A 144179-nucleotide genomic window follows, 5' to 3' on the forward strand; every position below is an offset into this window, starting at 1 on the left:
CCAAGCTGTATTCATGTTATCTTGATTCTATAATGTATAAATATCGTCCTATTTGTCTGTACTAGCGCAGACTTGGGACGGACCCAGCAGTTTGTATTTGACTGCTCTCTGACTCCAAGTTTCAGCCAATTCTGCTTGCAATTGTAATTCGTAAATAAAGCCTTGTTTTGTTTTCTTAACGAGCATTGTTGAATCTTTCTATCACAGTTCAGGAGCGGGGAAAATATTGATTACGACAATATTAACTGTACAAAGTACACTGTCTGTACATTACTTTGTCCCAGTTTGATCCAGCAGGGACGAGGTATGTGGAAAGTTAGTAATAAGCAGGTTATTTACCCACTTGGTTCCATTGTTTTTTATTTTGCAAGTGAATGAAATGCTTGCTTAAAGTAGGCAGCAGCCTAATAAATTGATGCAAATGGATGCCCTGTTATGTCAATAGGATCTGATAGCAGTTTGAAACAGACTGTGTTTGGAAATTGAACCAGGGAAGTTGAAGCTTCTTTCTGCTTAGGCAGAAACTAGTTTGAAGATAGATAGGCCTTGACAGGTAAATCTAAAATCTTTTGTTTGTGAGGGTCAGGATGTGCCGGTGCGTTGCAGAGTAATAACCGTAACCACAATCCTTCCTGGTCACATGACCCTCCAGGCGATGGCCTGAGAATCAATTGGCATCAACAGGCAGCCATTGGGCTGTATGATTTCTGTTGCTTCCTGCTGACTTAACTGGACAATAAGTGAGCGTTTAAATGAGGTTACTCTGGGGCAGGTGGGCAGGAAATAACTCACGAGCACTTTTCCCCAGAAATCTGCTCGCAGTTAAAATCCAGGCCCAATTTGATCATTTCTTGTACAGAACATGAATCCTTTCGCTTTAATATCAGCCAATAAATTACAGCAACTCATTTAACGTTATTTATTGGAGGAACATTTCAACTTTATCTTGGGAATGCTTCTTTTATTGTTCAGCTCCAAGTTTATACTTACGCTTTCTGGAATGAAGCCGCAGATTAAAGTTTGAAGATGGCTTTGTAGTAGAAGTGTTCTCGACAGTCTGAAAAATAAAAAATATCATGCAAGTTAATGCAGGAGAAAGCCTTTGTTTATTCACTTGTTACTTTTTTTCCAGCTCCCTACAATTCTCTGTTCTCTGAACAAAATGATTCGATAAAGAACAGTGCTCACCGGGACACAAAGCACACAGCCCAGAAATTCAGAAGGTTTCCTTTGTGCAGATTTTGCTGCTGTTGGGAACACGAGAATTTTTTTTTTGAAATATGTACCACTCCCAATGGTATCCATCAGCAGACAACTGTTCTGATTTCATGTTGTTTTTTAGCTACCTGGAGTTTGAGAAAGGGTTCACAAATACCTGTGAGATTTCCTTGCCCCGGGGTCAGGACATGGCAGCTAGTCAGGGCTGCAGTGAAACTGGATCAGGGTCGGGTTGAGTAGGTAGTTGTTTGGGGGGGGGGGGAGCGAAGAACGGGATTAGTTGGCTGATTGGTGGGGTGGTCGGAGAATCTGGAACGCAATTAGGATAGCATGGGAGGGTCAGGTTGGGTCGGGAGATAATCAATGGTGTCAGTAGGTTAGTTGGCAGTTCAGAGGTGATTGAAGAGCCAGTTTGGTAGCTACCTATGTGTTATAGTAAATTTTAATTAGTCTAATATTTCCTCGATAACTATCAGTTACACTACGTACCGAGGAACTGGCCCCTCTCCAACCCTAACAGGGATGTGATCGGAATAGTCATGTCAAGGTGTACCAAACGCATGAATGAGGATTTTGACAAAAGGTGGCGCAGGCTCTCTTAGCGATGGAGTCAATATGTGGAAGCTCTAGACCTCTAGAACGAGAGATCATAGATCCAGGTTGAGAGGCGACAGATTAAGAACTAAGATGAGGAGCAACTGTTTCTCGCCGAGGGTGGTGAATTTGGGAAACTTTCTGCCCCCTAGTGTAGTGGAATCTGAGTCATTAAATGGTTTCAAGAAGGAGATAGATATATTTCTGACAAAAGAGACAGTTAAAGGGTTATGGGGAACAAGTAGGGAGGTGGATCTGAGACCAGGAAGAGATCAGCCATGACCTGATTGAACGACCGTGCAGGCACGAAGGGCTGAATTGCCTACTTCTGCTCCTAATTCCTTTGTTCCTCAGTTAAACTAACCTCAAGGGCTGTGAATAGCTTGTTTCAGCCTCAGATGCTGTCAGGGAGAGGGATGGAGTCAGTGACTAGAGAACGGAGTTAGTAGTGAAGAGCAATAGCTTTAATCTTCCCAGTAGTTAATTTAAGAAAATGTTTTCACATAGCTGACATGAAGCCTGACAATTTAGACATTGGGTGGATTATGAGAGTTGGTCTTTAGGTACTGTTGTCAACATACATCAGGAAAACATCACTCTTTTTGGATGATGACACTTGGTCAGTAATATCCTCATCTTGGAGTGGTTAAATATGGACTTTATAAATATTATACAATCCAGCTTTTCTTCCTACCCCTCCGTGATCCAACTGCTCCTCAACTCTAGAAACGTTTCCCATATTGCATACATTCTTCCATCCTCCGGCTTTCTGGTTTCCCTTTGTCTGTCACCTTCCCTTTGCCCTTTTGTTTGTGGAACAGCTTCTTGCTGGTTGAGCAATATTGTCATGAATTCCATTCTCAGACCCCTCCATCTTTCTAATCCTACAGCTTTCTTCAAAAGTCTAATCAAACCCCATTCTTCAGACCTTGCCTTTAACCGTCCATTACTCTTGTTAATTCTCCAAATTGGACCTTGGGTCATTGTGTCAAATACATAAATATATCATACAAACTCTTATTGTCCTCCCAATCCCAGTGGTTTGTTCACTTTCACAATAGCTGACCAATTCCATTTTATATCAGTTCTGAGGAGAGGTAATTCTTTCAGATTGTAATTATTTCCCATTCTACTGTTTAAACCTTACCTTTGTTCGAGAAGAAAATCCTGACAATGAAAATTTCATCATCAATGCTTCTCGTATCTGAGTTAAGAGCAGAAAAAAATATTTTATTGGATGAAGTGAAAATAATGCTGGAAAATGGTGGGAATGGCTGTCATAGCTCACCTTTTTATCCATGAATGTTCCAAAGACCAAAATAAAGAATCCCTAAAAAAGGAAGATATTCTTAAGCAGATAAGCAATAGATCTTTCACAGATTGCAAACAATTTTGTTAAAACATTGCATTACTTATTGTAAGTTGACCATTTGTTAATAAATCAATCTGGTTTGACAGCAGAGGTTTCTTTTCACCAGTGATATCCAGTGCTTATCAGAGCAAGCTGCTGGCTGGCCTGGAAATCTATTTCTCTCCTTCTCCCACAAAAGCGTTCCCTGCTGGTTTTAGGCCCATCCCCTCCAGAATCATAATCAAACCCTGTCCCCTGTTCAAACCTGTAAGTTCCTATTGCAGAGAATGGTCAGGATGGTTTAGAATGGTCAGAATAGGGGCTGGTTTAGCTCACAAGGCTAAATCGCTGGCTTTTAAAGCAGACCAAGCAGGCCAGCAGCACGGTTCGATTCCCATACCAGCCTCCCCGGACAGGCGCCGGAATGTGGCGACTAGGGGCTTTTCACAGTAACTTCATTGAAGCCTACTCGTGAAAATAAGCGATTTTCATTTCATTTTCATTTCAAATTCTTGTCCTGGTTTGCAGATCTATTCACAGTTTTGCACCAACCACTCTCTGCCCACCAATATTTTGAGATCTGTGTATCTTCGGTTCTGTCCTCTTGTCTATTCTTAATCATAACCTTGTCATGTGAGGGTCCCTTTAAGAAAAGTGTGTTTATCAAATAGCTGCAGTGATGTCATTGTGTGGGTGGAGCTGAGCTGTGTTTCTGGCTTTTACTTTCATTTTGAGCTGGAAGCTGTTTTGTAGCTGAGTTTTGGGTTTTGTTTTCAGTTGGGAGCTGCAGTCAAACAAGGAGGTGTATTTTGATCTCTCTCTCTGCATACTAAAGAATGTATTCTGATCACTTGATAATTTAAAAATGATAACTGCTTTCTGTAGAGAATTCAAACCTGCTGTCTTTGTTAAAAAGGGCATTTGACTAATGGACGTTGTTAGGAAAGTTATTAAGGGTTGCCTATAGAGTATTGTATCTGTGGGGACTATTTGTGTTGGTACTTGATAAACTGTTTACTGTGTGTTTGTAAAATGTTCCCTGGATTCATAGAATAATCATTGTTTTGTTTAAAAATACTTAAGGGCCGGGGTTCTCCCATTCTGGAGACTAAGTCTCTGGGGACACACCAAAAACGGACAGCCGAAGGGCCTATTATGGCCCGGAGAATTGGCGGAGGGGCCGCTGGCATGAACCCCGCCCCACCCAAAAAATGGCACTGGAGAACACGGCAGCTGGCACGGGGTGGCGGGACGGGATTTGCGCTGCTCCCCAGGGATTCTCTGACCGGGGGGGGGGGGGGGGGGGGGGGGGGGGGGGAGAGAGAATGCCGGCCAAGGACTCTTTTGCATAACACCCGGGAAGTGGGCCCTTGTGCTCCCATAACCAAAATCTATTAAATGTTGTAGGTCAGGTGAACTCCATGATGTACTTTGGTGTTCTCTCAACCCTGGCCCATTATAACCTCCACTGGCAGCTTTGGCTCTTCAGTTGCCTTGGCCCTAAAGTTTAAAATTATCTCCCTAAAGGTGAGGGACGCCGTCAGTGTCCCTGCTGATTTCATCTGTGGGAAGTGCACCCAACTCCAGCTCCTCAAAAACCGTGTTAGGGACCTGGAGCTTGAGCTGGATGAACTTCGGATCATTCGGGAGGCAGAGGGGGTCATAGATAGGAGCTTCAGGGAAGTAGTTACACCAAAGACTGGAGATAGATGGGTAACTGTAAGAGGGACTGGGAAGAAGCAGTCAGTGCAGGGACCCCCTGCGGTTGTTCCCCTGAGTAACAAGTATACCGTTTTGGATACTTGTGGGGGGGATGACTTACCAGGGGTAAGCCATGGGGTACGGGCCTCTGGCACGGAGTCTGTCCCTGTTGCTCAGAAGGGAAGGGGGGAAAGGAGTAGAACATTAGTAATTGGGGACTCAATAGTCAGGGGCACAGATAGGAGATTTTGTGGGAGCGAGAGAGACTCACGTTTGGTATGTTGCCTCCCAGGTGCAAGGGTACGTGATGTCTCGGATCGTGTTTTCCGGGTCCTTAAGGGGGAGGGGGAGCAGCCCCAAGTCGTAATCCACATTGGCACTAACGACATAGGTAGGAAAGGGGATAAGGATGTCAGGCAGGTCTTAGGGAGCTAGGATGGAAGCTCAGAGCGAGAATAAACAGAGTTGTTATCTCTGGGTTGTTGCCCGTGCCACGTGATAGTGAGATGAGGAATAGGGAGAGAGAGCAATTAAACATGTGGCTACAGGGATGGTGCAGGCGTGAGGGATTCAGATTTCTGGATAACTGGGGCTCTTTCTGGGGAAGGTGGGACCTCTATAGACAGGATGGTCTACATCTGAACCTGAGGGGCACCAATATCCTGGGGGGGAGATTTGTTAGTGCTCTTTGGGGGGGTTTAAACTAATTCAGCAGGGGCATGGGAACCTGGATTGTAGTTTTGGGGTACGGGAGATTGAGAGTATAGAGGTCAGGAGCACAGATTTGACTTCGCAGGAGGGTGCCAGTGTTCAGGTAGGTGGTTTGAAGTGTGTCTACTTCAATGCCAGGAGTATACGAAATAAGGTAGGGGAACTGGCAGCATGGGTTGGTACCTGGGACTCCGATGTTGTGGCCATTTCAGAGACATGGATAGAGCAGGGACAGGAATGGTTGTTGCAGGTTCCGGGGTTTAGGTGTTTTAGTAAGCTCAGAGAAGGGGGCAAAAGACGGGGAGGTGTGGCGCTGCTAGTCAAGGACAGTATTACAGTGGCGGAAAGGATGCTAGATGGGGACTCTTCTTCTGAGGTAGTACTGGGCTGAGGTTAGAAACAGGAAAGGAGAGGTCACCCTGTTGGGAGTTTTCTATAGGCCACCTAATAGTTCTAGGGATGTAGAGGAAAGGATGGCGAAGATGATTCTGGAAAAGAGCGAAAGTAACAGGGTAGTTGTTATGGGAGACTTTAACTTTCCAAATATTGACTGGAAAAGATATAGTTCGAGTACATTAGATGGGTCATTCTTTGTACAATGTGTGCAGGAGGGTTTCCTGACACAATATGTTGACAGGCCAACAAGAGGCGAGGCCACATTGGATTTGGTTTTGGGTAATGAACCAGGCCAGGTGTAAGATCTGGAGGTAGGTGAGCACTTTGGAAACAGTGACCACAATTCGGTGACCTTTACGTTAGTGATGGAAAGGGATAAGTATACCCCGCAGGGCAAGAGTTATAGCTGGGGGAAGGGCAATTATGATGCCATTAGACATGACTTAGGATGTGTTGGTTGGAGAAGTAGGCTGCAAGGGTTGGGCACACTGGATATGTGGAGCTTGTTCAAGGAACAGCTATTGCATGTTCTTGATAAGTACGTACCAGTCAGGCAGGGAGGAAGGGGTCAAGCGAGGGAACCGTGGTTTACCAAAGAAGTGGAATCTCTTGTTAAGAGGAAGAAGGAGGCCTATGTGAAGATGAGGCGTGAAGTTTCAGTTGGGGCGCTTGATAGTTACAAGGAAGCGAGGAAGGATCTAAAGAGAGAGCTGAGACGAGCAAGGAGGGAACATGAGAAGTCTTTGGCAGGTAGGATCAAGGAAAACCCAAAAGCTTTCTATAGGTATGTCAGGAATAAAAGAATGACTAGGGTAAGAGTAGGGCCAGTCAAGGACAGTGGTGGGAAGTTGTGTGTGGAGGCTGAGGAGATAAATGAATACTTTTCATCAGTATTCACTCAAGAAAAAAATAATATTGTGGAGGAGAATGCTGAGACCCAGGCTATTAGAATAGATGGCATTGAGGTGCGTAGGGAAGAAGTGTTGGCAATTCTGGACAAGGTGAAAATAGATAAGTCCCCGGGGCCGGATGGGATTTATCCTAGGATTCTCTGGGAAGCCAGGGAAGAGATTGCTGAGCCTTTGGCTTTGATTTTTAGGTCATCATTGGCTACAGGAATAGTGCCAGTGGACTGGAGGATAGCAAATGTGGTCCCTTTGTTCAAGAAGGGGAGTAGAGATAACCCCGGTAACTATAGGCCGGTGAGCCTAATGTCTGTGGTGGGTAAAGTCTTGGAGAGGATTATAAAAGATACGATTTATAATCATCTAGATAGGAATAATATGATTAGGGACAGTCAGCATGGGTTTGTGAAGGGTAGGTCATGCCTCACAAACCTTATTGAGTTCTTTGAGAAGGTGACTGAACAGGTAGACGAGGGTAGAGCAGTTGATGTGGTGTATATGGATTTCAGTAAAGCGTTTGATAAGGTTCCCCACGGTCGGCTATTGCAGAAAATACGGAGGCTGGGGATTGAGGGTGATTTAGAGATGTGGATCAGAAATTGGCTAGTTGAAAGAAGACAGAGAGTGGTAGTTGATAGGAAATGTTCAGAATGGAGTTCAGTTACGAGTGGCGTACCACAAGGATCTGTTCTGGGGCCGTTGCTGTTTGTCATTTTTATAAATGACCTAGAGGAGGGCGCAGAAGGATGGGTGAGTAAATTTGCAGACGACACTAAAGTCGGTGGAGTTGTAGACAGTGCGGAAGGATGTTGCAGGTTACAGAGGGACATACATAAGCTGCAGAGCTGGGCTGAGAGGTGGCAAATGGAGTTTAATGTGGAGAAGTGTGAGGTGATTCACTTTGGAAAGAATAACAGAAATGCGGAATATTTGGCTAATGGTAAAATTCTTGGTAGTGTGGATGAGCAGAGGGATCTCGGTGTCCATGTACATAGATCCCTGAAAGTTGCCACCCAGGTTGATAGGGTTGTGAAGAAGGCCTATGGTGTGTTGGTCTTTATTGGTAGAGGGATTGAGTTCCGGAGCCATGAGGTCATGTTGCAGTTGTACAAAACTCTAGTACGGCCGCATTTGGAGTATTGCGTACAGTTCTGGTCGCCTCATTATAGGAAGGACGTGGAAGCTTTGGAACGGGTGCAGAGGAGATTTACCAGGATGTTGCCTGGTCTGGAGGGAAAATCTTATGAGGAAAGGCTGATGGACTTGAGGTTGTTTTCGTTAGAGAGAAGAAGGTTAAGAGGTGACTTAATAGAGGCATACAAAATGATCAGAGGGTTAGATAGGGTGGACAGCGAGAGCCTTCTCCCGCAGATGGAGGTGGCTAGCACGAGGGGACATAGCCTTAAATTGAGGGGTAATAGATATAGGACAGAGGTCAGAGGTGGGTTTTTTATGCAAAGAGTGGTGAGGCCGTGGAATGCCCTACCTGCAACAGTAGTGAACACGCCAACATTGAGGGCATTTAAAAATTTATTGGATAAGCATATGGATGATAAGGGCATAGTGTAGGTTAGATGGCCTTTAGATTTTTTCCATGTCGGTGCAACATTGAGGGCCGAAGGGCCTGTACTGCGCTGTATCGTTCTATGTAAACATTTCCTAGCATAACTCCCATGCTTTTGTATCCCAGGGCCCTCATTGCAATGCAGTGTGTGGCCAGAGGAGATAATGAGTGACTGCAAAATATGGGAAAGGTGGATTTCCTGCCTGAAGCTGGTCAGGTTGAATAGCTGGCTGGCTGGTAGCTCTGTGGGAAAAGCTGCTTTGGAATATTGCAGCTGGGAATCATGGACGAGGTCTGGAGATACTGGAGGGAGAGATGCTGGAGGGAGCGATCCTGGGTGGATTATGTAGAGATTATGGAAAGGGGCTGTGAAGAGAACAAGGGGATCAGGGATTATGGGGAGAAGACAGGAGAATGGGGGATGATAAAAATATCAGCCATGATTGAATGGTGGCGCAGCCTCGATGGGCTCAGTGGCCTAATTCTGCTCCCATGTCTTATAGTCTTACCATAGTGCAGTCTGGCGATCACAGGGGATAAATTGAAGGGAGAGTGCCTGGGTAGTGGGTGGGGAGGTTTTGGAAATGGCATCATGAAGGTTTACGGTTGGGGGGTTTCTGGAGATTGTGGGGAGCAGATTTGGAGCTCATATAGACAAGGATACAGAGGTCACCAGGGGTAAGCTCCCGAGAAGGGGAAACAGATATCATGAAGAGGTGGAACTTACAGAGATTATATGGGTGGAGGGGCAGGTGGGTTGGAGATTGTGTGAAGGGGATTCCAGAGATCATGAGGGGCAAGGTCACATGAATAGAGGACTGAAGTTCACAGGAAGAATGTGGTTCGAGATCATCGGGATGGTGGAGTCTTTTAATCACAGGCAGTGAGGTTCACACCATGAAGATGAGCGCTCAGTGAGGGGCTCCAGAGAAAGGGGGAGATGAGCTTCTGGAGATGGGTTCTGGAGATAGTGAGTTCTGAAAGTTACAGGACCGAGGGGTTCATAGGAAGAATTCCTGCTTCACCTTGCCCACAAGTCATGCTGGAAAAACAAACAACTTCTGCTTCCTTCTTATTTTTCTTTCGCTGTCAGGATTCCTGAGCTCAGAAATCCCCAAAACTACCAACATCTGAGATAGCCACCTCATTATCATATTATAATTACTGAACGATCTCTCAAGAGCTAGTTCATGCCTTGGCCTCTACAACCCAATCTTTATGCAGTAGGAAATTTTAACTCAAAGAGCAATGACATTCTGCGACCTGTTATGACAACATTATATATCCCAAAAGTTCAAACTTTTATCACACGAACAGAAGAAATCTTCTGACCCATCTAAGATCCAAATAATTTCTTTTGGCAACATTGTAATGGTAACTTTTCCAAAATTGTCTTTGAATCAATAACTTTAAAGGATTCTAACAATGTGAAAGAAGCTACATAATGGTTGCACGGTAGCACAGTGGTTAGCACTGTTGCTTTGCAGCCCCAGGGATCAGGGATCTGTCCTGAGTCTGCACGTTCTCCCCGTGTCTGCATGGGTTTCCTCCGGGTGCTCCGGTTTCCTCCCACAAGTCCTGAAAGACATATTGTTAGGTGAATTGGACATTCTAAATTCTCCCTCAGTGTACCTGAACAGGTGCTATAGAGTGACGACTAGTGGATTTTTGCAGTAACTTCACTGTGGTGTTAATATAAGCCTACTTGTGACGCTAATAAAGATTAATATGGTTACAATCAAATCTCACACAAAATAGTGCTACTCCAGTTTGTCTACTTATCATGAAGAATCACAGTCAAGATAACTATCTTTAATGCTCTCCTTCCTCTACTGTGTTGACCTTATGCTGGAAATTGCCTGCAAATATGCACATGTTAAGGAATGATCTAGGAAGAGTAGGCCATGGAGTGAGTGGTCGCCCATTTGGTGGCTCCTGCTCAAGGCAGATGTTTTCGCTCTTTTCCCCACCCAAACGGCAAAGGGGAAGGTTTTACTCCTTGGGAGTTGCTGGTGGATGGATCCACAGCCAAGGAGTGGTGCAAGAAAGAAAGTGCTGCTGGAGCAGGAGTCTTCATAGTGCACCACAGGTAAAGCTAGCGGCAGACAAGAGAGGGGCTGTGCTGCCCACCCAGTGGTCGAAGGAGCAGTTGGCGTAGTTCTTGAATGATAAGTTCCTGCAGCAGAGGAAAGAGCCCCTGGAAGTTCAGGCCAAGGTTTTGGAGGCGCTGAGATTTGGGATTGAGTGAGTGGAGCAGAGACAGGAGTCCCAGGGCCTGGCAAACCAGAAAGTGGAGGAGGCGGTGGGTGAGCATGAGGAGCAATTTGTCTGATTGGTGGCGGAGGTGGGAGTGATGCGGGAGAGACAAAAAAGCTAAGGGAGAAGATGGAGGATTTAGAGAAGCCAAAATCTAAGGATTGTCTGGATGCCTGAAGGCATGGAGCATGTGGAGCCCGCGGTTTGTGTGGCAAGGATGCTGGAGAACCCAATAGGGGAGGGGGCCTTTGATTGGCCCCTGGAGGGGAACTAAGTGCTGAGGAGGAGGCCGCAAGCGGGCGAGCCGCCGAGGGCGATGGTGGTGCGGTTGCACTGTTTTCTGAACAAGGAGAAGTTCCAGAACTTGGGTGCAGAGGAGGGTCGGGTTTAACCAGATTAAGGCTACCCTCTTCAAAAAGGGGGTGAGGGTTGGGCTATTATACCTGGCCAGACTGTGGGTGACTTTCCAGACGCGAAAGCTTTATTTTGACATGCCGGAGGAGGTGATGGAATTTATGAGGAACAATGGACTTAGATGAGTGTAAGGATATTGAACTTTGGAGGAATTTTGTGTGCTCCCTAAAGTGTTCGGTGCTGGATTTTCAGGGGCAGGTTTTCATGGGGGAGCAACAATGATGAATGTGCCTTTTGATACCCTTAGGGATGGATGTTTGGGCTGGTTGGCAGTGGAGGGGAACTGGAGTGAGGAAGGATGCTTGGAGGACTTGTGTGGGGGCCATGATGCTAGCTGGGTGGGCTAGTTAACTGGAGTGAGGTGGGCGGTTGCCAGGAGGAAGGCGTGTGGGGCGGGGGGGGGGGGGGGGGGGGAGATGGGTTTGTTTCATTGTTTGAGAGCAGGGGAAGCATTGCTGACATGGGTGTGGTTGGTGTGGCGCAGTTGGGAAGGGATCAATGAATGTGGACATCCAAGAGGGGGCCTAGAGGGTTGTGTGGCAGGGGATTGGCCCAAATTGGCAGGGGAAGAGGGCAGGGAGACCCCCAACCAGGGTGGTCACATGGAATGTGAGGGGTTGAATCGGTTGTATGTGTTCACACATCTAAGGAGTTTCAAGGTGGATGTGGCTTTTATGCAGGAGAAGCATTTGAAGTTGGGAGACCACACAAGGTTGAGAAAGGGATGGGTGGGGCAGATATTTAATTCAATTCAATGCTGGATATGAAGACAAGGGAGCTGGTGTTTGTTAATAAGTAGGTTGCATTCGAGGTGGGGAGCATTGTGGCAAATCCGGTGGGTGAGGGGGGGGCGGGGGTGGATGGGAGATATGTGATGGTTAGTGGAAAGTTGAAGGAGATGTCTATGGATCTGGTAAACATCAATGCTCTGAATTGGGATGATGTGTATTTTATGTGGTGCATTAGGGAAGTGATAGAAGGGCAGCACGGTGGCCTAGTGGTTAGCACAACCACCTCACGGCGCTGAGGTCCCAGGTTCGATCCCGGCTCTGGGTCACTGTCCGTGTGGAGTTTGCACATTCTCCCCGTGTCTGCGTGGGTTTCGCCCCCACAACCCAAAAATGTGCAGAGTAGGTGGATTGGCCACGCTAAATTGCCCCTTAATTGGAAAAAATAATTGGGTAATCTAAAATTTAAAAAAAAAGGGAAGTGATAGACGAAGATCAAATGGGGAGGCAGTTGCCGGCGAATGTGAGGAGGCTACTCAGTGTAATCATGATGCCTCTGGAGGGGCAGGCGGTGGAGGTAGTGGTGGCGATGGATGTGTAGAATCTGTTGGAGGTGCAGGGGTGGTTCAGATTCGGGCAGGGGTTTGTAGATTGGGTCAGGTTGCTGTATAAGGCGCTGGTCGCAAGTGTGGGGGTCAACCAAAGTGAGTTTGGGGTACTTCGGGCTACATTGTGGGATGAGGCGGGGTGCCCGCTCTCCTCGTTGCTCTTGGTGAAAGAGCCGTTGGAAATGGCGCTTAGGGCGCTTCGGGCATTGCCGGACTGGAGAGCGATTGAGCAAGATGGTGTCAAGCAAAGGGTCTCATTGCATGTGGACGACCTTCTACTGTACATTCCGGACCCAGTGAGTAGCATCGCAGACATCATGGAGATCCTGAGGGAGTTTGGACGGTTCTTGGGATACAAATTGAATGTGGGGAAAAGCGAGGTGTTCCCATTTGAGATTAGGGAGCAGGAAAGGAGACTAGGGGAGTTGTCGTTTAGGGTGGTGGGGCGCATTTTCAATATTTGGGTATCTTAATGGCACGGAGCTGGGTGCAGTTGCACAAGCTGAACATGGCTCAGTTAGTGGAGCAGATGAAAGCGGACTTTAAGAGGTGGAATGTGCTGCCACTGTCACCGGACGGGCAGGTGCAGTCAATAAAAATGGCAGTGCTTCCAATATTTCTGTTTGTATTTCAGAACCTTCCAATCTTCGTCCCCAAGTCGTTTTGCAGGAAGGTCAATGGGCTGGTTTCTAGATTTCACAGAATCGCAGAATACTATAGTGCAGAAGAGGCCCGTTGCCCATGGAGTCTGCACCGATGCATGAAAGGCCTGACCTGCCCACCTAATCCCACATGCGAACACTTGGCCCATAGCCTTGAATGTTATTGCATGCTAAATACTCATCCAGGTACTTTCTAAAGGACATGGGGCATACCGCCTCTACCACCTTCCCAGGCAGTGCATTGCAGACTGTCGCCATTCTCTGGTGAAGACGTTTTTCCTCAAATCCCCTCTAAACCTCCCAACCCTCACTTTGAACTTGTGACCACTCCTAACTGACCCTTCAACTAAGGGGAACAGTTGCTTCCTATCCACCCTGTCCATGACCCTCAGGCAACATACTGGTGGATCTTCTCTGCACCCCCTCCAGTGCAATTAAAACCTTCCTATAATGTGGTAGCCAGAATTGCGTACACTACGCCATCTGTGGTCTCACCAAGTTTTATGCAGCTCCATCATGACTGCCCTAATTTTGCAATCTCTGCCACTATTGATAAAAACAAATGTTGCGTATACATTTTTCACCACCCTATAAACCTTTTAGCTTCAGAGGTCTATGAACAAACACGCTAAGGTCCCTTTGTTCCAACTTCAAGTACCTACAGGTTCGGGACTTTGTAAGGAGAGATCCTTTTCTGGGGTTGCAGGACAAGGTGCTGTCAAAGGACCAAATAGGGGAGTGGAAGTTGTCAAATGACCATAAGGTGTTGACGAAGTGGGGGGAGGGGGGAGCTCTGGTGGGGGATATTAAGTGAGAGGAGGTGCTGGGAGGGGAGGTGGGTGTCAAAGCGTGGGCGGAGTCATGCGGAGGGTGAACACATCGCTGTTATGTGTGAGGTTGAGCCTCATCCAATTCAAGGTGGTAGCTAGGGCTCATATGACGGTGGCGGGAATGAGTAAGTTCTTTGAGGGGGTAGAAGATAGGTGTGGGTGGTGTGCGGTGGGGCCCTCGAATCATGTCCACGTGTTCAGGGCGTGTCCAAGATAGAGGTGGTTCTCGGGAGTGCTGTTTGAAGTGCCTGGGTGTGGAGGTGGCCCCGAGACCAGAGGTGGTAATATTTGGGGTGTCAGAAGACCCAAGGGTTCACGGTAGTGAGTGAGGCCAATGTTTTCCTCTCTGAAAGCCCCAAGACTGATTTTGCTTGGGTGGTGGGACTAGAGTCGCCGTAAGCGGGGTGTGGGTGTGTGATCTGGTCGAATTCCTGAGGCTGGAGAAGGTTACGTTCACCTTGATGGGGTCAGCAGTTGGGTTCAACTGGAGGTGGAAGCCATTCATTGATTCCATTCATTGATTTCTTCAGATAGGTTTGAGGGCGCAGCAAGGCTGGGGGGGCAAGGGGGTTAAAATAGGGAAGGCGGGATGTTGGTGTCAGGGGAGCAGGAGAGAGGGAGTGGGTGTAGGTTGTTTATTGAATTGGTTGCTTATTGAATTGCTTGTAGATATTCTGTCTGTATATATGAAAATGTATTGAATAAAAATATTTTTAAAAAAGGAATGATCTATGACATATTTAACGCATGGAACATGCCTCGCTAGTGATAATTACTTTACATGAATTTGACTGCATTAAATATGAGTTAACTATAAACAGTTAGAAGTAAAAAATATATAAAATATAGGTTAAACATACCTGAAAAGCATTGAGAATTGTGAAGATATAATGGAAAGCTTTGGGAGAACCTTTTTGAAACGTTGGTATTCCAAATGCCCAGGTCAGACCGAGGATTGGGGTTAGCACCGCAATGCTTCTCACAACTTGTTTGAATGTTTCTCTCTCCTGGTTATTGCTTCTGGATCTGTCCCCGATTGTTGGTCGTAGCAGCTTAAATATGACTACAATCAGAACAATGAGGTTGATTGCGATAATAGCCAGTGCAGGTATAACAAATGCAAGTAGAGGGTACTCTTTCTCCCAGCCGAGCCAACAGGCATCTTCTCTGGTGTAACTCTTTCTTGGATAGGTAACTCCAATTGTGATGACAGAGATTATTAATGGACATAGGTAACCAATACTAAATGATATTCCCATCATAACTGACTTTCTGAGATCATGGAATGGGAAATTCAAACGATACACAAGTAGAAGGCCCAAGGTTAACATCCAAAAAAATAAGGCAAGATAGAAAAAGTGAATGAAGAAAGTAGCAGCTGTGCAAGCCTTTGTTGCTGGATCTACAGCTGAAGCCACAATGAACCATATATCAGCTACCAGCAGATTTACCGCAATGTTCAGAATTCCAATATGACGCATGTAAGAGGTCTTAGTTTTGGTCACATGCTTCCATACTCTGCCCTCTATAATAATCGTGATTAATAAACATCCAATTGAAATGGCAACTCCGATTATAGTTATATACCCCAAAGCTGGGTCGTCTATTAAATCGGGAGACATTAACATCGAAAAAGAGGTCAAGTGCTCACAGTTACATTTGATATTTTCCCCAATAATTTCACGTTTACAGCCAGTGTTATTCCATGCACCATTGCCACTAAAATCCCAAAATGCACACATGGCTGTGTTCAGATCAAGCGTGCGATTTCTTGGTGAGAAGGTCAAGTTGATGTTAACAGGGTTTTTGACGTTTAATGTTATTGTCGCAACAAGGCCATTAATCAAAAAGTTTCCACTGAAGGTTGTGGTATTGGGTAAAATATCAATCCATGTTGGGTATGCAATTGTGATAACTGTGGCATCTGGTGTATCCTCAAATTCTTCAGAGGAAATTAATATATTCGCACTTAAATTGGCATATTCCGCGATGGCAAAATTAGCAAAGGTTTCATTAACAGAGAAGTTATTGTTCTTGTGAAACATTCTAGCAGCTCTGAGCTCAAGATTCTCTTCTTTGATGTTTAGAGTGTCATTCTGCAGAATGAGGCGAGTATTAAAATTTTCCACTGACAGTAATAATTGAGAACTAGGATTGGGATCATTTTCATTTTGTGTGTTTGTGAGAACTTTCCATGTATCTATTGATGCAAGAGAGATAACTGCACTTACAGTTTCCACGAAATTCTGAAAAACACAAAATAAAGCTTTATTAATCAAATATTCCAAAATTCAAAGACATTGCCAAAGATACAGGTTTGAACGTTGAACATGCAAAACTGATATGCGGCAAAAGAGGAAGTTGGTCAACTAAGCCTGTCCTATACTCATGACAGAGCTTTACTCTCTTCCCAAAGCATGTTCTGAGGTGTAGGGGGTGGGGGGGGGGGGGGGGGGGGGGGGGGGGGGGGGGAGGAATGCTCCTACAGGCATTCCCTACCCTCACGCCCCTAGGGCCCCGGGACATGCTTTTGAAGGTCCTGGGACTTAGTTCCAGGCAGAGTGGTGCAGTACCGCTTCTGGCCACTATGGCACTTTCACAGGCCAGGTTAGAACATAGAACATAGAACATGCAGTGCAGAAGGAGGCCATTCGGCTCATCGAGTCTGCAGCGACCCACTTAAGCCCTCACTTCCACTATCCTTGTAACCCAATAACCCCTCTTGACCTTTTTTATCACTAAGGGCAATTTATCATGGCCAATCCACCTAACTTGCACATCTTTGGACTGTGAGAGGAAACCGGAGCACCCGGAGGAAACCCACGCACAGACGGGGAGAACGTGCAGACTCCGCACAGACAGTGACCCAGGGGGGAATCGAACCTGGGACCCTGGCGCTGTGAAGCAATAGTGCTATCCACTTGTGCTACCGTGCACAAAGAGCTTTTGGTCAATCTAATTGACCGTCAGCTCTCACAGGGAGTGGAACCTCCTTTAAGGGCAGCCGGATGTCCTGCCCAATCAATGCTGAACTGATCATTAAATGACAGTGGGACTTAGTGAGTTGGCCGCGGTGCATTATGCACGGACTCCTTGGGATGGCGAATGCTGTTTTCTTGCCATCCTCAAGATTCCAGACGTGAAGCTTGAAAAAACATTCATAGCCCCACCTACCCTGCATAGCTATACACATCTCCCAAAATGCCACAGAAAACCAGACACAAAAAGTAAAATCAAATTTGCAAAGTTTCTCTTCAAACCCCTCAGAGAATCAACAACAGCTCAGCAGGTCACATTTACTCGGTTAACTGTTAATCCATTGACTTCTTTACAATGTCGTTGCTGCCTTTGCCATAAAACAATGGAGCTCCCTATTGAAGGCTTGTAGAAAATTAGCATCCACCTCACAAGGCAGCAATTAATTCCAGACGTTCAGTACCCTCTGGGGAAAGAGTCACATAATAATGAGTTGGTGTAGACCAATTGGTCCTCGGAGCCTGCTCCTCTATTCAATATGATCGTAGTTGACCTTCTGCCTCAACCCCACATTCTCGCATTATACTCATTTTCCTTAACTTCCTTAATACATAACAATCTAACAAACTCTGCCTTAATTATACTCAATGACTAAAGATCCATTTCCCCTGGGTTCAAGAATTCCAAAGTTCACAATCTCTGACAGAAGAACTTTCTCCTCATCTCAGTCCCAAATGGCTACGTCTTATTGTGACACTGTCACCCTCATGTTCTAGATTCTCCAGTGAGGGGAAACATTTTCTCAGCATTTACCCTTGGAATACCATGGGCGGGATTCTCCGTTTTGCCGGCGCCCGGGGGTTTCCCGATGGTGTGGGGCTGCCTCACAGTGAGAAACCCCATTGACCGGCCGGCGTAATGGAGAATGCCGCCGGCGGGTCGGGGCAGAAGTGTGGCGTGGTGGGGCGGAGAATCCCGCCCCATATGATTCAATTAGAGCACCTATTATTCTTCCAAAATCCTGGGAATATAGGCCTTATCTAGTCAATCTCTCCTCATAGACTAGTTCCTGGACAGAGCACCAGGAATCATAGAGAAAGAGTGAATCTGGTGAGCAGCAGCTGGACAGAGCAGCGGGAAATTTTTTAAGAAGCAACCCAACGTACATTCACTCAATCCAGAGGTGGAGCTCCTGAAGTGACACCAAGATTTGAAAGTGACGTGGGGCAAGTTGAGATTGCCGATTGAATGAGTACAGACATTGAGTATTTATACTGCTATTATCGCTTATAGTTCAGAACGTTTTGTGATTTAAAGTTTGCAAGGGCTGTAGCCACCTGGGTTGGCCACTTCCCGAGTTAAAATGGAGATTCGCAAAGAACGCAGGGAAAAACGGACAGTATCAGACAACAGGCAGTTTGCAGAGTTCTTCTGTGTATTCGGTCTGCAGAAAGTAGACAGAACTGAAACCAGCAGCCATACATATTAAATGAGCAATTCCCGGGCACAATAGATACAATTAAGGATGACCAAGGTAAAGCCAGACTCCTCGGCACCAGCAGGAGTCCAAGACAAAAGAAGCTAATGAGCACCCAAGGACCGGCCAGCGATCAGGAAACAGCCCCAGTATTGGGGAATTCAAACCGATCGATTGGTACGTGATCCAATCGATTGGAGTCAGGTACAGGGTCCGCCCAAAAGGGTGCAAAGCCCCTGGGGCCTATAAATTAGAGGCCCCAAGTTCAACTCATCCTTCTTGGCAGGGTCTTCCAGCAGCTCGAAACAACCCTTGACAGAGACCTGCCTAGCAGCTGCACCAACAAGTAAGTGTCCAGTCAACGCACGCTACGAGATAGGCGCTCCTGACCCTCAGTCCATACCAGCTGGAAGCCTGCAGACTTAAGATCGAACGAGAGGCTATTGTTCCCTGGTGCTATGTCTTTTCGTCCGACGTCATTTCGTCCAACGACACTTCGTCCACGTCTTTTGGTCCAATGTCTTTTTGTCCACACGTCTTTTGGTCCAACTTCTTTTTGTCCGATGATTTTTTTCGTCAAAGACTTTTTGTGACTTGTTACGTTTTTTTGTCGGATGATTTTTTTTGTCAAAGACTTTTTGTAACTTGACTTTTTGTAACTTGCTTATTAGCACTCCACTCCACTCCCCACATTAACTTTTTGTAAATAGAAATCTTCTCTAATGCACATAGCAAGGTATAATATGTAATAAAGGATTTTTATTACCGGTCTCTTTCCTTTAACGAGTCTCGTTAAAGGATAGTTATTATCGTTCTCTTTCCTTTAACGAGCCTCGTTAAAGGATAGATATTATCGTTCTCTTTCTTAATTCGCCCATCCCGAAATGGCAAAGTTCATTGTGTCAACGAAGAGCAAGGAAGGTAGCTGATGAAAATAACTACATCTACGATTTTCATTCGAGCAGTCCAAACCTAGGAAAAGAATACTGGAGATGTGAGAAAAGAAGGCTGTGTTCAGTGCGAATTCACACGGTAAATGAAAACAATGAGCCGAAAATTATTTATTTCTCTAATGAGCACCTTCATCCAGCTGATGCTGATTCGTTAAATGCTAGAAAAGCAGTTGCAGACATACAAATTATTTATGACCAATTGAAAATTATGCAACCTAATGCAGATCCGATTGATATCATGGCAGATTTCGAAGTTGCAGTTTACAAGGCAATTAATTCATCATTCCTTAATTCATCTGTCGTGGCATGTTTGTTTCATTTGAGCCAATCTGTGTTTCGAAAAATTACCGATTTAGGCCTCAAAGAAAAATACAACACAGACTCTGAATTCTGTCTTAAAATTCGATGTTTTTCAGCATTAGCTTTCCTCCCCGTTGAAGATGTCGAAGAGGCTTATGAAGATTTGATAGACGATGAAGAAATACCTGCTGAATTCATCGTTTACTTCGACTTGACTTACATAGGCATTGTGAGAGGACATGGTGCCAGACGAAGGACAGAAACACCTACATTCCCGACAGCTGTATGGAATGTTAATCAGCGTGTTCTACAAGATCTACCGAGAACAAATAATGCCGCTGAGGGGTTTCATTCTGCGATAAAGCGTTCGGCGGGTGGAGCTCATTTGAATATCTGGAGGTTAATCAAAACTCTGAAGGAAGAGGAAGGGTTCATAATAGGCAAAAAGGCTCAAATTCTTCGGGGCGATCAGTCGACTTCATGTACGTGATATAAGAAAATAACTGAACGCCTCAAAAGATTGGTCGTTGAATATGATTCTACAACAAAAATTGATTTCTTGAGGAATGTTGCTTACAATTTACATCAATTTTAAGTAACTTTAAGAATTTACATTTTCCAACTGTATTCTCTAAGTGATGTGATATCTTTCGGGAATTTTATCAATTAGTAAACTTTTAGATTTTTTAACTGCATTTTTAGATTTTTTAACTGCATTTTTCAACTTGCATTTTACTTTCATTTTATCAATTACTTGCATTTTAGCAATTAAATGCCTTGCATTTTATCAATTAAATGGTTTTATACGGAGTTTATTTGTAATTGGATAATTGGACAAAAAGACGTTGGACCAAAAGACGTGCGGACAAAAAGACGTTGGACCAAAAGACGTGGACGAAGTGTCGTTGGACGAAGTGACGTCGGACGAAAAGACGCGACACGTGTTCCCTGACCCAGTGGATTCCTTTTCCAGAAGATAAGTATGGGCCTTTAGTGGTAGAAGTAGCCTAGTTTTGTAGTATTTATGCATGAGTAGCAACAGAGCCAATTGAGTGTAAAGCACACTCACCAAAACGAGCAACAGGGCTAGATTCTGTATTAATAATTAAGAAGTCTTACAACACCAGGTTAAAGTCCAACAGGTTTGTTTCAAACACGAGCTTTCGGAGTGTAGCTCCTTCCTCAGGTGAATGGAGAGGTATGTTCCAGAAACATTTATATAGACAAAGTCAGAGATGCTGGACAATGCTTGGAATGTGAGCATTTGCAGGTAATCAAATCATTACAGATCCAGAGATAGGGGGTGATCACAGGTTACAGAGGTGTGAATTGTCTCAAGCCAGAACAGTTGGTAGGATTTTGCAAGTCCAGGCCAGATGGTGGGGGGTGGATGTAATGCGACATGAATCCCAGGTCCCGGTTGAGGCCGCACTCATGTGTGCGGAACTTGGCTATAAGTTTTTGCTCGGCAATTCTGCGTTGTCGCGTGTCCTGAAGACCACCTTGGAGAACGCTTACCCGGAGATCAGAGGCTGAATGCCCTTGACTGCTGAAGTGTTCCCCGACTGGAAGGGAACATTCCTGCCTGGTGATTGTCGCACGATGCCCGTTCATTCGTTGTCGCAGCGTCTGCATGGTATTGCCAATGTACCATGCTTCAGGACATCCTTTCCTGCAGCGTATGAGGTAGACAACATTGGTCGCGTCGTACGAGTATGTGCCGCGTACCTGGTGGGTGGTGTTTCCACGTGTAATGGTGGTATCCAAGTCGATGACCTGGCATGTCTTGCAAAGATTGCCCTGGCAGGGCTGTGTGGTGTTGTGGTCGCTGTTCTGAAGGCTGGGTAATTTGCTGCAAACAATGGTTTGTTTAAGGTTGTGTGGTTGTTTGAAAGCCAGTAATGGGGGTGTGGGGATGACCTTGGCATGATGTTCATCTTCATTGATGATGTGTTGAAGGCTGCGAAGAAGATGTCGTAGTTTCTCCACCCCAGGAAAGTACTGGACGATGAAGGGTACTCTGTCAGTGGTGTCCTGTGTGTGTCTTCTGAGGAGGTCGGTGCGGTTTTTTGCTGTGGCGCGTTGGAACTGTCGATCGATGAGTCGAGCGCCATATCCCGTTCGTACAAGAGCATCTTTCAGCATCTGTAGGTCTCTGTTACGCTCCTCCTCGTCTGAGCAGATCCTGTGTATACGGAGGGCTTGTCCATAGGGGATGGCTTCTTTAATGTGTTTCGGGTGAAAGCTGGAGAAGTGGAGCATCGTGAGGTTGTCTGTGGGCTTGCGGTAAAGCGAAGTGCTGAGGTGACCGTCCTTGATGGAGATGAGTGTGTCCAAGAATGCAACAGAATTTGGAGAATAGTCCATGGTGAGTCTGATGGTGGGATGGAATTTGTTGATCTTATCGTGTAGTCGTTTCAGTGATTCTTCGCTGTGCGTCCAAAGAAAAAAAATGTCATCGATGTATCTGGTGTATAACGTCGGTTGCAGGTCCTGTGTGGTGAGGGAGTCTTGTTTAAACTTGTGCATGAAGATGCTGGCATATTGAGGTGCGAATGTGGTCCCCATCGCTGTTCCATGCATCTGGATGAAGAATTTGTTGTCGAAGGTGAAGACGTTGTGATCTAGAATGAAGCAGATGAGTTGCAGAATTGCTTCTGGAGATTGGCAGTTATCGGTGTTGAGGACTGAGGCTGTTGCAGCAATGCCGTCGTCATGGGGGATGCTGGTATAGAGTGCCGAGACATCCATTGTGACGAGGAATGTTCCTGGTTCAACTGGTCCATGGGTGCTGAGTTTCTGTAGGAAGTCCGTTGTGTCGCGACAGAAGCTGGGTGTACCTTGTACGATGGGTTTCAAGATGCCCTCGATGTGGCCAGAGAGGTTCTCACACAGGGTCCCATTGCCTGAAACGATAGGACGGCCTGGTGTGTTGGCCTTGTGTATTTTTGGGAGGCAGTAGAGATCTCCAATGTGGGGATTACGTGGGATGAGAGCATGTAGGGTGCTCTGAAGGTCTGGATCCAAGGTCTTGATCAGTCTGTTGAGTTGGCGGATGTGTTCCTTGGTTGGATCTGCGGGTAGCTGTCTGTAGTGTTCCTGGTTGTCGAGTTGTCGGTATACTTCTTTGCAGTAGTCCGTTCTGTTCAGTATGACGGTGGCCCCTCCTTTGTCTGCTGGTTTGATGGCAATGTTGCGGTTGGTCTTGAGAGCGCGGATGGCGTTGCGTTGTGCTTGGGTGACGTTCGGGGCTGCCTTGTGAATGCGACTGATGAATCTGGCATTGACACGACTTCTGACGGCTTGAGCATACATGTCGAGTCTAGGGCAGCGGCCTTCCGGAGGGGTTCAATTCGACTCTTTCCTTTTCGTTTGCTGCACCGCAGATCTCGCGGTCTGCTGTTCCGGTTCATTGATCGAATCCTTGGGTTCGCTGTCGGCCTCTTGGGGTCTGTGGAAGAATTCCCGGAGCCTCATTCGCCTGATGAATTCCTCCGTGTCTGCCGCGAGACTGATGGGGTCCATTTTGGTGGTGGTGCACAAATTGAGCCCTCTGCTGAGGACTTCGATTTCATCTGGTTGGAGGGTGTAGTCCAACAAGTTGACAATAGATTTCCCTGTAATGTTTTCGACTGTGGTACTGGGAGAGGCTTGGTTGCTGCTGATGGTGATGCCGAGTTTCTCAAGTTTCCTGTTCTTGGTGTGCATATAGGTGGCGTAGTATCATTGTCTCATCTGTTTGGTGGTGTTTCGCAGCTGGTCTGCTGTGTCCTGAGCGGACGTTGAGAATATGGCCTCTATCTTGGTTTCCATGTTGCGTCGACTGCTGTAGAGCTGGTGTACGAGGTGTTTGAGGGGTGTGGCAGAGGTGCGGCGGCAGAGTCTTTCAGCGTAGTCTGTGTTGTATGTCGACTTGAGTGGGTTTGTGATGTGTAGCCCTTTCTGGATCTTATCTACTTTTCTGCATCTTTGTAGAAACTTAATGTCAGTGTCTATATGCGCGATCTTCCTGGAGATCCTCTCCACTTTGAGCTGGCAGTTTGCGGTGTCGATGGTAGCCATGATGTGGAGATGCCGGCGTTGGACGGGGTTGATTAATAAGGTAAAGGGAAGAAGGGCCCTAAAGTACTTAATATTATCTGATTTTAAGAGTCCTTTAAAGGTTTAATCCTAGGGAGTAAGTCATGACAGGAGAACAAAGGCGCGGTTTTCTCCTCTTGCTCTATTTGGGAATCCAGAAACATTTCCAGCATCCGGGGCCAACATGCGTGCAGGAGGTGTCTCCAGCTGCAACTCCTGGAAGCCTGGGTTTCAGAGGTGGATCAGCAGCTAGGAATACTGTGGAGCATCCATGAGGCAGAGAGTACCGTGGACAGCAAGTATAGAGAGGTGGTCACACAGCAGGCTGAGAGTCCACCAGCAAGAAGGCAATGCGTGACCACTGGGCAGAGCAAGAGGAAGCAGTCAGTGAAGGAATCTCCTGTGGTTATTCCTCTGAAAAACAGAAATAGCACTTTGGGTATGGTTGAGGGGAGACAGTAGCAAATTGGTATTATTGCTGGACTAGTAATCCAGAGACTCAGAACCATGCTCTAGGGATCGGAGTTTGAATCTCACCATGGCAAATGGTGAAATTTCGATTCAGTAAAAATCTGGAATTAAAAGTCTAAAAGGTGACCATGAAACCATTGTCAATTATCATAAAAACCCATCTTGTTCACTAATCGAACGGGCGGTACGGTAGCACAGCAGTTAGCACTGTTGCTTCACAGCGTCCCAGGTTTGATTCCTGGCTTCGGTCACTTTCTGTGCGGAGTCTGCACATTCTCCCCATGTCTGCGTGTGTTTCCTCCGGGTGCTCCGATTTCTTCCTACAAGTCCCGAAAGATGTGCTGTTAGGTAATATGGACATTCTGAATTCTCCCTCTGTGTACGCGAACAGGCGGTAGAATGTTGCGACTCGGGGCTTTCAACAGTAACTTCATTGCAGTGTTAATGTAAACCTACTTGTGACAATAATAAAGATTATTAATATTATCAGGAATAGTCAGCATGGCTTTGTCAGAGGGAGGTCATGCCGAATAAAATTGGGTGAATTTTTTGAGCATGTGACCAGATGTGCAGTTTATGTAGTTTACATGGATTTCAGCAAAGTATTTGACAAAGTCCCACAGGGAAGACTTATAAAGAAGGCAAATGCACACAGGATACAGGGTACTTCGTAATGTGGACTCAAAATTGGCTTAGCTGTAAAGGATGATCACAGTAAGAAGTCTTACGACACCAGGTTAAAGTCCAACAGGTTTGTTACAAACACTAGCTTTCGGAGCACTGCTCCTTCCTCGGGTGAATCTGGGTGTTTGTAACAAACCTGTTGGACTTTAACTTGGTGTTGTAAGACTTCTTACTGTGCTCACCCCAGTCCAACGCCGGCATCTCCACGTAAAGGATGATGACAGACGGCAGCTTTAATGGCTGGAAACCAGTGTCCAGTGGCATCCCGCAAGGTTCTGTGCTGGTTCCCTTATTATTTGTAATTTATATAAACAAAAGAGATAACTATGTGCGTGTGTGCGGGGAGAGGTGGGGGGTTGGGGGGGTGGGGGGGGGGGGGTGGTGGTGGTGGGGGGGGGGGGGGGGGGGGGGGTGGTACGATCAGTAAGTTTGTGGATGGCACAGAGATAGGCCGAGTTGTGAACAGTGAGGTTGTGTGTCTTGAATTACAGGAAGATATAGACGGGATAGTCAAATGGGCAGAAAAGTGGCAGATGGAATCATGTTGCTGCTCTTTTGAACTTTGGTGAGGCCACAGCAGGAGTATTGTTTAATTCTGGTCACCACATTATAGGAATGGTGTGATTGCACAGTACGGTTTGCAGAGGCGATTCACCAGGATTTTGCTGGGATGGAACACTTAAGTTATGAAGAGAGGCTTGATAGGCTTGGGTTATTTTCGCTGGAGCAGAGAAAACTGAGGGGGAACTGAACAAGATGTACTAGATTACTAGAGGCATAGACAGGGTGGATAGGGAGCATTAGTTCCCCTTAGTTGAAGGGATAGTTACGAGGGGCCACAAGTTCAAGGTGAGGGGCAGAAGGTTTGGGGGGGGGGGGGTTTGAGGAAAAACTCTCTAACCCAGAGGGAAGTCTGCAATTCACTGCCTGGGAGGAGGTAGAGGCAGGGTGCCTCGCATCCTTTATAAAGTACCTGGATGAGCACTTGCCACATCATAACATTCAAGGCCATGGGCCAAGTGCTGGCAAATGGTATTAGGTAGGCAGGTCAGGTGTTTTTCATGCGTCGGTGCAGACTCGATGGGCCGAATCAGTATCACCCAATCTCCGTATTTAATTCACATTTTATATTTGCAAATGTCAGATTTTCATTTTTCAGGAAGCTGCAGAATAATGGGACAGTTTGATGGAATTGGAAATGTCAGAATTCCATATTATTTCTAACAGGTGGATGTGGGTAAATGCATCACTTTTCAGCTTCTCAGGGATCTTCATTTGAAAGACACACTGGTTGGAGAACTGGAATTAAAGTGTTGTAGTTGTATATCTGAACCACGTCCATTGAACCAAGCTTCCTACTAATACTGTCATTTCACTGATCCCACATATTAATTTAATGGGGCATGGCGACACTCACAAAATTTTACCAAGTTATTATTTTTATATTCTAGTTGGAAATTAATGAGCTATTTGTTCATTTGATTGCTCACAACTGAACTCTGATGATCAATTGTGGTTCAGGCTCATTAGGATAGAAAGATGTTGAAAGTTAAGGCACCAATACCAACCAAACATAACGACTACAATGGTGGTGGTGAACCAATCACCTTGGTTTTTGTCTGAAGACCTAATGCTGGCATTAGTTAATTACTGATAGCAAATTTCATATTCTAACCACTCTGTGCTAAATTAGTTCCTCCTGAACCTCCAAACAAATATTTTGGCGACCCTGATATATCTATTGCCCTAATTTTAGTCTCCCGAATGCGTTCTGGTACTCGACCGGCAGGAATCATGTACAATAGAATATCTAGGGCGGGATTCTCCAACCCCCCAACAGGTCGGAGAATCGCTGGAGGTCGGCGTGAATCCCGCCCCCGCCGGCCGCCGAATTGTCCAGCTCTCCAAAAGTCGGCGAGGCGTGAGTCGCGCCACCCGCCTCGGAGAATGGCGGGGACCGGCGCAACTCAATGGGCCCCGGGGCTGCCCGAATTCTCAGGCCCGCGATAGGCCGAAGTCCCGCTGGTTTTTTGCCGGTCTGCCGGCGTGGATCAGACCAGGTCCCTTACCGGCGGGACCTGGCCGCGCGGGCGGGCTCCGGGGGGGGGGGGGGGGGGGGGGGTGCAGGGTGATCTGGCCCCGGGGTGTGCCCCCACGGTGGCTTGGCTCGTGATTGGGGCCCACCAATCCGCGGGCGGTCCTTGCCGTGGTGGCACTCTTTTCCCACGCATCGACCACATCAGCCTCCGCGATGACCGAAGCGTAGGTGAACCCCCCCACGCGCATGCGCGGGGATGACGTCAGCCGCCGCTGACGCCCCCGTGCATGCGCGGGCTTCGCCGGACGGCGAGTCCCTTCGGCCCCGGCTGGCATGGCGCCAAGGTCTTCCACGCCGGCCGGCGGGGCGCAAACCACTCCGGCGCCGGCCTAGCCCCTGAAGGTGCGGAGGATTCCGCACCTTTAAGGAGGGGTCGACACCGGAGTGGTTCACACCACTCAGTCCCGCCGGGATACCCCGCCCCGCCAGGTACAGGAGAATCTCGCCCCTAGTTCTTGACTAGTTAAAATCTGTTTTTATAAAATAAATGCGTGGTTCAGATAATTATGAGAAACAACTACCAATTACGATAGATTTTCCGACAACTACTGCAAGAATGACAAACCACTAACATGACTATCTCCTGACTCCTTGAGATATACAGTTCAATGGTAGTTCTACACTGCCACCTGCTGGTTGGAGGTTGAAAAAAACATGAGGCAGTCATACAAACCTCAAAAGAGTTCTCCGATGGCACCATTCTGCAATGTATTGACTTTTCTGTACAAGTCATGTAGTGGAAGCTCTCAGAGAGATGTTGGTCTGAATTTATTATCACTTTCCATTGAGAGAAAATAGGTGATATAAACAAGGCTAAGGCCTAACAAATTTATTTCCTTACATCCAACAGTCTGAAGGGTTAAACCAGATTACAAAGGTGAAGTATTAAGTTCATTTTGTTACACAAAAAGTGATTATGTGAGCAATGCATGTTGACAAGGAAGCTTTTGACAAGGTCCCGCACGGGAGACTGGCGAAGATAGTAAGAGTCCATGGGATCCAAAGAAATTTGGCAAATTGGATTCAAAATTGGCTTAGTGGTGGGCAGCGGAGGGCGTTGGTCAAAGATTATTTATATGACTGGAATCCTGTGTCCAGTAGTTTACCACAGGGATCGGTGCTGGGTCGCTTGCTGTTTGTAGTGTACATTAATGATCTAGATACAAATATGGGAGGTATGATCTGTAAGTTCGCAGATGACATGAAAATAGGTGTGGTAGATGGTGATTCCACGATGATATAGATAGGCCGGTCAGATAGGCAGGATGGTACCAAATGAAATTTAACCCTGAAAAGTGTGAGGTGAAGCATTAGGGGCAGCAGGGTAGCATAGTGGTTAGCATAAATGTTTCACAGCTCCAGGGTCCCAGGTTCGATTCCCGGCTGGGTCACTGTCTGTGTGGAGTCTGCACGTCCTCCCCCTGTGTGCGTGGGTTTCCTCCGGGTGCTCCGGTTTCCTCCCACAGTCCAAAAATGTGCGGGTTAGGTGGATTGGCCATGCTAAATTGCCCGTAGTGTCCTAATAAGAAGTAAGGTTAAGGGGGGGGTTGTTGGGTTACGGGTATAGGGTGGATACGTGGGTTTGAGTAGGGTGATCATGGCTCGGCACAACATTGAGGGCCGAAGGGCCTGTTCTGTGCTGTACTGTTCTATGTTCTATTTTGGGAGGACTAACAAGGCAAGGAAATATACAGGCAGGATGCTAGGAAGTGCAGAGGACCAGTTTGGTTTTGGGGTGCATGTGCAAAGATCCCTGAGGCAGCAGGACAGTAGATGAGATGGTTAATAAAGCAAATGGGATATCTTCCTTTATTTACCGAGGCATAGAATACAAGTGCAGAGTGGTTATGATGGAGCTGAACAAAATGCTCGTGATACCACATCTGGAGTGCTGTGTGCAGTTCTGGTCACCACGCAAAGGAAGAATGTGCTTGCACTTGAAATACTGTCGAGGCGATTCACAAGGCTGTTGCCTGGACTGGAGCATTTTAGCTGAAGCTGTGACGAGAGGCTAGATCAGCGGTTGTTTTCCTTAAAACAGAGAAGGCTGAGGGGGGAACTGAGTGATGTGCACAAAATTATGAAGGACTTAGATAGGGCAGATAGGAGATTTAGAGGGGATTTGAGGAAAATCTGTTTCACCCAGGTGATGGTGGGAATCCAGAACTCATTGCCTGAATGGTGGTGTCATGATATGTATATTGACTGGGATGTAAAGAGTTAACAAGTTAATGATAATGCTTCTTACCACTAGAGGGAACCACAGGACAGTCGTATATATATATATATATATAATGTGACGTAGGGTATTCTGGTTGGAAGAGGTAGAAGGTATTGAGACATAAGAGAGATCAGTTGTGTATAATTTAGTAACCTTATACTTTAGGAATACAAATGAATCTTATAGTAGTAGTGTTAATAAATTAATTTTGTTAGTTAGCAAAGCTTGTTGTTCTTTGTTCAACACTACGCATCCAAGCTATCCAGGTAAAGCAAAGCAGAGAACAACACATGGTACCAAGGAGTGGTTCCTAAAGTAGAATAGTAAGGTTAAAGGGAGAAAGAAAAAATCTCCGTTTAAAGAAAAAGAAAAAAAAACTTGTGGAAAAATAAATCTCAACCAGACTCCGAATGCAACATGCAGCAGCGTTGATAGAGAAATACCGAGTTGGAGCTTCATGGAAGGTCTGTAAACTCCAAACCATTCAGGACATCAGGCAAAGTAGATGTGAATTGGAAAATTGAACAGTACCCCTCAGCCTTAAACCTTGAAGCGAGAAGCAAAAGATTACGCTGTTACAAAATGTGGCTGTACCAGTGGCTATAGAATTGTATCACTCATTCCACTTTGAGAATTAAGTTGATAAAAATAAGTTTAATGTGGTAATTGAAAAATTTTATAGGCATTGGAAGCTTAAAAGAAATGAAACGCTGCTTGAACGATTGCAAAGGCAACAAAAAGTAATGCTAGAAGATTCTATTAAAATGAGCCGTGTGAGCAAAGTAACTAAAAGTAGATACTCCGAACAATCTCAGGAAAGTGGTGCAAAAGTGGACAATGTGATTAACGCCATTGAAGCTGTGGCACAGCTGAAAAATCAGTGCATTACAGAAGACCGTTTTGAGCAGGCACGCTTGAAAAGACAGCACATCCTGGATGGATACCGCTCTACACATGCCCATGACCAGTTTGTGCATGCACTCTTGAAAAAAACAACACGATCTGGAAGTTGACCATCTACACATGCGCACGACCATATTGCGTAGGCGCACTGGGAAAAACAATGCATTCAGCAAGTCGACCATTCTGCGCATGCGCATGACAAGTTGCGCATGACACCACGAGCGTGATGAGGTACACGCGATGTGGCCGTGCCAAATTAAAGAAAGAGTGCCCAGCATTCTGTGTTTAAAGTGTGACAAGTTAAACCATTTTGCCTCGCAATGCAGAACAGGGATTATATTTCAACCAACAGCTGAACAACGCGATGGCAGCATTAAACAAGCAGTTTTCAGCATGAAACAAGATGAAAATTTTCACAAATCTAAAAATAAAGAAGATAAACTCAACATCATAGAAGATGAATTAGATTGCCTAAATACTATTGGCTGGGGAGGGACAATTGGGTATCCCGAGTATGAGCTCCCCCAATGGGGTGGGGTGGGGGGAGGGCGGAGAAATCATTAGCAGTTTCACCTGCATAAATAGAGCTGACCAGTGTGGTATTAGCTCGAGAGGTGAAGCAGTAGGGAAGTGCTACTACTGCTTCTGTATATATGTAATTGTAAATAAAATCATTTCTTTTGACTCTACAAATGTCCCCAGTGAGGGGGGAGTGGGGGGGGCAGCACGATAGCACAGTGGTTAGCACTGTTGTTTCACAATGCCAGGGACCCGGGTTTGATTCCCGGCTTTGGTCACTGTCTCTGCAGAGTCTGCGCGGAGTCTTTATGTTCTCCCCGTGTCTGTGGGTGCTCCAGTTTCCTCCCACAGTCCAAAGATGTGCAAGTCAGTCATGCTAAATTGCCCCGTAGTGTCCAAAATGTCAGTGGGGTTGCTGGGCTACGGGGATAGGATGGAGGTGTTCGCTTAGATAGGGTTCTCTTTCTGGGGCCGGTGTAGACTCGATGGGCTGAATGCCTACTTCTGCACTGTAAATTCTATGAAACCTGTGCTGGATTCTTTGTGGTCCTCACAAAACTGGCGGCAAGGTTAAAGTTGGATAGCTGTCTGCGCTGCTGAAGCTATCTCCTTGGACATTTGTTGGATACAGGTTGGAAGTTTCTTTTTCTGTTGCACCATGCCCACGGACATTTGGATGTCTTTGATGCTGCGCTGGAAAGTTGGAACCAGTACGCACAACGGATGCGTTACTACTTCCGGGCGAAAATCAAAAACGAAAGCCAGGTGGTCATTTTGCTAACCGCCTGTGGCCTGCCTGCATACATTTGGAGTGATTATAAGCCTTACACACCCTGCCATACCTGACACTTTAACCCAGCCCCGTTCACGATCGTCCAGCGTTACTGGTTTAATACGCAGAGAGGACCCCCGGAGAATCTCTTGCTGAGTTTTTATCCAGGTGACACAGGATTGTGGAGTACTGTGACTATGGTGAGGCTTTGTCAGAAATGTTACGAGATTGTTTGGTTTGCAGCATCAACACGCGGCCACCCAGAGGAAGTTGTTAGCCGAGCCGGCATTGACAAGCCATTCAGATAGTATTGTCCTGAGTGAGCGCAGAACGGGGAGAGGAGGAGCTACAGGGAATGGAGGTCCATGCCTTGGTGCGCAACCCCAACCTTCCGAAAGCATCCCTCCTCACCCCTGGTGTATTTTGGGTGGGGCAACATCAGGATCGAAGACGTTCCTCCCCAAAGGGAGCCTTCTTCAGAACTTATGGATGAGGAGCCATGTCAGTGTCGGACTTGGCGCAGCCCTGTCATGGACGCCGGTCCTGGGGGCGCCGTCGCTCTGACAGAAACAGGGGCCAGCCCAGGGGCCATACTTTCCATTTGTATGAACCTGAGGGTACTACGCCTGAAGATGTGGGGACGGAGGATGACTGCCTGCATCTACATTGTGTGGCAGCTCAATGGTGGCCCCCATTAAGGTGAGGGTCAATGGTCACCAGCTTGAGATGGAGTTGGACACTGGCGCAGTGGTCTCAGTGATTGTCCAGAAGACATTCGCCCACATCAAGCAGAGTATACAGATCCTTACATTAACCAATACACAGACCAGGTTGGCCACCTATACGGGGGAACCATTGGACATTACTGGAACTACAATGAACCCTCTTGCTAATGGACACCAGGAGGGATGTTTCCCACTTACTGTGGTGCGCCGCCATGGGGCCTGCCTGTTGGGTCGGGACTGGTTGTGCCATTTGCAGCTGGAATGGCAGCACATTCTTCAAACATGTTCTGGAGGTAATAGGACTGATCATAAAAGGGGCCCGTAGCCTGTGTTCAGGTTGACCCGGAAGCCACGCCGCTCTATTTCTGGACATGCTTGCTTGAAAAAGTAGAAGCAGAGCTTACTCATTTGGAGTCTCTGGGTATTATCAGGCCCGTCTGTTTCGCCGACTGGGCAGCGCCAGTTGTACCGGTAATGAAGCCAGATGCCACAGTTTGCTTGTGCGGCGACTATAAACTTACAGTGAATACGGCTTCCCGGCTCGACCAATATCCAATGCCCTTCATAGAAGATCTCTACGCGAAGCTTGCAGATGGACTCTCATTCACGAAATTGGATATGAGTCATACCTACCTGCAGCTGGAGTTGGATCCTGCCTCCCAGCCATATGTAACTATCAATACACATGTGAGTATAAATGGTTTCCTTTTGGCGTGTCCTCTGCTTGCTCTATTTTTCAACGCGTCATGGAGAGCATTGAGAGGTTTGCTACAGGTCACTGTTTACTTAGAAGATGTTTTAATTACGGGACTTTTGGAGCAGGAACATTTGGATAATTTGGAGGCTGCGTCCGTTTACATCGTGCAAAGTGTGTCTTTCAGGTGAAGGAAGTGATGTACCTCGGTTATCGGATGGGCCGCAAAGGTTTGCATCCCGTCACGGAGAAGATGAGCCCAATTCCATAGGCCCCCACCCTGACAGACCCTTCGCATCTTCGTTCTTTTCTCTTCTTTGTAAACTATTCCGGGAAGTTTCTCCCCAATCTGACAACTGTGCTGGCCCCATTGCACCTGCTGTTGAAGAAGAATCACTTCTGGATTTGGGGTCAGCCATAAGAAAATGCTTTTTGGCAGGTGAAGCAACAATTGGCATCATCCAGGATACTAACCCACTATAAAACTACAAATCCTTTGCTTATCACGTGTGATGCATCCCCGTATGGTATTGGAACCGTCCTGTCCCACAAAATGGAGAACGGAGCCAAGCAGCCGATAGCTTTCGCTTTCCGCACATTGACTGCAGCGGAAAAGGCGTACACGCAGATTGAAAAGGAGGGCCTGGCAGTGGTCTTTGCGGTGAAACGCTTCCACCAGTATATGTTTGGCCACCACTTCACTATCTTGACTGATCATAAGCCTCTGCTTGGACTTTTCAGAGAGTATAAGCCCATTCCACCCAATGCCTCCGCACATCCAGCACTGGGCTTTTCTGCTCGCTGCCTACAGGTATTCTTTACCAACAACCAGATAGCGAATGCCAATGCACTGATCTGATTGCCTTTGTCGACCGGTCCCATGTTGACCCCCAGGTCCGGTGAGGTGGGTGCAATCCTCAATTTTCTGGACTCCTTGCCTGTCACGGCGTCACAGATCCGTGAGTGGACCCAGACAGATCTAATCCTATCAAAGGTTAGGCACATAGTCCTGTATGGTGGGCCGCATAGACAGCTCCCAGGTGAGTTGTGGGCATTTTTCTCCAAGCTGTCGGAATTTAGGGTGGCAGATGGTATCCTCTTGTGGAGGATGCGTGTGGTCGTTCCAGATAATGGACAGGAGCTGATACTACAGGACCTCCCCAATGGTCATCCGGGTGTGACCAAAATACAGATGCTGTCCTGGAGTTCTGTCTGGTGGCCAGGCCTCGACACTGACATTGAGAAGGTGGCCCAATACTGCTTCATTTGCCAAGAGCATCAGAAGCTTCCGGTGGTCATGCCCCTACATCACTGGGAATGGCCTGGGCGGCATTGGGCGCGCTTGCATGCGGATTTTGCCGGCCCTTTTCAAGGATCCATGTTCCTTTTATTAATAGATGCCCAATCAAAATGGCTAGAGGTACATAAGATGGGAGGGACAACGTCCCATGCAATGATCGAGAAGATGCATTTGTCTTTCAACATGCATGGCCTCCCCGAGGTGCTTGTCACAGACAATGGCAGTCCTTTCCCAAGTGAGGAGTTTGCGGGATTTATGAAGATGAATGGCATATGCCATATCAGCGCCAATCTGGGTTGGCAGAGTGCGCAGTACAGAACTTCAAAATGGATGTCAAGGAACAGTCTCCTGGGTGCACAGACATTAGACTGTCTCATTTTTTTGGTATTCTTATTGGACCACTTCACATGTAGTGACTGGAGTAACTCCCGTGGAACTCTTAATGGGCCAGAGGCTTAGTACCCTCCTCAGCATGGTTTTCCCAGACAGTGGCGTAAAAGGATGCCAAACTCAGGAACGGTAGGAGCTTGGCCCTTCTCGGCATCGGCTGATCCGGCAGTTTGCGCCTGGTGACCTGGTGTTTGTTTGTAATTTTGCTTGTGGTGCCCAGTGGGTCCCGGCATTATCTTTCGACGAACGGGCCCAATCTCTTGCCAGGTACAAGTCCAGGGTCGTACTCAACGCAAGCATTTAGATTATGTTCGGTCTAGAATGATCGCTTCTTCCACAGATTCCCCGCCCCTGGAGATCACTTCTCCAGCCACAGCGACCACCGAATTCAGACACAGTGCAGGTTCATTCTCGAGATCTCCCTCTGGCGCCGCATTCACTGCCTGCTTGGGTCATTGCAGAATCCCACGGAGCTACGGACGGCGAGATGATGGAGGTTTCCGACTCCGACTCCGAGATGGACACATAGGATGCCTCCGAGAAGGAGTCCTCGGTCCGACGGCCACGTTATCCCATTCATCTCAGAAGCACAGTTCACCTTCTCGTTACACGCACCCGATCCAGCGCCTCATGCGAATGATGTCCGGCCGATGTAAAACGAGTCCGACGTCCTCCTTTGCCAAGGTCTTCGGTGGATTCCTCGGACTTTGGGGTGGAGGGATGTTCTAACCTGCCTGAATACTCTTGGCTGGGGACAAATGGGTATCCCGAGTACGAGCCCCCCCAATGCGGGGGGGAGAGGGGCGGAGAAATCATTAGCAGTTTCACCTGCATAAATAGAGCTGACCAGTGTGGTGCTAGCTAAAGAAGTGAAGCAGTAGGGAAGTGCTACTACTGCTGCTGTATATCTGACTTTACAAACTCGTGCTGATTTCTTTGTGGGGCTCACCAAAGGAAGATATATTATATATGGATATAATTGAAAGTATAGACAAACATCAAGGAAATTTCGGATGCTGAAAAAATAAACATAATCACAATTGTTCCAAATCTAGACCAATAGACAATTCCAGTGATGCTGAATGCCACATTAATCAAATGCAAGCTCGTTATGGTAATGAGTGCCAATTTCCTCAGCCTTTGCGATTTGAACTGCCTGAGAGTTCAACCCATAATTTTTGATGACAGAAAAGGCTGATTGCCTATACTGGAAATGTGATTGAAACGCTAGTGGGTATGTGACCTAGAAGCATGGATGCACAACCAAAGTCACATTGTGCAATTCACGACTGTGGGCACAAAGTGAGAATCCATATTGGGAGCGAATGTGTGTGAAGCCCTGAACCTCATTGTCTCACGGTAGCATGGTGGTTAGCATCAATGCTTCACAGCTCCAGGGTCCCAAGTTCGATTCCCGGCTGGGTCACTGTCTGTGTGGAGTCTGCACGTCCTCCCCGTGTGTGTGTGGGTTTCCTCCGGGTGCTCCGGTTTCCTCCCACAGTCCAAAGATGTGCGGGTTAGGTGGATTGGCCATGCTAAATTGCCCGTAGTGTAAGGTTAATGGGGGGATTGTTGGGTTACGGGTATACGGGTTACGTGGGTTTAAGTAGGGTGATCATTGCTCGGCACAACATCAAGGGCCGAAGGGCCTGTTCTGTGCTGTACTGTTCTAATTCTAATTCTAATTCTAAAAAATGACTGTACGTTCCATACAGCATGAAGACAGAGGATCATTGTAACTGGCCATGAGATATGATGCTGCAATCATCCGATGAGGGCAGTAAAGAAACAGATGCTGAGCCAGAAGAAGAAGACTATGAAGGTCTATCTAGTTTATTTGTGACTAGTGATAAAGTGATCCCAAGTAGAACAAGCTGTGCAGGACAACAGCGAGACTGACAGATCTCAGCTGGACTGTACAGAGGCTGACAATGAAAGTGCAAGAGTGAACAGATCAATTAAGAGCACATCAATTGTTAGCAGCCAACAAGAAAATGAAGACATCTTGGAGACGTTGACTCCAGATGAGAAGCACAAAGAAATTGGGCAGCATGGTAGCATGGTGGTTAGCATAAATGCTTCACAGCTCCAGGGTCCCAGGTTCGATTCCCGGCTGGGTCACTGTCTGTGTGGAGTCTGCACGTCCTCCCCGTGTGTGCTCCGGTTTCCTCCGGGTGCTCCGGTTTCCTCCCACAGTCCAAAGATATGCGGGTTAGGTGGATTGGCCATGCTAAATTGCCCGTAGTGTCCTAAAAATGTAAGGTTGGGGGGGGGGGGGGGGTTGTTGGGTTACGGGTATAGGGTGGATACGTGGGTTTGAGTAGGGTGATCATGGCTCGGCACAACATCGAGGGCCGAAGGGCCTGTTCTGTGCTGTACTGTTCTATGTAACTCAAGGGTACATCAGATAATCTAAAGGAAACTGATAGTAAAAAGTTTGAAAATGAATCAGATAAGTCAAAAGGAAGTGATCTTGAGAACACAAAGAGTAACTACAGAACAACAGAATTTACTCTACGGTATGACTTTGAAACCAAAGGACAACTAACCAATGCATTGCATTTAATGGAAACAATGTGTTCGGACTTGCAGTCACATTTGACAAACCATGCAGTATAGAAAGCAATCCAGATGGCAACTGAACAAGGGACTGCAGGACGGTATGTGAAATATGTGAAAAACATCTACCATTCGTGATAACATAGACAGATGTGTGTGTATACCATACCAAATTTAGGTATGATGGTGCTGATGCCAGGAAGAAACGAAGAAGGAAGAAATGCCATTCCAACAGAGTTGGTCCTTGCTACAAAAACAGAAAGCAAACCATTTTGGGGGGCATAGGAGACACAAAATCAACACCACAAGCATAGAAAAAAGAATTCGTCAGGCAAAAAGGTGGTTCAACTAGTTGACAACCTGATCGATGGAACTGATCACTTGCTGGTTATGTACCACACGACATAGTGAAGACTGAGTACAGACTCAATTTGTGGACTATAAAAAAGTTAACAAAAAGTTAACTATTGTACAATATCAGTAAGTAATTACATATAAAGAACATACAATGTTTTTACTATACACATGTTTGTAGAATTTCTAAACATCTTCAAAGAAAGGGGGATGTCATGATATGTAAATTGACTGGGATGGAATGAGTTAACAAGTTAATAATAATGCTTCTTACCACTAGAGGGAACCACAGAACAGTTATATATATATGTTATATATGTATATATTTCATGTAACTTCTGGGATTCTGGGTAGAAGATGAAGAAGGTATTCAGGCATGAGAGAGATCAGTTGTGTATTTGAGAGTTCTGTAGTTGGAGATATCATAGTTTAATTTAGTAACCTTATACTTTAGGGATGCGTGCAAATCTGAGAATAGTAGTGTTGATAAATTAGTTTTGTTCGTTAACAAAGCTTGTTGGTCTTTGTTCAACACTATGCACCCAAGCCATCCAGGTAAAGCAAAGCAGAGAACAACACAGGTGGTGGAGGTGAGAATACTCAACATTTAAGAAGCATTTAGTTGAGCACTTGAAACATCATAACATATAGGATTATGGACCACGAGTTGGAAAATGAGACTTGAATAGGTGTTTGATGGCCGGCACAGTCACAATGGGCTCTAGGGCCTCATTTTGTGCTATGAAATTATGACTCTGTGACACTAAACTTCACTTTCACATTGAAGAGAGAAAATGCAGAAAGAGTTAGGCTCAGAACCATTTCTATCAAATGTTGTTTCTTACCTCCATATCTGTTTCATTAACAGTGGCATTTACATTTGAAATTAGTGTCAGAATGGTAACCACAGCTTCAACATTGCCAGGGGTGCTTATGTTGACCACATTTGTGGCATTGGATAATTGTTGAAGAAGATTCGAAAAAATAGTCTCCAAATTGGTGGAGTTTACCTCCTGAAAAATGAAATTAGGAAGGATTACAGGATCACATAAAACTGATGGACTGGAAAAGACAAACAGGTAAATTGCATATAATCCATTGATTTATGATGTAACTGACTATCACAATCTCTCCATTCTCACCAACAGTCATATAATCCATTGGAATAGCTTTTAAAAACTCTATGGTAATTCAGGGAGATTAATCTGGTCAATTCCTCTCTGGCTCACAAATGCACAAAGTAATCAAAATAAGTTTCAGGAGAACGCAGTGAGTATGAGACACATTATCTAACACTCTACCTTCCTTCGTTACAATTTCAGTTAGAGACAAAAATTCACCTCTTTCAAATACAAACAAAGAACAAAGAAAAGTACAGCACAGGAACAGGCCCTTCAGCCCTCCAAGCCTGCGCCGACCATGGTGCCTGTCTAACCTAAAACCGTCTACACTTCCCGGGCCCATATCCCTCTATCCCATCTTATTCATGTATTTGTCAAGACGCCCCTTAAATGTCACTGTCGTACCTCTTTCCACCACCCGACAGCGACTTCCAGGCACCCACTACCCTCTGTAAAAAAAACTATGCTTGCACATCTGCTCCAAATTTTGCCCCTCACACCTTAAATGTATGTCCTTGAGTAATTGACTATTCCACCCTGGGAAAAAGCTTCTGACTTTCCACTCTGTCTATGTCCCTCATAATTTTGTAGACCTCTATCAGATCGCCCCTCAACCTCCATCATTCCTGTGAAAACAAACCAAGTTTATCATAGAATTTACAGTGCAGAAGGAGGCCATTCGGCCCATCGAGTCTGCACCAGCTCTTGGAAAGAGCACCCTACCCAAGGTCCACACCTCCACCCTATCCCCATAACCCAGTAACCCCACCCACACTAAGGGCAATTTTGGACACTAAGGGCAATTTTAGCATGGCCAATCCACCTTACCTGCACATCTTTGGACTGTGGGAGGAAACCGGAGCACCCAGAGGAAACCCACGCACACGGGGAGGATGTGCAGACTCCACCTCTCCTCATAGCTAATGCCCTCCAGACTAGTTAACAGCCTGGTAAATCTGTTCTGTGCCCTCTCCACATCCTCCACATCCTTCTAGTAGTGTGGCGATCAGAATTGAACAGCTGTTTAGCACAGGGCTAGATCACTGGCTTTGACAGCAGACCAAGGCAGGCCAGCAGCACGGTTCGATTTCCGTAACAGCCTCCCCGAACAGGCGCCGGAATGTGGCGACTAGGGGCTTTTCACAGTAACTTCATTTGAAGCCTACTCGTGACAATAAGCGATTTTCATTTCATTTTCATATTCCAAGCATAGCCTAGTTAAAGTTCTACACAGCTGTAGCATGACTTGCCAATTTTTATACTCAATGACCCAGCCAATGAAGGCAGGCATGTTGTATGCCTTCTTAACTACATTCTCCATCTGCATTGACACTTTTAGTGATCTGTGGAACTGCACACCCAGATCCCTCTGTCAATACTCTTAAGGGTTCTGTCATTTATTATATATTTCCCACCTGTTTTAGACCTTCCAAAATGCATTACCTCACATGTAGAGGTAACTTGCAATGAATCTGTCATCATGCTGTATGTGGGCAATTTTCTACAAAGATCTGTCCCTCTCTATGAAAAGAAAGTTTCCCTGATACCTGGGCTACTTCTATTTTTTATAAATTATATGTCTATCCCCTTCTTCTCCCTAATCTATCGAATTCACAGACATGTTTGTCTTCACAATCTGGTGGAGGGAGTGTCATGATTGCAGCTGATATAACTTCTGGGCAGGTCAGATCCCAGGATGGAACCGGCTTGGTAGATCCGAGCTTTTAATTTTTCTTTAGGTATGTGGAGTGCGGCTACTGAACAGAGTCACAGGAGTTAGCTGATGAACCTTTATCATAAAAATAAAACATGTAATAGACAAAAGATGAACTATTTTACACTACTTCTTCATTCCACTATGCCTTTACTTCGTAAGGATAACACAAGTTACACAATGTACCTTATACTCTAATGTTCTCAGTCAGTACACAGTCCATGCAAAGCAATAGGCTAAATATGGTCCGACACTCCATACCAAGTGACAGATGCCAAGGAATTTCTCAAACATTCCTCCCAGACACTTGTTATACTGTGAGTCAGCTAGTCTCACTGGAACTCTGTCCTCTACATGATGGTTTCCAATCACCACTTTCAAACAAAATGCCTTGGACTCTTCTCCCAAATAACGTTTTCTCTTGATGTCTTCAGCAAAGATCCAGCTCCAGTATTTAAATCTGAGCTTCTGATGTTCCTCCACTGGATCACCATGTACATTAAAACTTCCTTTTTGCACAATCTCTCAGGTGCCCAGCTGTGCCAACAGAATACCATTGCTTCATAGGCCATATTAATGTGTCACCTTGGATCTCTGCCTTCTCAAAGCTGATGTTTCTAGATCTGCACCTTTCAGCCCTGTCTTTAACTTGGAGCATATCTGCTCCTCACTCTCAACTTTACTGAACAGGACCTTTACTGAAAGAATAGATTATTTTAACAATGCATCTTAATACTCCATTTACATTTACTACAGTCTAGCTGTATAATTTGTAACCTTGTAGCAATACATGTGCTCTACACGTAGGTCATATGGTATACAGCCTACCTACATGCATAACATTGCATTTATTGATATTCAGTGCCACCCACGGACCTATTTCACCATTAGGATCAGATAATGTGGTTTGGTTCCAAAACATAACAAATTGGAGGATTGAGAATCACATGTACAAGGACCATTTCTCCTGAGTTGCCAACAGAGGCACCTGTGAGACAAATCACTTGTTCATGTAGACTCCAACCAAAAAGGGGAGTGATGGGAATCCTGGTCCAAGCCAAGTGGGGCCTGCAACATGGTGTTCTTCTTCCCCTTTGTGATATAGATTCAGGGCAAAAAAGTGCTGTGCTGCATCTTGTAGATGGTAGATACTGCAGCCACAGCCTCAGTGTTGGAGGGGATCTGTGACAAGTATGCAAGCTAACTCTTGTGCGGGATCAGGCTTTGTCCAATATTTTCGCTCAGGACCCATATTTGCATATTCTTTGCACTCAAAAATCAAAGAACAAAGAAAATTACAGCACAGGAACAGGCCCTTCGGCCCTCCCAGCCTGCCCCGATCCAGATCCTTTATCTAAACCTGTCTCCTATTTTCCAAGGTCTACTTCCCTCTGTTGCCGCCCATTCATATACCTGTCTAGATGCCTCTTAAATGATGCTATCGTGCCCGCCTCTACCATCTCCGCTGGTAAAGCGTTCCAGGCACCCACCACCCTCTGCGTAAAAAACTTTCCACGCACATCTCCCTTAAACTTTCCCCCTCTCACCTTGAAATCGTGACCCCTTGTAACTGACACCCCCACTCTTGGAAAAAGCTTGTTGCTATCCACCCTGTCCATACCTCTCATAATTTTGTATACCTCAATCAGGTCCCCCCTCAACCTCCGTCTTTCCAATGAAAACAATCCTAATCTACTCAACCTTTCTTCATAGCTAGCACCCTCCATACCAGGCAACATCCTGGTGAACCTCCTCTGCACCCTCTCCAAAGCATCCACATCCTTCTGGTAATGTGGCGACCAGAACTGCACGCAGTATTCCAAATGTGGCCTAACCAAAGTCCTATACAACTGTAACGTGACCTGCCAACTCTTGTACTCAATACCCCGTCCGATGAAGGCAAGCATGCTGTATGCCTTCTTGACCACTCTATCAACCTGCGTTGCCACCTTCAGGGTACAATGGACCTGAACTCCCAGATCTCTCTGCACATCAATTTTCCCCAGGACTCTTCCATTGACCATATAGTCTGCTCTTGAATTAGATCTTCCAAAATGCATCACCTTGCATTTGCCTGGATTGAACTCCATTTGCCATTTCTCTGCCCAACTCTCCAATCTATCTATATTTTGTTGTATTCTCTGACAGTCCTCCTCGCTATCTGCAACTCCACCAATCTTAGTATCATCTGCAAACTTGCTAATCAGACCACCTATACCTTCCTCCAGGTTATTTATGTATATCACAAACAAATGTGGTCCGAGCACGGATCCCTGTGGAACACCACTAGTCACCCTTCTCCATTTTGGGACACTCCCTTCCACCACTACTCTCTGTCTCCTGTTGCCCAGCCAGTTCTTTATCCATCTAGCTAGTACACCCTGAACCCCATACAACTTCACTTTTTCCATCAACCTGCCATGGGAAACCTTATCAAACGCCTTACTAAAGTCCATGTATGTGACATCTACAGCCCTTCTCTTATCAATTAGCTTTGTCACTTCCTCAAAGAATTCTATTAGGTTTGTAAGACATGACCTTCCTTGCACAAAACCATGCTGCCTATCACCGATAAGTCTATTTTCTTCCAGATGTGAATAGATCCTATCCCTCAGTATCTTCTCCAACAGTTTGCCTACCACTGACGTCAAGCTCACAGGTCTGTAATTCCCTGAATTTTCCCTGCTACCCTTCTTAAACAAAGGGATAACATTAGCAATTCTCCAGTCCTCCGGGACCTCACCCGTGCTCAAGGATGCTGCAAAGATATCTGTTAAGGACCCAGCTATTTCGACCCTCGCTTCCCTCAGTAACCTGGGATAGATCCCATCCGGTCCTGGGGACTTGTCCACCTTAATGTCTTTTAGTATATCCAAAACTTCCCAGCTTCTTGTGTTCATCATGTCTTCCCTTGCCTTGTTTATTCTTCCCAAATGCATCACCTCATACTTATCCAGATTGAATTCCATTTTCCATTGATGAGGCAATCTGACCAGCCCATCTATATCCTCCTGTAATCTAAGGCTATCCTAACTATTTACCATGCAAGAATTTTTGCATCATCCGCGAACTTAACGATCAACCGTCCTACATTCAAGTCCAAATCATTTATATAAATCACAAACAGCAAGTATTGTTCAGAAGAATTACTCAAGGAAGAATAAACAAAGTGTTCTGAGTTAAAGAAACAATTGCAGTAACCAGATTTTAAACCGGACGGCATCCTTCATAAATAAATCAAAGGACCACTGTCATTTCACAACAGTCTGGGCATCAAGAGCTAAAGCAATTGACTGGTGTCACTGTTATAAGTGGAGCGGAGGCTTTGTACAAAAGTGTCGTTTGGATAAGCTTGTCTGAATTTCAGAATCCAAATCAATACAAGAAAGCAAAATTCTGAAACAAGATTTTAAAAGTGTGTTTTTTGGGAGTGGAGTTTAGAAACTCTCATGTGGCAATCGTTTAGGGGGAAATCGGAGGAGACATTCACAAATATTCACCTGGGGTTCAGAGTGGAGATTGTATTTGCCCACAGTCATTTTGTGTGCTGAAAAGGGACTGTGTTGATGAGGCCATTGTAGATTAAGATGTTCTTTGTAATCCTAAAACCTGTGTATAATTGTTAATCTAAGAGGGGACATAAAGGCAAATTGTATTATAATCCAATTTTTTCATATTTAATTTAAAAAAATTTGGTGTTGTTGAAACTAATTAGTGGTCCCGTGACAATTTCCTCCATGTCTTATTTTTTAAAATAAACGTTACTGTAATAACCCGTAGTAACCTGCACAGGACTCATCCAGCTGGGGATGATTGTTCCCCGTGCTCAATTGGACTGAGTTAACCCAGCACTAGCATAAAAGGCAGGCAGCTGTAGAGCCAGCTAAAATGGAATGAGGACCCAGTGAAAGGTAACTGAGCCCTGTGCATGTATGATGCTGTTTCTGAAATAAAGGACTTTAAGAAGCTCGTTGGACTCCCCTGGCTTTATCACAGTTACGGTCTTTTGAGGCAGTGTTCTGTTCTGGGGTCTTCTCATCCAGTTATAACATCAACTGGATGATAACATTAGAGATGTTTTGAGCACATCCCTCAGATGTTTCCTGAGAGTCTCCTACCTCAATTGAGCCAGACGAGCAAATTACATTTTCTGACCAGCAGAGCTGTTTTTGAGTGATTGGTACCTCAATGTTGGGCAGCTTCACTGGGAGAGGATGCTCCTCTTGGGAGTGCCTTTTTCAGCACAGGAATTGGAGAATCTTAATAAAGCATCGCTTTGAGTTACGTATTCAGCATTCTAACTTCAGTGTCCAAATTAACTCTGTAATTCTGTATTTTCAGGTCCAACAAAAAAAGTATGAATTTTGATCCTGAACAAAATGTGTTTAAACTAACAACTGTGTTACAATAAAGCAATGATGAATTTGCTGTCAGCACATTTTACTGGAACAGCACTGACTGTGGTTTCTACTTTTACAATTCATACCTTAAGAATGTTGTTGATTTCCTTTGATACACAGAAATCTAATTCCCCTTCATACTTTCCATTCTTTCCACATCTTCTCTTCATGACCCCTGCCTGATTTTGACATGGGATTTCTGCAATGGTATTGTAATTTGTAATGCCGTATGTTTTATCCTGACACGGTATTTTATCACCTGTTGAAAGAGAGCAACATTCATTCAGCTTTCCAAAATCTACATCCTTTCATTCTTAGTTTCATTTTCCTCTAAGTTTATCACTTGATCCATACTCATTTGTTCTGTGCATTCTTGATTATAGATATGTGAATATCTGCCACCGTGCTTAGAGGTGTAATGGAGAACAAAGACCAATGGGTTCATTTGGAACTGGAATATACACTGGCTTGCTAAATAATGAAATGAATGGAAGTGCCGGGGTGGGAGTGATGAGGGGCGGCGGGGGGGGGGGGGGGAGTTGTAGCCATCTAGGATGGCCACTTCCAACTAGGTGCAGAGGAACTGGCGGATAAAATGGACAAGCCAAGACTCAGGCAGGCTCAGAACCTGAAATGCATATTTGCCAGCAAAAGTCCAGATGGTATCGAAACTCCGTCCAATTAGCATTGTAATAGGGCCAATTAGCATTTGATGGCCCATCTTCACTAAAACAAAGGACTGGTACTCCAGCAACTGGGACTGTCCCAGACATTTCAACGCCTCTCCCTGCGCAAGGGAAACCCCAAAAACGGGGTCAGTGACCGCTTGGGACCCGTCCAAACATCCAGATCCCCGCTCACTTATTGGTTAAGGAATCGAATAGAGTGATCAGGGATTACCCAATTAGTAAGGCCCAAATCGAAGGACCGCCCAAAAGAGAGCGAAAAACCCCCAAGTATAGGAAGAAGAGTTTGCCATATGTTCGCTCTCTTTTGGCCTTGATACCCCGGTCACGGCCATTGCCAATCACAGCAACATCAGAAGGGAGTTTAAGTTCAACGTCCACTACCAGACAGATGAGCCCAGCTGAGCAGCAGTTACCCCAGAATTGAACAGCGGCCACTGTTTTCTGACCTAAGCCAGGTACCCGAAGTTAAGTACAGGTTGTCATGGTTGATAGTTGTAGTTAACTAGTAGTGTTTATGTTGCATGACTAATTGTGTGTAAATAAAGTACCCTTGACCTTGAACTAACTCACTGGTGTTTGGCTTTTTGATCTATAGCCGGTTGAAACTTGTGGTGGTATCATTCGATACTTGGCAACTCTAAGCATTCCAACATAGATAACATAGAAAGAAGGCAAATTCACTGATTGCCATAATTTGAACAGAGCCCAGAAAAACCAAATAGAAAAGAAAAGCACAACAGGGTGGAGAGACGTTAGGAGTAACTTTGAATTGATCAATTTCACCCAACTGGAATCACCTAATTGAAGCAGTATGCGCTATTTTTATGAATGGGACTCACTAAAATGTAATTGGTGAGTTGCTTGCACACTTGAAGTAACTGCACTGATTGAGAAATGATGAAGGGGTGGTTTCATAACAAGAGAGTTGAATTGATGACACAAATATAAAGATCAGGATCTTTAACACATTACAGAGATGTATTCGCAATGTGACCAAGGCTGGAATCTAAATACCAAAGGGTAATTAACATTTTGGAAGGAAAGGGATAATTGCCCTTCTCAAGGGCAACCATAGATGGACAATAGATGTTGCCCTAGCCAGAGGTGCCCACATCCCATAAATTTATTTTTAAAATAGAGAAGGCTTAGTTCTGTAAATAAAGGATGAATTCAGTACAGTAGTGAGAAAGGATCTTGGCTCGGAGCATCAAGATAGTGAATCAGTTGGTGGACATACGAGGTAGCAAGGAGAAGAAGTTATAAACGGAAGTTGTAACAGGCCCCCATAACTGTAGCTACACAATCATACAGAAACTAAATCTGAAAATTTTGGGGCCAGGTAAAACAGGTACTGCAATAAGCAAAGACAATTTAAATCTTTCTCCTAATCAAAGAAGCAAAAATTGCCTTGGAAATGAGGTCTTGGTCCATTCAGGACGGTTTTTTTTCTGAACAATACATTGTGGAACCAACCAGTAACAGGATATTTAAAACTTTTTGCAATGTATGATGAGAAAATAATTAATGATGTCATAATAGAGGATCTTTTGGGGAAGAGTGATCACATGCTGATGGAATATCACAATGAGTTTAAGGGTGAGAAACTTGGACCAGAATTTAACATGGTTTGAGCAGGCGCATGATCGACCTGACAGCGCAATAAATCATGCAAGAAGACATTGGGCGGACTTTCAATGATGGGGTTGTCCTGAGCGGATGCACAAGAGGTGGCTCTACTCCTGGAAACTTGAATTGAGGTGCTTTAAACTCAAAATAGCCCAGTAAAACTTGGAGAAAAACCCCCCTCACCCTCCTCCAATACCATCAAGATAAGACATGCCAAGCGGCAGCAACACCAGGGGCGGTAAAGATGGCAAAGACAGCGAAAGCCTGAAGAGGAGGACTGAGGCGATGGCAAACATTTGGGATGGTGAGGCCACTGCCACATCTGAACGGGAAGGACCGAAAACAACACACAGGGCCTCCACCACCCCCCCTCCCCCGATGAACGAATGGAGGGAGTTCCTAACTTAGGAACTCCAGGAGCTTAAGGAGGCCATCAAGATAGAAATGATGAAATGAAAATCGCTTATTATCATGAGTAGGCTTCAATTAAGTTACTGTGAAAAGCCCCTAGTCGCCACATTCCGGCGCCTGTCCGGGGAGGCTGGTACGGGAATTGAACCGTGCTGCTGGTCTGCTTGATCAGCTTTAAAAGCCAGCGATTTAGCCCAGTGAGCTAAACCAGCCCCGGGAAATGGTTAAAGTGACAGTGGGGTCTTCCGGTGGTGGCTATAAAGGAGTAAGTCGTCCATTTGGTGGCTCCCGCTCTGGTTGGACTTTCGGACCTTTCCCCCATTTTTCTACCGGACTTGAATTGTAAAATGGATGTTCGTGTCAATTGTTTACTGAATTCGCACTTCGGTGCATGGAGAGAAGGACTAGAAGTGTTTGTAAGGGCAGAAACAAAGATAGAGAAGACTTGGGCTGTAGCTGCAGCAGAAGACAGCACGGCGGAGCTTCGGACCTGTGGCTTGTAGACCCAGCAGTCTATGGAGTAGCTGATGCAAGTCATTCAGGAAAGCTTTGCTACGCAGAAACGGGACTGCTTGGACCCGATAAAAGAGTGGATTGAGCGGTTGGAGCATAGATTGGATGCCCATGATCGGGCGATCCAGAAGGTGAAGAAGACGCTGGCTGAGCAGGAGGAACATCAGACAGCGGTGGAGCTGGAGGTGGGGATGCTGAGGGACCAGCTGAAGAAACTCCTGGAGAAGGTGGAGGACCTAGAAAATAGGTCCCGCCGGCAGAACCTAAGAATTGCCGGGCTCCCGGAGGGGTTCGAAGGAACGGACACTGGGGCATACATCAAAGACATGTTTGTGAAGCTGCTGGTGAATGGGGCATTCTCCCGGCCCTTGGAGGTGGATAGGACTCACAGAGCACTCGCGAGGAAGCCGCGAATGGGAGACGCCCTGAGGGCAATGGTGGTGAGATTCCACAGGTTCTCGAATAAGAAGCATGTTCTACAGTGGGCCAAGCAGACAGGGAGCTGTAAATGGGACAATCACATCCTGCTGGTTTACCAGGACCTGAATGTGGAGGTGGCCAGGAGGAGAGCAGGCTTCAACCAGATCAAGTCGATCCTTTTTAAGAAAAAGGTGAAGTTTGGACTGTTATACCCAGCCCATATCTGGGTCAAGCAGGGGGATCAGCACTTCTACTTTGAGTCGCCTGAGGAGGGATTGGACTTTGCAAAAAAGAAAGGGCTGGTGATGGATTGAGAACTTTTGAACTTAGCTGCAACATTCATGTTTTTGTTTTTTCTTTTTGTTTCTCTGGTTTTTGTAAAAAGTTTCTCGTTTTGCATTTCATGAAAGAGGTTTGTGCGTTTCATTTAAGATATTTGTGATGCCGTTTGCATTGATTTGGAACCAGCGGTAGAGCTGAGTGAATTAAGGTTTTTTGCACTGTTGGGGGATGGAGGTGTGCTTCTTTTGATCTTGGGTGTTTTTCTGTTGGGCAATTGTGTGGGAATTGTTTGATGTTGGAGTTTGTTTGTATGAGCGGGGGGGGGGGGGGGAGGGGGGGGGGGGGGAACAGTAGCGGGAGGGAGGGAACAGGAGGGGGGAGGGAGTAGTAGGTGGGAGACTATCTGGCACCAGGGATGGGGGCCACCAAGCTATCTGGGCGTGCTAGCTCTCGTAAGCGCAGTGGGGGGGTGTGCATACGTTTGGTTTAGTAAAGGCGTTGGGTTACAGGGTGTTGTTAATGGGGGGGGCGGTGAATGTTCTGCTGGCAAGAGAGGGACTTGGGCTGAGGGACAGAGCGGAAGTTGGGGGCGGGGCTGCCTGGGGATGGACCGGTGGAGGCGCGGATCAAGGGCTGTAGGCGGGCCTAAAAAAGGGATGGCTGATCAGTGGAGGGGGGTAGTGCAAATGAGCCCCCTAACTAGGCTGATCACCTGGAATGTTCGAGGGTTAAATTGGACCGTCAAAAAGGCAAGTGTGTTCGCGCATTTTAGGGGATTGAAGGCGGACGTGGTAATGTTGCAGGAGACGCACCTTAGAATAACGGACCAGGTTGGACTGTGGAAAGGCTGGGTCAGTCAGGTGTTTCATTCGGCACCAGATTCAAAGACTAGAGCGGTCGCGATCCTGATCAATAAGCGGGTGGTGTTTAAGACGGGTAGAATATTCTCTGACTTGGGAGGTCAGTACATTATGGTCAGTGGGAAGCTAGATAGTATTAGTAAATGTGTATGCGCCAAATTGGGATGATGTGGAGTTTATAAAGAGGTTGCTTGGGAAGATACCAGACCTGGACTCGCACAGGTTGGTCATGGGAGGGGACTTCAACACAGTTTTCAAACCTGGCTTGGACCAGTCAAGCTCTAAAACGGGCAGGGTGCCAGCAATGGAAAAGGAACTAAGTGGGTTCATGGAACAGATGGGGGGGGGGGGGGGGGGGGGGGGAGAGAGGGGGGTGTAGATCCATGGAGATTTGGGCAGCCGAGGGTGAAGGAGCTCTCCTTCTACTCACACGTGTATAAAGTGTACTCCCAGATTGATTTCTTTATTTTGAGCAGGGTCTTTCTGGCTGGGGTAGTGGACAAGGGATATTCGGCGATTACAGTCTCAGACCATGCTCCGCACTGGGTTGACCTGCAGGTTAGTAAAGACAGTAACCAGCGCCCGCACTAGAGGTTGGATGTGGGACTTTTGGCTGACGAATGGGTGTGCGAGCGGCTGAGAAAATGTATTCAGAACTATTTGCGGGTCAATGACACAAGGGAAATTTCAGCAGCGGTGGTCTGGGAAGCGGTGAAGGCAATGGTCAGAGGGGAGCTGATCTCGATAGGGGCCCATAGGGAGAAGGTGGACAGAGCAGAGACGGACCGACTGGTAAAGGAGATATTGCAGATCGATAGGAGGTGTGCGGAGACCCCAGAGGCAGGGTTTTTAAGGGAACGGCAGAGGTTACAGGCAGAGTTTAGCTTGCTGACCACAGGGAGGGCGGTGGAGAAGCTGAGAAAGGCGAGGGGGGCGATCTATGAACATGGAGAGAAAGCCAGCAGAATGCTTGCACAGCAGCTTAGAAAGAGGGAGGCAGCCAGGGAGATAGGAAAATAAAGGACAGAGATGGGAACCTGGTTGGTGATTCAGCAGGGGTGAATAAGGCATTTAGGGATTTCTACAGCAGGGAAAGAGGGGTGTTGTCCCTGACGATGTCACAAGCAACGATTTTGCTGATTCTTAAGCGGGACAAGAACCCGGAGCTGTGTGGGTCCTACAGGCCGATCTCCCTGTTGAATGTAGATGCGAACTTGCTGGCCAAAACCTTGTCCTCCAGGATTGACGATTGTGTTCCGGATGTTATTGGCGAGGACCAGACGGGGTTTGTTAAGGACTGGTAGTTTGTTAAGGGCAGGCAGTTGTTGGCCAATGTCAGAAGGCTGTTAAATGTGATCATGATGCTCCCGGAGGTAGGGAGCTGGAGGTCGTGATCGCAATGGATGCAGAAAAGGCTTTTGATCGGGTAGAATTGGTTACTGTATCAGGCTCCTGTGGCAAGTGTATGAACGAATAGGGCAACATCGGACTATTTTAGACTGCACCAGGGTACGAGACAGTGATGCCCCCTCTCCCCACTGTTGTTTGCGCTGGCTATAGAGCCATTGGCAATTGCTCTGAGAGCCTCGAGGGGCTGGAGAGGACTGGTCCGGGGGGTGGGGGGGGGGGGGGGGGAGCACAGGTTTCGCTCTATGTGGATGACCTTCTTCTGTACGTTTCGGACCCAATAGCGGGGATGGAAGAAATTATGAGGACTCTCGGGGAATTTGTCCGGTTTTCGGGGTATGAGCTTAATGTGGGAAAGAGTGAGATGTTTGTGGTCCAGGCGAGGGGACAGGAGAGGCGACTGGGAGAGCTGCTGTTTAGGTTAATAGAGGGAAGCTTTAGGTACCTAGGCATCCAAGTGGCGCGGGAATGGGACCGGCTGCATAAATTGAATCACGCCCGGCTGGTGGACCAAATGAAGGACGATTTTCGGAGATGGGACGCGCTTTCTTTGTCTCTGGTCTGGAGGGTGCAAACGGTGAAGGTGACGGCCCTCCCAAGATTCCTATTTGTATTTCAGTGTCTCCCCATCTTTATTCCGCGGTCCATTTTTAAGCTGGTCAACACAGTGATCACGGGCTTCGTCTGGGCGGGCAAGACCCCGCGGGTAAGGAAGGCAATGCGTGAGCGGAGTTGGGGAGAGGGCGGACTGGCACTGCCAAATTTTAGCAACTATTACTGGGCGGCGAATATAGCCATGATCAGGAAGTGGGTAGTGGGGGGGGGGACACTTCATGTAAGGGCACCAGTTTTGGGGCGTTGGTGATTGCGCCTCTGCCGTTCCCGCCGGCACGATACTCCACCAGTCCAGTGTTCGTGGTGGCCGTGAGAGTTTGGGGCCAGTGGAGGCAGCACGAGGGATAATTGCTCTGGGCCCCAATTTGTGATAATCACTGGTTTTCCCCAGGGAGTATGGACGGGGGTTCCGGTTATGGCAGAGAGCCGGGATTGAGAGGATGGGGGATGTGTTCATAGAGGGGAGTTTTCCGAGTATGAGGGCATTGCAGGAAAAGTTTGGGTTGGCGAGGGGAAACAAATTCAGGTATCTGCAGGTGCGGGTAAACAGGTGTCAACCTTCCTGCTCCTACCGCTAAGGGGGATTCAGAGTAGGGTAGTTTCCAGAGGGTGGGTTGGAGAACGGACCGTCTCGGACATTTACAATGAGCTTCTGGGGTCGGAGGAGACGCAGACCGAGGAGCTGAAGCGCAAGTGAGAGGAGGAGCTGGAAGGTGAGGTAGAGGATGGTCTGTGGGCAGATGCATTGAGTAGAGTCAACACGTCCACAACATGTGCCAGGCTCAGCCTGATACAATTTAAGGTTGTTCATCGGGCTCACGTGACAGTGGCCCAAATGAGCAGATTCTTTGGGGTGGAGGACAGGTGCGCAAAATGTGCGGGAGGACCAGCGAACCATGTCCACATGTTTTGGACATGTTCAGAGCTTAGGGGATTTTGGCTGGGGTTTGCGGACGTCATGTCCATGGTGTTAAAAACAAGGGTGGCGCTGAGTCCAGAGGTGGCGATTTGCAGGGTGTCAGAAGACCCGGGAATCCAGGAGGAGAAAGAAGCAGGCGTTCTGGCCTTTGCTTCCCTTGTAGCCCGGAGACGGATATTACTAGCATGGAGGGACTTAAAGCCCCCGAAGTCGGAGACCTGGCTATCGGGCATGGCTAGCTTTCTCTGGAGAAAATCAAGTTCACCTTGAGAGGGTCACTGTTAGGTTTCACCCGGAGGTGGCAACCATTCATCGATTTCTTCGCGGGAAATCAATCGTCAGCAGACGGGGGTGAGGGAGTAGTTTAGGTTAGAGTAGGGGGGGTAATAAGGGTGGGACCTGTACGAGAGGTAAATGGCTTTTGCACTATGTTTATGGTTTCATGTATATTGTTTATTTTGTTGTTACTATACCAAAAATACCTCAATAAAATGTTTATTTTTTTTTAAAAAGTGACGTGGGGCTGGTTACCCTGCAGGCGGCACTAGAAAAGGCAGAAATGCAGCTGGAGACTCAGGAAGTGACGATCAGGGAGCTGGAGAATACCACGACCGACTAAATCACCGCATTAGCGAAGGAAATGGCAAGGTCGGTGGCGACACAAGGAAACTCCAGAATGTGGGCCTACCAGAGGGAACCGAGGGCAGGAAAACCACATAATACATGGCCCAGATGCCAGGAAAGCTGATGGGAAGGGAAAGCTTTCCCAAGCCTCCAGAAGTAGACAGAGCCCGCAGGTCACTCCAGCCAAAGCCCAAGGCTGGGGAACTGCCATGGGTCAACACTGTGCAACTGCACTGATACCAAGACTGGGAAAGGATCTTAAATTGGTCAAGACACACAAGATCCTGCAACTGCGTGGGTCACTCGATCCAGGTACATCAGGTCATTGGGGCAGACCTAGAAAAGCCAAGGCGGCCCTTTACAAAAACAATCTGCGGTTTGGAATGCTGTACCCGGCCAAGCTCTGGGTGACACTCCAGGGCAGGAATGTTATTTCATCGGCGGTCGCAGATGAATTCATCCACAATCATAGGCTGGGAAAACAACAATGCAATAAAGCAGATATCCCTCTGCATTGAGACACTGAGAAACTATTTTGAGTGGGATTGTACCACCTCACTTTAGATTCTAGAGTTAAGTCTGGTGGAGGAGGTGACAGGGAGGCCCAACCAACCACCCCCACATTTCTGGGCTTGCTCCAGAGTTGCTGGGTTCTGGGCAGCAATTATTCAAGGTTGTGAAGGTGGAGCCAAGCCCAAAAGTGGCAGTCTTTGGGGTCGCAGAGCAGCCAGAACTCTTTATGGAGAGGGGGGGCCGACACCCTCACCTTTGCATCCCTAATCATCCACCGAAGAATCCTGCTCGGCTGGCGATCGGCAACGCCACCCAAAGCTGCAGAATGGCTGTCTGACCTGTCAGAATGCCTCCAACTGGAGCAGATAGCAACCAGTAGAAGATGGGGGTGGAGTGGAAACGGTGTGGGCACTGACAAATCACGGAACTGAAGTGGCAGGGGCACTGGCAAACCACGGAACTTATGAAAAGGAAAGGGGGGGGCAGAGATCGCGAGGCACAAGGGATCAAGCCTGAGGAGACGGGCATGAGGGTAAATGGAAAACAGAGTGAAGAACAAAAAATAAAATGAAATGAACAAGTCAGGCTACATGGAGTACAACTGAGGCAGGTCAGGACTACCGGTGGCGGCTATGGAGTGACTGGTCACACACCAGGCAGCTCCTGTTGAAAGGCATTGGTTTTGGCACTTCTAACCCATTAATGAGTAGTTTTTGGCAAAAATGTGGAGTGGAACGTGTAGAAGAAGCGGTTGTTCCCAAGATTGGCATGTCTACTGGCTATCAGACCCAGCAGGAGAAAGTTACGGACCTGGCTAAGGAGTTGGAAGAGACCTGTGGCGCAGTACCAGTTTCAAGACTGGCGGAGAGGAGGGCAGCACGGTGATGCGGTGGGTTAGCACTGTGGCCTCACGGCGCCGAGGTCCCAGGTTCAATCCCGGCTCTGGGTCACTGTCCATGTGGAGTTTGCACATTCTCCCCGTGTTTGCGTGGGTTTTGCTCCCACAACCCAAAAACGTGCAAGCTAGGTGGATTGGCCACGCTAAATTGCCCCTTAATTGGAAAAAATAAATTGGGCACTCTAAATTTTAAAAAAAAGACTGGCGGAGAGGCAAGGGTCAGTAACAAAGTCCCAGGTGGAGAAGTTGATAAGCTTCATCAAGGAATTTCACCAGCAATGGAAAGTGACTGGTCGAAGGCGGTTGAGGGAGCAATACCCACTTTGGGGGGGTCATTGGAGCAGGTGAAAAAGTACCTCAAGGCGCAAGGGCAACGATACGCGAGGTGGAGAAGGTAGTGTCTGACCAGAGCGATTCGATTGTGTCTTTTGGAGGCTACTGTGGGGATCTTGCAAGTTGTTGCAGGTGAAGGTTGAGGAGCAGGGGAACATGTCCAGGCGGGAGAATCTGTTGGTTGTGGGTCCACCAGACGTTGTGGAAAGAACAAGCGCCACTTAAGTATGTTTCAAGGATGTTGGTCATATTGGTGGAGGAGAAGGTGCTGGTCCGAGCCCACAGGGCCTTGAGGCAGAAGCCGAGAGGAGGGGACCTGTCGTGGGCGGTGATGCACTATCAATCACCGGGGGCGGTGGCGGGATGCGCCGGAGTAAGGGAGGTGGTGCCGGGGCAGAGGGGGGGGTTGTGTGTGGGTGGGTGCAGACAGTGAAAATAATGGAGATGCCTAGGTTTCTGCTCATGTTTCATAACCTCCCTATCTTTGTCCCCGAGTCATTTTTTAGAAAGTCAATGGGTTTAAAGGGATGGGGAAGGGCCTGCTGATGTGGCGGACTTTTCTGGAAAGGGGGGATGGCGAGCTTATTATTATTGGGGGTCAAATATTGTGATGGTGATGAAATGGGCTGTGGAGAAGTGCTTGGTCTGGGAGCGGGTGGAGGCAGCGTCATGTAGGAGAACGAGATTGAGAGCTCTGTTCTTGGCACCTTTGCCGATCTCACCAGCAAGTACTCTGTGAGCCTAGTGATGGTGGCAGCGTCAGAGTTTGGGGGCAGTGTAGGCAGCAGTTTGGGTTGGAGGGTACGTAGTTGTGGGTGTCAATCTGCAAAAACCATAGGTTTGTGCTGACAGGGCAAGAAGCGAGATTCCAGAGGTGGCAGTAGGCGAGGATTGAGTACTTCAGGGACTTGTTTATAGGGGGTAAGCTTGCAGGTCAGGGCTGGAGGAATTGTATGAGTTGCTCAAGGATTTAGGTACCTGCTGGTTTGGGATTTTGTCAGAAGAGGTGCCGCCCTTTCTGGGGCTGCTGCCTCCGGTGTGACAAGACAAGCTGTTATCGAAGGATGAAATAGAGGAGGGGAAGGTGTTGGATATTGTTAAGTCACTGCTGGAGAGTGAAGGTGCTCTGGTGGAGGATATTAAGTACAAGTGGGAGGAAGAGTTGGGAGGAGAGGTGAGGGCTGAGATATGGGCGGAGGGTGAACACGTCCTTGTTGTGTGTGAGGTTAAACTTCTCCAGTTTAAAGTGGTGAATAGGGTCTACGTGACTGTGGTGAGGATAAGCATGTTCTTTGCAGGGATAGGTGTGAGCGGTGCATGGCGGGGTGGAGGGTAGGACAGCGACTCATGTCCACAAGGTCTGGGGATATCCAAGACTGAGGGGGCTGTGGCAGGGGTCTCGGACATAATGTCCAAAGTGCTGTTTGTGGGGCTGGTTCCAAGTCCAGAGGTGGCAATATTTGGTATGTCGGGAGTCCCGGGGGCGGGGGGGGGGGGGGGGGGGGGGGCTCAGGGGAGAGAGGCCAGGGGTGGGGGGCGGGCTCGGGCGAGAGAGGCCAATTTGCTAGCCTTTGCCTCCCTGATAGCCTGGAGATGGATTTTGTTGGGTTGGTGAGACTCAGAGTCACTGAATGCGGAGGTGTGTGAATGAGTGACCTGGCAGAGTTGCTAAGGTTGAAGAAGTTCACATTCGCTCTGCGGGAGTCAATAGAGGGGTTCACCCAGAGGTAGAAAACATTCATTGATTTCTTCAAGGAGAATTATTTTTTGAAGGCGAGACTTAGGCATGGTGTTGATATCGGGGCGGTTGGAGAATTGTGGTTGGTGATTAGGTTGATGTGTTGTTTTTCTGATATTCTTTGTATATTTGTCAAATGCCTTGAATTAAAATATTTTTTAAAAAGAGCTGAACTCAAGAGGTGAGGTGAGCGTGAATCTGGCATCAAGACCTCATTTGACTGAATGTGGCATCAAGGAGCTCGAGCAATATTGGAGTCAATGGGAATCGAGTGGAAAACTCCCTTGGAGTCATAGCAAGCACAAAGGAAGATAGTTAAGGTCAGTTGTCACAGCTCCCGGATGTCACTGCAGGAGTTCATCCTGGTAGTATCCTAGGCCCAACCATCTTCAGCTACTTTATCAATTCTTCCATCAGAAGGTCAGAATCTGGGATATTCAATGAAGATCTTACAATTCATGATACATAGAATCATACAATTTACCGTTCAGAAGGAGGCCATTCGGCCCATCGAGTCTGCACCGGCTCTTGGAAAAAGCACCCTACCTAAGCCCATATCTCCACCCTATCCCCGTAACCCCATCTAAACATTTTTGGACACTAAGGGCAATTTAGAATGGCCAATCCACCTAACCTGCAAATCTTTGGACTGTGGGAAGAAACCGGAGCACCCAAAGAAAACCCACGCAGACACGGGGAGAACGTGCAGACTCTGCACAGTGACCCAGCAGGGAATCGAACCTGGAACCCTGGAGCTGTGAAGAAACTGTGCTAACCACTCTGCTACTGTGCTGACCCTTAGATGCGTAGGAGATTTCAGCTTTTGTGAATCCAGATGGTATATAAAGTTATGCCATTTGGCATGAAAAATGCCCCAGCCACATTTCAACGGTTAACTAACAAAGTTGTTTCAGGATTACCCAATTGTGCGGTATACAGCCTCCCCGAACAGGCGCCGGAATGTGGCGACTAGGGGCTTTTCACAGTAACTTCATTGTAGCATACCCGTGACAATAAGCAATTATCACTTTCACTACATCGACGATCTGATAATTTTCAGCCAGACATGGACAGAACATTTGAAACATCTGATGGAGTTATTCCATAGACTTCAGGAGGCGAGTTTGGTGATAAACCTAGCCAAAAGTGAATTTGGAAAAGCCCAAGTCACTTTCCTTGGCCATACAATCGGACAGGGTCGAATGGTCCCACGGGATGTGAAACCTACAGTTATTGAGGAGTTTCCGATAACCTCAAGACAATGGGAAATAATGAATTTCTTGGCATGGGTAGGTTTAATCGAACATTGGTGAACAATTTTTGTAGCGTGATTGCTCCACTGATGGACTTGCTGAAGAAACGTCAAATTTCAGTGGACAGCGGAGTTTCAACAGGCATTTGACTGCCTGAAAGCTGTGATAACCAATGCTCCTGTGTTGGAGAATTAGAAGGGACTCTGTGATCAGATTGAACTAAAGTAACTGACTTTAAAGAGACATGCTGAGGCATAGAGAAATGGAATGATCGTGCAGAGACCTTCTTGTTCAAAGAGACTGTCAATCGAGAAAGATTTCAATTGAAAGGAGAACGGGGAAAAAATGGATTATATTATTATACCTGTTTGCATGTGTTGATTTTTGAAACAAAAAAGTATATTTATTGTGTGTATTTCTTAAAGGATGGTGAAAAACGAAACCATCTTGAAGTTAATGGTTTATTTTTTTTCTTGGGGGTGAGGTGCCATGTGAGAGTACCTTTAAGAAGTGGATGTTTATAAATGAGTGTATATAAGTATCTGTAGTGATAGTACCTTTATGAAATGGGTGTTTATTACTGCAGTGATGTCAGAGTGAGTGGAGTCTGTCAGCTTTTTACTTTCGTTTTAGGCTGTTTGCTGCAGGGTGTGTTTTAGTTTCATTTTCAGAGCTGGATAGCTGCAGTCACAGCCAGAGGTGTATTAGAGACTCTCTCTCTCTGTAATCTAAAGACTGTAAATCGATCTTGGTGATTTAAAACTAATAACAGTAGTGACAAAGGTGTTTTAAGTCTTATGGATGTTAAAAGGAAAAATAAAGGATTACTTAGTGTTATATTCTTTGAGGGTTGTATTTGAATTAATGATTGCTAAGATGTTCACTGTATGTTTTAAAAAGTTTAACTTGAGTTCATAGAATAAACATTGTTTTGCTTTAAAAAATACTTTTCCATTTCTGCTGTACCACTCCTGCAGAGTGGGCTGTGTGCTCCCCACACCACAATGTATTAAAAGTTGTGGGTCAGGTGAACTCCATGATACACTTTGGGGTTCTCTAAACCCTGGCCTAGAACACTGCAACAGTACTTTACAGCTTTCTGGACTTAACATTGAGTTCAGCAACTTCAGACCATGAACTCTGTCCTCCATTTTGATATATTTTTCACAGCTCCCTCCCCTTATGAGGCCTGTCTGTAACACATGAGTATTTCCAACATTTTCTGTTTTTTTAGTATTGTTACCCTATTTAGTTAGGTGATAAGTATTCAATTTCTACACATTTATAACTTCAAATGCTCTCCAGAAAAATTATTTTATTTTCCAAATATTACTTACCCAGCAGCAACTTAGTTGTGTACCTTGGAGAGAGATTTTGGATTTGGCTGCTGATTTCCTCGTTAGTTAACGTCCTCGTTGTAGCTACTTCATGGAGTATAATTAGACTCCCTTTGCTAAATCAGTAAAGACACAAAAAGGGGATTTTTGCAGCCACTTTATTTAAATCAATTAATTCAAAATAAGAACTTAATGAATGGGAAATTCAGCCTTTATCTTAGATATCCTTGAGTAGTTGGGTAGTCATCTTTGCATAGTTAATAAAAGCTGAATTCTCTTCAATAATATTCAATATATAAAATTGGAGACTCACCAGACTGAAGCTGCCACTGCAGTGTCAATGGTTTCTCAGTTTAAACTCAGTGGCTACTTTGCCACTTCCAGAATTCCCTGACAGGAAGTGGCAGGGTTGTGCAATGTGACTGCCCATTTGTTCAAATGAGAAGAATATGATATCTGATGCTAATTCCATAATATTTATCTAAGTGATGCTTAGTGCTGAGTCCCCACATTTCCTGGAACCCAGGAGAGCAGGCAGAATATATATCAAAAAGTGCAGCTTTTGCCTAACTAATTTCAGGATGATCTTGTAAACAATGTTGACTGTTGCACACTTTGGGGCCATGGACACCATGAGGCTCGATGCCCGATGCCCAACAATCCACTGCCACCTTGAGGTGTGAAGGATTTAGTATTTCTGACCTGGATAATTAATCTTATTAGTCTGTTTAGGACTAAGTCACTGAAAGAGGGAAAGCTATTCTTCTGGTCAGAACGATGAGTTCTCTCACGGTGGGAAATTACCTTCAGAGCCCCGAGTAGTCAAACAACTTAATGATCTGTTGAGCTGCTCGCAGAAAAATACTTTTCACTGTACTTCGGTACATGTGACAATAAACAAATCCAATCCAATCCAACTCTCAGTTACTTCCTAACAGGAATTTTCCAGATAAGTTGCTCAAACTAAATAGATACCATTTCAGTGTAGGTTCTTGTCTTATCTAGGTGACGTATTCAACCCAGAATTCCCACCCTCTGACCTGTTCTTATAGTCACAGTATTTATATGGCTGGTCAAGTTCAGTTTCTGGTCAATGGTAGCCCCTAGTCTATTGGTAGCGGTTGTTCACCGATAGTAATGCCATTGAATGTCATGAGGAGATGGTTAGACTTTTTCTTGTTGGAGATGGTCATTGCCTGGCACTTTTGTGACATGATTATTACTTTCCGATTAACAACCCAAGACTGGATATTGTCCAAGACTTGTTGCATATGGACATGGACTGTTTCAGTATCTAAGCGGTTGTGAATGATGCTGAACATTGTGCAACCATCAGCAAATATCCGCACTTCTGACCTCATGATGGAAGGAAGGTCATTCCAACTGCTGGGATCCAGTCATGTATCTGCCATCAATGGCCGCTATATTTTGGCAAGTTAAATAATGCAGTCAAGTTGGTGAGTCTTGCATACAGCTGTTATGGCTGTGAGTCTAGATGATCCTCAGGGTAGAAAGTCAAGGGTCAATTGTTGAGGGTGCTGGGCACAGTGTAATCGGCAATGTGATTTCCACGGTACAGTTGGATTCTTCTAACCATGCAGAAGCAGGATCAGCCCTGTAATGGCCTGAATACCTATTGAGACGTTACCTCAACAGGAGGTTTTGTTTTAATCTCAGGCCAAAAAAATGGAACCAAACATTTTTGGTGACGTCTGAGACACCCTTGATGTTGGTTTCAGCATTCCCTGTAATACAGCTGGCATGAATTCGAATAATATTGAAGCATTGCGAGGATCTCAGTAGCCCTCAGCTCAGGATGAGTAGGGGTCAGTCAGGAAAGAGGTAGGAAGATGGTACAAAACCGCAAATGAACGTGTGAGACGTTCTAGTCATGGAAGTGGGAAATTAGTGATGGACAATTTGGGTTGGGACTAAAGGGGCAGGTCCAGGCAGGTGTGGGAATATTAAGAGTGGTGACAATTGGGCGGGATGGTGGTTGAAAGTAAAAAATGGAATCCTGGTTCCACATCAGGGAAGCGATTCAACATTTTTGTTACAGACAAATCACTGGGGCTAGTTTCCCCAAATGCAGCCACTAATCATGCTGGCTACTTCAGAGTAAACAATGTTGAAGACTTAACACACGTGGACTCAAGCCCTATTTGTACAGGCCTGCTGCTGGCCTTATGCAAAATGGCAAGGTGTACAATTCTGGTCAGAAGCATTCGCACACGTCTAAGTCGCCATTTTGGGGTCTTGGCTTCCTCAACAAGGAACAATTTCTAGATCTAGATTTTCTGATTGTTGAAACCTGAATTGAAATTTTGAAATCATCAAACTAAGTATTTGGAGTATTGCGTACAGTTCTGGTCGCCTCATTATAGGAAGGACGTGGAAGCTTTGGAACGGGTGCAGAGGAGATTTACCAGGATGTTGCCTGGTATGGAGGGAAAATCTTATGAGGAAAGGCTGATGGACTTGAGGTTGTTTTCGTTAGAGAGAAGAAGGTTAAGAGGTGACTTAATAGAGGCATACAAAATGATCAGAGGGTTAGATAGGGTGGACAGCGAGAGCCTTCTCCCGCGGATGGAGGTGGCTAGCACGAGGGGACATCGCCTTAAATTGAGGGGTAATAGATATAGGACAGAGGTCAGAGGTGGGTTTTTTACGCAAAGAGTGGTGAGGCCGTGGAATGCCCTACCTGCAACAGTAGTGAACACGCCAACATTGAGGGCATTTAAAAATTTATTGGATAAGCATATGGATGATAAGGGCATAGTGTAGGTCAGATGGCCTTTAGATTTTTTCCATGTCGGTGCAACATCGAGGGCCGAAGGGCCTGTACTGCGCTGTATCGTTCTATGTTCTATGTTCTAAGGCATAATATTGATTATTTCTAAAATTAGCTTAATCTTCTGCATTATTGATCTGCCAACACCACCATTTAACTACATTCCAGAGGTGCAATGAAGGACATAAACAAGTCTGGAATTGTGCAGAGTTTAAAGATGTGCCAATTAGATGGATTGGCCACTCCAAATTGCCCTTGGGTTAGGTGGGGTTACTGGGGTAAGGGGACAGAGTGGAGGTGTGGGCTTAAGTAGGGTGCTCTTCCAAGAGCCGGTGCAGACTTGAGGGCCAAGTGGTCTCCTTCTGCACTGTAAATTCTCTGATTCCATGATTCGAAGATATTAAAATAAAGTTCTCATGCATTTTGAAAGCTTTTAAACCAGTTTGACAGGCTGACCAGAGGATCAAATGTAACTCTAATTGAAGAGGAATCAAGTGAAATGGATTCTTTGACAGGTTTTTCAGCCCGCAAAAGAACTTTATACCAATGGTAGTGTAGTAATCCACGGGAGGCAGAAGTTCCGTCACCACACCAATATTTATTTACAATAACGATATTACAGGAGCAGCTCCAAACAGTGCTGCTAGCAGTCCAGTCAACTTAAGACTGGCTCACAAAGCCTACACAGGTGATTATATGGGCCCCCTCAATGAGCTATCATTGAGGGAGCTCATACTCCAATTGGCCAACCAATAAAGCCAATTGGAGTTCATTACAGGTAGTTCTGACAAACTGAAAATACAATCATCATAAGGATATGCATTGCACTCCACACAATTTTTAAAAATGGCTTGTTATGTGTGACTTGGAGGAATGAGAAAGGCAGGCCAGAGTGGTTGGGTGATGAGTGAAGGTTGGAAGGTCTCAAGGATGTTGTCAGGAATGGAGAAATGTGGTTTTAAGTTTGTAAATGATACGCTGGGATTTGTTTTCTTTGGAACAGAGGAAGCGAAAGGAAGATCTAACTGAGTTATATAAATTATGAGGGGCGTAGATAAACTGAATAACAGGAACCAATAACCAAAGGGCGTGGATTTAAAGTAATTGGCAGAATAATTAGAGGGAAGTTGATTTTTTTTCACCCAGAGGACAGTGGGATCTGGAACTCACTGCTGAAAAGCTCTCATTGTATTTTTAAAAAAACACTTGGAAAAGCATTTGAGGTGTGGTAAACTAAATAGCTTCAGGAGAGTTGGTAAGTAAACAGTCTTCTCTGGCTGGTACAGACATGTGAGCTGAATAGCCTACTTCTTTTCTGTAAATCTTTCTGTGTATCTATCAGCAGCAACAGCACATGAAGAGGCAGAGGGTATCCAGTGATTGCTGGCTTGACAACTAATGTGCAAATCTAATAAGGAAAACTTTAATAAACATAAACTGCGTCCTTTCATGAACCCTTGTAGCACTGGGATCATGAAAGATGCTATTTGAATGCAATCTATTTATTTTCTTTCCAAGACAATTAAGGTAACATTTCCTAAACACAGTTAATCCCTGTTTGAACAAGTTTGTTTTGTAAATTTAGAACACCCAATTTTTTTTTCAATTAAGGGGCAATTTAGCGTGACCAATCCATCTGACCTGCACATCTTTTAGGTTATGGGGGTGAAACCCAGTCAGACACAGGGAGAATGTGCAAAATCCACACGGACAATGACCTAGGGCCGGGATTCAAACTCGGGTCGTCAGTGCCACAGTCACAGTGCTAACCACTGCACCGCCATGCTGCCCCTGTTTGAATAAGTTAATGTGGCCTCCAATTGACAAGTGTATATTTGGTGGCTTCACACTACCTTTCATTTGGCATTTGTACCCAATTGCAGCAAGACTTGGATAACATTCAGGTTTGGGCTGATAAAGAAAGTAACTTTTGCGCCACACAAGTGCCTGGCAATGTCCATCTCCAACAAGAGAGAAACTAACTACCATCGATTGACAATGACAATGCCATTAATGAGTCCACACCATTAACATCCTGGATATATCACCGACTAGAAACATAATTGGATGAGTCAATAAAAATGTGGTTACAAGAGCAGGTTAGGGGCTAATACTTTTGCAGTGAGTAATTCACTTTTTTTTAAATTTAAAGTACCCAGTTCACTTTTTTTCCAATTTAAGGGGCAATTTAGCATTGCCAATCCACCTACCCTATGCACATCTTTGAGGTATGGGGGTGAGACCCATGGAGACATGGAGAGAATTTGCAAACTCCACATGGACAGTGACCTGGGGCTGGGATCGAACCCAGGTCCTCGGCACCTTGTGGCAGCAGTGCTAACCACTGAGTAATTCACTTTATGACTCGCCAAAGCCTGTTCACCATCAATCAGGAATGTGATGGAATAGCTCTCCATTTGCTTGGATGAGAGCAGGTCCAACAACACTCTCTAGAAGCTCAACACCATTCAGCACAAAGCAACCCATTTGACCAGCACCCTATCACCACCTGAAAGATTTACTCTCTTCTTCACCGAGATACAGTGGCAGCACTGTGAAGGACATAAAAGGTGCGCTGCTTGCAACTTGTGAAGCAATCTTTGGCAGCATCTTTCAAAGTCAAGACCTCAACCATCTCAAAGGACAAGGGCAATAAATGCATGGAAACATGATCAACGCCAACTCCCATTTAAATCACACACCATCCTGGAACTATAATCACTGATCCTTCACCATAACTGAGTCAAAATCTTTGGATTCACTTGCTAACAGCAATCCGACTACCCAGTTTTCGATCCCACTGAGAGCCAAACATGGAGAGATGTCCTCAAAGACAAGAGGCAGTCAACGCCCACTGGAGGGAACACTTCAAGGACCTCCTTAACCAAGACACAGCCTTTGACACAAGTGCCCTCGAGGCCATTCCACACCACGCTACCCTCCACCATCTCAGTGCAACACCAGCTCGCCTTCAGGTCAAAAAAGCCATCTGACAGCTGAAAACAAACAAGATATCTGGTGAAGATGGAATCCCTGCAGAAGTCTTAAAATGTGGCAGAGAGGCACTCTTGACAAGAATAGACAACCTCATCATCCTTGTTTGGAAGGAAGAGAGCATCTTCAAGAAAGGAGATGGGTCTGACTGCAGAAATTACAGAGGGATTTCCCCGCTCTGCAACAGAGTAAAGGTCATCACGTGAATACTACTCAACTGCCTCCTCTCAGTGTTTCAGTGCACCTGCCCACGGGGCAGCACGGTAGCCTTGTGGTTAGCACAATCGCTTCACAGCTCCAGGGTCCCAGGTTCGATTCCGGCTTGGGTCACTGTCTGTGCGGAGTCTGGACATCCTCCCCGTGTGTGCGTGGGTTTCCTCCGGGTGCTCCGGTTTCCTCCCACAGTCCAAAGATGTGCGGGTTAGGTGGATTGGCCATGCTAAATTGCCCTTAGTGTCCAAAATTGCCCTTAGTGTTGGGTGGGGTTACTGGGTAATGGGGATAGGGTGGAGGTGTTGACCTTGGGTAGGGTGCTCTTTCCAAGAGCCGGTGCAGACTCGATGGGCCGAATGGCCTCCTTCTGCACTATAGATTCTATGTAATCTATGTAAAAAAGAGGCTCAATGGATCTGATCTTCATAGAATCCCTACAGTGCAGAAGGAGACCATTTGACTTATCGAGTCTGACTGACTCTTGGAAAGAGCACCCTACCTTGGCCCAATCTCTCAGCCTATCCCTGTGATCCAGCAACCACACCGAACTCTTTGGGTAATTTTAGCATGACCAATCCACCTAACCTGCGCATCTTTGGACTGTGCGAGGAAACCGGAGCACATGGGGAGAATGTCCACAGAGACAGTCACCCAAGGCCGGAATTGAACCCGGATCCCGCCGTTGTGAGGCAACAGTGCTAACCAGTGTGCTGCACATCAACCATTGTGCCGCCACCAGGAATCTCACAAAGGCCTTCGACTCTGTCAACCGTGAGAGATCATGGAACAACCTCTTCAAATTCGGCAGCCCGCAGAAATTCATCACCGTTCTCCACCTGCTCCATGATGATATGAAAGCCGAGGCCGTCACAACCGGAACCACCACAGACCCAATACATGTGCACACTGGGTTCAACCAGGGCTGCATCATTACACCAATGCTCTTCTTCATCTTCCTTGCAACACTCTACCCCATCACCCTGAAGCTCCCCTCTGGAATGGAGATAACCTACCAAACAAGTGGGAAACTTTTCAACCGCTGATGCCTCCAGTTTAAAGCCAAGACCACCCCAACCTCTTATCTTAAGCTGCAGTAGGCAGGCGACTCCTGTGTGTTCGCACATTCAGAGACCGAGCTACAAACCATCATCGATGCATTCCCCGAGGCATACCAGAGAATGGGCCTTAGACTAACCATCCAGAAAACAAGGATTCTCTACCAGGCTGCTCCTGCCACACAAAACTGCATCACAACTAACAAGATAGTTTGGGCAGCACGGTAACAAATGTAGATAGCACTGTGGCTTCACAGCACCAGGGTCCCAGGTTCAATTCCCTGCTGGGTCACTGTCTGTGCAGAGTCTACACGTTCTCCCAGTGTCTGCGTGGGTGTCCTCCGGATGCTCCTGTTCCTCCCACAGTCCAAAGACGTGCAAGTTAGGTGGATTGGCCATAATAAATTGCCCTTAGTGACCAAAAAGGTTAGGGGGGGTTATTGGGTTATGGGATAGGGTAGAAGTGAGGGCTTAAGTGGGTCAGTGCAGACTTGATGGGCAGAATGGCCTCCTTCTGCACTGTAAGTTCTGTGTTCTATGTTCTAAGATCCATGACGAGCCCTTGGACAATGTGGATCAATTCCATATTCCCATATCTTGGGAGCCACTTCTCGGTGCTAGCAGGCATTGACAACAATATCCAATATCAACTCCAATGCGCCAGTGCGGTCTTTGGTCACCCCAGAGGGCTGGATACTCCCAAAATGTGCTATGTCCCCACGCCGGCGTAAAGATGCAGGCGTTACACTCCCGTGTTTCCTGAAAAAATACAAGCCGATTCACTTACCTTCAGTGGGCTAGCAGGGTGCTGGAGTGCTTCACACAGCTTTAGCTGCAGATACGGGCCCCCGCACTTCCAGTTCCAAGTCCGCGCATGCGCACTGCAGCAGCCTCCAGTGACCGCACCAAGGGCCCTGGCGGATTCGGACCGCGGAGGCATCTGGAAGATGTAGACTCCTCTCCCCCCCCCCCCCCCCCCCCCCCCCCCCCAGATCGGCCGTGTGCCCGAGGATCTGTCCTGCCTGATCCCCTCGCACCCCCCCTCCACCCCCCCCATCAAGGCGGCCACTGAGTCTGCAGCCGCCACGACAGAGTTCCAACCGGCCATAGCACGTTAGTTCCACAACGTCAGGAACTCGGCCGGTCGGGAGCGGAGGATCGCTGGGCGGGCCTCTGACAATGGCCTCCCAGCTGTGCGGAAACATTTGCGGATATTTGGGGCCCAGAAAATCGCCAGACCAGCGCCGGGCCCAATTGCGTCAGGAAAGTTGATTCCCATTGCCACCCCAAACGCGATTTCGGCGCGGAGCTGTGGAGAATCCAGCCCAGAGTGTTTGTAGACCGATACCTCAAATCCAGCACCAGGCTCATGGTTGACAGAGCAGCCATGATACCCAGCCTCCTGGATGCATCAGAAACATGAACAATGTACAGCAGACACCTCAAACCCATGGAGAGATGTCAGCAAGGCTGCCTCTGCAAAATCTTTCAAATTCATTGGCAGGATTGGCAAAGCAACAGGGGTGTCCTCTCCCAGGCCATAATCCCCAGTATCAAGTCATTGGTCATGCTCAACCAGCTGCGATGTTCTGGCCACATTGCCCGCATGCTTGACATAAGACTACCGAAACAATGCTATACTCGGAGCTCCTCAATGGTAAGCGATCACTAGGAGGGCAGAGGAAATGCTACAAGGACACTGAAAGCCTTCCTAAAGAAATGCAACATCCCCATCGACACATGGGAATCACTTGCCTTAGAATGCACAGACTGGAGAAGACGCAACCATGAAGGCGCCAATCACCTTGATCTCATAGACTGGGGCATGCAGAGGCCAAGCATAAACAGTGGAAAGAGAGCACAGAATCCAGAGCGTCCAACCCACTTCTACAAACATCACCTGCCAAACCTGTGGTAGAGTCTGCGGATCCAGGATTAGACTATTCAGCCACCACAGAATCCCCCTCTCCAGAATAAAGGCAAGTCACCTTTGAAGTCAAGGGACTGCCCAAGAGACAAGAGTCAAAATCCTGCAACTCACTTTCTAAGAGCACTGTGAGTACACCTACACTAAATGACTGCAGCAGTTCAAGAAGCTCGCCACCATATTCTCAAAGGCATTTGTGGTTCGCACTGTTGCTTCACATTGCCAAGGACCCAGCTTCGATTCCCGGCTTGGGTCACTATCTGTGCAGAGTCTGCACTTTCTCCCTGTGTCAGAGTGGGTTTCCACTGGGCACTCTGGGCACTTGGGTCTCCTTCCACAAGTCCCAAAAGACGATCTTGTTAGGTGAATTAGACATTCTGAATTCTCCTTCAGTGTACCCAAACAGGCGCCGGAGTGTGGCGATTAGAGGGTTTTCACAATAACTTCATTGCAGTGTTACTCTAAGCCTACTTGTGACACTTATAAAGATGATTTTATTATTATTATTATTTAGGGATAGGCAATAAATGCTGGCCTTGCCAGCAACACTCACATCTAATGAAATAATTTTTGAAAGTTCCCTATGCAAGACTGCTAACTCATAATTTAATGGAGAATGTGGACATGTTAATCTGCAAGGAAGCACACTTCACCATAAGTGACAAACTGCAGTCTTGGACCTAAGTCACTGTCCCTCCAATTCACCATCAGGATTTGCATCTAGTCATAGAAGTCAGAATCCCTACAGTACAGAGGGAGGCCATTCCGTTCATTGAGTCTGCACTGACCCTCCAATAGAGCACCCTACCAAAGCTACTTCCCAATATATCCCCGTAGCCCCACATAACCTACACATCTTTGGGCACTAAGGGTCAATTTAGCATGGCCAATCCTCCTGACCTGCATATCTTTGGATTGTGGGAGGAAACCGGATCACCTGGAAGAAATCCACGCAAACATGGGGAAAACGTGCAATCTCTACACAGACAGTCACCTGAGCCAGATTTGAACCCATTTCCCAGGGACTGTGAGGCAGCAGTGCTCACCAGTATGCCACCGCACTGTGTATGAGGGAGCACTTATCATGTTCATGCCCTGGAATATAGAATCAAAAAACACTGACAAATGTGCCCAGGTTATAGGTGGCAAGGGAATGTGTCCACACCTTCTGGAAGTAGCATCAAAGTGTCCTGTCGATTTTTACATAGTGAACCATCTTAAAATTGTGCTTTTTAATTGCAGAGCAGATATTTGGGATCTTGGGATCTAGACAATATCAATAGAAAGTACCATCATGTGTTCAAAATAAAATGTATAAAGGTTTCTATTCTGTGACATGTTCACTTTCCAGCTTTTACTTGTATATCATTTGTCCTTCAAAATATAATGCGACTGACTGTGAAAAATCTCTCCTCAGAAAATCTTACTTACGTGAATCCTAAAATGGTTACTTCAGCACCAGGTTGCACCTTTTTATAGGCATCTTGCAACTAGAGAAATAGGTAGAAGTAGATTTAGAAAGATTACACTGTAAAAATAAATGTCTCATCTGCAAAAAGGTGGCAAAAGGTTTTAATTTTACAAGAATATAAGTACAAAAATGAAATGCTTTCATATCATTACAATAGACTGCCACAAGTTTGTTATGACAGGGCAACTAATGATAATTACAATTAGTTAGATTTGACTTTGCAGATTTAGGTCTTCAGTTTCCCACATAACAAGTTGCTAATAGTGTGATTTGCAAACAGCTCAATGAGGGAAACATCAGCAACATGAGTAAACATAAAATCTTCGCACATTAAAAATCTCACCAACAATTAAAACCTGCAGTAAAATATTCCACAATTGCAATCGTTAATTTTCAGTGCCTGGGAGGTAGATTGGCAGAAATCAATATTCACAGTAATCATTATTAAAAGGCTATAAAAAGGATACTGAAATTGTATCTCAATTTGAACTTCACCCTGTGGTGTTATGATACACGAAGGTCATGTAAGTGTTAATGAAATGTGTACAGACAGCCACTAGGCGGAGCAATGTTAGAAGTATATAAGGGATAAGGCTGAGCCTTGTGGGTTAGAGTAGGTGGTAGGAGCAGGAGCTGGCTAGGAGTACTAAATATAGTGAGAGAGCAAGAGAGTAAATAATGAATTAGTGAGTTAGATGCTAGATGAGTATATATTTTTTTGTTTAATAAACCTGTTTATTTCTTCAGGAGAAGTGACAAATCCAATTGTAGTGTTTAATAAATAGTTTTGTTAGTTTACAAGACTCGTTCTCTGATCAACACTACACATCAAAGCCATCTGGTTAGAGCGAGGCAGAGAACAACCACACCCTATTCAAAGAATGTCAATATTGAGGCAGGCAGTGAGTTGCTGCTTTTGTGTAGTTAATAATGCAGCAAAGGATCGCAGACAGAAACTTTTGGACATTTGATTTTAATCACACAGATGCTCCTGTGCAAATTTGCAGTATCATTTACAGATAAATAACAGTGCGTGTCACTAACCCCAGGGCATTTTTGACAGAAAATGATGGTCTATGAAATTGACTGTGTTATGGCACACATTCCTTATCACCACTCACCATTCAATGACATCACCGTTCTGGAATGCCTCCAGGCCGCATCTCAATAGGATTTAGCATTTCAAAGCTGTTGGGCACAGAGTCACAACCTGCAGCAACTCATATCTACCATTGGATGGAGCTTCAAAAACTTTACAAGGTCCTCTGACCAATAACTACAGCATTATCAATGCACTCTTGAGAATCCACCTATTTGTATATTTTGAACTGATTACAGACTTATAGGGATATCATTTTGGCTGATAGGTACACAATAACCACAGTATGGTAATGCCCAAATTGAGCTCCATTTTCATTTAGAACTACACTCTCCTGAACTATTACCTACAGCCAAAAAGGAGCTCACCAGGTAGTTGAATATTATCTCTTTAAATAACATTTTAACAGCAATGGTTTAATGCCAAATTGTATTTATTTATTCACAGGATAAATTCACAGGATTTATTCCTGGTTTGCTACAGGACAGTGAACTACATTGCTGAGGAGGTGGAGCCAGATGTCAGCCAGATGAGACAAGTGCAGTGATTTCCTTCACTAAAAGACATCAGTGAACCAGATGGCTTTTTGGAATAGTCCAGCAGTTTCATGGTCACCATTATTGATGCCAGCTTGTTAACTCCACATTTTTATTGAATTAACTGAATTTAAATCCCCCCCCCCCCCCCCCCCCCGCAGATTCCACAGTGCAGTTTATCGCACATTGCCTGGTCATTGGTCCAGCCTTTGATTACTTGCCCTGTCACATAATGGTGTTACTGCTGTGCTCCCTCATAATTACAATGCATTGAAAATGCAGGAATACAACCATAACAGGAATCAATGCAGGAAGAATTTATCACCAGTTGTGAAAAAAATAGTTCTGGACTGCAGCAGGTTCTTTTCAATTATCCACCAAATTGATGACAGAGTTAAATTAGAGAGCACGTGATGGGTAAATAAATCCACCAGGATCCAGGATGTATCTATGCTTAAACCTAAAGTGGCAAAACATTTAATACAAACATCCCACAGTAGGGAGGTCTTGCGGCACAGTGGTTTGTGTCCCCACCTCTGGCCTAATAGATCCAGGTTCAGGTGCAACGTGAAAGGTTTCTGGTCAGGGAAGGTGTGTTGATAATGTGGCCAAATATATTTTTCTAAATTTTAGAATACCCAATTTTTTTTTCAATTAAGGGGCAATTTAGCATGGCCAATCCACCTAACCTGCACATCTTTGGGTTGTGGGGGTGAAACCCACGCAGACATGGGGAGAATGTGCAAATTCCACACGAACAGTGACCCAGGGCCGAGATTCAAATCCGCATCCTCAGTGCCGTAGGCAGCAGTGCTTACCACTGCACCACGTGCCATCCAAGCATGTTGACCATCAGCCTGTAAACCCAACATGCCTAGTGACAGGCCATAAGCGTGGGAGAGTTTCCTGGTCAGTACTCCTGCAGAAAGCAACAAAAACCACTGGAATTTTGCCAAGCATAATGATGCAACAATCTAATGGAAGTCCATAATTGCCATTATTTTCATCGAGCATGGTGCCTGAAGGAGGTGGAGGTTTCCATAGAATCAAGTCTGGTTCACTTTGATGGCCAATAAATTATATTAATACAGCATTAAAAAACCTGTCCAAATCTGCATTTTGCATACTTTGTGCTAGATACATCACTTGCTGGAACATGTTCCATGGTTACATTTAAAATAGAAAGCCACAAAGAAACTGGCATGAAAAGTTAATGAACCATGTAATTCCTACTAAATGTTTTGTTCAAAACTGTTTTTACCCAGTAACTCAAATTGTGGTAGTTCAGTTGGTAGAGCATCAGACTTTTAATCTGAGGGTCCAGAGTTCAAGACCCTGTCAGGGCGCTTCTTTATGGGTGGAACGGTAGCACAGTGGTTAGCACTGTTGCTTCATAGCTCCAGAGTCCCAGGTTTGATTTCTGGCTTTGGTCATTGTCTGTGTGGAGTTTACATGTTCCCCGTGGGTTTTCTCCAGTTGCTCCGGTTTCCTCCCACAAGTCCTGAAAGACGTTCTGTTGGGTAATTTTGAAATTCTGAATTCTCCCTCCCATGTACCGAACAGGCGCCGATATATGATGACTAGGGTATTTTCACAGTAACTTCATTGCTGTGTTAATGTAAGACTACTTGTGACAATAAAAATCATTATTATCATTGTTATTATTTGTGTCCACTGTGAGATACTAAACTAATTTTTATCTAAATCAAAACAATTACATACTACACATTGTCATGTGAGAGTACCTTTAAGAAATGGATGTTTAAGAAATGTACCTTTAAGAAATGGAGCAGTTCATATTACTGAAGTGATGTCAAATTGTGGGTGGAGCTGGGTTTTAAGCTCAGCCATTTTGCAGTGTTTAATTTCAGTTTGAGAAAGCAGCTGAAAAGCGCCTGGCTTGATTGCTGTGAGCTGTTTTGAAAGGAGAAAGCCAGTTTTAAGAAAAGAGCTTGGGTATGTCTGTGTTTGCAGTAAGCTGGATCTGCTGTGATCTTTGCCAGGAAAGAATATGTCTGAATCATTTGGGTGATTTAAACTCATAACTCTTTAACCTGATGTGTTTCTGTTTAAAGGTGTTAAGTCTTTTGGAGGTTTGAAGAAACATTTTGAGGGATTATTTAGTGTTGTATTATTTTCGGGGTTATCTTTGAAGGGGTGTAAAGGGATCCAATGTTTATTTAAGAAAGTTAAGTTGAATTCATGGAATAAACATTGTTTTGTGTTTAAAAACCCACGTGTCCATAATTGTAGTACCACACCTGGAGAACAAGCCGTGTGCTTCAAAAGCAACAATACATTAAAGTGGAGGTTGGTTGAACTCCATGATACATTTTGGGGTTCTGAAAACACCACTCCCATAACAACATGAACCTGCATTTGAAATTCTCCGACCCCCAGCTGGGACAGGAGTGGAGGCGCGGGATCACGCCATGCCGGTCGGGGGCTGTTGGCAGCGGCTGCTCCCCCCTCCCCCGGCAATTCTCCGGGCCCCGATGAGCGGAGCGGCCGTCGGTTTCTCGCCAGTCCCGCTGGCGTGGATTGGACATGGTCCCACCGGTGGGACCTGGCAGGTAAGTTGGCTGGTGCGGTCCTCGGGGGTTGGCGCGGGAGGATCCGACCCCGGAGTCCCCCACGGTGGCCTGGTCTGTGATCGGGGCCCATCGATTTGTGGGCAGGCCTGTGCTGAGGGGCACTTTTTCCTTCCGTGTCGGCCAGTGGAGGATTCCGCCATGCCCGGCGTGGTTGTACACGATGAAAGGCAAGATTCACAAACCACAGCAGACTGTTAAAAAAATTACACTTTGATTTTACAATGTTGGTTATTCAATTACATACCAGAATCTTAAATTCATTTGAGAGCTTTTGATACAAGCTTGAGGATGAGTTGTTTAGATCATCTGTAAAGGACAGTTCTGAAACGGTAACTGCATAGTTCTGTCTTTCTGCAACAAAATATTGTTTTATTATTTCAAATATAGAGAATGTGCAATTGTTTTCACATGCTTTGTGTTACGAATGAATTATGGTTATCATTTAATCTAACATCCCATAAAAAATTATGGATGGAATTTTCAGAAAATAATCAACTTTTCACAGATTAGCAAAAATAAAATGATCAAGGTGTGAAATTATACAAATCTGGCGAGTTTGGTTTGACATTGGGATCATTTGCACCCAGCTTTTGACTGCTCACAGTGCTCTTAGATCTCCCAAAATGGTGTCTCTAGAACGTATGTACCCTTTTGGGGTGTGTTATGCCTGGTGCAATGCTGGTGAGGGGATTAGCATGTGCGCAGTAAATGACCAGTGGAAGTAGCAGGCAGATCATGAATGTGCGACTCCATGGCTTCCTGCCCTGCTGAGGAGGCAGGATATATTTCCTCCTTTCCACTTCCTCCATCAAGGGAAGACTCTCAAAACCTTTAATCCCTCAGCACTGGGACTACGACGCACATGGTCTGGCCGGTAGATGTGCGGTTTCCACTCTGCGCAGACCTGGCAGTCTCTGGTGATAGCCCTGACTTCCTCGATGGAGTAGGGCAGATTGCGGGCCTTTATGAAGTGATAAAAGCTGGTGACCCCTAGGTGACAGAGATCGTCATGCAGGGTGCGGAGTAGGTCCACTTGTGCGCTGGCACATCTACCTCGGGATAAGGCATCGGGGGGTTCGTTGAGCTTACCGGGGCGATACAAAATCTCGTAATTGGAGATGGAGAGCTCGATCCTCCACCTCAAGATCTTATCATTTTTGATCTTGCCCCGCTGTGTGTTGTTAAACATGAAGGCAACTGACCGTTGGTCAGTGAGGAGAGTGAATCTCCTGCCAGCCAGGTAATGCCTCCAATGCCGCACAGCTTCTACGATGGCCTGGGCCTCCTTTTCGACAGAGGAGTGCCGAATTTCGGAGGCATGGAGGGTGCAGGAAAAGAATGCCACGGGCCTGCCTGCCTGGTTGAAGGTGGCGGCCAGAGCGACGTCTGATACATCGCTCTCGACTTGGAATGGTAACGTCTTGTCGACCGTGTGCATCGCAGCTGTGGCGATGTCGGGCTTGATACGGTTGAAGGCCTGGTGAGCCTCGGCCGTCAGTGGGAAAGCGGTGGAGTGAATGAGTGGGTGGGCCTTGCCCGCATAGTTTGGGACCCATTGGGCATAGTTCGAAAAGAACCCCAGGCATCATTTGAGGGCCTTGGGGCAGTGGGGGAGGGGGAGCTCCATGAGGGGGTGCATGCGATCGGGGTCGGGCCCTAGAACTCCGTTCAGGACCACATAGCCGAGGATGGCTAATCGGTGCGTGCTGAACACCCACTTCTCCTTGTTGTAGGTTAGGTTAAGGAGTTTGGTGGTGTGGAGGAATTTGGAAAGGTTAGTGTCATGGTCCTGCTGGTCATGGCCACAGCTGGTGACATTGTCCAGGTACGGGAAAGTGGCCCGCACCGTACCGGTCAACCCCTCGGTCCATCTCCCGTTGGAAGACCGAGATCTCATTAGTGACGAAGGGAACCCTAAGGAAATGGTAAAGGCGGCCGTCCGCTTCAAATGCGGTGTTGGGGCGGTCCGCCTTGCGGATGGGGAGCTGGTGGTAGGCAGATTTCAGGTCCACTGTCGAGAAGACCCGGTACTGTGCAATCTGATTGACCATATCAGATATGCGGGGGAGGGAGTACGCGTCGAGCTGTGTGTACCGATTGATGGTCTGACTGTAGTCAACGACCATCCTGTTTTTCTCCCCAGTTTTTACCACTACCACTTGGGCTCTCCAGGGGCTGTTGCTGGCCTCGATAATACCTTCCCGCAGCAGCCGCTGGACCTCAGACTTGATGAAGGTCCTGTCCTGGGCACCGTACCGTCTGCTCCTGGTGGCAATGGGTTTGCAATCCGGGGTGAGGTTTGCAAACAGGGAAGGTGGGTCGACCTTAAGGATCGCAAAGCCCCATACAGTAAGGGGTGGTAGGGGCTCGCCAAATTTCAAGGTTAGGCTCTGGAGGTTGCACTGGAAGTCCAGGCCAAGTAGCAAGGCAGCGCAGAGGTTGGGGAGGACGTAGAGGTAGAAGCCACTGAACTCTATGCCCTGGATGGTGAGGGTGGCAGTGCAGTACCCCCGGATCGCTACGGACTGGGATCCGGAGGCCAGGGATATTCTCTGGTTGGTGGACCGTGAGGGAGCAGCGCCTTACCGTATCCGGGTGGATGAAGCTCTCAGTGCTCCCATAGTCCAGAAGGCAGGAAACCTTGTGCCCGTCGATCTTCACTGTTGTCGACACCAGTCGCGAGGCTGTGCGGTCGTGTCTGGACGATCGTAACCGAGGCCAGGCGTGGTTGGTCGGTGGCGGTTGCAGACGATGAGCAGCCCGATGAGGTGTCCGACGAGCAGGGATCCTGAGGTGGGAAAGATGGTAGCTCTCACGGGCTGCACGTGTCCTGGGGCGTGCAAGATGGTGGCGCCCACGGGCCGCACGTGTGAGGTGAGAGAGCAAGATGGCGAGGAAGATGGCGGCACCCACGGGCCGCACGTGTTGTGAGGGGAGTAATATGGCGGCGCCCACGGGCCACACGTGGTCTGTGGGGAGGAAGATGGCGACGCCCGGGGGTCGCACATGGGGGGCGCTGGGGCACGGCGATGACCGAGCGGGCCTGGCACACAGCAGCAAAATGTCCTTTCTTACCACAGCCCTTGCAGAGCGTGCTCCGCGCCGGGCTGCGTTGTCGGGTGTGCTTTGACAGCCGCAGAAGTAGCACTTGGGTCCCCCGGGATTGTGTGGTTGCCACGCAGCGCAGGCCTGGGGTTGGTTGGGGGCAGTCGCTGATGGGGTGCACGGTAGGGCGTTCACTGACAGGGTCCACAATGTCCAGGAGGGGTGGACCGCACGATCGGGGGCATACGCTTGAATATTGTGCGAGGCAAACGTGAGCGAGAGCGCTAGTTTCTTGGTCGCCACAAGGTCGAGGGTAGTCCCTTCTAAGAGTCACTGGCGGATGTAGGCCGACTCTATGCCTGTAACGAATGCGTCTCTAAGTAGCAAATCCGAATGTTCAGAGGCCGAGATGGCCTGGCAATCGCAGTCTCTCACTAGGAGTTGCAGGGCACGCCATAAATCCTCCACAGACTCACCGGGGAGTTGATGCCACATGGAGAGGAGATGCCTGGCGTAGATCTTGTTGGTCTGCTGAGTGAAGTTCTCCTTCAGTTGCGCCATGGCCTCAGCGTATGTTAGCGCATCCCGGATGAGGGGGAAGATATCTGAGCTCAGCCGCGTGTAGAGGATCTGGAGCTTCTGTGCCTCTGAGGGTGGGTCAGTCGCAGATCCTATGTAGGCCTCAAAGCAAGCTAGCCAATGTGTGAAGGCTGACTTGGCATTGTCTGCTTGAGGGTGCAGCTGCATGCAATCAGGCTTGATGAGGAGATCCATCGTTTTAAAATCTCTGCATAATAAATTGATGCACTATCAATTACAACGAGACGAGAGTAGAGAGTAATCAAGGCTTTATTACGCAGAGATGTGGAGTCTCCCGCAGCTTCTGCCGAAATGGCTGCAGCTCAGAGAGTCCACACGTTTATACTCTGCCTACTGGGCAGAGCCAGCAGGTAGGGATCTACCCCCGTACCTGTAGTACAGGGGCCTTACCGTAATACCCTCGTATGCAGTATGACTACCACAGCTCTCAATTTTGAGACAACACCAGGACTGCTGGTAGCAATTTTGTTCTCCATAGTTAATGAAAGATTGACTTGCACTGGAGGCAAAACTTGAATGGTCCCTGGGGACATAGGCTGGTCCTGTGATGAGATGCTGTGTCAAATGGGCCTGTATTCTCTGGAGTTCAGGTGTATGAGGGGTGGCCTCATAAAAAAAGAGAGATCTTGAAGGAGCTTTATAGGGTAGACACAAATAAGCTGTTGTCCCTAACTGAGGAGTCTAGAACAGCAGGCTGGCGACGGGCTAGTCTCAAGGGAGCAGTCTAGGTCAGTGGAGCATTAAACTCGATGAGTAAAAATTAACTTACCTCAGGGATTGGCGGCTTGGTCTCCAGGGAGCAGTCTCGGAGGACAGAACATCAAACTCTGTGAGTATAAAGTAACTTAGGCATTGACGGCCTAGTGCTCGGAGGGCGGAGTATTGAACTTGGTGAGTATAAAGTAACTTACCTTTCCACTGAAACTGAATAAAAAACTGAAAAAGTGATGTCACAGGAAAGCTGCTACCTGATTGGTTGATATGGAATCTGCAAAACTAATTAATTAAATGAATTAACTAAGTTGAGATGTCCAGGCAAGTGATGTGCTGTAGCTGCATGATATGGGGACTGGCAGACCCCATTGCGAGCTGCAGTGACCACATCTGCGGCAACATCTGCGGCAAGTGTTGATTGCTTGAGGAATTTCGACTCCGAGTTGATGAGCTGGAGTCTGAACTTCGGACACTGCGGGTTGGGGGGGGTGGGGGAGAATTACCTGGACGCTTTGTTTCAGGAGAAGGTCACATCCTGTAGATTAAGTACCTCAAATTCAGTCAGCGGTCAGGTCAGCAAGGTGTGACGACAAGTCAGGCAGGTAGAGGGGTGCTGATTTCCAGAGCAGAGGATCCTCAGATCTTGACCTTGTCCAACAGGTATGAGTTACTTGCTCCCTGTGTGGATGAGCAAACGGGCTGTAGGCCGACCACTGCATCGTGGTACAAGAGGCCATTCAAGCAAAAAGACAAGTGGTAGTTGCAGGGGATTCTATAATTAGGGGGATCAATAGCATCCTTTGTAAGCAGGATCGAGCGTCCCGCATGGTATGTTGCCTCCCGGTGCCAGGGTGAGAGACATGTCTGACTGGTTTGAAAGGATATTGGAGTGGGAGGGGGAGGATCCAGTTGTTGTGATCCATGTCGGGAAACACAACATAGACAAGACTAGGAAAGAGGACCTATTGGGGGACTATCAGGTACTAGGAACTAAATTAAAGAACAGGTCCTCAAGGGTAATAATCTCTGGATTACTACCCGAGTGACATGCGAATTGGCACAGGGATGAGAAAATTAGGGAAGTAAACACGTGGCTAAAGGAGTGGTGTGGGAACGAGGGGTTCCGTTTCATGGGGCACTGGCATCAGTATTGGAACAGGAGGGATCTGTACTATTGGGACGGTCTTCACCTGAACCAATCTGGGACCAGTGTTCTCGCGGAAAGGATAAATAAGTGGTCAGAAGGACTTTAAAAAGCAAGTGGGGGGGGAGGGACAGGTAAAAGTACGGAAAGTATAATATTTAATGGGAAGCAAAGCAGCATGTTAGCATGTGAGGAGGTGGGTTCAACTACATGGGAGAATTATTTTAAAAGTTAAAGGGATGAAGAACTCAGGACATCTTATTAATGGAGGTATTAAGATTCAAAAAGGTATAAAAATTAGCATAAGGACACTTCAGCTAAATGCTCATAGCATTTGAAACAAGGTAAATGAGTTAATGGCACAAATCATCACGAATGAGTATGATTTGTGGCCATTACAGAGACATGGTTTCAGGGTGGTCACAACTGGGAGTTAAATATCCAGGGGTATCAGACTATTTGGAAGGACAGGTTGGAAGGTAAGGGAGGTGATGTATCTCTGATATTTAAGGATGACATCAGGATGGTAGTGAGAGATGATATAGGTTCTATGGTGAATAGGATTGTATTCATTTGGGTGGAAATTATAAATAGTAAGGAGAAAAGGTCACTGATAGGCATAGTCAATAGGCCACCAAATAATAACATCATGGTGGGGCAGGTAATAAATAAAGAAATAACTTTTGCGTGTAAAAATAGTACGGCAATTATCACGGAGGATTTTAATCTACATGTTGATTGGTCAAACAAGTTGATCAACGCAGCCTTGAGGAGGATTTCATACAATATATCCATGATAGTTTCTTTGAACAGTATGTAATGGAACCTACGAGGGTCAAGCTATCCTAGATCTGGTCCTGTGTAATGAGAAAGGAATAATTAATGATCTTATAGTTAGGGATCCTCTTGGAAGGAGCAATCACAGTATTGTTGAATTTAAAATGCAGATGGAGGGTGAGAAAGTAAAATCCAATACCACTGTCTTGTGCTTGAATAAAGGAGGCTACAGTGAGATGAGGGAGGAGTTGGCTAAGGTAGACTGGGAGCAAAGACTTTGTGGTGGGACAATTAAGGAACAGTGGAGAACTTTCAAAGCAATCCTTCACAGTGCTCAGCGAAAATATATACTAGTGAAAAGGAAGGACTGTAGGAAAAGAGGTAATCAGCCATGGATATCTAAGGAAATAAAGAAGAATATTAACTTGAAAGAAAATGCATGCAAAGTGGCAAAGGTTAGTGGGAAACTAGAGGATTGGGAAATCTTTAAATGTCAACAGAAAGCCAACAAAAAAAGCTATAAAGAAAATTAAGATAGATTATGAGAGTAAACTAGCTTAGAATATAAAAACAGTTAGCAAAGGTTTCTACAAATATATAAAATGAAAAAGAGTGGCTAAAGTATACATTGCTCCTTCAGAGAATGAGAAGGAGGATTTAATAATGGAAAATGAGGAAATGGTCGAGGCATTGAACAGGTATTTTGTGTCAATCTTCACAGTAGAAGACAAAAATCACATGCCAAGAATTGTTGGCAAGGAGGCTATGGCAGGTGAAGACCTAGAAATGATAATTATTACTCAGGGGATAGTGTTGGGCAATCTAATGGGGCTAAAGGTGGACAAGTATCCTTGCCCTAGTGGAATGCATCCCACGGTAATAAAAGAGATCGGGGAGAAAATAGCAAATGCGCTTGTGGTAATTTACCAAAATTCACTGGACTCTGTGGCGGTTTCGGCAGATTTGAAAGTAGCATGTGACACCACTGTTTAAAAAAGGGAGGTGGACAAAAGGCGAGTAACTATAGGTGGGTTATCGTAACGCCTGTAGTGGGGAAAATGCTTGAGTCTATCAGTAAGGAAGAAATAGCGAGACATCGGAATAGAAATTGTCCCATTGGACAGACACACAATGGGTTCATGAAAGGCAGGTCATGTTAAACTCATTTACTGGAATTCTTTGAGGACATTTAGAGTGTGGTGGACAACTGGTGGATGTGGTATCTGGATTTCCAGAAGGCATTCAACAAAGTGCCGCACAAAAAGTTTCTGCGTAAGATAAAGCGCACAGCGTTACGGGTAATGTATTAGCATAGATAGAGGATTGGTTAACTAGCAGAAAGCAAAGAATGGGGATAAATGGGTGTTTTTGTGGTTGGTGATCAGTGGCTCGTGGTGTACCTCAGGGATCAGTGTTGGGACAGCAATTGTTCACAATTTACAGTTGGGGATCATGTGTAATATGTATGTCAAAGTTCGTAAATGACAGTAAGATGAGTGGTAGAGTGAAGTTTTGCAGAGGACACTGAAGGTCTGCAGAGGAATATAGATAGTTTAAGTGAGTCGGCCAGGGTCTGGCAGATGGAGTACAATGTTGGTAAATATGAGGTCATGCATTTTGGTAGGAATAACAACAAAATGGACTATTATTCAAATGGTAAAATATTGCAGCGTGTTGCTGTATAGAGGAACTTGGGTGTCAAAGTTAGTTTGCAGGTGCAGCAGGTAATTAAGAAGGAAAATGGAATTTTGTCCTTCATTGCTAGGGGGATGGAGTTTAAAAACAGGGAGGTTATGTTGCAGTGGGATAGCGTGCTTGTGAGGCCACACCTTGAGTACTGTGTACAGTTTTGGTTGTCTTACTTGCGAAAGGATGTACTGGCACGAGAGGGGGTGCAGAGGAGATTCAGTAGGTTGATTCTGGAGTTGAGAGGATAGGCGTATGAGGAGAGACTGAGTATACTGGGGCTGTACTCATTGGAATTTAGAAGAATGAGGGAGAATCTTATAGAAACATATGGGACGGGATATCGTAATTGGCGATCGGGCGGAGAATCTCTTCCGACGCCCAAATCGGGGGCAGTGCCGATTTGATGCTGGTTTCCGAGTCCCCGCCCCATCTGAAGTGTCATCGCCGCACGCCGTTGGAATGGCATTGGCACGTCATCAGAAGGTCCTACCACAATACACCACCCCAGATGGGCCGAGTTCCCAACCATGCGGTTGGCATGTGGGCTGAACAGTCGGAAACCGGGCGTGGCAGCTGCGGACTGTGTCCAGCGCCATCACATTCGGCCGGGCTCCATGCCGCTGGCCAGGGGAGGCGTCCGCGAGGGCTGGGGGGACTGGTGGGGAGCGGCCAGGGGGTGGCCTGTGGAGTCGCATTTGGCGGGTCGGGTCCGCACACAGCCGGCTCCATGTTGTGCGGCATGGTCACTACATGTCATCACCATGCACAGACACGGCCATTCTCCAGCCGCTTTTGGCAAGGGAGCCAAGGGTTTCACCCGAAGCCACTGCTGGGCTCTCGATGGTTCCAGAATCGGTGAGGGTTCGGCGCCATTTTTGGCATCGTAAAACAGCACTTAGCCGCTGAAATGGAGAATGCTGCCCATGAAATTATGAAGAGAATAGATAAGATAAAAGCAGGGAGGTTGTTTCCACTGGCAGGTGAAACTAGAACTAGGAGCGTGGCCTCAAAGTAAGGAGGATCAGATTTCGGACTGAGTTCAGGAGGAACGTCTTCACCAAAATGGTAACAAATCTGTCAAATTCCCTGTCCAGTGAAGCAGTTGAGGCTACCTCGTTGAATGTTTTTAAGGCAAAGATAAATAGGTTTATGAACAGTAAAGGAATTAAGGGCTAAGGTGAGCGGGCGGCAACTGGAGATGAGTTCACAGAAAAGATCAGCCATGATCTTATTGAATTGCGGAGCAGGCTCAAGGGGCCAGATGGCCTACTCCTGCTCCTAGTTCTCATGTTCCTCTGATATAATCTCAGGATAAGGGCTCAGTCATTTAGACACTGAAATGAGGAAAACTGTTTTCACCCAAATGTTTGTGAATTTTTGAACTTCGCAACCCCAGAGGGTTAAATGTATTTACATCTGAGGTGGAGGGGCCTTGATTATCAAAATGGCGGGGTGGCCCTGTCATTGTGAAAAAGGAAGTCAAACCCAAAAATCGAAGTTCCGTTCCAATTCACAGCAACGATCATTTTCTTGGGAGTGGCAAGGGAGTTTGGTCACATTTCAGGAGGAGGCGGCTGCCCATAGATGTCAGTTTTTCCTCCACTCATGGGTGATTTTGGTGAGGTGGGGTCTGAAACCCGATGCATACAGATTAGGCCTGGTAGGAGCAGGTCTGAACTATGTGGATCCTTTTGGATTACTAGTGTACCCTTTGAAAGCTAAGGTTCTCCTTTTGTTATGATCCCAGGGCATCTTTGAGAGGGGTGGGGAACCCTCAGCTTGGGGCCTGAGTTTTTTTTTCTTTAGATCAGTATTTATTTCCACCCTGTATTGCCCTCAAACTGAGTGGCTTTCTCAAACATTTCAGAGGGCAGTTCAGGGTCAACAATGTATTGTGGGTCTGACTCACATGAAGGTCAGACCAGGTAGGGTTGGCAGACTTCCTGCCCTAAAGGACATTAGTGAACCATTGAACGAGATGAGCTTTTTCAACAATTGATGATAGTTGTCACACGGTCCATCACCATTATTGAGACTAGCTTTTTAAAATTGAAATTAAATTACACCAGCTGTCATGGTGTGATTTGAACCCATGAGCATTAGCCTGGGCCCCTGGACTACAAGTCTGGTAACAGTACCACTATGCCACCATCTCCCCATTGCGCTTTTTAAATCAGGCCTCCAGGAGATTTCAAAATTGTGTCCCATCTCTGTGTGCTGCACTTTGGGCCAGCCAACAACATTTTCACAGAGGTCCAAGCTTTGGGGACAGAGAAAATCCCGAGATCCAGGAGCACTGAGCAGGGACAGCAAGCTGCTGCCTGCGATTTTTGGCTGAAGTGTGAGAAAACCCAGTTCATAAAACGTCGGAGCAGAATTAGGCCACTCAGGGAAAAGGGAGCAAGACGCTTGGTAGTTTACCCTCCTCCGCCTCCCAACTCTATTGGTGTACCAGGACAGTGGCTCAACTCCTGCATTTTGAGGAAGAAGCATATTCTCCAAATCCAGAAGCCTCAGACTGGGAGTTGGCCAGAGCTCTGAATTGTTGAGGCATTACCCTGAGCTGCTTGCTTTTGGGGTGGGGGAAGTTTTGGAAAGGAGAAGAGAGAGAAAGAGACAACTGGAAAAGTGAAAGACAACCAGAGTGAGAAAAGGAGAGCGAGTGAGAAAGAGCAGATGGAAGGAAATCAAGCAAAATATTGAGGTGAATTTCAGGAGTGCTATGATTGAGATACAAAAGCTGTGGTACTTATTAAGGAAAATCAATCTCAGCCATTGCATTAAATCGGTGAGTGAGTTGAATGTTTCTGTATTTTTGCTCTGAAAAGATTATGAATTCAGTCAGTTTTTGTGTGTGTGTGACTCACAACTGATTTTATCTGAGTGAGAGTGGCCTTTGATATGTGAGGCCAGATGCCCAATGGGCCAGATCAGGTCCCCTTTGGGATTCCAAAAAGTAGGTATGAATGTAAATAAAGTGTGCATAAACTAATTGAAACTGTGAGGTTCATTGTCAATTGGCAACTGTGTCAAAATAAACTCTCAAGACGAGATCTCAAAAGCAACTCTCAAAAGTGTCAAGAAGAACCATTTAAAGGAGCTGTCAAGCTGTTATGAAATTTAAAACTCCTGGCCTTTAAGAAACTGTCTGGAGAGTTAAAAGAGAAATGGTTACTTGCTATTTCACTCTCACACTTGACATAAGTTTAAAGTTGGTTTACAGGTGCAACAGGTGATTAAGAAAGCGAATGGAATGTTGTCCTTCATTGCTAGAGGGATGGAGTTTAAGACTAGGGAGGTTATGCTGCAATTGTATAAGGTGTTAGTGAGGCCACACCTGGAGTATTGTGTTCAGTTTTGGTCTCCTTACTTGAGAAAGCACATACTGGCGCTGGAGGGTGTGCAGAGGAGATTCACTAGGTTAATCCCAGAGCTGAAGGGGTTGGATTACGAGGAGAGGTTGAGTAGACTGGGACTGTACTCGTTGGAATTTAGAAGGATGAGGGGGGATCTTATAGAAACATATAAAATTATGACGGGAATAGATAGGATAGATGCGGCCAGGTTGTTTCCACTGGCGGGTGAAAGCAGAACTAGGGGGCATAGCCTCAAAATAAGGGGAAGTAGATTTAGGACTGAGTTTAGGAGGAACTTCGTCACCCAAAGGGTTGTGAACCTATGGAATTCCTTGCCCAGTGAAGCAGTTGAGGCTCCTTCATTAAATGTTTTTAAGATAAAGATAGATAGTTTTTTGAAGAATAAAGAGATTAAGGGTTATGGTGTTCGGGCCGGAAAATGGAGCTGAGTCCACAAAAGATCAGCCATGATCTCATTGAATGGCGGAGCAGGCTCGAGGGGCCATATGGCCTACTCCTGCTCCTAGTTCTTATGTGTTTAGGTTAACATTACAGCATTTGTGCCACATGACAACATCCAAATCACAGTCTCATGTCTGCCACTTCAGAGTTTGATTGACAGTTTCAAGTGATTATGGACATTTTCCAATGTTTTTTTTAATATGTGAATTAAAAGTTTGCTGACATAAAGAATAATGCACTGAAGGAATGTATTTCAGAATGAAAGTTAAAATTAAGGCTGCAATAGTCCATGGAACGTTTTAATCTCAGCATGAATCTATGGGTCTGCCTATTGTGGAAACTGAGATGGAATAGTAGATATAAGAGTAATGGTTTCTTAATTGGGGCATGGGTTGGCATGAGTTGGAATAGCAGCTATATGGGGCTATGGCTTATGATGGGATGGAATGGAGGTTATAAGATGTGGGCAGAGCAGTGTGAGTTGGAATCCAGAATATGAGCGCTCATGAGGTCGGTTGTGAGGCATAGATTGGGGTATGCAGGATGATAAGGAGTGGATGGGGGGGCACAGGGAGTTTGTTTGTTGTGTGAGGGGTGTGAAAGGCAAGGGCTCGGGCGCTGTTTATAGATTTTCTGTCGGTTTAAAAAAACATTGATGCAGTGCTGGTGTACCAAGACGCGATCCTCCTCCTCGTCTCCCTCTGCCCCCTGGTAAGACCAAGCAGCCCCCCATTGCACAACGCGCATCCACGTCTTGTGCTTTGACTGGGTGCCCTTCAGTCTGCACAGCATAGCCCAGGCACAAGATGGATGGCACTGAGACAATTATGTTCTGGAAGACCCAGAACCGGACATGGGAAAAGGGCGCAAAGGAATTGTAGCCAACGTTCTCACAGCTCGGCTGCTGTGTGTAACACGTAAATTTGCTTTGTTCATCATGGTAGATGGCAACGCCACCCAATGCTGTCAGCAGAATGCGGAAGATGATAACAGTCAGCCAGATTTTGCAAACGAATGTGGAGTGGTGCAGTGTTCCTGAATAGGCGCCGTAGTGTGGCAACCAAGGTATTTTCACAGTAACTTCATTGCAGTCTTAATGTAAGCCTACTTGCGACACCAATAATGATGATTATTAATATCTCCTCAAGAAGCTGCGTCAGGAATGACCAGCTGATCTTGGCAGAGTGAGGACTTCAACTCAATAACACTTAAAACTTGATCAATAAAGTTCTTGCTCCAACCTCGTCGTAAAGCGACTCCAAGAGCCTGGGAACCTTGTGCTTTAAGGCACAACCACAGGATGCCTATTTTCAATATTTAAAGGGTATTGATTTAAGTAACTTGATGGTTTGACAACTCCTCAGACATTATCCATCCTTTACGAATGTTTACATTTACTCTAAAACATTTGTAACTTTCACACTGCGGGTTAAGGTCCTTGCCTCAACAAAATTTTGGTTGGTTTGAACTAAGCAATGAATTAAATCAACCCACAAGTTTGTGTTCCCCCCATTTGTCTGTCATGTCCCGCCCCCATTCCCCGACAAAGGAAAATAGGATCTGTAGCTGATGGGGACGGGACTTCTGGATCCATGTTCCCAGCATCATTTTGAATAAATTGTTGAGTCTCCGTATCTGCGAAAATCTAAATCTATACGTTAGTTTTCCACATTTCTTCTATAAATAAATGAATCTACATTTGGTACACAGTTCAGTAATATTATTGTTATTTCTTTAAAATAATCTCATCTAGATAGCAGTTAGTTCATATCTACAAGTGTACTTACATGTAGAGAAAGAATAAAGCATCCTATCTGGCTGCATCACAGCCTGGTATGGCAGCTGCTCGGCCCAAGACCGCAAGAAACTTCAGAGAGTCGTGAACACCACCCAGTCCATCACACAAACCTGCCTCCCATCCATTGACTCCATCTACACCTCCCGCTGCCTGGGGAATGCGGGCAGCATAATCAAAGACGTCTCCCACCTGGCTTACTCACTCTTCCAACTTCTTCCATCGGGCAGGAGATACAACGCACAAGATCAAAAACCGCTTCTTCCCCACTGTTACCACACTCCTAAATGCTCGTCTTATGGACTGACCTGATTAACATTACACCCCTGAATGCTTCATCCGATGCCGGTATTAAGTAGTTCCATTGTGTACCTTGTGTTGCCCTATTATATATTTTCTTCATTTTATTTTCATGTACTTAATCATCTGTTGAGCTGCTAGCAGAAAAATACTTTTCACTGTACCTTAGTACACATCACAATAAACAAAATCCAATCTAAACATTGTTCAATATACCTCTGTTTACTTGCGTGTTCAATGATGTTATTGTTGACACAGTTGTGGGTATTGTTGACACCGTGATAGGCATTGTTGTATTTCGTGGTATAGTTGTGGGTACAGTACTTTGTGTGGGGGTTGTTGCCACAGTTGGGAGGTCACAGTATGTCCCTTCTGTTGGCTCATCCCGGATACAGTCACAGCTTCGGTCTTCTGTTATATTCACACTGCAAGACTGGTATTTACCACAAAATGTTGAATTCCAAATAAATCCATCATCACACCTGCACTGAGTTTCATTGTTCAAATGTCGACAAACTAGGAGAATAAATTAAACGGTCATTAAAACATTGCCAGTAATCTCAGAGAAATTAGTTTGTGTCGTGCTACTTCAAGTGTGCTGCCGCACTGTGCACATTAATTCCTCAGCAGCAGGGCAACACTTTCATGGGTTTCTTCATTGATTTCAATGAAGAAATGGCAGATTGAGGATCCCCGCTGCTGAGGTTGGGGTTTCTGTGGTCCGCAATCTTCCAAGGACGCGAATGTCAATGCTGATAGCACACATGATGCTGCTTGACCTCGGTGAAGCAGCCCTGCATAAACATAATTTGTCCCCCATAGTTTTCATGTACATAGTGAAGATTTATTTTCCCTACCAATTCTAATGGACCAATATTTATTTAACAAAGGTAACAAATTCATGATCAATAAAATTCTCGTAGCATTTGGTGAAGTAAGTACGCAGATTTGTAAATTCAATCTAGCCATTAAAGTACTGGGAAAATGGGAAAACATTTACCAACAAAACATTACAGGTGAGATTATATGTTTGAGAGACTAAGTGTTGACGCCGGGACTGAATCAGGAGTGCTCTCCGGTCCCATTGGGGGCGCCACTCCTGGAGCCATTCAGGACATGCTAAAGGGCCAGCACTCTGCCCTCGTGAAACTAGTGCAAATCAGAAGCCGGCCTCAGATTTGCTCGGGCCGGAATTGGCACTGGAGGGCTTGACAAGCTGGAGCTGCACATAAGAATTCCACTCCCCACACACACTCATCCCAGGCAAGAGGATCGCTCCACACAGAGTTTCCCCGAGGTTCGCCAATGCAGAGGCCAGATCCAATCATGTATCTTGTCTTTTGTCTTGCAGGATCACTATCAGAAGAGGCCAGACTATCAGGTGTACCTCACCCCAGCTGCAAACCCACAACACCCCAGAGCACCATACCTACAGAGGACGACACCTACTTTTCATCACTGCTGTCACATGCACCCTCCATAATTAAGTTGCGCATTTTCCTGAGATCTTTAACCCTTGACTGCTCCAATGAGATACCGGCACCAGATTTATAAGTAAAACATTAAAAACTGTTTATTTATAACAAGAGTAAAAAATTAACATATAATGGAACAATGGTCTACTAGTCTACCTATTCTGAAAACACCGTCCCATCTTCCATCCAGACACACCCAAGACAGACACACTGTGAATGGGTAGGAAAGGTTAAAAAATAACAGAGTTTAAGAGATATGAAAGATTTGCAGAGGTTGGGGTTTTTATGGTCCGCAACCTTCCAAGCAGGCGAAGGGTTGAATTCCTCGGCTGGTTTCCCTTTCCTAATTGTTGTCTTTGTTTCGAACATGGAGGCGGTAGAATTCCGCAACTTGCATTTGTAGGACCTCCACCAGTCTAATCCTCAGACTCACTTAGGTAAAATTAGAATTCTTCACCTGAGGATTTCACTAGGTTTTCAAACAATCCCTTCTTCCTGGACTAGGTCCTTCCACATGTTGAACTGACTGCAGAGAGAAAGGTCTTTAACCGCAGTTGAGAAAAATCAGTTTCAGTTTCCCAGCCTTTTATTCAGACATGGAACATTTATAGGCTGGCTGGAGGGTACTTTAATTGCAAGCCTCAGGTGATAGAAAAAGTGTCTCACATCACCTGCCTTCCCAAACAGAGATTTAAAATTACTGCAGACCTGACAACTGCCTGCAGGCTTTCAAACAGGAGGGACTTCCCCAGCCTTGCCTGGAACCAGATTAAATAGACAGGCTGAGAGACAGAAACGCTTTGAGCCTAAACCCCAAAAGTAAATGTAAAACAAAATGGCTTGGCTGTGTTCTCCAGAACATTCTGAAGTGCTTGACCAGTGCTGAGGTGATTGGCTGATAGGCGAGTCCATTAAAATGACATCATGGGCTATGCTACAGAGTATAATGAATCCAAGGGATCTGTTGGATCAGTCCACATAGCAGCTTGCGGGGGTGGGGGTTCAGTTCAAAACCAAAAGTCTGTTTTTATAAAACCACCAGCAGCACAGGTATTAAAGGAGAAACACTAAGCAGACAAAGGTATTGCAGAAACAGACAAGCATTTTAGCAGATTCCTTACAGCAGTCATCATTGAACATCCCGACTTCTGACCTTATGATGGAAAGAAGGTCATTGATGAAGCAGCTGAATATGGTTAAGTCAACACACTACCTGGAGGAACTCCTGTAATGATGCCCTGGAGCTGAGGTGATTGACCTCCACACAATCATCCTTTGTGCCAGGTATGGCCCCAGTGAGGGGGTTGACCTGAGGTGAGACCCCTTAAAAACAGATAGCTAGGATAACACTAAGATAGTTCTACATAAGTTAGTTTATTGAGGATTGAGACTAATCACAGAAAGTATGCCCAGTAATCATTATTAACCATTAAACATGTATTTTTAGGACATGGCAGTAACAAGTATTCAAACTCTTGCTAAAAGAAGTGGCTACAATGCACTTTGGGATTTAAACTAGCTAACTTGCCCATGTTTTTAAGACAAACAAGATTAGACAGAAATAACAGTCAGCTCAGTAAACAGTTCTTATCAATAGCCTAACATCCTGTCCCAGACAATCCATGGTGTAAAGAGGACCAAATTCAGAACCCTGCCCCTAGATGAACAATGAGGTGGGCAGGAACTGGCTGCGATAAGTAACATGGGAATGGCAGAAAAACAACTTCATAATGGATAAATATTCTGGTAAACAGCAGGTGGCAGGATGGGAATAAATCATAAATTGATCACAGTCATCATGTTGCTTAAAGTAACCTTCATTGGTCACTATCAATTGATAGCTCCAAGGATTGGATCAAGTCCAACTGGGGTGGGCTATTGATTTTTGGGTAGTTGTATAATTGGGGCATCCGAACCAGTGTAAAGTAGAGTGGTTTTGGCATTTATCCAAATCATTCTCCCTCATACATGGATCAAGCTTGGAAAAATAAAGCCAACTTAACCAGAGTTGATGGTCGACCACAGGATTCCGTCTGAATGATGCGTTTCCTGTGCGGGTGAGTACATGATAATTTACCACCCGGTAGTTAGAGGAGGTGCGTAATAGAGGTGGCATGGTAGCACAAGTGGATACCACTGTGGCTTCACAGCGTCAGGGTCCCAGGTTCGATTCCCCGCTGGGTCACTGTCTGTGCGGAGTCTGCATGTTCTCCCCATGTCAACGTGGGTTTCCTCCGGGTGCTCTGGTTTCCTCCCACAGTCCAAACGTGCAGGTTAGGTGGATTGGCCATGATAAATTGCCCTTAGTGACCAAAAAGGTTAGCAGGGGTTATTGGGTTATGGGGATAGGGTGGAAGTGAGGGCTTAAGTGGGTCAGTGCAGACCCGATGGGCCGAATGGCCTCCTTCTGCACTGTATGTTCTATGTCTATGTCTATGTTAATAGCCGGATCCATAAGTTGTGTGACCCGAACAAGGGAAAATAGCCGTGAAGTAGGTAACGGCGGATACACGCAACACTGAGAACATGCTAATGTTGGGTGGGCAAAGACTGACTTTTGTACCCTGCCGATTAGCAGTGCAGGATAAACTGCCTGTGCGTTAAAAAGACTGGAAAATGTAGGGCCCCACGACAATTCGATGGAGGCAAAAACAGAGAACCCCCAGTGGGGACCCGATGGGAGTATGATACAAACCATTATTATTGAGCATAAGAATTTGTTTAAAAAGATGGTTGAGAGAGGACATGATTCAGAAGCGCTTGAGACTGAACAGAAGGCTTGGTGGGTAGGAGACTTTGAAAAAAAAACTAGAAATTCCAGTTGTCACACTTGCTGCTGTGATGAAAACAGTCTCTGAACTGAGGTGCAATAAGAAATGGAGGGTGGCTCAGACAAAGTGACAAGACAGACAAAGCTGGTGCAACCTCATGACTGCTGCATCAGGGCAGCCGTGAAGGAACATCACTGATGATTTTGAGGGAAAGGCAGCAGACCTTTACCCTGGCACAGATAGCCCCTTGCAGTTCAGCGGTGAATCAGTTTGAGGGAGGAAATGTGTGGAAAGTAGATATTAATCAAAGAGAAGGGGTCCCTCATCGTGTTTCTGGTTAAGTCAAACGAAGGAGGGTGGCGACATAATGATGTCCAGTTGAAATTTTTTACCCCGCCTCTTTTCAAACAGCAGAGAATTAACCCATGCCTGTTAACAGCTGAAGATGCTTTTTTACAGGAATTGAGAATTTTTACTTTAAATTGTCAGGTATGTCCAGATTAATTAACCCATTTTGCCCCAGGCAGAATGGATCTTTTGTGTTTTACTTTCTAGGTAATTGCAAGTGGAACAAGATTTGCAGTACCTTGGAGAATTTGAGAATTTATTTGTAGACTTTTAATAGTGCATCAATAGTAGGGGTGATTTAAAATCTAGTGGAAGGGTAAACAGCCCTTGCAAAACCCCTACAAGATTTAGCAAAGGGGGGAAAGGCTAGCAAAGACAAAAATAGAGTGAGGGGAGGAGGAAATGCAGGCTTTTTCCAATCTGTAGCAAACAATGGTGAAGGCGCCCGCTCTGGGGTTGCTGGACCTCAGTAAACCATTCAACATCTTCTGCCAGGAGGATAGTGGAATGCAAGCCACTATAGTAGCCCAGAGGCATGGGGATACATTAAGACCATTAGGATATTATCTGCCCAAATAGATGCGGAGCCAAAGTCATGCACCAATGTGTGCGGGCCTTCGCATGCGCCTCATGGGCAATAAATGCATCAGAACCCATCACACTGATGGGTAAGATAATCCTCCATAGCCCTCACATTACTGTTCAACTCTTAGACGTTGGGAGGCTGAACGGCATCTCGGATAGTAGGTGCTCAAAGTGGGAAGCTAATATTTTACCGGGGGAAAGACATGTGGAAATCTGTAAATATATGAGGGAAAATCCAGTGATAGGGTTAACGATACAAGGAATGGGGCATGAATGCATTGTGGAAGTAGAGGAGGACACTAGTGGAGGCTTGGCGGGAGAGCCACTAATGGGAGAGGGAGTGAGCGACGTTTCTGTGGATGGAGCAAGGAGGTATACAGGAGGAGAGCCCGTATGGCATGGGCTGTAGTGGATAGCGAAGGTTTGTTGATTGAAGGAGAACTGATCCCTGGGAACCACTCAGCACAAATAGCTGATTTAATAACTTTAATAATGAAGGCCCTGGAATGGGGCAAGGGAAAGTAGATTAATGTGTATACTGACAGTAGGTATGCTTTTGGCGTAGGTCATGATTATATGACAGTTTGGAGTAGGCGAGGGTTGTGACCTCCAGTGAAGGACACATAGAGCATGACAATTTAATCAAGGACTTGATTCTTGCTGCCCAACAGCCCTTAGAAGCAGCCGTGATTAAGGTTCAAGCCCGTCGGAAAATTGAGCATCATGCACAGTGAGGTAATAGTTGGGCCGATCAGGCAGCCAAAGATCTATCAGAGCCGGAACGAGTCGGGGTGCAGACTCCAGGAAACCAGCCGTGGAGGTCACAAACAATGTCAATATTGATGTAAAGCAAATGCAAGAACCAGCGCTAGCGGAGGATAAAGAGAGGTCGACAAATAACGGGGTACAGATAGGCCATAATGGAAAATGGACAAGAGAGGGAAAGATAATAGCCCCCGAGTCCATGCAATCCCTGCTAGACAAGCTCACACAGGGAGAGACAATATGATCAAAATATTAAAGGAATGTTGATGTTGGAAAGGAATGGGCAGGGATGTTGCCAAATTCTGTCAGCAATGCATACAGTGTGCCCTAGTGGAACCAGGCTGTCCCTGTAAGATAAAGATTGAAAGTCAGTCCCAGCCCAAGGGACTCTGGGAAAATTTGCAATTAGATTTTACTGAGTCTTTGCCTCGGGTACAGGGTAAAACATACTGTTTGGTGGTTAGAGATCAATTCACCCTGTGGGTGGAAGCATTCTTGTGTAAGGACACCACCATCAGTACCGTGGCTTTGATATTGGCTAATGAAATAATACCAAGGTGGAGGCTGCCCCTCCAACTGGATTCTGACCAAGGGGCCCATTTTATGGGAAAAGCCATGAAGGAGGCCTGTAAAGTTTTGGGAATCCAGCAGAGATTCTACATCCCATAGCATCCTCAGAGCTCGGGAATGGTAGAGCAATGACCTGAACCTTAAAAAAACAGTCTAGCCAAAGCTATATTGCAGGAAGGGAATAATTGGGTATGGGCCCTGCCTGTAATATTGTTGCAACAAAGAGCCACCCGGTAACAGGTCTAACCTCTTTTGAGTTAATGACAGAAAGAGCAATGTGCCTCTCGGAGGAGGTGACAACCGTAGGGGCGAAACTCGAGATAAGCAAAGGAACTGTACTCCAATGTATGAAAGGTCTGGTAGACTGCCTGCATGTCCTCAAGGGTCAGGTAATTGCACAGCAACATCAGAGATTGGACCAAACTGACTGGAAAGGATACCCCAAAACTCCCAACGCCAGGGGATAGGGTAATGGGCAAACTCATGACAGGTAAAAAGGGACTAGGTGTTCGATGGGAGGGACCCTATGCAGTAATCATTGCCGGACAAACATGTGGCCTAATAGTCGAGAAAGCCTGTCCGCGGTGGTGGCACCGGACACAATTGAAACCATACCTCATGAGTCGTACCGTAGTCACAAGGATTGGGAGAACCTCCGGTGGGTCAGCGAGCCCAAGGAACAGGGGGTAGCCATGACATTTGCAGTGCTGCATGTAAAATAGGAATTATCTGAATTTGTAGATGGGCCACCAGGGTGGCTCAGAACATGGGACAAAGGCTTGGAGAGGATGTATACGAAGAAGGAGTGGAGATTATGTGAATGATAGAATACTAACTGAGCGCCGGAAAGCATTTGTTTATATCCACAGGATTCTATTGCTAGCATGCTTTGGGGCCCCACTTTATCTCTGGTTGCTACCATCGACATCGACCTCCTCGCCATGGACATGGAAGGAGTTGGACGTTGCTAACACAAAAAAATAATGATCGCATGTATACCAATGTCACGCAGTGCATTGGGATGCTGTAAATGCTATGAGAGAAGCAAGGGGAAGGAGTGGTGTAGGTTTTTATTATGACAGGACAGGATGTATGGACAAATGGGAGTCTATACGTTCCTGTGTGGCAGCTTATACAAATTACTTGCAATTCCAAAATACCAAGGCCCTATATCAGTTGGGAACCCAGGATCATAGGAATTACAGGTAATATGGAAAGCTGCGACCCAGGACCTTTGCCACCAGGCAAGATGACAATGTTTTTTAAAATGACCGATCAGAAAACGTTGAATGCCCTTGATGACCCGAATCGTCCTATTGTGAATTATAAAGTTACTGGGGACCATCTGGAGATTCAGTATAGATCCCTGCCAGGCACCTAACCGTACTAAAGATCATGAGATGATATGTGATAGACTAACAGTTTTGTATCGGGGAAGTGAGGTAGGCAGCCAGACAGCACAGGAGCCCAAGAATTGGGTGGGATATTGTAGGAAGCAAGGACTCCACCAGATAAGGGTAGGGACCAGGCAGAAACCTGACATACCACTGTGACACCGGCAAGCCCCGGCTTGGATACAACCACAAGCCCAAGGACGACCCCCAGGCCCAAATGTGATGAGCATATTACTAGCCATACTATGGGATACGGGTTGGTCCTGACCCCCGCTGACGAATCAGTGACAATAGTACCGGGATATGAACATGTAAAAGTTATGATTAATCTCACCAACCTACACTTAGCAGCCTATTGTTATGGTCAAGGATTATGTGTGACCCTGGAAGGGAGATTTTGGAAGGGAGTGGATTAGAAACACTTAAGCGACAACAGAGAGACATAGTGCAATTAAAAGTTGGCGGATATGGGGCAGGCGTTTCAACTGTCAGCACCCTTGACATCGCAGAAATAAGTGAAGCGATTGAGGTTATGAAAAGGCAAATCAGAGCTGCAGTTAAGGACATATACCAGGATGCCGGATTGGCTACTGAGCTCAGTGAGCGACTCAATCAGCTAGTGTGGAAGGAACTTAAACAGTTGCAGCCATATTAGACAACAATTAATGAGTTAATTGATAGACAAAGTGCTATCTCAAAGAAAGTGCACAGAGCGCAGGCATGTAATAAGTATGCAACACACTTATTACAAAGCCTCCAGGCTAACCTACTCCAGTTCGATGCACACCGACTATCTAATTGGGTGAGCAATGATCAATTGGAAGTTTGGAGAAAAACGGCCCACCAAGCTCCTGAACGTCTAAGGGGATTGACAATAGCCAGTAACGATTCCTCTGCAAATGATAACCACACACTCTTAGTGGGAATGATGTTGTATATTCCCAGGGCAGGAGGGAACAGTACTCATGAACCTCTCTGGGTGAATTATTTGGGACAGTATGGGAATGGGGTGTTAATTAAACTGAAGGATGCTCTTGAAAATGCAATCCAAAAGACAGGTATAATATACTCCATTGACCTCCACGTATGCAAAGAAGGGGGGAAAATGTGGTTGCGCCCAGAGAAAGCCATCAGTACGGAAGATTATTGCGGGTACACTACATAAGAGAACTGCACGTTAGCAGCTGAGGTAAACAACCAGACTATGTTTAACAGTGCTTAGTATTTGACCAATTACTACAATTTGATGTCATATAGCAATTATACCAAGCGAGGCATTGTGTATGAAGTGTATGAATTGCCTGAGGGGCAGCACGGTAGCATGGTGGTTAGCATAAATGCTTCACAGCTCCAGGGTCCCAGGTTCGATTCCCGGCTGGGTCACTGTCTGTGCGGAGTCTGCACGTCCTCCCCGTGTGTGCGTGGGTTTCCTCCGGGTGCTCCGGTTTCCTCCCACAGTCCAAAGATGTGCGGGCTAGGTGGATTGGCTATGCTAAATTGCCCTTAGTGTCTTAAAAAAATATATAAGGTTAATGGGGGTGGGGTTGTTGGGTTACTGGTGTGGGGTGGATACGTTGACTTGAGTAGGGTGATCATTGCTCGGCACAACGTCGAGGGCCGAGGGGCCTGTTCTGTGCTGTACTGTTCTATGTTCTATGTTCTATAATGTTGTTCTGAGCAATTTATCTGAGTCTATTACCATTGGCCATCATGAGCTAACTCCATAGGGATGGGTCCATCATGGAAGCAGATGACCTTGAGCTAACTGATGATGACTGACAGACACATCCAGAAGTATCCTGCACATACGGGCAGACTGGAAAGGACTTAAGAAGGAGGCGACACAGATTAACCAACTCTGGAACAAGGAGCGAGAGCTGACTAAGACTCATGCCGAAAACGCTGAGGAATTGTTTAAATCACAGAACTTTTTCCCTAAAATATAGAACTGGGGACTGAATACCAATATCTATTCCTGGGTATACATTATATCGCACATTGTTGTAATTCTGAAAAATGAAATGAAAATCGCTTATTGTCACGAGTAGGCTTCAATTAAGTTACTGTGAAAAGCCCCTAGTCGCCACATTCCGGCGCCTGTCCGGGGAGGCTGGTACGGGAATTCTGCAGCTGTTTATCCTGCTCGTCTTTTTAATTACACTCTGTTGCCTCAGGTGACGAATTAGGGAATGGCAGAAAGAAAGTTTCCCCCTAGATAAAGAGGAACTGTTACAGTTCTTACCTGTTGACCATTCCACAAATCCAACAAATTCAATGTGTCTATTTAATGGCCTATTCTTGGGCTAACCAAGGGCCAAAAGGGGGGATTGAAGGGATGCCTTGAGGTGAGACCCCTTAAAACCAGATAGCTAGGATCACATTTAGAATAGTTATACATAAGTTATTGAGGACTGAGGCTAATCATAGAAAATATACCCAGTAATAATTATTGACATGTATATTTAGGACATAGCAGTAATAAGCATTCACACTCTTGCTAAAAGCAGTAGCCACAATGCATGATGAGATTTAAGCTAACTGACTTGCCCATGTTTTTAAGACAAACAGGATTAGACAGAAATAGTGTGGTCAGAAATAACACAGTCAGCTCAGTAAACAGTTCTTATCAATACCCCAACACCTTGTTTCAGACGATCCATGGTGTAAAGAGGACCAACTTCAGAACCCTGCCCCTAGAAGAATAATGAGATGGGCAGGAATTGGTTGCGATTAGTATCATGGGAATGGCAGAAAAACAACTTCATAATGGATAAAATATCCTGGTAAACAACAGGTGGCAGGATGTGAATAAATCATGAATTGGTCACAGTCATCATGTTGCTTAAAGCAACCTTCATTGGTCACTATCAAATTGATAGCTCCAAGGAATGGATCAAGTCCAACTGGGGTGAGCTATTGATTTTTGGGTAGTTGTATAATTGGGGTGTCTGCACCAGTGTAAAGCAGAGTGGTTTTGACATTTATCCAAATCACTCTCCCTCGTGCGTTGACCAAGCTTGGAAAAATAAAGCCGTCTTAACCAGAGTTGATGTATCTGCAGGTCTGTGTGTTCAGCTGAGCTGTAACTAAGAGGGAGGAACCCCACATAAAAGCCAGCTCAATACTCAGTCCTTTAAAATGCTCCTATGCCCAGTTAGTGCATTGACACCAGTTTTGCAAGGGCTCCTTGATGCCATACTTGGAAAAATTCTGCTGTGGGTTGGCGTGCCATGGGATCAGCAGCAAGGGTGTACAATCCCACACAATTTTGCAAGAATCGGGAAATGTGTTTCTCACCAGAGAGATCGCCTTTCCTAATTTTCACTGCCCTTCGCTGGTGATGATACGTAATTTTGCTCACCTCATATTGCTATATTCTAATGAACTGAAATATTATTATCCCACCTTACAAACTATACCACCCTATGCACCCCCAGAGGGATTCCCTTGACAGCCTCATGTTTGGCCAAGCTTGTTGTAAACCTCCATTTGTTACCAATCTAACAGGCACGTTCCCAATCCTGCCACGATGTGGAGAGAAACTAATAATCACCAATTAAGCCCAATCTTCATTCCATTAATGGGTAGGACCTGCTATCGAATGGCATTCCATGATCTAACCAGCTCCCCAGTTAGTAATCACACTGGTGCCATTCAGCTCTCCTGTTTAAAAATATGAAGCTAGCGCAATTCCTGCTCTGGGGATCGGAGGACGTGAATAGCCATCTTTGAAATTGGGCAATCAGCCCAGGGGCACCGGAGTTCCTGCTCCACTGCTCAGGATGGGTGTGGGATCCCCGGGGGGAGGGGGAGTATGGTCAGTGGCTGGGGGTTGGCCACCATCAGTGGGGGGAGGGGTCACCACTGGGTGGGCCGAAATGTTGATGAGGTCTTCAGCAATGATTATGGGCGCGATCTAACACAAAAGCTTGTAAGTGTGGTACTGAGGGGGAATTGCTGGGTGCTTCCCGATGGCCCACTAGGCAAGAGATTTTAACTCCCACTGTACGTGGCGGCCTCTGGTCGCACAGCTAAAGGCTAATAGGGAATTGGCTATTTTAGTTATGTGAACATGTCAGAGCTCCCAAGTGGATACCTTGGGTAGATGTGGTAAGTCGCAGGCCACTGTTACTGCCTGGCATTCCAACCAGACTGTGAGGCCTGGGCATTTTGCCGGAACACTTGAATCATCAACAGCGCAGAGGCAGCAGACAACAATCAAATACCCGGGAGCTGGTCAGTGCAGTGACATGGTTGTGTGCTGTCTGGGATTTGCTCTGCGAGATCGGTTTCAGTGCTGCTTCCCCTCATTAGCAGGGATCTGCTGGGCGTGGTCCAGGTGAATCAGTTGGCAAGACAGTTATTTCCAATGTGAATCCCGTGGGGCATCATCACCGACCATAATAGGGATTAGATACTGTTGGCGGACTTGCCTGGTCGGCCATCAGGAAGCACGCAGCAATTTCCCGTCAGTACCACACTTATTAACATTTGTGTCAGACCATGCCCATAATCATTGCTGAAGACCTCATGAACATTTCGGTGGATACCAGTGACCAGAAATTCAACCAACCATAAAAACACTGTGGCTACACGAGCAAGGTAGAGGCTAGGGATTTCATAGAAGGTAATTCACTTCAAGACCCTCAAAGCCTGTCCATCATAGAACCATAGAAAGGTTATGGTGCAGAAAGAGGCCATTCAGGCCATTGTGTCTGCTCCGACCACAAAAGAGAAGAAAGAAACTAGCCGCTCATTTTAAACTCTTTTTCCAGCACCTGGTTCATAGCCTTGCAGGTTACAGCATTTCGGATGCAGATCCAGGTAACATTTAATTGAGTTGAGCATTTCAGCCTCAACTACCAATTTAGGAATAAATTCCAGATGCCCACCGCCATCTGGGTGAAGAGGTTTTTCCTCATGTCCCCTATAAACTATCTAATCTAATAAGTCATCATCTAAAAGTCACAAGTCAGGACTGTGATGGAAAACTTCTCAGCTTATTTGGTCTTACCACAGTCCTGTTTGTGGGATATTGCTGTGCACACATTGTCTGCTATTTTTCCTGTATAAAACAGGGACAACATTGGTGGGTGATCTTCACCATTTGATGAAAATATTCTCCAGAAATGTCCAATAGACATAGAATCCCGACAGTGCAGAAGGAAGCCATTCAGCCCATAAAGTCTGCACAGACCTTCTGAAAGAACACCTCACCTAGGCTCACTCTCCTTCTGTATCCCCATAACCCCACCTAACCTGCACAACTTTGTGCACTAAGAGGCAATTTAGCATGCCCAATTCATCTAACCTGCAAATCTTTGGACTGTGGGAGGAAACCGGAGATCCCGGAGGAAATCCACGCAGACACGGGATAACGTACAAACTCCACACTGTCACCTAATGTCGGAATTAAACCCGAGTCCCTGGCGCAATGAGGTAGCAGTGCTAACCACTGTGCCGCCATGCCGCCCTATAATAGTATCACAAATAAAAACATACAAGAAATACTGAGGAGCTATGGCAGCATCTGTAGAGATGTAGAAACACTGTTAACATTTCAGGTCTGTGACCCTTATTCATAAAAGTTAGAAATTTGACTGCACCTGGTGCTTTGCCTACTTACCCTCACCTGTAATAGAATTTCAGCACGAGGGAAAGTGTCGGAAAAATTACAAAAGTGAAAGTTTGTGATAGGGTGGGGAGGAGGAGAGATTAAAGGATGAAGGATTCCACGGTGCAAGTACAAAGAGAGTGGTAATGGATAAATAAAGAAACAAAATGTGACGAGAGAAGCGGTGACTGGCAGGATCAGGAATAAGTGCTGTCTGAAGGTAATGAAATGGAAATAAGAGAAAACAGAAACAAAAGGTTGTGATCTAAAACCATTGAGCTCAACGTCGAGCCCAGAAAGCTGTAAAGTATCCATTCAAAAGTTTTTTTTCTATATTAATTTAAAGACTGTGGGAGTGGACAGCATTTATTGCCCATCCCTAATTGCCATTGAGAGGGCACTTAAGCATTGCTCTGTGACTGGAGTCACATGTAGGTAAGGATGGCAGATGCACTAAGCTTCATTGGAACATTGCAGCAGGCCAAGGACAGGAAGGTCAGCGCGGGAGCAAGGTAGAGAATTAGTTTGGGGAGGTGGAAGGTGAGAATCCTCAGGCGGTTCAGGGAGGGAGGAGAAGAAGTGAGAACAAAAGTATGTAAATAGCAAAGCAATAGTTGAGGGCCCCGTCAACTAAAATGTAGTGGAATCCTCAGTTGAGAAAAAAAGGAAGGCATAATGAAGGTGTTTTTATGGAAGGTTGCATCATCCAAACAGATGCAACAGAGACAGAGGGACTTGGAGAATGGGATAGAGTGGCTACTGGAAGTGATGTGTGAGCAAGTATAGTCAGGATAGCCGAAAGTATCGGTGAACATATTCTATTCACATCTGATTTTATCTAATGCCGACTGATCTTGTTACAGGGAGAGACACATCTCATCTGGTATTTTGAAGGCTAGTTATTGCAGTTGCGCGGAAGATTTCTACCTATTGCTGGGAATATTGCATCCTATTATGTCTTATTAAGTTTGTGTTACTGCCAGAAGCTGACTCAATGAAACACACAGAGCCGCAGCACGGAACCCCGGCCAATGGGGGGGGGGGGGGGGGGGCATACGGAGAGGTGAGCGTTGTGGTGGGAACACATTGGAAAGACCAATCTGAGCCTTGGAATCTCTAAATTTGCTCACAGGCGCATTCACATTTCTTGAGCCTTTCAGCAGGCAATACAGAACAACATTGGGCTCTGATTGGTGGACTCCCCTTTAGAGCAGGTAACCAGTTCAGATACTGATCTCCTAAATTGGTGTGAAGTTTCACTTTCATTGAGGAAAGGTGCAAAGTAACAGCCAGGATTCTGGTATTCGGTGTGGCGGGCAGCCTGAGGCAAGATTGATGTCACTGACCTAACATTGGAGCCTGCAAAGTGTTCAGCGAGGCGAGGAAGAGGTGCTGGGTAGCCAACCAACCAACAAGAAGAACAGAGGCCAACAGGTCAGCAGCAGCCAAACAGTTTGTCAGGAGCACACACGCTCCTCAAGGGTCAAGGCTCAAGGTCGAGCGAGAGCCAAGAGGAGAGCAGAGCAGTAGTCGGGAGGGGTGACGTAGGCTAGAATGAGGGGGCTGGGTGGGGCTGCGACTGGACCCGACAGACAAGCTGAGAGAGAGCAGAGGCCCGTCCAAATAGCCAGAAACAGCAAACAGGCATGTTAGGCAGGAGCACACATGGCCATCGATTCTTCAGGATGGAGGCTCGGCCACCCGAGCGGGATCTGTGAAGTGAACAGAGCAGCGGCCGGGAGGCCAGGCAAACGTCCGTGACATGACTAGGGGAATCGTGGAGCAGCGGCCAGTGGGACCGGGGTGACTCGAACAGAGCCAGAGGTCAGCCAAGCAGCAGGGCTGGGAGTGGGAGAGATGGGCAGCAACCGGACTGGACGGTGAGGGAGACAGAGAATGCCAATGCCAGACCAGATAGCCAGTGGCCCGCATCATGTCTAGGGGACTCTGGGAGCAGCGGCCAGCGGGAGCTGGGAACTCGACCAGGGCTGAAATTGAGAGAGTCAGTCTGGGCAGCAGCCAGACCAGGCCGTGAGGGAGACAGAGAGAGCTGACACCAGGCCAGAGAACCAGCATCAGTCAGGTATCAATCCCAGAGCACATGTGGCTGTCGAGGGTCGTGTCTCAGCCAACCAAGCCCACTCAGGGCCTCATGAGACCTTTCCTCCCAGCGAAGTCTGCACTAGGAGTAAGATGCTGTGTTAAGTCTGTAATTGAAAATCAGTAAATAAATTCACCTTTGTTAACAATAATTCCCTTATGAGTTATTATATCAGTCAATCAAAGCATATATCTGCAGTTGAGGATTCACCAAGTTCCTCCTTCTCCACTGTAATTATTTATGAACCATACTTAAGATAGGCTTCTGAGCAACATTTCAAATCAAATGGTCATGTGAAAAAGAACAACATTAGAGGTATTGATTAATTTTTGCCATCTCACAGTTAGTCACATGCCAGATTTGAGATAATATGAATTGTACTTTCTGATATGTTCTGTCCACACTCACCTGTTGTAAGGGTGATGTCTGTAATATTAATTGTGTAATTGTCAACAGAAACTTGAATGGGATATTGTAAACCTTCCAGAAATAATTTCAGTGCACTGTCAGTTAGGTTTAGTGCAACGTCCAGCTCATATTCATGTAGTTGATTGACTGAAAAATTAAATAAATAAAGAATTAGTTCAATGCCAAATAAATTAACATTGATATTTCACAACAAACAGTTGAATCTGGTTAATATACAGGGGAGACGGCGACATAGTGGTATTGTCAGTGGACTAGTAATCAAGAGACCTAGGATAATGATCTGGGGACCCGGGTTCAAATGCTACCACGGCAGTTAATAAAATATCTGGACTAGTGATGACCGTGAAACCATTGTCGATTGTCGTAAAAGCCCTTCTGGTTTACTTCCTCTCGAGATAGAAATCTGCTATCCTTACCTGGTCTGGCCTACATGTGATACCAGACCCACAGCAATGTGGGTGACTCTTAAATGCCCCCTCAAGGGCGCAATAAATGCTGGCACAGCCTGCAACGCCCACGTCCCATAAATGAATTTTTAAAAATATATATTGTAAACAAAAAACAAACATCAGCGGTAGTGAAATCAGTAACATCCATGAAAATTGGAAACAGCCTGTACTGGTGCTTATGTTAAACAGGGGACAGAACATATACTGGCAATGAGAGATTGACGAATATTACTTCCATTTCCTGTTACTTAATGGAATTGATGGAATATCTTCACAATAATAACGTAATAAATAATGATACAGATTCAGATAAAGAAGTTCCTGCCTCATCAATTTCCTCAAATTCTTTCAGGAATAGACATTCTAAGTGCACTGTGGAAGTTCTACAGCTGGATGCAAATGGACTTTGAAAAGGAATTTGCTGAGTTTCAAATTGAAGACCATGTGAGAGATTTTAACTCGATCCGCCCAAATGCACCTCATGAAATGTGAGGAGAGTTAGGGAGTCAAATATAGGGAAATGCCACAAGGCTGCTGTGAACATACCTACACCTGTCTTTATCATAAATTATCTACAGTGCAGAAGGAGGGCATTTGGCTCATTGCATCTGCACTGACCCTCCAAAAGAGTACCCCAATCAGGTCCACTTACCCGCCCTAACCCCATAACCCCACCTAGCCCTTTGGACACTAAGTGGTAATTTAGCATGGCCAATGCACCTAAGTTGCACATCTTTGGACTGCAGGATGGCAACACAGCACTCAAAGGAAATGCAGACACGGGGAGAATCTGCAAACTCCACACAGTCACCCAAGGTCAGAATTGAACCCGACCCCTGGTGTTGTTAGGGAGCAGTGCTAACCACTGTGCCACCGTGCCGCCCCGTGGAGTGGATTTGGATGCAACTGGAGTAATTCACTCTAGCGAAGCACCCACCTTTGTTTATTTCCTTCATAGAGGTGGGTGGGGCCAACACTTTTGTTTCCCTTCTCTAAATGTTCATGAGAAGGGGGTGGTGTGTTTCCTTCTTGAACTGCAACTGGTGTTGTCAGGAAGGCAGTTCCAGGATTTTGATCCAATGACAGTGAAGGAACAAGTTAACTTGGCTTGGTAGTGTTCCCATGCATCTGCTGCCCTTGTCCATCAAGGTGGGTTTGGAAGGTTCTTTTGAAAAAATATTGGTGAGTTGCTGCTATGCATCTTGTAAACGGTACACTCTGCTGTTTCTGGTGAACACTGCTTGTTGTTACTGGTGGTCATGGCAGATTCCCAGTCATGGAAATCATTACGTCAACTTTAACTATAGCAGTGCATAGAAAGCTTGAAGAGATTTTTGATTTGCTTGAAGTCCTTCAAAATTTGAGCCGTGACTACAAACTTCTAAGTTAACAGAAATGAGTTCAGTAAACTTTCAAACTATCTAGGATTCACTCAGTGACAATTCCCACCCCTTTGGCCAAGAGCGGATGGAGAAACTAAAAGATTTTTGCATATTGAGACTGAGAAGTACAGCTACAACTTAGAGCACCTCATAGAAACAAGAACTGTGTCATTTTCCTCAGAGTTGCACAACTTGCCAGCAATTTGTACAAATTTTCCACCAGTTCCATGGCCATTTCATCTTCATTGACCTTCTTCCAGGTCAACCTATTGCCTTTACTCGAAAGATTAGGCTGCATTTATTGCTCTTTAGGCCTCCTACGATTTATGAGTTTGCATGATTGTTACATACTCACAGGTGATGAGAGAGTTTCTTTAACTCGAGAATATAATTAACTGCAGTCTCACTTGACTATTGTTTCCTCTGATGAATGCAACTCTCAGTGCAATTTCTTTCTTGGTCATCACATAACAGGTGTCCAGAACCTCTGGACCTTCACACCTTCACTCTGATCCACTTCCCTGTTCAAACTGACAGTCCATAAATTGAGTCTTCAATCAAAAAATCTTTAAATGTGTGACTTGCTGTGGTTTTCGCCAGTTCCACACATATTCAGGCATATTATAATCACCCCACCACATAGTTCAATGTCATCATTATTGACCATGGCACTTCCAGGGGCTGGTTTAGCACACTGGGCTAAATAGCTGGCTTGCAATGCAGAACAATGCCAACAGCACGGGTTCAATTCCCGTACCAGCCTTCCTGAACAGGCGCCAAGAATGTGGCGACTAGGGACTTTTCACAGTAACTTCATTGAAGCCTACTTGTGACAATAAGCGATTATTATTATCTTAGTTGCTCAGTTAGAATATGCAGGACATCCACGAAGAGGATGAAATATGCAAAAATCTTTCAATTTATCATAATAATAATCTGTGTTGTAACAAGTAGGCTTACATTAATACTGCAATGAAGTTACTGTGAAAATCCCCCAGTCGCTACATTTTGGCGCCTGTTCGGGTACAAGAACGTTTTTCGGGGCTTGCAGGAGGAAACCGGAGAAACCGGAGGAAATCCACGCAGACACGGGGAGAGCGTGCAGACTCCGCACAGACGGTGTCCCAAGCCGGTAATCGAACCTGGGACCCTGGAGCTGTGAAGCAACAGTGCTAACCACTGTGCTACCATTTCTCCATCAACTCTTGGCCAATGAGGTGTGAACTTTCACTGAGTGAATCCTAGATAGTTTGAAAGTTTACTGAACTCATTTATGTTAACTAGAAGTCTATATTTCTCAACTTTTGAGGGATTTCAAACCAGTCAAAAATCTCTTCAAGCTTTCGATTCACTGCCCTAGGAACTCCGTACTAACTTGGTATAACTAAACGTTTCTTTTTCTATGAATAGATAATCTGATAAATTAGTTTTGCTTCTGTAGTCTTTGCTGCCGATGTCTCCCTGTGCTATTGTAAATACTGCCTTGAGTAGTAATTATGGCTGAAACTTTCCATCCTCACATGCTGGTGGGATTCTCTGGACCCACCGAAGGCACACCCACGTCACCAGTTTCACGGCAGCGAGGGGGGCATTCAGTGAGTTGCACCGTTGACAATGGTGGTCCAGAAGATCCCGCTGCCAGCCAATGGCGGGCTGCTTCCGCGAAACACTTGGCAGGTTGCGAGGAAAATCCCGCCCAATATCATGTTAGAATTGAGTCTTGAAGTGTCCAAAATTAAAGACAGCCACAAGTTAATGCTCAGCTTTGTAGAATTCAATATGTTACTGGTGTAACAATTGTGCAATAACATGAAAATTAAAACACTAGACCTGAAATTCCACAAAACAGCTGAAAATAATAAAAAAGGCTAATCGAATGCTAGCCTTTATATCGAAAGGATTGGAATATAAAGACACAGGGGTTATGCTGCAGTTATACAAAACCCTGGTTTGACCCCATTTGGAGTACTGGGAGCAGTTCTGGGCATCACACCATAGTGCAACATAGGTTTACAAAAATGATACCAAGATTACAGGGGTTGAGTTACGAGGTGAGATTACACAAATTAGACCTGTTTTCGCACAAATTTAGAAGGCGAGGTGGGATCTGATCAAAGTATTCAAGGTATTAACAGGGAAATACAGATAAAGATAAACTATTTCCACTGGTTGGAGATTTTAAAACTAAGGGGCATAGTTTAAAAATTAGTGTTAAATCGATCAGAAGAGTTGTTAGGAAGAACTTCTTCACTCAAAGGGTGGTAGAGGTGTGGAACTGTCTCCCACAAATAGCAGTTGAAGCTAGATCAGTTATTAATGTTAAACATGAGACAGATAGATTTTTGTTAAGCAAAAATGCTGAGGGATATGGGCCAACAGCAGGTATATGGAGTTAGGTCACTGATCAGCCATGATCTAATTGAATGGTGGGTCAGGCTCAGAAGGGCTGAATGGCTTACTCCTGTTCCTGTCCCTAGCAGTGCAGTTCAGCAAAACTTCCACCTATGGCTTTGTCTAATCATTGACCGCATCGCAAATTGTTGAGGGGCAGGGTGAAATCTCCTTCAACTGATGAAATGGTGGGAATAAGAGTTCTCCTACAGCATGGGATCCTTGGGGAAAGTTCCTTTCTTTTTCCATGTATCATGGTTCCTGAAATCTTGGGTTAATCCAAAGGTCCAGTAATCTGCAACAGACTAAGGGCGGGATTCTCCGACCCCCCCCCCGCCGGGGGCCAGCGTCAATCCTGCCCCCGCCGTGTCCCGAATTCTCCAACTGGCAAAAAGTCGGCGAGGCGTCAATCCCGCCGCCCGCCTCGGAGAATGGCGGGGGCCAGCGGGAGGTGATGGGTCCCGGTGCCGGATGGGCCGAAGTCCCACCGACGTGACCACGGGTATTTAACGAAAAGTGGGGGGAGAGAACGAGTGCCGGGGAAGGAGGGGAGAGTGCCGGGGAGGGGGGGTGGGGGGAGAGGGAGGTCGTCCGCCTGGCCCCGGTACCATCCTCCCACCTGGCTGCCGGGGGGGGGGGGGGGGGGTACGGGCAATGATGACATGTTGTGGCCGTCATGTTTTCTGATCAGCCATATGGTGGCCACCGTGGCGGCAGCCGCTATTCTACATGTTGCCCTGGAGGAGGAGGCGGAGCATGGCAGAGAGGCGGCACAGCATGTTCGAGGGACGCCACCCCCGGCTGAGGGGCTGGTGCTGGGCGACAGGGTTTACCCGATGCAGTCGTGGCTGATGACGCTGCCTATATGGAGGCCACAGAGTGACGCGGAGAACAGCTACAATGATGCCCATGCAGCGCCAAGTAGTGAGATAGAGAGGTGCTTTGGTCTGCTGAAGATGCGTTTCAGGTGCCTGGACATCTCTGGGGGGGTCCTCCAGTACCCACCAGATAGGATCGGCCACATCATTGTGGTGTGCTGTGTCCTGCACAACATAGCCCAGCAGAGGGGCGATGTGCCGCAGGCAGAGGAGGGGGGAGTGGAGGAGCAGGAGGAAGAGGCACAGACCTCCCCAGATGAGGGAGATGGGGGCAATGGTCAGGGCAGACGGGCTGGACATGGGCGGGTGGCTGCCCACCGTTACCGGCTGGGCCAGCGAGCAGGGGACAGGCTGATAGCCGCCCGGTTCATTGACTAGGGGGCATACAAATCAGTGAGTATGGCCACATACCGCACACCGTGGCAATATCCAACCACTCTAACCCCCCCCCTCACCCACCCAGAACCAACTACCTCACCCCCCCTCACCCAACCAGCACCAACACCCTAACCCCCCCACCCACCACCAACCACCCCCACCCCACCCACATGCACACCACCCCTCCATTGCACATCCATCTGCGGCAAAACGGGCCGGGCTCACACGGATGCTGGTGGAAGCGTGTCTATTGCAGGCCATGGAGGATGATGACGACCCGCTCTGCGATGAGCTCCTGGCTCCACATTGTTGGAGAATGTCTGACCCATGACCACAGTACCACCATCCACCCGGACCAGCCCTGCATGCGGCCGTCACACTGCAGCGCAGGGTCCCATCCTCTGCCCGGGGGGGATGGAGAGGGCGGCCCAGGTGGAGGAGGGGCACATTCACCTGGGGCCAACTTCAGACCACCCCTCACACAACATTCATGACACACCCTCTTCGGACAGAACACAAAGGCAGGTTCCGTAGGTTTGAAAGTGATTTTAATTACAAACTGTCCATACATGTGCCCTAGCCCCTAAAACCCGTCTGTGCCCTTCACCCGTACCAACTTATTCAGTGCCTAATTGTTTGGCCCTACGGGCCCTTTGACTACGCCTAGGTGGTTCCCCAGACGGTACAGCAGGACTGGAGCTGGACTCCTGTGATTCCTGCCCTGTGACTCAGGATCCCTTTGGCGGCTGTTTCCTGGGGAGGCCCGGCCTAGATGGGCCAGGTTGCGGCTCTGGCACTGGGATGGCGAGCTGCCAGCCTGTCCTGCCCGCTGCCCAGCAGATGCACCTGAGACGGAAGGGGGGAGTCCGAGGTGCCGCGGTGCTCTGGGACCTCCCCTACAGGGGGACCCGGGACGGGCCCCAGCACCTCCTCCCCCCTCGGGGTGCCTGACGCCCCCCCGACACCTGGCGTTGCCAGTCCTGGAGGCCCGTGCTGGTATGGACAAGGGTCTGCAGGTTTGCAGCCATGGAGCTGAGAGAGTTGGCCATCCCTGTCTGTGTCTTGGTGACGCCGGCCAGCACCTGGACGGTGGCGCCGATGCCCTCAGTGATGGCCTGCTGAGACTGGGCCATTGCCTGCTGAGACTGGGCCACGGGGTTGAGCGCCTCTGCCATCTGCCAATGGCTCAGGCCCATGGCTTCCTGTGAGAGGGAAGCCAAGCCCTGGGCAACGGATGCCGCCTGCACGGAAAGCTCCAGGCCTTGCATCCCATATCTGACACCGTCGCACCCATTGCCTCCATCGCGGACGCCTCCCGTGTGGTTTCGGCTTGGGTGGCACGCATGACCGGCACCACTCCCAGCACCTGGACACGGGTGGACTCCTCCACCTGCGTCTGCACCCTCCGCAAGCCAACCATCATCCTCTTCCTTCGTCCCAGGTTTGGTGGCTGCATCGGGTCTGTGGGTGGGTGCGGTAACTCCAGGAGCCCGGGACCCATCTGAGCGGCAGATGTTTGCTTGCGCCAGGATGCCCTCCGACCTCCCGGCCCCTCTGCTGCTCCTACCTCCATTTGCTGTACCGGTTTGGCTGTGTTGTGCGCACCAGTGAGTGTACCAGAAGCTTCATCACTAAAAAGCCCAACCGAGGTGAGTGTCTCTGCGATGGTGGAGGGTGTTGGAGAAAGCAGTGGTGTTGTGTCGTGCGCATCGTCAAACTCTGAGTCCATGGTCCCCTGGAGTGGCGCCTCGTCTCCACCCGTCTGCAGTGTGTCACTGTCCTGTCGTCCAGTCTCATGTGTGGCAGTGTCCTGGGTAGGATTGTCCTGGGGAGGGCTATCCTGGGTAGGGGTGTCCTGGGTAGGGCTATCCTGGATACGGGCGTCCTGGGTAGGGGTGTCCTGGGTAGGGGTGTCCTGGGTAGGGCTGTCCTGGGTAGGGGTGTCCTGGATACGGGCATCCTGGGTAGGGGTGTCCTGGATAGGAGTGTCCTGGATAGGAGTGTCCTGGATAGGAGTGTCCTGGGTAGGAGTGTCCTGGGTAGGAGTGTCCTGGGTAGGAGTGTCCTGGATAGGAGTGTCCTGGGTAGGAGTGTCCTGGGTAGGAGTGTCCTGGGTAGGAGTGTCCTGGGTAGGGGCGTCCTGGGTAGTGGTGTCCTGGGTAGGGCTGTCCTGGGTAGGAGTGTCCTGGGTAGGAGTGTCCTGGGTAGGAGTGTCCTGGATAGGAGTGTCCTGGGTAGGAGTGTCCTTGGTTAAGAGTGTCCTGGGTAGGAGTGTCCTGGGTAGGGGCGTCCTGGGTAGTGGTGTCCTGGGTAGTGGTGTCCTGGGTAGTGGTGTCCTGGGTAGGGGCGTCCTGGGTAGGGGCGTCCTGGGTAGGGGTGTCCTGGGTAGGGCTGTCCTGGGTAGGGCTGTCCTGGGTAGGGGTGTCCTGGGTAGGGGTGTCCTGGGTAGGGGTGTCCTGGGTAGGGGTGTCCTGGGTAGGGGTGTCCTGGGTAGGGGTGTCCTGTGTAGGTCTGTACTGGCTCGGCTGCGACGGGGGCCTGTGGCTGCTCCCCTCGACGCTGGGTGTCACACGCCTGCATTGCCGCACCCGCACGAGACACGGGTGTCGTCTCCGTGGTGCTCTATGTCTCTCCCTCTCTCGTGGCCGCCCTGGGTGGGACTGCGGGCGTCACAGGCCAGAGGGGCCGGGTCTCTCCATCTCTCGTGGCTGCCCTGGGGCATCCTACGGGCGGGCGGCATCCGCGGGGCGGGTGTCTCGACGTTTGGTCCTGCAACACACAATACAGCAGCATGGTTAGACACACGGGCGGTGATCGGGGGATATGGGGGATATGGGGGAGGGGGGATATGGGGGATACGGTGGAGGGGGATATGGGGAATATGGGGGAGAGGGGATATGGGGAGAGGGGATATGGGGAGTATGAGGATATGGAAGATATGGGGCGAGGGGATATGGGGGATATGGGGTTGGGGGGATATGGGGAAGGGGGAAGGGCCGTGGGTGGCTTACTTTCTGGCAGGCCCCTGACCTCTGCATCGGCAACCTCCCGGTCCTCAGGTCCGCCTGCCAGTTCCAGGGCCCTTTCCTCATGGACGGAGAGTGACCTCTCATCAGCTGTGCCCCCTCCAGTCCTCTGACACTCCCTGTTGTTGTGTGCATGCTTCTCCTGTGGGGGGGGCGGGCAGGTGGGTGGCAGGGGTAAAGGGCAACAGTGTTAGACAGGTATATGACTGCACGACAGCGGGTGCACGTATATTGGCAGAGGTCGCAGCACATTAGGGTTAGGGTTATGTTTCACGTGGGGGGTGTGCCACTCATCGGGGGGTGGGGGGTGGGGGGGGGGGAGGAACTCACCCTGGCTTCCCTGACAAGGTCATTGACTATCTTGTGGCACTGGGTGCCTGTCCTCAGTGTCACAGCCACAGCGTTGACGTCCTCTGCTACCTCCCTCCACAGGCGCCGGCTGAGGCGTGGGGCGACCCTGCGGCCATGTCCGGGGTACAGGGCCTCCCTCCTCTCTTGTACGGCATCCAGGAGTGCCTCGATGTCGCGCTCCAGGGACCTCGGTGCTGCGCGGCGGCTGGCCATGTTTGCGGATCTTCCCGGGGGGGGGGTCTTTTGTGCTGTGATGCTGGACGGCGTTGATTATGCCGTTGATTATGCCACCCAGCGTCAATTTACGCGCCGCGTTAACAGCGGGTGCCGCCATCGCGAATGGCGTCACGCCGCTGCTAGCCCATTCGGGCCTGGAGACTTCGCGACTTTTGGATGGGCCCGATACCGCCGGGTCCCGGCCATCGCGCCGATTATCTGAGAATCCCGCCCTAAGGTTCAACAGATGACTTATTACTGGTGCCATACTTCCTCAGAATAAATAACACTGTGCTATATTATAAATCAAGGGTCTATTTCATACAGTGCTGGGAAGGCTTTATGAGGTGACTTTCATGATTTATACCTGGATGATAATCTGACAGAGTGGAGTTCCTGATCTTTATGAATAAACACAGATAGTGAACAACTGATAGAGTTTAAAGGATTTTGATGTAAGGTTGACAATGATGACTATAGTTTCCTTCCTAATGCATTGAACGTAGTTACCCCCAATCACGTGTTGCTAATCTCTCGAATAATAAAACAAAAAGGAGTGGCTAAGGTAAATATTGGTCCTTTAGATGATGAGAAGGGAGATTTAATAATGGGAGATGAGGAAATGGCTGAGGAACTGAATAGGTTTTTGGGTCGGTGTTCACAGTGGAAGACACAAATAACATGCCAGTGACTGATAGAAATGAGGCTATGACAGGTGAGGATCTTGAGATGAGTGTTATCACTAAGGAGGTAGTGATGGGTAAGCTAAAGGGGCTAAAGGTAGACAAGTCTTCTGGCCCCAGGAGAATGCATCCCAGAGTGCTAAAAGAGATGGCTAGGGAAATTGCAAATGCACTCGTGATAATTCACCAAAATTCAGTAGACTCTGGGGTGGTCCCGGCGGATTGGAAATTAGCAAACGTGACACCACTGTTTAAAAAGGAGGTAGGCAGAAAGCGGGTAATTATAGGCCAGTGAGCTTAACTTCGGTAGTAGGGAAGATGCTGGAATCTATCATCAAGGAAGAAATAGCGAGGCATCTGGATAGAAATTGTCCCATTGGGCAGACGCAGCATGGGTTCATAAAGGGCAGGTCATCCCTAACTAATTTAGTGGAATGTTTTTAGGACATTACCAGAGCGGTAGATAACGGGGAGCCAATGGATGTGGTATATCTGGATTTTCAGAAAGCCTTTGACAAGGTACCACACAAAAGATTGCTGCATAAGATAAAGATACATGGCATTAAGGGTAAAGTAGTAGCATGGATTGAGGATTGGTTAATTAATAGAAAGCAAAGAGTGGGGATTAATGGGTGTTTCTCTGGTTGGTAATCAGTAGCTAGTGGTGTCCCGTAGGTATCAGTGTTGGGCACACAATTGTTCACAATTTACATTGATGATTTGGAGTTGGGGACCAAGGGCAATGTGTCCAAGTTTGCAGATGACACTAAGATGAGTGGTAAAGAAAAAAGTGTAGAGGATACCGGAAGTCTGCAGAGGGATTTGGATAGGTTAAGTGAATGGGCTAGGGTCTAGCAGATGGAATACAATGTTGCCAAATGTGAGGTTATCCATTTTGGTAGGAATAACAGCAAAAGGGATTATTATTTAAATGATAAAATATTAAAACATGCTGCTGTGCAGAGAGACCTAGGTGTGCCCGTGCATGAGTCGCAAAACGTTGGTTTACAGGTGCAACAGGTGATTAAGAAGGCAAATGGAATTTTGTCCTTCATTACTAGAGAGATGGAGTTTAAGACTAGGGAGGTTATGCTGCAATTGTATAAGGTGTTAGTGAGGCCACACCTGGAGTACTGTGTTCAGTTTTGGTCTCCTTACCTGAGAAAGGACGTACTGGCGCCGGAGGGTGTGCAGAGGAGATTCACTAGGTTAATCTCAGAGTTGAAGGGGTTGGATTACGAGGAGAGGTTGAGTAGGCTGGGACTGTACTTTTTGGAATTTAGAAGGATGCGGGGGGATCTTATAGAAACATAGAAAATTATGAAGGGAATAGATAGGATAGATGCGGGCAGGTTGTTTCCACTGGCGGGTGAAAGCAGAACTAGGGGGCATAGCCTCAAAATAAGTGGAAGTAGATTTAGGACTGAGTTCAGGAGAAACTTCTTCATCCAAAGGGTTGTGAATCTATGGAATTCCTTGCTCAGTGAAGCAGTTGAGGCTCCTTCATTAAATGTTTTTCAGATAAAGATAGATAGTTTTGTGAAGAATAAAGGGATTGAGGGTTATCGTGTTTGGGCCGGAAAGTGGAGCTGAGCCCACAAAAGATCAGCCATGATCTCATTGAATGGCGGAGCAGGCTCGAGGGGCCATATGGCCTACTCCTGCTCCTAGTTCTTATGTTCTTATATTTCAAAATTCAATTTGACAATTTTAAACAAATCTGAGGCAGTAGAGATTAAGTTAGGAAATAATTTCTAAATGTCCCCTCATTTAAAGGAACATTCCAGAAGTCTGAAAATAATAACATGCGCTAATCTCTTACCATTTCTTTTCTGTCTGTTGAGATGGATTTGAATATTACTGTCTTCTGTTAAGGAAGTCTCTTCTGCCTAAATGATAATACATTGAAATTATTACATTGCGCAGTTCAGTGTAAAAATATTGAAAATTCACAACATTAACCAATTCTTTGGAAGCAACAGTGAAGATTTCTTTATGTTGGAATGTTGCCTCAGTTTAGCTTACACATGCAATTTCAGAAAGTTAGTCTGATTAAATAATAACAACTGTGATCAAAAACTGAGTAGAAATTATACTTTTTTAACTTCACTTTGAAATACCACATTAACAATCAGATTTTTACACTTGTCTGGTGCTAAACATTCTTGTGAAAACAATGATGTTCAGTTCTTTTTCTAATTTTCCAGTTTTTCCTTTACACATCCAATATCATATCATCCATCTGCAATGGGATGAACGTTTGATAAGATAATGGATATTTGCAGAACATTACTCCGGTGATATCAAGCATATCATCGGCAAAGATGTATAAAAAGTCTTAGCAGGTATCAATAGTTGCTCGATGTGCAACAATCTCTTCACACCACCTCCAAGTTTACTTCTCACAGACCCAATAGAAAATAATACCATGTCTTTTCTGGTGGCTGAAGGGATTGAAATGCATTTAAGTTACTGAAAACTGGGCACAAAAAGCTTATTAAAAAAACTGGATTGCTTGCAAATTCATCAAAGAACATGACCAGTAGAATGCATCAATAATTATCTACCTGAAGATAATTCCTCTGTCTATGGCTCTGTTCACTGTATCCAGTCAATTCCTGACAAAATAGGCACTGGAACAATCTAAGCTTATTGGGAAGGCTCAATTTTACAAGAAGCTGGGAGCCAATTGGCTGCATCTGCATAACCATCCAATTGAAGATGGTGAGTGGATTCCCAAGCTGGGAGGCTGAAAGAGAAAATACCCAGCACTAGTTGATCAGCAGACCCACTGGGAGCTGGGTGCTGCTGAGGAAGATACGGGAGTGTGAGGGCCTCAAAATTGGCATGCTTTGCGACAAAGGCGATGTAATAGTAGCGGAGATTTGTAATGTCTATATAGATTGGGATAATTTAATTGGCAAGGATGGTCGGAAAGTTTGTAGAATGTACTCATGACAGTTTTCTGAAAGAAAACATTGTGCAACATTTTAGAGAAAGCTATTGTTGATACAGTTTTGTACAATGAGCATGGGTTAATTAGTATAATTATTATTGTCATCATGAAAGATACCTTTGGGAAATAATGATCATAATATGTTTGCATTTCAAGTTGTTTGAAATTGCATTCCAAACACAAAGTAGAATTTAAATCTTAAACAAAGATCATTAAATGAATATCAAGGGAGGAGTCATTAGTTAAGATTGATTCGGTAAGTAGATTAAAATATATGGTGGTAAATAAACAATAGGAAACATTCTTTAAAAAACAGTTCAAAATGTTCAACAAAAATACATTCCATTTGTTATGACACTCTAGGCCAGTGCACAGTCAAATCCAGTCCCACTTGACCCGGAGCCTCAACACAGGTGGAGTTAAATTGAATACAGTCACCAGGCTTGTAAAATTCAAACACAAGTAATCTTCTATTATTCACTGTAATTCTAATTAAATAGGGGGAAAAACAGACATGCAGGAACTCCTGCCTTCGGGAGTCACCACCCCAAGCCCTGACTATCTCTTCTCCCCTCCCCCCCCCCCCCCCCCCCACCCTTTCTCTCTATAGACTTGATTGGGGTATGTGGAGCTACACTCCTAGAGGGCAACACGGTAGCACAGTGGTTATCACTGGTTGCTTCACAGTGCCAGGTTCCGAGGTCCAATTCCTGGCTTGGGTCACTATCTGCGTGGAGTCTGCGTGTTCTCCCTGTGTCTGCGTGAGTTTCCTCCGGGTGCTCCAGTTTCCTCCCACAAGTCCCACAAAGATGTTCTGTTAGGTGAATTGAACATTCTGAATTCTCCCTCTGTGTAGCCGAACAGGCGCTGTAGTGTGGCGATGCGGGGCTTTTCACAGTAACTTCATTGCAGTGTTAATGTAAGCCTACTTGTAATATTAAAGATTATTATTATCATTACTAGGTCATCCAGGAGGCACTTATTTAATGCCATGACCTATAATCAGATCCTTACATGAATTGTAATCCTCGCTGGAGTTACTGTAGGAATGAGACAGAAAGGCTGTGGATTCCTAACCCCATAAAGAGATTAGAGAAAGGTGATTCACAACATTTGTCACACCATTGTGCACTTTAAGGAATCTCTGCTGACATGGCTGCTTCTTTAACTTCAAGATTTGCCAGTGCAAAGTGACAAATATCACCAAATAACTGAAGGTGCATTTCCTTTGTGAAGTACGTGGCATGATTTCTATTGATTGTTTTTGTCCTGTCAGATCTGAGTAAGAGCAGAGTTAGAAAATACGTTGCAAATCTAGAATTTTAGTTGCTTTACTTTCTGTTACACACAATTTATAGAAGGTAGTTACTCACCAGAAGAGGAGAATTTGAACTACGTTGCCGACCAACTTCAACTTCTGCACATTGAGAGATCAGCAACAGCAACAGGTAGTGTAACATAATCTTATGTCGAGCCATCATGACAAATGTCTAGATACATAGAAGTATTGATAAAACTGGAAAAATAAAGATAAATATGTGATTAAACAACAGCAGTAAACCAAACCTGAAATACAAACAGAACTCCTCAATGACTCCCCCTTGGGCTGATCGTTTCCCTGTAGGAATACTATTCACGATTCCCTATGCTGCTCTTGCTCATGTATTTGCTTTGTTTGCTTTGTTTGGCCCCTTGTTCTGCACTGTAACCAATCACTGTTTTGTCAATGTACCATTTGTCAATGTTCCCTGTTGATTATTCTTGCATCTACTATGAAAGTACTGTGTACGTTCCTCGGCCGCAGAAAAATACTTTTCACTGTACTTCGGTACATGTGACAATAAATCAAATGAAATAAAATCAAAATCAAGTCTCAGCAACTCAGTGTTGGAAAGTCTCAGCAAATCTGATAGCCTTACTATTTCAGATCGAAGAATTCTCATCAGAAAAGATTATTCAGTTCTAAAGAAGATTCATTGAACTGAAACACTAATTTTGGGTGGATTTGACCCCAGCTTCCATTGACAAAGTTTGATGGTGGAGGAGAATATGTCAGGAGGCCGAGAAATCGATTTCACGCTGGCATAAATTTCCTGCTGGACCCTCCGCTGGTGCCCGCCATGGCGGTCCAGAAAGTCCACTGGAGACCAGTGTGAAACTAATTTGCATCCCATTAATGGGATGCTAATGAAGGTCCAATCCATCCCTTCCACACCTGTTTGTTCCGTGGTTCCCCCAATGATGAAGACACACATAGACCATAGATGTATTCAACCAGAATGATGATTTATTGTTAAACATGTGGGAAGATAACTAACAGATCTATGCACAAACAAAGTTACTCAAGTTCTTAGGGAGCTACTCTACATGCGACTGCCCTACTATCTATCCCACCAACTGCCGAGTCCCGTCAGTCACGGGATGCATGTCTGGCGCAACCCACTGGCAGAAGGTCATACCTGCGATTACATAAATTGATAAATGGCTTTATACATTTGTACAGTTATATACAGATATGCATGTACGCATATCACCACAACACATACCCCAACATCTCCAATTGCCAGTGGGAAAACACACCAGTGTGAAACTCATTTGGAACAATGTGGCATCCAGATGTCAGGACTCATGTGAACAATGCCTGGAGCTGCCTTTGGAGTTCAGGATAGAGGAAGTCCACAGCCATGGACTCCAACACTATAGCAGAGGTTGGAAGCGCATCTGCAGGTGTACATTCCAGATGAGGCGTCCAGGAGGGGGTCCTCTTCAAACTCAGAATATTCCTGGAGATCCATCTTTATTCTCTGTAGCTCCAGCTTCTATCCTCTAGGAGCGCCCAGAGATCCACCCTCATTTTCAGGAGGTCTATCTTATTTGTTCAATAGTGGGTCTATGATATGAGGGACATTGTCCATATGGAGTCCAGATACGACAGCAGACTATTGTAGCCATCTGGGATGGCCGCTTCCAGAATACAAAATGGACGCTCACAAAGAATGTAGGGAACTGTGGACAATGTTAGGAAAGCAAGCAGGCTTAGAGCCTGTATGCACATTGGAAAGACAGCTCCCAGACGGAGTTGAAACTATAGGTCAATTAGCATATTGATGGCCCATCTCCTGGAACAAAAGAAAGACACTCAAGCAACCGATACTGCTCCAGACATCCCGGCGCCAGTTCCCCAACCGAAAGCACAAACAAAGCCAGGTCAACGGCCACCATATCATGCCCAGCCATCAGGGCACCCACCCATTTATTGGACAAGATCAATACCAGTGATCCAGAAGCGGTCCAATTAATTGGGGGAAAAAGCAAATTACTGGGGATGCTGGAATCTTTGACAGCTTTGACAAAGAGTCGTCGGACTCGAAACGTTAGCTCTTTTCTCTCCCTACAGATGCTGCCAGACTTGCTGAGATTTTCAAGCATTTTCCCTTTCATTCCAATTAATTGGGGCCAAGTTTAAAGCCCGCCTAAAAGCGCGCGAAGCCCCTCCAGGTATAAGAAGGAACCCCCAAGATTGAATCGCTCTCTTGTACTTGGCTCTCAAAGCGGAGAGACCCGTCCACCAGCTGCACCAGAAGCAAGTAAGTTCAAGGTCAACGCTCACTACCAGACGGACGATCTTAGCTGTTCTCCTGTACCTCTTCATACCCAATAGCCTCAGATCCGAACAACGGCCATTGTTCCTCTGACTGAGTGGGCACCAGAACCTAAGTATAGGCGTTAGCATTACAGATAGTTTAGTTTGTAGTATTTTGTGCATGAGTAGATCTTACTGTGTGTAAATAAATAGCATTGGCTTTGAACTAACTAACTGGTGTATTGGCTCTTTGATCAGTATTCGGGTTTGAACCTTGCAGCGGTATCGAGAGATACCTGGCGACTCTAAGGCATAAACATAATTAGGATTAAGGAAGGCGACCATATTGACCGCCATATTCATAACCAGAGAAACAGAGCAACACTATGTACAGTCAGGCCTGTCCCACCACGGAATGCACCGCAAACCATCCAGTTGTATAATTAATGTAGTTGGGGGCCGGTGAAGATGACATTTTCTCCAGACGGCATCCACGGCAGGAAACACTCCACATTTCTGCACTGCCGCAGAACTTAGTCCCAGAGTAGGAGAATTCTGCTCTCTGTTTTTCTCCCCACAGATTCTGCCAGACTTTCTACTTTTATTATAACAGTATAATCTACTTTGTTAATATATATTCAATGGTGATATGATTCAAAACCTCCAACAGTGTGCAGGAGGAGCCCATGGTCAGTCCTGGCATGGAGAGAGGATCGGCCAGAAGGCAGAGAGTGGGGATAAAGGGGCCTTCTTCAGGATGGTAGCTGGTGACTATGGTGTGCTTCAGAGGTTGGTATTGGGACCACAACCTTTTGCCTGTGACATTGAAAGTGCATTTAACCTGAGTTTCACTTGTGATCATGATGGGGGCAATGAAATGCTGAAGTGATGTGATGGGGCCAGTCTAATGAATTTCACAGTTCTGTCCCCAATATTTCTCCTCCCTTCAGATTGCAACATTGTCCCAGATTATCCCAACTCGGCAACTCCTTTGCTCAGTTTATGATCTTCTTTCACCCTTCACCAACTTTTCAGTTTCTCTCCCTATCTGCATTTTTAAAAACAAAAAATTTAACATCACAAGGTGGTTTATGCTTGTTATGCTTCTCAATGCTGGGAGCAGATCTTTTACTGCCCCAGTGCCGTCTCATTCGAAAGAAATAAGCCACCACACTGCCATCTAGTGAGTCTCTATACTCTGAACAAACCTCACAAATATGTTGTTGCTTTACCTCAGCTGCTTACAACGCCCGTATACTTCTACAAAAGCAAAAGGCTGCAGAATTTGCAGTAAATAAAAACAGAAAATGTTGGCAACACTCAGCAGGTCAGGTTGCATCCCCCCCTCCCACAGCTTTCCATTGCTCCCCCCAACCCGTCCGCTGGCGAAAATATTACTGTTAAAATAACTGTTAAATAAGTTTGGAGCCCATGGTGTTAAGGGTAAGATCCTGGCATGGATAGAGGATTGGCTAACTGGCAGAAGGCAGAGAGTGGGGATAAAGGGGTCTTTTTCAGGATGGCAGCCGGTGACTAGTGGTGCGCCTTCGGGGTCGGTGCTGAGACCACAACTTTTCACAATATACATTAATGATCTGGAAGAAGGAACTGAAGGCACTGTTGCTAAGTTTGCAGATGATACAAAGATATGCAGAGGGACAAGTAATATTGATGAAGCAGGAGGTGCTGGAGAAGAACTTGGACAGGCAAGGAGAGTGGACAAAGAAGTGGCAGATGGAATACATTGTGGAAAAATGAGGCTATGCACTTTGGTCAGAAGAATGGAGGCATAGACTATTTCCTAAATGGGAAAAGGCTTAGGAAAGCAGAAGCACAAAGGGATTTAGTAATCCTAGTTTAAGATTCTCTTGAGGTTCAGTCAGCAGTTGAGAAAGCAGATGCAATTTTAGCATTCAAGTCGATAGGGCTACATTATAAGAGCAGGGATGTACTTCTGAGGCTGTATAAGTCTAAAGGGGGTCTAAAGACCCCCTTTAGATTATTGTGAGCAGTTTTGGGCCCTGCATCTGAGGAAGCATGTGCTGGCCTTGGAAAGGGCCCAGAGGAGGTTCACAAGAATGATCCGTGGAAGGAAGAGCTTGTCATATGAGGCGTGGTTGGGTCTGTACTTGTTGGAGTTTAGAAAGAATAGGGAAGACCTTCTTGAAAATTACAGAATTCTGAGAGGGTAGATATAATGGTCATGGTGACGATGTTTCCACGAGTAGGAAAAACCATAACCCGAGGCCATAATCTCAAACTGAAGGGACACTCCTTCAATCCAGAGGTGAGGAGGAATTTATTCAGCCATGGTGATTCTGTGGAACTCATTGCTGCAGAAGGCTGTGGAGGCCAAGTCACTGAGTGTCTTTAAGACAGAGATAAATAGGTTCTTGATTAATAAGGGGATCAGGGGCTATGGGGAGAAGGCAGGAGAACGGGGATGAAAAAAAAATCAGCCATGATTGAATGCTGGAGCAGACTCGATGGGCTGAATGGCCTAATTCTGCCCCTGGGTGTTATGGTTACATCTGTAAGTTCCAGTTTGGAAAGATCATGGACCTCTCTGATTAGCTCTCCACAAATATCTCCAGATGAGTACTTCCAACCCTTTCTGTCTTATTTCAGATAGCACCGTTGTTGATTAGTATAATTATGTGAGCTGTCATCACTGAAAGGGTGGCTTGAAAATTTTGATACGTGAAAGAATAAGATGGACACAATGAAAGAAAGAACTGCCAATTATGACAGTTTAAATCAATCAATTGTTATACCTTATGAGGATGAACATAACTTTTTCAAATAAATTTAGAGTGCCCAGTTCATTTTTTTCCAATTAAGGGGCAACTTATTGTGGCCAACCCACCTATCCTGCACATCTTCGAATTGTGGGGGGGAGACCCACGCAGGCACATTATTATCATTCCAATTAACCTGGCATTATTTTCAAGACAAGTACAGTCAGTGGGTAATTTACGTATGAACACAAAGTAGTTTAATAATATCAGGTGCCCTGAAATGCTCATCAATAACTTAAATTCCACTCAAAATGAAAACAGGAAAGAAATTTGAACAAGAGAATATTGAATGAATTTCAAATGTGTAACCAAACCCAAAGATAAACAAATAAAATAGGAGCAGGAAGAGGCCATTCAACCCTTAAGCCTGTTCCGCCATTCATTATGATCATGGGTTAACATCCAACTCGGTAACATGTTCCCACTTTCCCCCCTTATCCTATGATCCCTTTAGCCCCAACACCTATATCTAACTCCTTGAAAATGTACAGGTCGTGATCGAACCAAATTGCAAGTGTCATGACGAGCATGTTTAGCCGAGTGTTTCCCAGTGCTCGCAGTGCCGAGAAACATTATGCTATTTATCGGGACACTGTTACAATTTGGGGCCTCAGTAATTAGTCCCGTTTCCTGCACTCTTCAGTGGAGGAAGAGATCGGGATGCCATGATGCCATTTTTTCCGGCCACCAAAATCCCCCCAAGACCCAACTCACCAAACCCCCCCCCCCCATGGCTGTGTCCTTGCCAGCTGACAGTGCAACCTTGGCAAGTCAGGTGGATCCCAGAAGAGGGAATCTCCTGACATCTACCAGCCATGCCACTGTTTGGGCACAACACAGCCGATAGCTCGAGCCAACAATGTTTCGGCCTCAACTGCTTTCTGTGGTAATGAATTATCTCTCTCTGGGTGAAGAACTTTCTCCTCACCTTAGTCCTCAATGGTTTACCCCGTATGCTTTGACTATGATTCCTGGCTCTGACCTCCCTCACCATCGGGAACATCCTTCCTGCATCTGAGCTGTCTCGTCCTGTTAGAATTTTATCGATTTCTATGAGATAAAGTTTGAACTGACACAGCAAATGTACAAGGTGTTTTTCAATGAAAATATTGATTTAATATGAATGTTTCCTTCAGAAAACATTAATGCTTTGCATTTTATGTTATAGAATCTAGTTCTTAAATTTAGAAACATAACGGGCGGGATTTACCGGCTGCTAATGCCGGTGGGATATTTTGGTCCGGTGACGACCCACGGGTTTCCCGGTGACAAGGGATGCAGTCAACAAAAATTCCGTTGACAAAGGTGGGACCGGGAGATCCTGCTGGAGGATCACCTCCGCCATTGAAAAACACACGGCGGGGTGGTCGGTAAATCCCAACAACATTTCACTTTGACAAGTTTCCTTAGCTAAGTATTCTTAATCACCCACTTGTATCATAGATAGGTTGAGACCTGTTGCTGGTGAAAGAACTGAAAGACTGCGGTCTCTGTCTAAGTAAACCATCTGCATATTTACACATTAAAGGGGATCACAGACATTAGCTGACAGCTGATAATATTGGTTATATTTTAAAATCTACAAAGAACAAAATGGGTTAGTTTTTGCCGTACTAAGATCATTAAAATGTCTATGTATTTGAATCTTGCCTGAGACTTTATTAATTTACTTTGTTTCAGCAATATGAAGGACTAATCTTTATGTGCCGAAATTGTTGCAGCTGCAACATCACTCAAGGTGCTCAGCAACATCCAGGCCAAAGTAAGTTATTTGATCAGCATCCCATCATTCACTCCTTCCACCATTGGTGTGTTCTTGCTTCGCTGTGTACAGGATGAACTGCAGAAACTCACCAAAGAGGGGCAGAGCAGACGCATTGGGCCGTATGGCCAAATTCTGCTCCGATGTCTTCTGCCTTTTGATCTTATGGTCTTATTTCACAATGCCTTCCAAACCTGCAACCATCACCGCTTAGAAGCACTAGAGGCTGTAGGTGCAGCAAAATGCAATCACCTCCAAATCACACTTGAATATACATTGCTCCTTCATCATGGCTAAATCAAATTTCTTCCTCCCTAGTTTGTGGGAATATCATCACTATGCAGACTGCAGAGAAATAAAAGAGAACACAAGGACAACTAAGAATAATCGATGTATACCAGCCTTGCTAGTGACACTCACATCCCCAAAAATATTAAAAAGTTACCTATCCTCAGAACTGGCCACTGGAATAAAATAATCTAATCATAGAATTCCTACAGTGCAGAAGGAAGCCATTCAGCCCATTGGGTCGGCACTGACCCACTGAAAGAGAACTCCACCCAGGCCCAATCCCCCATCCTATCCCCGCAGCCCCATAAATCCACCAAACCTTCGGACACTAAGGGGTAATTTAGCATTGCCAAACCACTTAAGCGCACATCTTTTTACCGTTGCATTCTTTGCAATAAACACACAGTGGTATTTAAAAAACACAAATTTACTCATATCAATAACATTAAATTGATCTGATAGCCAAACCATCTTTGAAAATCTTTATATTTCATGGTAAAATGCACAACAATTCCCCGAATGTTTCAATATGACATGCAAAAGCTGGAATTCTCAGGTTGTTGCGATTCACTTTTCCCGCCGGTAGCTAACTTTTAGCGATGGGGGAAGTTGCCCCTCTGGAGTCGAGGGTTGGGTTGTTGCCCATGTCTGTGGGGAGGTCATGTTGTTTGTGGAGGTGGGGGGTTGTGAGGGACCGCCAACCTCACTTTGAAATCGGGACACTCTTTCAACATGGCACCCCAATCTCGGAGGAGCCGGTCAAGCCGACTTGTCTAGTCCCACCCCACCACTGCAGCCCCCCCCCCCACTTCCCACTGCCCCCTGACCCCTCCCCCCCCCACCCCTCCCCCCCCCCCCCATCCAACACTCCCCCTCATTAAAAAATTCTAAGGGCGCGATTTACCCAAAAGATGACTGTGTCACTTTGGATGAGTTTGGCAGGGGGTTTCAGCCGGCTTTTTGGGTGAGATCCAAACCTGGGCTCACCCACACTCAGTCATTTCTTTGGGCCTTGGGGAGTTTCTCCCTGGTCTAGCCCAGAAATTCTTTTGGCAGTGGGGGAGCTGAACCTGGCAGCCAGATCGGCTCCTCAAAGATGGGAGAATCATTTTTAAAGGGTACCCCACTATCTAAGTGACCTTGAGGGTCCCACACCCCCACTCATGGACAATGCAACCCTTGCAGACATGGGGCTCAATCTTCCGGTACAATTTCCAAGTGCGCTCGCGAGTAGGAATTGTTGCGAGTTTCCCAGCGCTCGGCCCAGTGAGGCCGGCAATACTATAAAACGTTAATTGGTCCAGTTAATGAGGCCTCACAGGCTTCTCGCCCCAAATGCCGGCTTGCCACTTGATTCACCGGAATCGCACCTGCCAGCCCCCCGCTAACAACGTCGGGCAGCATTTAAACTGCACTTGCTCAGCCAACTCCAGCAAGATCGTTACAATGGCGCCCAGGAGACTGGCTACAAGATTTGTCGATGCTGATCTGGGGAGGCTCCTGGATGCGGTGGAGGCCAGGAGGGATGTCCTGTTCCCTCGAGGGTCCTGCAAGGTGAGCCATGTGGTAAATGTATAATATAAATTCACACTGTGTATCACTGTGTCCCTGTGGGCTCCATCTGTGAGCCGTTGCGTGGCTCTGCCCACAGGGGGAGATGAGGAGCATGTACAGGGCTCCACTCTTGGCCCCACCCATGGCTACACCCACAACTGGAAGGAGAAAGTGCTGCGGTCTTGCGAGCCTGCCTTCAATTTCAGCTAGTCGCAGGAAGGCTCAGTTGTAAGTCGATTAAAGCCACAGTTTACTTCTACTCGTGTCCTTGAGTGAATTGATGGTCGCATCAAGCCACAAGGCAGCGAGTGCTGCCTGGGATGAGCTGGCGGCAGCAGCCAGCTCGGACACGGTAATCAGGCGTCCAGTGTCAGAAGAAGGTCAATGACCGAGTGAGTAGACACTAAAGTATCACCCCCCCATCCCCCCAAGGGAGCATCACGCCATGCGACCCCTAACCCTCCCTCCAGCCCCCTCCACCTTCAGCACTCCCTCAACCCACCCTTCAACCCTCCCTCCACCCCAACACTCCCTTCACACCCTCCCTTACAACTGTGAACCACACGTGTGGCTAATGGTGCCCTCTCACAGAACAAAGAACAAAGAAAAGTACAGCACAGGAACAGGCCCTTCGGCCCTTCAAGCCCGTGCTGACCATGTTGCCTGTCTAAACTAAAATCCTCTATACTTCCTGGGTCCGTATCCCTCTATTCCCATCTTATTCATGTATTTGTCAAGATGCCCCTTAAACGTCACTATCGTCCCTGCTTCCACTACCTCCTCCGGCAGCGAGTTCCAGGCCCCACTACCCTCGTACATCTACTCTAAACCTTGCCCCTTGCACTTAAACCTATGCCCTCCAGTAATTGACCCCTCTACCCTGGGGAAAAGCCTCTGACTATCCACTCTGTCTATGCCCCTCATAATTTTGTAGACCTCTATCAGGTCGCCCCTCAACCTCCGTCATTCCAGTGAGAACAAACCGAGTTTATTCAACCGCTTCTCATAGCTAATGCCCTCCATACCAGGCAACATCCTGGTAAATCTCTTCTGCACCCTCTCGCAAGCCTCCACATCCTTCTGGTATCTGGTAGTGTGGCGACCAGAATTGAACACTATACTCCAAGTGTGGTCTAACTAAGGTTCTATACAGCTGCAACATGACTTGCCAATTCTTATACCCAATGCCCCGGCCAATGAAGGTAAGCATGCCATATGCCTTCTTGACTACCTTCTCCACCTCTGTTGCCCCTTTCAGTGACCTGTGGACCTGTACACCAAGATCTCTCTGACTTACAATACTCTTGAGGGTTCTACCATTCACTGTATATTCCCTACCTGCATTAGACCTTCCAAAATGCATTACCTCACATTTGTCCGGATTAAACTCCATCTGCGATCTCTCCGCCCAAGTTTCCAAACGATCTAAATCCTGCTTCCTCAGGAAAAGCTCTCCCATAATTGACAGGAGAGGGCCCAGATTGGCGGTGGGGTGCAGGATTTGAGAATCCACCTTCGAGGAGCGTGCCCTGAAGGTGACTAGTGTGGCCGAGGACAGGGTGATCACCTGCACGGAGGCTGGCAGACGTCGCAGAGGTGAGGAGATACTGGGATCCACCCGGAGGACCTGTCAAACGGGAGTAGTAATTGCCTTACTGACTGACCCATCCCTCCCACTGACCACATGTCCATTCTCCCACAGGTCCAGCAGCCGATGGCGCCGGCCAACCCTTGGTGGCCCCCTCCCCTGACCCCGGGGAGAACACCTCGGAGGAGAGCTCCGAGGATGAAACTGTCACGGCACAGGGTGCTCTTTCCAAGAGCCATTGCCGACTAGATTGGCTGAGTGGACTCCTTCTATTTTTCTACAGAAGACTCAGTCTCAACAGCGAGACAGTCTGTCACCTGTGCCATTTCCACGGAAATTGGCACCCCATGGAGGAGAAGGGAATCTGCTCCTGGTCCCCGTGAAGAACAGTGCAGCCCTAAACCTCCATGCCACCGGGTCATTCCAGGGCTCGAGCAGACACCTACATGGCACTTACCAATCTTCAACCTACAGGAAACCCTACAGCCTGGGAGTTCCGAGTGAATGCACTGCCAGAAGATCCAAACCGGCGGTTACAATCACTCTGCGTCCTGGGAGGACAGCCTGCTGCCGCAACAATTTCAACATCAGAAACATCAAAAATCATCTTCCATTTCTTATTAATCCTCTTTATTTTTCAGAAGTACCAAAGCTTTCAGGAGATGTTGCTGGCAATAGGTGACACCTAAACCAACACTGCTTATCTGGCGACCCCAATGGGAAACATGGAGCACAACATCCTTTTATGGTAGTGTCCAAGGCACGGCTCAGTTTGTGATGACCATGGCTGAGGGCCTGGACATCATGTACCATGTCCTTAGCAATAGTTCTCAATGAGGGACATGACCCAGATGGAGGGGGACATTGTCGAGGCACTCCAGTGCATCGCCAAGTCATTGAGGACTATTGCTAAGGACAACAACATCCTGATTCAGACAATGGCAAGCCTCAAGGACGGATAGAACCAGATGACTCAAGGGCTTCTGGAGGTCAATACAGCTGGCCCTCCATCCCATCCCATGGAATCTCGCAGTGATCTTCGGGCATCCTCAGTGAGGAGGAAGGGCTGAAAACCAACCTGGGGCCTGGCACCATGGAGACTATGGTCTAAATTCTTCTGATTGCCCCTCTCCACACACCAGCGCATCTCAAGGGCAGCGGGCAGAAAATTAATTGCATTGAGAAGTCTGGAGAGGGTGGCATCACCAAAGCGAAGAGCAGGTCTGCACGCTGCCAAGCTTGTGTGTTGACTGGGTGTGAGTAGTGAGGGTGTGGTGAGGAGTCTGTTCAGCAGCTGAGGCAAAGAGCTCTGCAGCGCTTCCTTTCAACTCTTGTTTTTTCATACATTTAGAGTACCAAACTCTTTTTTTCCAATTAAGGGACAATTTAGTGTGACCAATCCTCCTACCCTGCACATCTTTAGGTTGTGGGGGTGAGACTCACTCAAACATGGAGAGACTGTGCAAACTCCACACAGACAGTGACCTGGGGCTGGGATGGAACGCGGGTCCTCAGTGCCATGAGGCAGCAGTACTAACCATTGCGCCACCGTGCCACCCCTTCCTTTCAATTCTTAATGGTTGAGACATTTAACAATCTCGGAAAACCAGACAAGGGATTCAAAACCTTTGTCAAAGATAGTGTGGAGATCTGGGAGTTATGTGATGTGGGTCTCTGTCTTGTGGAACCAGTAATATTGCCTTGCTGAACTGCAAAGTCTCAGTCTGCTATTTGCCACCTAAGTAGCAGCCTCATAGACAAGGAGTTGGCTAACATGAAAAGTCTGGCCCACATCTATAATACTCCTGCCGGAAATTCTGTACCATCGCCTATAAAAAGGAAACAAATCAAAACACCTTTCTGTTGAGAGACTGGTGGGTGCTGCTTAAATGAATTCCCTGCTGCCCGTAACAACTATGTTGGACCATTTATAATGAGACATGAGTGGTTGTTATAATGATTCTCATGGGCCAACATATGGAAAGGCAACACGAACACAGTGAAAGGCAATTGCAAATTTACACCCAAAGTTGCCCCAGTGGTGGCAGAACTATAATAAATAGGTGTAAGTGGTGTCACGGGAATGTACTGTCTGACAGCTATTAGCAACTGTAGAGGCCGAATGGCCTTCTTCTGTGATGTAACACTTGTGTAATTCTGGGGAGCTATTTGAAGATTATTATCCAGTTCACTAAAGCTTTACTTCAGCGGGTAGTACAGTATAAGGCAGTTCCAGACTCACAAATCTAAGCAGCTGTGAAGAAATATCTATTTGGGTGTGACCGTGCAGGCCTAAGGAAAAAACAAACAGGCTGGATATCCCAGAGACCTGAAACAGGCTACAGATGCCATTCCAAAGAATAACATAATGACGAGAGATTAAAGGTTTTCCGTCTTGTCTTCGGATTGAGCTTCAGGCATGGGTGGCTGTTTCTATTGGTTAAGACTTTCAGTCCACCCTTTCTAACAATGCTGACACGCTGACCATTCTTTTTATTCAGAAAAACAAATAGATCATCATTTGGTCACATGTACAGCTTGATATTTAGACTTGCTTGAGGCCATTGTTGACTAAATGTTTTGCACATTAAACAGATTTGTACAACTAGTTAAAGTAAGAGGTTTGACAATTCACTTCACTTTGACAAAACATTCATAGTGCACTTTTATGCTGGACACGGTGGAGGTGAGGCAGATGATCTTGTACCTCGGCCCAGGAAGGAGGCTGCCAGCCGCTGCCATCATGGACCAGCCAGCAGTGCCGAAAAAAGTGCACTAGCTCCTCAGGACAGCCAGGATGAGAAGGCAGCACTGTGCCCCTGGCACTAACCCATATTCCACACACAGGTAACCATTCCCGCCCCCAAACCCGGAGGGTGGCTGAACCCCACTCTGAACCACATGCCGGTACTCATTCTGACTGCCATGGCCAGGTGCCCTGGCCACTGAGGGCATCAGCTACCCACCTCCTGTGCTGCATACGTTGCACTGTCTAACACTCAATTTCCGTTTGTTCCCACCCCAGCACCATAGGTGCCATTGAAGCCAACACCGCACAGGTGGCATCCGGTGGCGGCCATGGAGTGAATGGTCGCTTATTTGGTAGCTCCCGCTCATGGTAGACTTTTGAGACCTTTTCCCTCAACATGGGGGATTTGATCGGCAAAATAGGAGATTGGTGAGGTAGAGGAGTAGGATTCCCCACCAGTGTCTGGATCCGTGGACCAGAAGTGGTCTGAAAAGGAGAGATTGCTGGTCAAAGACGAGAGTGGAGTCTGCAGCACAGAAAAATATGGCTGTGATTGCCGGCCCAGTGGTCAGCTGCTGATGGACTTCCTCCTGGAGAGCTTTGCCAAGCAAAGACAAGAGTACCTGGACCTGATTAAGATGGGGATTAACCGGGTGGAGCAAAGATTGGAAGCCAGGACCAGGCGGTCCAGAAGGTGGAAAAGGTGGTTGCTGGGCATGATGTCCAGCTAGCCGCGATGGCAGCGGGATGAAGGACCACCTGAAAAGGCTGCAAGAGAAGGTGGAGGATCTGGAGAACAGGTCGCGCAGGCAGAACCTGAGGATCGTTGGTCTCCCAGAGGGCAGCGTGAGATCGGATGCAGGGGTGCATGTGGCGTGTATGTTCGAGAAGCTGCTGGGGGAAGGTGCGTTTACCCAGCCCTTGGAGGCAGACAGGCTGCTGAAGAATGAGCCGCCGAGGGCGATGGTGGTACGAATGCATCGGTTTCTGGAAAAGGATCAGATCTTGAGGTGGGAGAGGCAAACGAGGAGCTGCAAATGGGAAGATAATGAGCTGCGCATTTACCAGGACTTGGGTGCGGAACTGGCCAAAACAAGAGCGAGCTTCAACAAAGTTAAAACGGCCCTTTTGGGTGGATACGCAGGTGAGCAAGGAGGGGGGGGGGGTCAGCACCCGCAATGGAGATTGTATGTAGGACTGTTAACGGATGAGGAGGTGTGCAGGCAGGTGAGGGAGGCCATCCAGAATTCTTTGGAGAAAAATGACACATGGGAGGTTCCGGCATCAACGGTATGGGAGCGTTGAAGGTAGTAGTTAAGGGGAGCTGATTTCGATACGGGCTCGTAGGGAGAAAGTGAAGCGGGCAGAGATGGGTAGGTTGGTTAGGGAGATACTCCAGGTGGGCAGGAGGTTCTCTGAAACCCCGGAGGCGGGGCTGTTGAAGGAGCGGCAGAAGCTGCAGATGGAGTTTGGTCTGATGTCTACAGAGAAGGCGGTGGGGCAGTGGAGGAAAGTGAGAGTATGGTGATATATGAGTATGGTGAGAAGGCCAGTAGATGCTCGCACACCAGCTTAGGAAAAGGGAGACGGCCAGGGAGATAGAAAGAGTGAAGGACAGATGGGGGAACACGTTCTTGGACCCAGCGGTGGTAAACAGGGTGTTCAAGGTGTTTTACAGTCGGCTGTATGAGTCGGAGCACTCAGCTGGGGTGGAGGGGATGAGGCAGTTTTTGGAGGGGTTGGAGTTTCCAAAGGTGGAGGAAGAGTTGGTGGAGGGGTTGGGAGCCCCAGTTGGGATTGTAGAAGTAGTGGAGGGATTAGAGGCCATGCGGTTGGGTAAGGCCCCGGGACGGACAGCTACCCAGTGGAATCTCTGGATGCTGGGCTGCTGCTAGTGAGGGCATTTAATGAGGCAAGGGAGACGGGAGTTCTTCCCCCAACAATAACACAGGCTTCAAATCTCATTGATCCTGAAGCGGGAGAAGGACCTGGAGCAATGTGGGTTATACAGACCAATCACCCTACTGAATGTTGACCCCAAATTGCTGGCCAAGATTTTGGCCTCGAGAATAGAGGACTGTGTTCCGGGGGTGATAGGGGAAGACCAGATGGGGTTTGTCAAAGGCAGGCAGTTAACAGCCAATTTTAGAAGGCTCTTTAATGTAATCATGATGTCCTCCGAGGGGAGGGAGGTGGAGGTAGTGGTCGCTATGGATGCGGAGAAGGCCTTCGACCGGTGGAGTGGAGCGGTTTGGGTTTAGGCAGGGCTTTGTTGACTGGGTCCTGTTGTTGTATCAGGCACCGGTGGCGAGTGCGTGGACGAATCTGGTGAGTTTGGTCTACTTTAGATTGCACCGGGGGACAAGGCATGGACGTCCCCTCACCTCACTGCTGTTTGCCTTGGCTATAGAGCCATTGGTGATGGTGCTGAGTGCTGAAAGGACTGCAAGGGGCCAGTCCAGGGAGGGGGGGGGGGAGGTGGAACACAGGGTCTCGTTGTATGCCCTCGACCTACTCCTGTATATTTCTGAGCCGTTAGTGGGGATGGGAAACATTATGTGGATATTAGGTGAATTTGGCCAGTTCTCGGGGTCTAAACTGAACATGGGTAAGAGCGAGGATTTTGTGATCTAGGCGAGGGAGTAGGAGAGGAGGGTGGGGATTTGCCGTTTAAAGTGGTGGGAGGGAGTTTTCGATACTTGGGTATCCAAGTGGCACGGGGATGGGAGCAGCTACATAAATTGAATTTGCCTGGTTAGAGCAAATTAAGGAGGACGCCCGGAGGTGGGACATGCTCCCATTGTCACTGCCGGGGAGGGTACAGACCGTAAAGAAGATGGTTCTCCTGAGATTTTAGTTTGTTTTCCAGTGTTTCCCTATTTTTATACCAAAGACCTTTTTTAAGCGGGTGAATGCGGTGATCTCTGGGTTTGTGTGGGCGGTTAAAACCCCGCGAGTAAAGAAAGTGCTGCTGGAGTGGAGAGGGATGGGGGGGGGAGGAGCGGGGGGAGGAGCGGGGGGGGGGGGGGAGGGTGCGAGGGGGGATTCGTGGCCCTGCCAAACTTTAGGAACTATTACTGGCCGGCAAATATTGCCATGATTAGAAAGTGGGTAGTAGGGGAGGGATCGGTGTGGGAGCACATAGAGGCGGCCTCATGTCAGGGCACACGTAACAGCACCTCTGTCGGTCTCGCCGGCCTGGTAATCCACAAGCCCGGTGGTGGTGGCGGCCCTGAGAGTTTGGGCGCCGTGGCGGAAGCATTTGGGGGTGGAGAGATCATCGGTGTGGGCTCCAATCTGTGGTAATCAACGGTTTGTGCCGGGGAGGTTGGATGGGGGTTTTGGAGAGTGCATACAATGAGACCCTGTGTTCCACCCCCTCGCCCCCCTCCCCGGACTCACTGGAACGACGGAGGTTGAGGAGCGACCTGATAATGGTCTACAAAATTCTGAGGGGCATAGACAGAGTGGATAGTCAGAGGCTTTTTCCCAGGGTAGAGAGGTCAATTACTGGGGGGGGGGCAGAGGTTGAAGGTGCGAGAGGCAAGGTTTAGAGGATATGTACGAGGCAAATTTTTTACACAGAGGGTAATGGGCACCTGGAACTTGCTGCCGGAGGAGGTGGTGGAAACAGGGACGAAAGTGACGTTTAAGGGGCATCTTGACAAATACATGAATAGGATGGGAATAGAGGAATACGGACCCAGGAAGTACAGAAGATTTTAGTTCAGACGGGCAGCATGTTCGGCACAGGTTTGGAGGGCCGAAGGGCCTGTTCCTGTGCTGTACTTTTCTTTCTTCTTTGTTCTTTGTTTATTGATAGGAGCTTTCCCTATTTGGAGGATCTGGAAGAATAATGTGAATTACTGGGAGGGAATGGGTTTCGTTATCTGCAGGTGAGGGATTTTGTGCGAAGCAGGTTTCGACCTTTCCGCTTCTACTGTCACAGGGGATACAGGACAAGATAGTTTCTAGAACAGGAGTAGGGGAGGGGAAGGTATCGGAAATCTATAAAGAACTTATGGTGTAGGAGGAAACTCAGGTAGCTAAAGCTGCCCAAACTCACGTGAGCTCTTCATGTCCCAAGCCTTTGACCCAGGCATGTACTAATATCTTGTCCCTTCCCTTACAGGATCACCTGAGGAACCTGGCTAATCCACAGCAGGGATCCTGTGCCAACCCTCCACATCAGTTCAGAGACACAGAAAATGCATCACGGCTGTGTGGTAATCACCACTGTTGTGTATATTAGGAGATGTGTGGTAAGACCCTGTACTACAGGGGGTAGTTCCTGCCTGCTGACTCCGCCCAGTAGGCGGAGTATATATATGTGTGCTCCCTGTACAGCAGCCATTTTGCCAGCTGCTGTCGGAGGCCACACATCTTAGAGTAATAAAGCCTCAGTTGTATTCAACTCTCGTCTCTGTGCAATTGATCGTGCATCAGGCTGTCACCCACACCCTCCACCGACCGGGTCACTATCTGGGTCACTATCTGCTGAGCACCACACTGCTGCTGATGCACATCAGGCAGAATTGGGAAGGTCCCAGGAATTTCACAGTTGGAGATCTGCTGAATCCCAGGGCTCAGCTGTGCCCCAACCAGGTGCTGTGCCTCTGGACATATTCATCCCTCAGCTGCTTGAGATGAAAAGGCAGAGCCAGGAATACCAAGAAGACCTTGGTAACAAAACCCTGGCCTCCCATAGTACTGGACCTCTGCAACATAGAACATAGAACATACAGTGCAGAAAGAGGCCATTCGGCCCATTGAGTCTGCACTGACCCACGTAAGCCCTTACTTCCACCCTATTCCCGTAACCCAATAACGCTCCTAATCTTTTTGGTCACTAAGGGCAATTTTATCATGGCCAATCCACCAAACCTGTACAACTTTAGACTGTGGGCGGAAACCGGAGCACTCGGAGGAAACCCACGCAGACATGGGGAGAACGTGCAGACTCCGCACAGACAGTGACCCTGCGTGGAATCGAACCCGGGACCTTGGCACTGTGAAGCCACAGTGCTATCCACTTGTGCTACCGTGCTGCCCTAACGGATCATCAGAAGTTCATGACCCAGAAGCCTGTCTACTATTAATGTCCACCAAACTGTGTGTCCCTCCACTGGTGGTGGGTGCGGGTGACACCTCTCCAATGGCAACATCCGAGAATCGATCAGATCTGCTCTCCTAACTGCTCTCCAAAGTCACATTGTGGATGGATCGGGCTGCACCACTGATTTTCCTGCAAGGGAGAATAGATGGCATCAGTGCATAACAGGGGCAGAAGGATAGGAGAGAGAAAACTCATGTGAGGTTGGCTAGTTGGATGAGTGTGCTGAGGGTCCTCACTTTTTTCTCTTGCACCAATGTCACCCTCAGTGCAGGAGGGACCCTCTTCCTCCCCAGCAAGTTCACAGAATCACAGAAAAATATAATGCATAAAAATCCCTTCGGCCCATCGACTGCACCACCGCATGAAAGGCACCTGCTCGGCCAATCCTAATCCCACTTTCCAGCACTTGGTCCATCGCTTCGAATGTTAATAATGATAATAATCACTTATTGTCGTAAGTAGGCTTCAATGAAGTTACTGTGAAAAGCCCCTAGTCGCCACGTTCTGGCGCCTGTTTGGGGAGGCCGGTATGGGAATTGAACCCGCGCTGCTGGCATTGTTCTGTATTACAAGCCAGCTGCTTAGCTCACTGAGCTAAACCAGTCTTTGACGTGCCAAGTGATCATCCAGGTAATTTTTAAAGGATGTGAAGCAACCCACCTCTACCACCCTCCCAGGCAGTGCATTCCAGACCGTCACCACCCTCTGGGTAAACAGGTTTTCATCAAATCCCCCCTGTCCCTCCCGCCCCTCACCTTGAACTTGTGTCCCCTCGTAACTCATCCTTCAACTAAGAGGAATTGCTGTCCTCTATCCACTCTGTTCATGTCCCTCATAGAATCATAGAATTTACAGTGCAGAAGGAGGCCATTCAGCCCATCAAGTCTGCACCGGCCCTTGGAAAGAGCACCCCATTTAAGCGCACACTTCCAACCTATCCCCATAACCCAGTGACCCTACCTAACCTTTTTGGACAATTTAGCATAGCCAATCCACCTAACCTGCACATCTTTGGACTGTGGGAGGAAACCGGAGCACCCGGAGGAAACCCACGCACACACGGGGAGAACGTACAGACTCCGCACAAACAGTGACCTAGCCGGGAATTGAACCTGGGACCCTGGAGCTGTGAAGCAACTGTGCTAACCACTGTGCTACCGTCTGCCCTCATGATCTTGTACACTTCGATCAGGTCACTCCTCAGTCTTCTCTGCTCCAGCAAAAATAACACAAGCCTGTCCAACCTCTCTTCATAACTTAAATGTTCCTTCCTGGGCAACATCCTGGTGAAATGCCTCTGCACCCTCTCCAGGGCAATTCCATCCTTATTATAATGTGGCGACCAGAACAGCACACAGTACTCCAGCTGTGGCCTCACCAAAGTTCTATTCAACTCCTACTTTGGTAATCTGTGTCTCGATTGACAAAGGTAAATGTACCATTTGTCTTTTCCATCACCCTATTCACCTGCCCTTCGGAGATCTAATTACACACACACCATGGTCTCTTTGTTTCTCAGGACTCCGCAATGTGGCGCCATTCATTGAATATCTCATCAAATTACTCCTTCCAAAGTGTAACACCTCACACTTTTCAGGATTAAATTCCATCTACCACTTTTCTGCTCATTTGATCATCACGTCTATGTCTTCTTGTAACCAAGACTCTCAACCTCACTGTTAACCACCCTGCCTATCTGTCAGTCATTCGCAAACTAAATGATCCTACCTCCCACATAGTAATCTCAGTCATTTATATAAATGACGAATAATAGGGGACCCAGCACAGATACCTGTGGTACGCCACTGGACACTGGCTTCCAGTTACTTATGTGGTTTTATCATAACTGTAAGAACTGCAAGGGTTAATGAAATGTCTAGAGTAGCCGCTAGAGGGAGCTACAGATACAAGTAAATAAGGCTTTGTGGGTGAGAGTAATCCAGGAATTAGCTAGAGACAGTCAGAAGTATTATTAGTGTGAGTTAGAGCAGATCATATTTTATACCAGTATTAAGATTAGTTGTAGAGGAGTGTAGTTTATATGTTAACAATCAACTGTGTATTATTGAGAAGTACGCGTTGGTAGCGTTAATAAATTAATAGCTTTGTTTAGGTTCAAGCTATTTTGTGTCTTTGTGAACACAACTCCAACCGTCCTGAATTAAGCAACACAAAGAGCAGGACAACTAAAGCAGCCGAGTGTCATCACCCTCTGTTTCTTATAGCTCAGCCAGCTTTGAATCCACCGTACCAAGTTCCCCTGTATCCCATGAGCATATGTCTTATTTATAAGTCTCCTATGTGGGACCTTGTCAAAGGCTTTCCTGAAATCCATGTAAACTACATCAACTGCACTACCCTCATCTGCACACTTAGTCACATGCTCAGAAAAATTCAGTTAAATTTGTCAGGCATGACCTCCCTCTGACAAAACCACGTTGACAATTCCTGATCAAACCTTCCTCTCCAAGTGGAGATAGATTCTCTCCTTCAGAATTTGCTCCATCAGTTCCCCTACCACTGACATGAGACTCACTGGCCTGTAGTTCCCTGGCTTATCCCTACAGCCTTTCTTAAATAGTGGGACCACATTTGCCTTTCTCCAGTCCTCTGGCACCTCTCTTGCTGACAGAGAAGAATTAAAAAATTTGAATCAGGGCTCCTGCAATCTCCTCCTCGCCTCCCACAGCAACCTGGGACACAATCCGTCCGGAACTGGAGATTTCTCCACTTGACAATACCTTGTCCCTCCCTAAGACAACTTGTTTGATAACCTCACAGTCTCTCTCCCCGGGTTCCATAACTGCCTCTTCATTCTCTTGGGTGAAGATAGATATAAAATATTGATTTAACAATGTCCTCTGGCTCCACCCACAGATCCCTACCTTGGTCCCTGTACAAAGGACCAAACACAACAGTCCCTAATGGGCCCTACGTTTTCCCTAGTTATCCTCTTCCAATTGATATACTTATAGAATATCAAGGGATTTTTCCAACTTTTAGCAGCTAGAGATTTCTCATATCATCTCTTTGCTCTTCTAATTTATTTCTTAAGCTCCATTCTGCACTTTCTGCACTCCACTAATGCCTCTGTTGATTTGTCCCCCTTGAACTTATTAAAAGATTCTCTCTTCCTTCTCATTGTATCCTGAATATCTCTGGTGATCCATGGTTCTCTGGACTTGTTACTCCTTCCTAGAGGGAACATGTTGGGCCTGTACCCTCCCTATTTCCTCTTCGAACACCCACCACTGCTCTTCTTTAGATCTCCCAACAGTAACTTGTTCCAAACTTTTAGATAAAGGATCTGGATCGGCGCAGGCTGGGAGGGCCGAAGGGCCTGTTCCTGTGCTGTAATTTTCTTTTCTTTTCTTTTATTTTCTTTTCTACCTTCCCCAGATCCTGCCTTCTTTTATTAAAGTCTGCTCTCCCCCAGTCCAAGACCTTTTTCGGCAATTTGGCTATTTTCTTGTCCATAAAAAACTTAAATTGCACCATGTTGTGGTCGCTATCACTAAAATGCTCCCCCGCCATCACAGCAACCACCTGAACGGCTTCATTCCCCAGAATTAGGTCCAGCACTGCACCATCCTTGGTTGGATCCTCCATGTGTTGATCTAAAAAGTTCTCTTCCAAACATTTTTTGAACTCTGCTCCATTTAAGCCCTTAACATAATGATTGTTCCAGTTAATGTTGGGAAAGTTGAAATCACCCACTATAATTACCCATTATTATTTTCACACACTTCTGCATATTGCACACATTTTTGGTCCTCAATTTCCTGCTGATTATCTGGGGATCTTTAATAAACACCTAGCAATGTGGCTGTCCCTTTTTTATCCTGAGCTCTGCACACAAAGCTTCATTTCTCACTACCCCCCAAGATATCATCTCTCCTTACTGCAGTAATTTACTCTTTAACTAATAGTGCAATGCCTCTTTTGTCCCCTCCCCTGTCCCTCCTGAAGATGCTGTATCCCTGGATGTTAAGCTGCCATTCCTCCCTCAACCATGTCTCTGTGATGTCTACTATCTCATAATTCCACATGTCAACCCTCGCCCTTAACTCATCCGTTTTACCTGTAATACTGGGCATACCTCAGCTCTCCAATTTTGGGGCTACGTCCAGAGGATCCATTGCTTTTTACATGTAAAAAATTGTTAAGATGAGGTCAAGTATGTTTTCCCCTCTTTTTGGTTCCCTCACCACCTGCTACTGTCTCAGTCTAGCAGCTATGCCCTTTAGGACCAAGCCAGCTCAGTCTGTGGTGATACGACCGAGCCACACTTGGTGATGGATATTGAAGCCTTCACCCAGAGCATATTACGTTCTTGTGCATTGCAATGATTGAGTCAGTGCACCAAAGAATGTCTAGTTCGTGACTAGTTAAAATGTATTAAATGATAAACTCATGGGTAGAAAACAATATTAATTCTACTAACGTACTGTAAACAGTTAACACATAGAATACGAGAGCTAATACTAAACACGACTGTCCACGACAACTCCTCACTCAGACTCCCCGAGGTTGCAGTGTCATGTGGTGTCATTCTGCTGCCACCTGTTGGTTGGAGGTGCAACATATTAACATACAGAATTGCTTATGCATTTCATTACACCACCCTCAGTGTGTCCTGCAACTGGTGTTCAACATGAAGTAGTACCGATTCATCAACTGATGGTGGCCAGTACGTGGTAATCAGCAGGATGTTTCCTTGCCCATGTTTAACCTGAAGCCATGAGACTTCATGGGGCCCAAAGTCGATATTGAGGACTCCCAAGGCAGATTTCTTCCGACTGTATACCACAGTGCAGCCACCTCTGCTGTTTCTCTCCTGCTGGTGAGACAGGACATACCCAGGAATGGTGATAGTGCTGTCTGGGACATTGTCTGTAGGGTATGATACTGTGAGTATGACTATGTTGCTTGACTAGCCTGTGAGACAGCCCTCCCAACTTTGGAACAACCCCCAGATGATAGTAAGGAGGACTTTGCAGGGTGGACGGGGCTGGGTTTGCTGTTGTTGTTTCCGGTGCCTGGTGGTCCGTCCAGTTTAATTCCTTTTTGTGTTTTCATAGTGGTTCCATCCATTGCTGTGGGTCTGGAGTCACATACAGACCAGGTAAGGACGGCAGATTGCCTTCTCTAAAGGTCATTAGTGAACCAAATGGGTTTTTGCAAAATCGACAATGGTTTCATGGTCATCATTAGACTTTTAATTCCAGATAATTTAATGAGTTTAATTCCATCACCTGCCTTGCGGGATTTGAACCCGGGTTCCCAATCATTATCCTGGGTCTCTGGATTACTAGTCCAGCGACAATAATACTATGCCACCAACAGCACTAACAAACCCATGAGCAAGGATGTTAGTCCCGTTCTGGTTCAGATGTAGACCATCCCGCTTGTACAGGTCCCAGCTTCCCCAGAAACAGTCCCAGTGGTCCAAGAATCTTAAACCCTCCCTCCTGCACCATCTCTTAAGCCACGCATTCATCTACGCTATTCTCTTATTTCTATACTCACTCGCACATGGCGCTGGGCATAATCCAGAGATTACAATCCGAGAGGTTCTGCCTTTTAGTCTACAGCCTAGCTCCCTGAATTCTTGATGCAAGACTGCATTCCTCTTTCTACCTATGTCATTGAGACCAACATGTACCACAACTTCTGCCTTTTCATCCTCCCCCTTCAGGATGCCCTGTAACTGTTCAGTGACATCCTGGCACCAGGGAGGCAACACACCATCCTAGTGTCATGTTGATGGCCACAGTAGCACCTTAACAATTGAATCCCCTACCACTTTAGCCCAGCCATTCTTCCTCCTCCCCTCTTGTGCAGCAGATCCACCCTTAGTGCTACTAGGTTGGCTGCCACACATTTCCCCACCCAACAGTATCCAAAATGTTATATCTGTTAGAAAGGGGAAGGCCATAGGGGACTCCTGCACTACCTGCCTACCTCTACTCTTCTTGGTCACCCATGTCCTCTCTACCTCTTCAATCCTCACCTGCGGTGTGACCACTCACTGAATGTACTAACCATGACCTGCTCAGCATTGCGGATGCTCTTCAGTGAATCCACCCTCAGTTCCGGTTCTGAAATGCGTTTAGTCAGTAACTGCAGTTGGACACATGTCCTGCACCCGTGACCACCAGGGACAACTGGAGCTTCCATGATCTGTCGCATAGCACAGGAGGAGCATACCATGGGTGCAAGCTCCCCTGCCAGAATTCAGTCCCTTTTTACAAATGATTAAGCTAAATAAAGTTAAAATAATCAATTCATTCATTTTTGTCTTTGGTTTAGAGAACACTTTACTGGGTGGCATGGTAGCAAAGTGGGTAGCACTGTTGCTCCACAGCGCCCGGGTCCCAGGTTTGATTCCAGCTTGGGTCGTTGTCTGTGTGGAGTCTGTATGATCTCCCTGTGTCTGCTTGGGTTTCCTCCGGGTGCTCCGGTTTCCTCCCACAAGTCCCGAAAGATGTGGGGCGAATTCTCCGCACTCACGACGGGGCGGAGAATAGCGGGCGGCGTAAATTTTTACGTCCACGCTGGTCCAACGCCCTCCCGCTATTCTCCCCCCCCCCCCACGCCCGCCTCCCGAAACGAATCGCTGCCCGCCATTTTTTTACGGCGAGCAGCGATTCTCCCCTGGCCGATGGGCCGATTTCCAAGGCCTTTACGACCGTTTATATGAACGTAAATCACACCTGGTCTGACCGTTCGTAAAAACGGCCGTAAAGTCCCGATCTGGGGAACCATGGCACCGATTGGCACGGCAGTACCACGGCCGTGCCAAGGGTGCCATGGGCCCGCGATCGGTGGGCACCGATCGCGGGCAGCAGGTACTTACCCCGCGCACTCTTTCTCCTTCCGCCGCCCCGCTGTATCCATTCGCGGGGCGGCTGAGGGGCATACTGGCCCGCGCATGCGAGGGTTTCACGCATATGCGTGATGATTTCATCCGCGCATACGCGGGTTGGAGTCGTCCAATCCGCGCATGCGCGGCTGACGTCATCTGACGCGTCAGCCGTCGCTAACTCTGGCTAGCGGGCTTAACGAAATTCGTTAAGCCCGCGATGCCGGAGTTCACGGCCGCGCGATGCTAGCTCCGACCGGGGAGCAGAATGGGTTCGTGGTCAGGGGGGGCGGAGGCTGGCGTCAAACCCGCCCGTTTTTGACGCAAGCCTCACGATTTTGCGTGGGTGCGGAGAATCACGCCCATGCTGTTAGGTGTATTGGACATGCTGAATTCTCCCTCAGTGTACCCGAACAGGTGCCGGAATGTGCCGATTTCCTCAGTAATTTCATTGCAATGTTAATGTAAGCTACTTGTAACAATAATAAAGAATATTATGACTTGTGAATTAGTAAGTAATTAATTAGGTTTAATTAGTTTAGCAATGTTTTATTTTCAAGTTGAGTTGGAGGGCTCTCTTCTCAAATGCAGGAGCATTTTCAGTTTGGGCATGCCTCTACCCATCTGTGCTTTCTCCTTTTTATTGTGAGCCAACTTGTCGTGCAAGGAATCAGATGGGAGAGTGTAAACAGGGCGTCTGCCAGGTGCTAAGTATACATGGAATTAAAATGAAAATCGCTTATTGTCACAAGTAGGCTTCAAATGAAGTTACTGTGAAAAGCCCCTAGTCGCCACATGCCGGCACCTGTTCAGGGAGGCTGGTACGGGAATCGAACCGTGCTGCTGGCCTGCTTTCAAAGCCAGCGATTTAGCCCTGTGCTAAACCAGCATGGCATGTGTGGTTGGTGAGAGAGAGCTGGGGTATGTTGAGGTGAGGAGCTGTAGGGGAGATGAGGAAGCATATGGGAGGGTGATTGGTCAAACCCCATGAGATGGCAGTGAGTGAGCTCCCAGTAGTGTGATGGGTGTATGACTGGATGGGTGTTGACAAATGAGAAGAGTGACTTACCCTGGCTGCATGGAGGAGGTCATTTATCTTCTTCCTGCAGTGGATGCCCATCCTCTTGTGCAGGGAGCTGGCACTTACCAGCACTACCACTGCCTCCTGTGCAGCGTAGGTAACCTTGCTGTAGGGTCTTCAGCCTGCTTGACGGTGCTGGATGTTTCACCTCTCCTCCACCCCATCCAACATTCGGGTGAGTGCTCCTTACGAAAATCTCGGACAGCCTTCCTAGCAGCCAACCTCTTGAGTGGACTTTCAAAAATGTTGGGATGGTGTTTTAAAGGGAAGTGCCCCCTTGACTGAAGTGCTCAACTGATGCCAGTGCAAGCGAATTGGAGTCAGCTGCGCAAAAACTGGTGCAAAGTTTTTTTTCCCTAAAAATATCCCGCAAAAGCTCAC

The 144179-nt window shown here is 46.8% G+C and overlaps 2 protein-coding genes across 2 annotated transcripts; both read right to left on the bottom strand.

Annotated features, from left to right (window-relative positions):
* Positions 1-207: 207 nt before the first annotated feature.
* On the bottom strand, positions 208-27677 carry LOC119967934 (adhesion G protein-coupled receptor F5-like). Its single transcript, XM_038801032.1, has 5 exons — positions 27651-27677; positions 14799-16184; positions 3101-3142; positions 2960-3016; positions 208-1057 (listed from the first exon to the last, which is right to left on the bottom strand). Exons 1-5 carry the CDS (start codon positions 27675-27677, stop codon positions 962-964), a joined length of 1608 nt encoding a protein of 535 aa, XP_038656960.1. The 3' UTR covers positions 208-961.
* A 10372-nt stretch (positions 27678-38049) lies between these two features.
* On the bottom strand, positions 38050-117923 carry LOC119966825 (adhesion G-protein coupled receptor F1-like). The gene is made up of 9 exons (XM_038798797.1): positions 117785-117923; positions 115278-115344; positions 103681-103827; positions 87866-88165; positions 74012-74118; positions 69499-69557; positions 59088-59203; positions 44736-44908; positions 38050-38427 (listed from the first exon to the last, which is right to left on the bottom strand). The coding sequence occupies exons 1-9, from the start codon at positions 117890-117892 to the stop codon at positions 38242-38244; spliced, it is 1263 nt and encodes a 420-aa protein (XP_038654725.1). The 5' UTR covers positions 117893-117923; the 3' UTR covers positions 38050-38241.
* Between the last annotated feature and the right edge of the window lie 26256 nt (positions 117924-144179).

This window comes from Scyliorhinus canicula, chromosome 6, assembly GCF_902713615.1.
Source record: "Scyliorhinus canicula chromosome 6, sScyCan1.1, whole genome shotgun sequence".
NCBI classification, from domain to species: domain Eukaryota; kingdom Metazoa; phylum Chordata; class Chondrichthyes; order Carcharhiniformes; family Scyliorhinidae; genus Scyliorhinus; species Scyliorhinus canicula.

Excerpts from the sequence above, each read along its gene's own strand:
- LOC119966825 (XM_038798797.1), bottom strand. The coding sequence starts at position 117,892 with ATGATGGCTCGACATAAGATTATGTTACACTACCTGTTGCTGTTGCTG. Across the intron at positions 88,166-103,680 it reads AGACATCACCCTTACAACAG|TTTGTCGACATTTGAACAAT; the intron begins GTGAGTGTGGAC and ends TTATTCTCCTAG. Across the intron at positions 74,119-87,865 it reads GAACACGCAAGTAAACAGAG|AAAGACAGAACTATGCAGTT; the intron begins GTATATTGAACA and ends ATTTTGTTGCAG.
- LOC119967934 (XM_038801032.1), bottom strand. The coding sequence starts at position 27,677 with ATGGTGCCATCGGAGAACTCTTTTGAG. Across the intron at positions 16,185-27,650 it reads CATCGGAGAACTCTTTTGAG|AATTTCGTGGAAACTGTAAG; the intron begins GTTTGTATGACT and ends TGTGTTTTTCAG. Across the intron at positions 1,058-2,959 it reads GATTTTCTTCTCGAACAAAG|ACTGTCGAGAACACTTCTAC; the intron begins GTAAGGTTTAAA and ends TTTATTTTTCAG.